The 124,538-nt window shown below is 41.6% G+C and overlaps 2 protein-coding genes across 3 annotated transcripts; both read left to right on the top strand.

The window, feature by feature from the left end:
- Positions 1–33,519: 33,519 nt before the first annotated feature.
- On the top strand, positions 33,520–80,302 carry HBS1L (HBS1 like translational GTPase). Of its 2 annotated transcripts, XM_035108924.3 has the most exons (18): positions 33,520–33,728; positions 35,537–35,602; positions 36,487–36,618; positions 38,865–39,056; positions 59,479–59,587; positions 64,409–64,653; positions 64,766–64,931; positions 65,679–65,796; positions 66,320–66,466; positions 66,839–66,913; positions 68,254–68,371; positions 68,508–68,576; positions 69,981–70,085; positions 72,173–72,263; positions 74,088–74,196; positions 75,435–75,535; positions 76,779–76,923; positions 79,666–80,302. In XM_035108924.3, the coding sequence occupies exons 1-18, from the start codon at positions 33,686–33,688 to the stop codon at positions 79,675–79,677; spliced, it is 2,043 nt and encodes a 680-aa protein (XP_034964815.1). In that variant the 5' UTR covers positions 33,520–33,685; the 3' UTR covers positions 79,678–80,302. The 2 variants fall into 2 exon arrangements, with proteins under 2 accessions (XP_034964815.1, XP_088522333.1); XM_088666207.1 differs by lacking the exons at positions 59,479–59,587; positions 64,409–64,653; positions 64,766–64,931; ... (9 more) ...; positions 76,779–76,923; positions 79,666–80,302 and adding an exon at positions 39,617–44,006.
- A 2,132-nt stretch (positions 80,303–82,434) lies between these two features.
- ALDH8A1 (aldehyde dehydrogenase 8 family member A1) lies at positions 82,435–91,648 on the top strand. Its single transcript, XM_035108928.3, has 7 exons — positions 82,435–82,693; positions 85,086–85,233; positions 85,885–86,040; positions 87,530–87,679; positions 87,893–88,149; positions 88,568–88,729; positions 91,142–91,648. Exons 1-7 carry the CDS (start codon positions 82,556–82,558, stop codon positions 91,604–91,606), a joined length of 1,476 nt encoding a protein of 491 aa, XP_034964819.1. The 5' UTR covers positions 82,435–82,555; the 3' UTR covers positions 91,607–91,648.
- Positions 91,649–124,538: the final 32,890 nt, after the last annotated feature.

Below are 124,538 nucleotides of genomic sequence, written 5' to 3'. Positions count from 1 at the left end.
AACAAAGCTGCAATCCTAACCACACTTAACCAGGAGTAAGTCCCACTGAATTAGATTTGTCTAACTTCTAGGATTAGAAATTAGGATTGCATTACAAGTGGCTTTGAGCAGTTGCAGCTCTTAGTTGTCTGTTCCATAACTTCGTGTATTTATTTTCTCATATGTTATTTGTACCTGGCATCAGTGTTACTGGTGGTTTCTCTGCATTCAAAAATGCAAGTGCTAAAATGTAAGGCCTGATTAGCATCCTAAAAGATAATTTTAACAATGAGTCATTGGCTGTCAAAAGAGCTTGAAGAGCTTATGGTCCAACTCTGTTAACAAGGGTATGATACCTGAAACCCTTACATTCTGAAATATCTTCTTCTTGTTATCCCACCCTTCCTCTCAAGGAACACAGGATGGTGCACAACATAATAAAATTCAATTCAATACAATACAATAACGTTTAAAAAAAATGTCAGTTATAATGACTAGAATAATAACCGTGTCACAATATAACTATCAATAGTACAAAAGCACCATAACATAGCTTTAAATAATAGCACAATATCAGCAAGCGGTCTTGTCTATATTATGTGCCCCGAACCCAGGTGAATAACCGTATCTTTACTTGACAATGTGGGGGCTAGCTGTATTTTCCCAGGGTGAGAATTCCATAAATGTGGTGCCACCACCAAGAAAGCCCTGTTTCTCATCATCATATCCTAGGTATGTGATCACAAGTAGGGCTTCCTCGCAAGAACTTAAAACATAGATTGGCTGGTACTGCGGGAGGTGCTCTTTCAAGTACTTGGGTCCTAAGCCTTTTAGTAATATGCCTGTCTAAACTACAAACATAAACCAGTTTCACACTTATTTAACTCTTTGGGCTTTTAGTTGAGAAATCCAGGAAACAATAATTTAACAAAGTGCTAAGGATTCTAATACTTTTTAATCACATTTTTATATCTAATATAATTCCCAAGGTTATGGAGTGGGGGCAGCCACAACAGTCTTTAACAGTCTTTCAGATTGGTTAAATTAGCAGTGTAGATGCTCCCTAAAAGCTTTAGTTTAAATGAAAGGACTGTGCAATATTTTCAATTACAATACCCTGTGCCAGAAAGAGGGGAGGTGCGTATTGCAAATACTGCCTAGGCCCTAGAGAGTTAGATGTCAAGGGGGTGCTGGGATGAGGGGTGGGTGGGGGCTTCAATGAGAAAACGGACTGCCTCCTCCTCCGTCCTACTACACCTGAGGATTCCTTGGTGGCAGGGGGATCTTTGGGAAGTAATATATATGTAAGAAAAAAATTGAGATTGGAAAATTATGATAAAGGATATTGCTAAAGAAGGTTATAAATTGAAGATCAGAAAGGGGAGAAGGGGAAGTGTTATTCACTCTCGACTCTGAGTATATTTCAGGAAGTCTACAAGATGATTTGAAAAATGGATGTTTTAAAGTTTTTTTTTTTCTTTTTTTCTTTTTAATTTTTTTCTCCCCCCCCCTATGTATGTGTTTGTTGGTATATTTGTTATATTGTATGTTTATTTGCTTAATTATGTTTAAAAATCCAATAAAAATTAGTATTAAAAAAGAGAGAGTTAGATGTCACAATGCTACTTGTATGTTTGCATTCCATAACTGTGAAAGCATGTGATAATTTGCATGAGCGAAACAACCACCACAGATCAAATATCACAGCCAAACTTTTCATTACCTCAAGCACAATATTCTCTCCATGTGTACCACTGACGTGTTCAATTGTAAGCAATCAAGGGATAACTCATCAAGTGATAACACACTGAGTGGTGTTTGTGAATTGGCTGTACACGTGTGTGTGGATGAGTATAGTGTTGAGATGGCAAACTATGCTTGCCCATGGTAAGGTCTGAAAAGATTCCTGCACATACAGTGATACCTTGGGTTACAAACGCTTCAGGTTGCAGACTCCGCTAACCCAGAAGTAGTACCTCAGGTTAAGAACTTTACTTCAGGATGAGAACAGAAATTGCGTGGGAGTGGGAGGCCCCATTAGCTAAAGTGGTACCTCAGGTTAAGAACAGTTTCAGGTTAAGAACGGACCTCCGGAACGAATTAAGTTCCTAACCAGATGTACCACTGTACATGGAAATAAGCACAGCTCTGTTGATGGGGCTCTTTTCAGACCTTACAGCAAATGATCATAGGTTGCAGAGAGGTGGAGCCTTAAAATCTCAGTGAAATTGCCAGTGTGACAGAGCAGCTGTGCAGCAACGGTTTGAGGTTGTTGTGTTGCTCATCTTGGAACAGCGTGCAGAAGTGCCTTCATGGATTTAAAGAATACAGAGTGGGTAGGTGTAGCACACCAATAGTGAAACTAGGGGAAATACGCTCAGAAGTTAATATAAAACTTGCGTGAGAATTATTTTTCTCTGAAATAAATGTGATGCTGTATTTTACGGTAAATGGACCCATATTCGCACTTTCCTTCTAGATCCTCATTGATTCTTGAATGCTCTTTTCACTCTACTAGCTGTCCATTTCTTAAAACTATGTTGCTAAAGTCTGCTGGGATCTCCTCTCTCTCCCAGATTTTTTTGATGAGTTTGTGAAGTTACAATGGTACCTCAGGTTACAGACACTTCAGGTTACAGACTCCGCTAACCCAGAAATAGTACCTCGGGTTAAGAACTTTGCTTCAGGATGAGAACAGAAATTGCGCGGCGGCAGCAGTGGGAGGCCCCATTAGCTAAAGTGGTACCTCAGGTTAAGAACAGTTTCAGGTTAAGAATGGACCTCCAGAACGAATTAAGTTCTTAACTTGAGGTACCACTGTATTGTGTAAATTCAATTCCGCCCACTTTGAAGACGTCGGCAGGTATCCCACCAGGTCCGCTAGCTTTGTTATTTTTCATTTGGTTAATAGCTGTACACAACTCTTCCAGATTTGGAGATACTGCAAACTCATCTCTGTTTTTTTAGTGGAATTTGTAAGAGGACCTCAGGGCAGTTACAGGGGAGTTGCAGTTAAGGAGATGCTGATAATGTTCTTTCCAGCACAGTGCAATAGCTTCTTTATCTTTTAGAAGTGTGTTACTGTCTGTTGAGCATAGGAGGCATATGTCATGATTTATTGGCCCATAGATGGTCTCTGTGGCTTTAAAGAAACTCTGTGCATCATGAGTGTCTGCTAAGTGCTGGATCTCTTGAGCTTTTTTATCCACCAGGTGCTCTTTAGTTCTCTGGTTCTTCTTTGAACCTCAGCCTTAGGGTTGCCATACGTTTTTATCTTAGTGGCGCAGTTTCTATCTCTTTGCCTGATCTGAAAGGCTTTCCTTTTCTTGTATATCATGCATTCAATCTCACAGTCATTCTCATCAAACCAGTCTTGATGATTCTTGGTTTGGTATCCAATAGTTTCTTCACAGGCTGCAATAATGTTTTAGCTTGGTCCAGTGTTCCTTCATGATCAGGGAAATCCAAAAGCAGATGGTCCTTCAGAGTTGTTGGGAAGCAATCCTGCTTAATAGGGCCTTAAATTATTATTATTATTCCTCCCATCAGATGTCAAAGAGAAAAACAGCTACCAGATTTTTAGAAGACATCTGAAGACAGCCCTGTTTAGGGAGGATTTTAATGTTTAATAGATTACTGTATTTTATTTTTCTGTTGGAAGCCGCCCAGAGTGGCTGGGGGAAACCCAGCCAGATGGGCGGGGTATAAATAATAATAAATTATTATTATTATTATTATTATTATTATTATTATTAAAGGGCTTGAGTGTTCATTTTGCGTCTTGGTTTTCTTCCTTGAAGCCTGCATTGAGGTATAATCTTGATAGCCATCGTGAAATGTATAAATCGGTCATCTGTCCGGCAGTTGTCAGCACTCTTCATACCGGCCTATTATACCCACAGGTCTCAGGACAGTTCACAGAATAAAATCAGAATATAAAACCACAAAGTACATAATCAAAATAAAAGCAACAACAACCCAATAACCACCCCCAACACATTTTAAAAGGGCATAGGGTGTCAAATAAATTTGCTTTGAAAAGTCTTCTGAAGATATTCCCTACCGGTAGTTAGCTAACTATTTCCTTTAGGTTAAAAAAGAGAGAGGGCGTGTTGTTTATTTAATTAATGCTAAGTATTCATATGAATTTTATTATGAATTTCTTATGAATTTCATGCTAACTCTCCTTATCTCTTTTTGTTACTCCTATAATGATTTTACATTCTGGGTTATGTTGGTTTCTGTATCTGCCTTACTTTAATGTTTTATGACTACTTGTTTCCCATATGATTTGGGGGAGAAATGATCTCTTTCTTTTCCTAATCATGTTTTCACTTGCTCTCGCAAATGACTGCCAGGTTTATAATGAAGGCTGTGTGTGGCTGTGTGTGTGTGTGTGTGTGTGTGTGTGTGTGTGCATGCATCCGTACCTTTTCCTCATGGCCTTGTGTTGGGCTCTCCAGGTCTTTCTTTCTATGAAAAGTGGGCCATCTACTGTTGGTTTTGAGTATGGGCTTTAAATTGATATTAGTACGGCAAGCACAGGGAAAGAATCAGATTGTGTATACATACAGTAAACATGCAGCGTACATTATTAAAAGGAATGTGCTGAGCATATCTACTTTTTTGATATAACCCCCCCCCCATATTTTGTTTTGAAGGAGAATTTAACACTTGCTAATTCAATAGACCCTATGACCTGCTTTTACTAACCTAAAAATATCCAGCTTAAAATAAATATATTCTGGAAGGCTGTGGCCTAAATCTTCCAGAATGTTGTAAAAACTCTCCTGTGAGAGCTGGCTTTAATTAAGCAAGATTCAGATGGAACAAACTGGTTGTAATTAACTGTATTTTTTGTATCCTATAGATACTTGCACTTGAGCACAGATCTATCGCTTATGTGCACTGTGTATGTATGTATGTATGTATGTATGTATGTATGTATGTATGTATGTATGTATGTATCCCCCTATGAACAATGTAAGAATGGCATAGCTGCCAAGTTTTCCCTTTTCTCGCGAGGAAGCCTATTCAGCATAAAGGAATTTCCCTTAAAAAAAGGGAGAACTTGGCAGCTATGAAGAATGGACTTCCCCATTGAAATCAATGAGGAAAGTATTCGAGTCATCTACTGGCTAGAAAAGATAGCTGGATTAGGATATATATTTGCTTTTGCTAATTTTCTCTGGGGAAGTGGCAGTATACAAATCAATCAATCTTCATTTGTATTTTTTTTTTAAAAAAACTCCCATGGCATAAGGCAAAAGGTTTGCTTACAGCTTGATAAAAGTAGTTAATTTTTAATTTATAGCCATTTACCTAGCAGGTTCAGCTGTTTCAACATGATTTTCAAGTGATTGCTTTAAAAACTGCATCCTAGAATTCTGCAATTGTGACTCGTCTACATCTACTGAGTCATATCTAGACCTAGCTAGTGAACTGAGAAAAACATGCCTAATAATGCCAGTGCTAAGCAGCCAATGTCAATGTAGACATTCTGCCCTTGCCTCGTTATTATGACTCACCTACTTCTGATTTTTGAATTATTAACTGAAAAGGTGATGCCCAGGAAGGAACAGTCCAGCTAGTTTTTTTCTAATTTCTGTACTAGAGTGTCATAGCTTGTCTTCCGAGTACTTGTTTTGACTTGTATTGGATGTGGTCATGATCAGTGGAAAAAATGACAGTATTCCCCCACTCCCCGCTTGAAAATAATTCAGAGCCTCAGGGGTTTTGTGTGTGCCTGCATGCGTGTCTTACATATAAAGCAAATGCATCTGTTAAGGCTACCAACAACAACAACAAAAAAGACTTTGTTTCAAGTGGAAAATATAAAATATTGAAGTACTTTTTAAGGACATACAGCCGAAAAGTAAAAGGTAAAAAGGTAAAGGTACAGGACCCCTGGATGGTTAAGTCCAGTCAGACGTGACTATGGGGTGCCGTGCTTATCTCGCTTCAGGCCGAGGGAGCTGGTGTTTGTGCACAGCTTTCCGGGTCATGTGGTCAGCATGACTAATCCACTTCTGGCGCAACAGGACACCGTGACAAGTGCCACAGCGCACAGAAATGCGGTACCTATTTATCTACTTGCACTGATATAATTTTGAACTGCTATGTTGGCAGAAACTGGGACAGAACAACGGGAGCTGACCCCATCGCATGGATTTGAACTGTGACCTTCCAGTCGGCAAGACCAAGAGGCTCAGTGGTTTAGACCACAGCCCCACCCACGTCCCATTAGCTGAACATTAAATTTATATACATTCACGTTTTCTCTAAGTGATTTATTGACTTCCAAGATTACATAGTACAGTTATTCTGGCCTTGACTGTTATTCAGAGAAATACCGTATTTTCCCATGTATAAGACTATATTTCTTCCTAAATTTTTGAAGTTTAAAATAAGTGGTCGTCTTATACACGGATAGTACATAGTTCATTTTCTTAATTTTGAGTCCCAAAAAATTATACACGGGGGCATCTTATACACGGAAAAATACAATGCAATTATCACCTTTGGGGTTTGTAGCCTAACTTAAACCATGATCCAAAGAAAGGAAATAGCTTGGAAGAGAATGCCATTTCTAGCTGAGATACTGTTTTGCCCAGGCTACTCAATAGTTCTCACTGCCAAAGAAACAGACGGCTATTCTGTTTCAAAAGAAGCTAGACTCTTCAGTAGGAAAAACTGCTGCAGCTACAACCATATACTGTATACAATTCCAGCTGTGTGTACTTTCATGTATATTTGTCTCTTACTTGGTTATGGCCATTGTGCTTTGACTTTATGAAATTAATTAGTTGATTGACATCCAGGGGTGCTACTTCCAGGTGGCTAAATGCAGCTAGTTGCTTATTTTGTGCTGTAACTGTATTTATATATATATTTCTCTTATCTATATTATGGTGAGTTTTATGCTTTCAGCTGTATTTCATGACTGTTGTAAAGCTATGAGAGTCATTTCACCCAAAACACAGCCTAGAAATGTAACAAACAAATAATGCCAGGATCAGGCACCCTCAGTGATATGGGGCATAAAGGAGACAAACTTATTACACTCTGAAGTTAATGGAAGTACTTCACGGAAAAGTGCCTCTGGGTTGCGTATGGGAGCCATTCATGCTGTGATTCATCATGGTTGTCTCATCTTTTTTAATAATGATTTTTAAAACTGCAGTTAAAGGGAAGAGATGGTGTTTTACTTCTTGCAGACAAGTGATCAGCCTAGCTGGTTATACCTTTAAAAGTTCACTCTCATTTTAAGAGCTCTTCCCTGTAAAAGAGAATGTGACTAGCACAGTAATCTCTTTAGATCGAGAATTAACTTTTGTAAGTGTGCCAACTTTATACAAGCAAATGTGGCAAATGAAAAATCCCCTTTAACATTGTCACATCCTGGTGGGGGCTGCCAGCTGCTTCTAAGTTCCCATGTGTCTCACTGCTGGACTATTGACACCCTTATCAATGAATCAATGTTCTGTTCATGGAGCCTAAATGAGCAGAATTATGATGTGCATATTCGGCCAAAGCACCTGACCCTTGGGTGACACATCCATCACACACTACGCTTATTCAGGCATCTTATCTAAGAATGCAGGAGTCTCTACCTTATATCAGATCAGACTATTTGTCCATTTATAGTCTAATAGTATACCCTAACTGGCAATGACACTGCAGGGTCTCCAGATAGGCGTTTTGCCTCACTGGATACCTGATATTTTTAAACAGTGTCCTGCCACCTATCAGGGGTTGAATCTGGGGCTTCTGCATGCAAAACACATGCTCTATCACTAAGTGATAGGGCCCTTGCTATGTTTCACAGTCAAAAATAGTTTTGTTAAGGCACTTCCATACCTGGGTGTTTATTTTGTTTAGCTTAGAAAGGGGAAGTAGACCCAATAAGCTTTGTCCTACTTGCCAGGCATTGGGCACCACTAGCTTGGGTGGGCTGACCCTGTTCTGTGGTTTTATAATACTGAGTTGTAGGGTACCTGCCGTCTCATGTAGGTAAGGCCATAATGATTATGCAGTGCATGTGTAAAGACACACACACAAATCTAGAGAGCAAGAAAATGGTGATTCGGACAATTGTTTTGGATGACAGGATATATTTCTGGGCATTTTGTGTGGCCACTCAAATGCAGAGGCCATGGTACCGTACATACTTTAATTGTTACATATTGGTTGACATCCTCTGATAAGAATTGCCCTATTTATATCAATATAGCTGAAGGTTTATTAAATATTGGCTATTGGGAGGCAGTCCCTGCAACCTATTTTATAGTAACAAGTAACATAGAAAATATTGTAGTCAGCTTACACCAGAATAAATAATGTGGAAATTTGGAAATTACTTGGAAAACCACAATCTTTTCTCACTTTCCCTTTTTGGTACAGTCACTTGCACCTCAGAGTTGGGAAACACTTCAATGCCATGCAGAAATCCGGGTGCAGCTGTGGAGGAGAATGAGCTGAAATGAAAGTCACTCCTCCATGCACAAGCAGAAGTACTTTCACTAGTACTGCTAGAGCACCATTTGATCCAAGCAGACCTGGCCCACTGATGAGGCAAGGTGAGGTGCCCGCCTTGAGCAGTGGAAACCCAAGAGGGGCTCCTGCCTTGCCTCCGCTGCCCGCCCCACCACCTCTGTTGGCAGCGGCAACAGTTTCTGGCAAGATCTTGCTGGAAGTCAATGCTGCTTCCAGCGCTACACAGGCACCATCAACAACACAGGTAAGAGAGGTGTGATGATGGCGCTGCAGTGGGGAGCGGGAGCGGGAGCAGGGAGGTAGCAAATTCTGCCCCTGGATCCGAACCCCAGGAAGTACGTTTAAGGCACTAGGATATTCAAACTGGCCACCAAGGCAATGGAGCCTGGGGTCTTCACTCCCTTTGCCCCTGGGACAACTTTTAGGCTGAGGCCTTGGTGGTACTGCTACTCATAACGTGGGCAGAACCAGAACTGCATCTCTTCAGTCTAGCCATGACCATGTGCTCTGAGGGACTAATAGGGGCTGGCTGCTTATATATTAATCCTTGCTCAGTTTGAGCAACTCAGCGGCCCTGTGCCAGACCTCCGGGGCTTCATTCCTGTCACTGGTCATTTGGTTCTTGTCTGTTCAACCTAGCACCCAACTACTAGCACATCTTCAGAGTATGTCTCTGTCCTGGCCTTTGTCTGCCTGATCCAGTGGCTGATCTCTAGCGTGTCTATGACCACACCTCTGTCCCATTTGATTCATCCCTGTCTTGCCAAAATCAGACCCCAGCTGCAGCCTGACACAAAAGGTAGGTCTCATTTGAAACAGTGGAGCATTAGCATTTAACTATGTGCACAGATTTTCAACAGAACCCATCCTAAGCACACCTACTCTTCTCTGGATTTCATAATTCACACGCCGTCCTCAGTGAATGTTGCTCTTTAGAGCATTTCTAATGTGGATGAGCTCTCATGTTAACAGAGAGCTTCACAAACTTTTGATCACCCAAGGCTGGGTTAAAGTTGGAGGGAATTGTTACTCTACACTTCCTGTGCTCCCCAGCAATGGAAAAAATTGCCACTCTCTTGTGCGAACAGAAGACTATATTGGGACCCAAGGTATAGAGTGGTGGTGGATGCAAATTTAATTTTTCAAGGTACACTTCAGCCCCACTTGTGGCACATTTGTGTGCCCTGGCACAAAGCTAAGAAATTATCTGCTCAATAGTAACTACCACCTGCCTCTGGTGTTAAATCATTGAGATGGATGGTGAATAATTTGGACTCTGTAAATGTCAAGAAAACATGCACCCACAAGCTCTGAAAGGAAGGTTGGAGGAGCGTAATGTGATGCCTTCCTTCAGTTACCGCTTTCTTCTTAAATTCTCCTACACTGCTTCGTTGTTGATTTGGGACGAGTTGGTAGTCTCCTTGACCCCTCCTGCTAATTCTTTGCTTTCCTCCTCCCCACAGAGTTAAGTGACTTCTCAAATAGTCTCCCTTTTATCATGATGTTTGCAAATGCCTCATCTCCCCCTTTCACTCTTCTCCATCTGCTTAAATGTTGGTCCTTACATCAAAAGCATAATAGCTTTCACTTGTCTACCAGGCCTCTCCTATTTTGGGAGCTGATCTGGAAGTCAGATAGAACCACCAAGCAGGCACAATCTTGCTTGCAATAGCTGTCTGCTCATCTCTTTAAGCCTCTGCAGTCGCTTGAGGAAACTGAAGGCTGCTTTTCATATGTTAAGAAGAAATCATATCTTGCCATATAGTCTTTGAAATCCCAGTCTACAAAGAACTGTCCATTTTGTGCTGACGTTGGCCTGGAATTCCCCTATCAAACACATGTGCTTGACTTTCTCACTGACACACACATCTGGCAAGTGCAACCCAGAAAAGCAGGCTATTTCATTCTAAACATGGCTGTTCTCCATCTTGCTCACAGAATAACACCCACCTACTGAAGCAAAGAACAGAAATGGTCTTGCCCCACCCCACCCCTCGCTTTTTGGCATATTAAGCTGGCAGAGCTCTTAAATTCCCAGGAGCCTTTATTCTATACCATCAGATTTTTCTGTCTTCGCTGCACTTTCTGATACCCTGGGGGCCATCCTGTGTTTTATTTACAATTTCCTTTCAGTGTTTAAAGGATTATATGATCTTTTTCTAGTCTGAGACAGCAGCAGGCTGTTGAGAAGCAGTAAATGGTTTCATTTTCTTGGGAGGAACTTCATATTGGGACATGTAATATATTGGCCACTATGAAATAGGTTGTATTATATTACTACTAATTCTCAGTTGAACATTATCTCAGAAAGCAGCTAACAATTAAAATGCTGCTGGAAGCAGGAGCATCAAGGAGCTGGGAAGCCAGGGCTCCCCAAAATTTCCAACGAAAAGACCAGCCCCCCCCCAAAAGTTGGTGGACATTGCCATTCAAATGGTGTGTGTTTGTGTGTGCGCACTATGTTATGTGATTATGTGGGGCAGGGCTTACCTGGGCCCCCAATATTTTATTCAAGTTGGTACCCCTTGCTGGAAGAAAGGGGTTCTCAGCTGGAGCTGAGTCCTGACATTGAGGACTGGCTTGCTGTAGCCTTCCTTTTCCCTGATGGCCTCAGCTGTTATAGCTGCTGCAGGAAGGCAAACAGAGAGGACAGAAATAGCTGACGAGACTGAAAAAGATTCACTGCCAGAATCCTATGACAATAAACACGAGCAGAAACTCCTGAAGAGGGGAAGAAAAACTCCAGGGCAACCACCAGGGGGGAAATGTGCCACATGGTCTGTTTCAAGGAATCAATTCTTATAACAACATTTATATTTAAAAGAGCTTATGTTCCATTTGTTGACTCTCTTAGATCAAGTTCTGAGGCCCGAGGAACTGGTTGTCCACACAAACAGGTGCACGATCCAAATCAGGCAGAAGGTCAAGTTCCAGGGCAACAAATGAGGTTCAAAGCAGCCCAAGGCATGTGTGTGATCAAGGTCAGGGAAAAGGTCAAGCGCCAAGGCAGCAACAGAGTGTCACTCAGGTCAGAAGCAGGTTCAAAGACAAGTAGTGGTCACCATGATCAAAAGCAGCAATTAGGAGAACACAGCAGGAACTAGGCAGAGTCCCTACATTGAGTTGCTAAGGCTGAGGAACAAGACCAGACTCTTCTAGGACCTGATGCCCCTTGAACCAGCCAACTGGAGTCTCAGGCAGGCTGGTACCACAGCCTAGATGGTATCATTCAAGCTCAGTCTACCAGGTTTGTCCTAGAAACAATGCAGGTGGCATAGGTGGTAGAGCACCAGTGTCTTACTGCTGTGAACACCCTCACTCCAGTACCTTACACAAGAGCTACAGACTGAAAAAAATAGGTAAGCTCAGATGTTTATTTCATATGCTGCTTCTTCATAAAGAAGACTTACTTTGAAACTTTACACTAGAGATGGGGAACCTGTGGATCTCCAGATGTTGTTGGATTAAAATTCCCATCATCCTGGGCCATGTTAGCTGGGGCTGATGGGAGATGGGGCGCAGCAACATCTGGAGGGCCACAAGTCCATCATCTGTGCTTTATGCCCTAGAAATCATTCCCCATTTTCCCAACCAAGAGCATGTGTTAGGATGATAAAGGTAGCAGAACTTGGACCATGCAGAGATTTCCTCCACCTTTGTCTCTGCCAAAAAGTTCATGTAAAGTACTAAATAACTTTTCAATCTGTATGAACATTGCTCAACACCTTTTCCCTACAACAGATGTCATGCTGGTATGTGGCTGCATAATGTTAGAGGTTCCTTTTGTTAAATATCACACCGTCAACACACTGATTTATGTCAAGGAACATCAACAGGGGAAAGTGATACCTCGTTCTCCTCATACTGAAAAAGTGAAACCTGTAAGACAGACTTGAATCCAGGCAAGGGAGTGGGAGGGATTACAATTGCGGACGATATCAGTGCTTAGGAAGTCACACTTTCCCCTGCTAGTTGAATAATATATAATAAAAGCATTTTTTTTTTTAAAAAAAGTTACAGCTGACTATGGATTAAAGGTTTACTAAACATCTGATAGAAGAAGGCAAGAGACAATGATAAGGATATACATTGTTCTATAATAACCACTATTTTGTGTACATTCTAAAAATTATTAAAATATTTGGAATTTATTTTAATAAACTTATCACTTGTGCAATAGATGCCCCAGACAGATCACATCTTCTGTCTTCACGTGGTACAAGAAAAATATCCGTTTAAGGTATAAAGATGGTTCTGTCTCTGCACTGGGATTTGGAATAAAATGCTCTCTCCACTGCTCCAAGATCTTTTGTTTCGGCAGTCAAAATACTAAGCTGGATCTTTGTTCTGCTTCCAAGTGTGGTTGGTTTTATATTCCTGTTTTTGTACTCTGATCTTATGGCACTTCCAGACTATTGCTCTTATTTCTCAGGCCTTAGATTAATGCCTTTTGTTCTCCATCCTACTCGATCCCTAAACTGCCCAGAATCACTAAAGGCCTGAAGTCTTTCTTTTCTGAACAAGAAGCCCCAAGCGCTTTAGCCTTTTGCTGTACAAAAGAGACTCCAACCTCTGTAATATTTTAGAAGCTCAGGTCCTTTCTGAATCTACTTTGAGCAACCTTGACCCAACCATTATGTGTATGCACACGAAAGCTCATACCAATGACAAACTTAGTTGGTCTCTAAGGTGCTACCGGAAGGATTTTTTTTTATTTTTTATTTTGTTTCAAAAGAGAATGAGTTTACTATCTGAATCATGGTATACCAACAAGCAAGCTGAACAAAAGTTGAGAGAAAGCCTGTGTTGAGAGTATAGTTTGGTGGGTGTGGTAATTGTTAAGAATATCAACAAAATTGTCACATTTGAGAGGCAGACAATAAATCACAGTCTGAGGCCAGCAGAAAAGAATCGGAAAGAGGTGGAAGCAATTTTCAATGTTTGTCTAAACGCAAAACAGTCTAATCATGTTAAGACCTGAACTAGTGGGAAACTACAGTTTTGTGGTGTTAGGACTTTTTTTTAATTGTTACACAGTAACAAAAAGGAGAGGCTTTTGCGGTTTTGGGGCTTTTTTGTATTTTGTTTTTAAAAGGGAAAGTGTTCCAAAGTGTTCCAGCAAGTTTTGGTACAGGAAGCAAATTCTATGCCAAATTAGCACTAATATCTAGATTTTACAGGTGTGCTTTCTCCCTTTCTCTACCTCTTGAGCTGGGAAATCCCCTTAATATATATATATTTTAAAAATATAATAAAATATAGTATTGTGAATGCAAGTCTTTTCCCTTGCTTATTGCCCCAGAAGTGAAGATGAGTCTCCACAGAATTCAGACAATGTTAACTGGGTCAAACTAATTTGGGTTTTGCAGCCTAGCATGCTACTAGTAGAGAAACCATGTCTAAACATTCAGAGCTATCCACAAGTAGCCACAGCCCTGGCCAGCTTAAACCAAGTTGCAATGGGCATCCTTTTCAAAATTATTGCCCTGTCCCCCAGTTCAAAGTGCCAATGACATACATGCTTTGTTGATGTTCATTAATTCTGCCTATGATCATGGAATCATGGAATTGTAGAATTGGAAGGTGCCCCAAGGATCTTCTAGTCCAATCCCCTGCAATGCAGCTGTCCCATATGGGGATTGAACCTGCAACCTTGGCGTTATCAGCACTACACTCTAACCAACTGAGTTATTCAGGCTGCAGTTATTTAACAGTCATTTCTTTTGTAACCTTGATTGTTCATTTCACACGAACTTTAAATTCCTGATTCTGATGTTTAAGAGCAATGCAGCTCAAACGCTGAAATCCTCTTAAACGTATGCTTGTGGCTATACCCAGGAGGACTCGTACATGACCATAAAGTTTATGCCTCCATAACCTCCAGTAAGAGCCATGACCATCTAAGGACAAGTCAGCAATGCTGTCCCTCTATCAACCCTTCATCCCTTTGACATCTGTCTACAGATAGAGAATTTCACTGTCCATCACAAAGCTGATATCATCTGTCTTGAGGAAGCACATGGTGGTTGTTTTCCTTTCAGACAAGCTGAAGATAAGTAGCTCCGATACAGAAGTTGCTACATGAAACTCTGCGGCAAAACTACTAATGTCTTGAAGGCTCTTTTTCTTATTGGCCTTCAGTTCAATGTTATAAATGTTGGGTACATTGGCTTTGCCTATGTTTTTTCACCCTTCTAACTAGTGGTTGAATTTTGAAGTAGTCAATTTTTTTCCAGCTTCCCATAGATCTATGGTATGGACAACATAGATTGAGTGCCATATTTCTCCACATTTCATGGGCACAGGGTGAGGGGGACTGCTTGGTTCTCAACAACAAATGTCCAATAACAAGTAATCTCTTTCTTATGATTCAGCTAACTTTCCTTAGTTGGAAAATATGTAAATTACTTTGGGCGCACCCTAGAAACCTTAATTTCCCTTGCTACTGCATCATTAAGTTTAGCTCTTCAACAACATTTTTTTTTGCCCTCAACTACTCAAGGGCTCCTCCAAATGACCTGTTTATTGAGCATTCATTCCATAGGAGCCAACTCCTAGACTAGGCCAATGGGTCTTTGCCCCCCAAATATATATGGGGTGCCCCCCAATTGCCATTCAAATGGTGTCCATGCACCATGTCATGTGATTGATTATGCAGGACAGGGCTTACTCCCCCCCCCAATATTTTATTCAAGTTGGCACCCCTGATTCATTGATTTGTATTCAGGGCTGTTATAAGACAATGAGCATTGTTTCTGATTTGCTTGCAGGGTATTAACCAGGCACCCCCAAACTCGGCCCTCCAGATGTTTTGGGACTACAATTCCCATCATACCTGATCACTGGTCCTGTTAGCTAGGAATGATGGGAGTTGTAGTCCCAAAACAGCTGGCGGGCCAAGTTTGAGGATGCCTGGTATTAACATATATTGCTGTTAATCATTCATTCATCCCACACTTTTCTATGCATTTTCCCATCACTTCCCAATCAACAAAAATTCCACTTTTTGAGAAAATGAATTTGTTGCACTAGGGTGGCAGAGCACATTAATTTACTTTTATCAAACAAATCTATTGAATCCCTCCTACAAAATACTGACAAACTGAAGGCACCCCAAATCAAAGCTAACTCTAATCCAAAGAAGGAATGTGTATACCTTATTTTTTTCCTTGGAATTAAGCTCACAGGTGAAGCTACAGAACCTACAAATTATTCTTTACCTTCCCAAATTTAAAAAGCAGTTTATGAGCCTCTTTTAAAAGCAGGATGCTACTTGTATTTGCAAATTATGACCCCAACATCTCTCTGCCTGCTTTTTATACAGTGCAAGAAAAGAGAATGGTTGTTTATCTTCTGCTGAACATTTTAAATTTTTAATAAACCTGATAATTCCATGCCTTCTTTTAAGTCATCCCCTACGAAAGAACTTAATGTATTTCTTTAAATTGGGGTTTAATTATTATTTTTACTCATAACCATCAGGTAAATGATTAAACATGAAATGGCAAAATGAACAACTAGAACACGCCTAGGGCAATGAACAGAATTTTAACATGTTGCATTTTAATTTCCATCTGTCAGTGACTGTCAGTGATGACTGATGCAACAGGTATAAGTATCATATTAATATTATAATGTGATTAGTTAATGATGGCCAATTGATTCAGTGAGGATTTGCAAAGGGGGGATTCATACATACAGTCCACCAACCCATGGAACTGATATTGCTCTATGAAGTACTTCCTACCATACATACAGGTACACTTCTGAATGGTCAGTATGCACCTTTTTTTCTATAACATGCATATAGAAGCACAAAATGGGCCCTCATAAACAGACTATACAATGAAAGAAAAACAATCATGTCATCACACAGGAGCCTACTAAAATCATAGAATCGTAGAGCTGGAAGGAACCCCAAGGCCCCCCTGGTCCAACCCCCTGCAATGCAGGAATCCCTGGCAGATGGCTATCCAACCACTGTTTAGAAACCTCCAATGAAGGAGAATCTACCACCCTCTGAGGCAGTCTATTCCACTGTTCAATAGCTCTTACTGCCAGAAATCTCTTCCTAATGCTTAGTTGGAATCTCTTTTATTGCAAGTTGGATCTATTAAATGGCTTTTAACACATACACCCGCCTCTTACTGAAACCACATTCCGAATTACTTGGTAATGTACAATCTTCCGTTTATAATTTATTTCTCAATGGCAAGTTGAAAGGTCAGTCCAAGTTGATCTAGGGCACAATCTAGCCAAAGCTCTGCAATTTTATGTCCTATTGGAAATAAATTTGCTTCACCTCTGCGAAAAGCAATAGGACTTTGAGGCCACAATTCTGTACACACTCTTACAGGGAGTAAGGCACATTGCTTTCAATGGGGCTTACTTTAAACACATCTAAGATTCTGCTCTGAAGTACTTTGATTGAATTGTGCCCTTTGTGTTTATAGATAGCACATTAGAGATATCTTCAGAACAATTTACTTTCCTTTTTTCCTTTTATCTGATGAAAAGTGTACTTGCTTTGGATGGAACAATGATCTTAATCTCATCACCATTCACTTCAACTCCCACATCTTTCGAAACTGTATATCTGGAAGTTTCTTTTACAGTAACTGTATTTAAACATTCACGCTTCCTGTCCTCCAGTTTAGGCCTTAGTTATCTGAACCAACATTCTTAATTACCACACTATTATCTGAATGCTATTTTCATAGCTCAGGGGTAAATGATTTGCTCTGCATGTAGAAGGTCCCTGGCTTAATCCTTGGAATTCCCAATTCAAGGGGTTGCCAGTTGATCACAGGCATAGGCACCAAATCCTAGGGGCCAGGTCACTTTGTGCATGCCCCCCCCCAGTATTTGAGAGAGCCAACCCCTCCCCCCAAGTTGATGTGCATTGCTGCCTTCTTTCTTTGCCATGTTTGGATTTTGTTTTCAAACAAGCCCTGTAATGATCTTGTAAAAGGGTTGTTGGATGAAAAGAGAGCTGGGATTGGGCAAAAACCTCCAAAAATGTTTCTTATGGGGCTTGCGATTGAAGCTAGAAGGGGCACCTGCACAGCGGGGGAGGGGAATGACCAGAGGAAATCCAGGCATCTCAACGTTCCAAATAAGAGGAGGAAACTGAGATTTGTGTTCTCTGCCTACTTCTGCAAAGTTCGCATGTGTGTGTGTTGCACAGTCTGTCTTGCCACATGTACTTCCAACAGCAAGAGACATTGTCCAGAGCTTCGCTATTTAGTTTCAAGTTTCTTTTCTGCTGTCCCTTCTTCCTCCCTGCCTCCCACCCTCCCTCCCATGTAACCAACTTTGTCTGCCCGCCCCCCGGATTTTCTTCAAGGTGGTGACCCTGGTCCCAGGGCTGCTGGACCAATAAGGTAACTCAGTACAAGGCAGGTTCATATGTAAGACTTAAAGCAGGGGTGAGGAATCAATGCCCCTCCGATGTTGCTGGACTACAGCTCGTATCATACCTGACCATTGGCCATGCTGAGGCTGATGGGAACTGGAGTCCAACAACATCTGGAGGATCCGAGGACCCCCATTCTTGACTTAAGCAGTTCTTCCTTTATTCCTGTCCGGAAAAATATATGTGGCATTTTTGTCGTTTCTTTTAGCAAGTTGTAAAAGGAAAGAAGCATTGCTTTTCTGGTTTACATAATAGGATCTTTTTGTTTTCTGAAAAAACCCCACTCCTATTAATTAGACAGCACTTTATATGTTATTGACATTATATTGCACAGTAAATTGTACTGACATATATTTGGCCTACAGTCAGAGGATGTTATCAAACGCCCATGGAAAGAAAGACGTGCTCACTGATTTATGTTCTTTCCATCATGGCCTAAACTGTCATCTCTACAAACAAACAGAACTGATTTGTGTGGTTTCTTTCTTTTTTCTTTTGTGAATTGTGTATCAGTGACTGTATGAAACGCAAAGCACGGGTCAACCATCTGAAAGTTAGAGGATAGTCACCAGCATCTTTCCATTCCTATGTGGGGAGGCCTGCACTGGACCCTCTCCAGTGTGGGCAGGCTGATTGGCTGTCCTCATACATCGCATGCATTCTCTGATGTTCAGCCTTTGCTTATGCTGCTCCTGCTACCTGCCCATAGAGATGGAAACAACAGCAATGCTGCCATGGAGTCCCTGTGTGAGAGGTAGGCACTGCTTCCCACTACTGGAGGAGAAGTGTTAGGGCACGACAGCCGAGGCATGACAAGGGATGGGAGTAGGGGAGACATGGGAAACAGTCACAAGTCAGTCACACTTTGCAGTATGCCTTCTTTGTGCCCTCGTTGACTTACCTGCCTTGGGAGTTCTGTCCTGCCCTCTCTCCACATTTGTGGGGGTGACATGTGGCTTATGAGCATGTGAGCGTGACTACCTTACCAGTGTGTGAAATTCACTTTTTCCAACTGTTCAGAGGAAGAGTATTAGAACCATAAAGTTTGGACAAGATCCAGGCTGCATTCACACCATAAAGTGCTATGATACCACTTCAAACATTCATGGCTTCCCAACCAAAATTCTGGGAGTTGTTTCCCTCCCAGAGATACAATTTTCAAAGGTTCCTGTGGAGAGAGATTGGCTGTTCTGCCCTCCTGCACTCTCCAACAACTGGTCTTCAGAAACATTACTGCAACCAACAGTGGATATTGTTTTGCTGTGTTCTGAAACTATCTACCAGAAAAGTGCCTTCTTTTATTCCCTTGTTTAAAAAGTGTTCCACTGAGTTATTTTTATACAGCAATGCTGACAGTGAAGATGGGATGGGTAAGAAGAGGTCAGCCAGAAGAGTTGGCTTTTCAGGTTTGCAGGTGTGGGATGAGAGTGGGTGAAACCAGGAGTCAGGGGATTTGATGAATGCCCAAACTCATTCATAGCTTGGGGGTAATAAGGAGCAGAAGGGCTTGTGTCTGAATGAGAAAATAAACCAAAGGCCTGGAGGTTTGTTGTTGTTTTTTTAAAAAAAACAAAACAAAAGGATGTTTCATGTAATTGCAGGTATCATGTGTTTCAATGAATTATAGCTTCATTAGGAAATCTTCCTCTTTGGTCAATAATATCTTTTGCGATGCTGCCTGACAGAGGAAAATACATGCCTCTCTGCCCAAAGGGGTTGTGTGCATAGGAGTATTAGGATGATGGAGATAGTGCCATTAACTTTGCCAAAATTAATGGAGGAGGAAGGGAACGTGCTGAAGGAGAGGGATGGTGGTTTACGGTAAAATGTTCAAACTGTCAAATTCCTCCTGAAACAAATTAGCTGATTATAATCTTGTTGACATTTGGAGACCATCCAGGATTTCTTTTATCCCCCCATAAAGAATGACTTTTTTATTGTAGGAAACACAACTTTCTTTCCTAACATCAGTTTTATATGCCTGACCCTTCAGGGCCAGATTATTAGGTATGGGAGCCTTATGCAGAACCCCAATCTGAATCATCCTCTGCTCTCGCAGCACATGAGAAGAAGCCACCATCCTTCTCTTTGCTAGCATTCACAAGTAGTTGCAGCCGTGCAAACATAATCCCGCGAGTCTGTTCTTTCTGCTGGCTAGTCAGCAATTTCTCAAGTTTTTAAGTCTCAGGAAACATACCCACTATAATCTCAGAACATGTTGACTTAAAAGACCGTTTTCAAAACATTTGGTGACATATGGAAGTCTAGTTCAGGAAGCAGAATGAATACTCTTCATACCAGGATTTCAAAAATCTATCGTTGGCATATTTAAACGGTGTCATAAAGGGTGGAAACCACGAGGTAAACTCTTTGTTGTTCATTCATGATTTATATGCTGCTTTCCCACAAAAAAAATCATGCTCTAAGGAGCTCACAACAAAGAAACAGGGACATATTTCAAACAAACACTGCAAAAACAATCTAATAATAACATAACAAAAAATTCATAACAACATAGAAAAAACCTATAATACCAGTAACATACCAAACAAACAATTCAAATACTATAAATGTAGCAAGATTACTTAAACAACATGTGGGATCCAATAGCAAAAATAACAAAGGAGACTCAATTTCACCTTAGTCTTAGAAACACTCGAAACTCAATGTGCTATAGCGGCTCATGTTTATAAAGGGGGCCTGCCAAGCCCACAGGCTTAACCAGCCTCTAGGATGGCCAACTTTTGAATTAAAAATGCTAGTAACTAGACAGAGTCAGAGGTCAAACATCATTTTTGGGGGCCATAGTACAAACATGTAGCATGGGGTACATCAATATCATGAGTCATGAAATCAATGTTCCTATTATAATTCTGAAATTATGTTTTCTACATTTCTGATGTTACTCCATGGCCCATACTGGGGCCTTTCTAACATATCTCAACCCACCCTTTTGCTATTTTTTGTTTAATAATTCAAGAAGAGCCTGCTGGATCAGGCCAATGGCCCATCTAGTCCAGCATGCTGTTCTCAAAATGGCCAAACCACAGTAATACATTTATTAGGACCAACTAAAATGCCACGAAATGACGGGGGAATTTTTTATTTTTTATTTAGGGGAGAGAGGGATGGTGATGGGAAAAAAATGCTGAAGGCGCAATGCTTTATCTTGGCTTTTGACACTTGGGGTATGTGTTTTAGGATTGTATTTTTTTATGATTGCAAGTTATAAACTGTTTTTTAATGTTGTATTTTGATGTTGCAACTCACTCTGGGACCTTAGGGCAGAGGTCAGGCAATAAATAAATAAATAACAATAATAGCCTGGAGACCGACATGGGGATCATAACAGAAACTGCCTGGAGTGATGTAAGAAACCTTGGAAAATAAAATCTTAAAGGTTACAATAAACCCTTATTAATTTCCAGGGCACTTCGATGAGAAATTCTATGTCACTATGGGAACTTGCTCTTGGCAAATATGGTAAAATGTTTAATTAAACTTAGCAAAGATATTTTTAGAGCAAGACCAAGACAGACAGAGAAGGAAGAACAAGAGTGACAGAATCTTGGCAGATCAACAAAAGGAAAGAACACAAAAAGAAAAGGATTAGTGAAAATAAAGATCAAGCGAAGATCAAAAACTTATATTGGCTAAATTCCAGAAAGCATTTCCTACATTTTATAAGCAACTCTATTCTTAACTGTTTAGAACAGAGGAACTAGTTGATCTTCACCTAAAGGAATACTGACCACCCTCTGTGTTGGTGAACAGAGGCCCTTACAGACACCAAACGAATACAGAACGTAGTACAGTTGTCAACTGACTAAAGTGTCATGTCCTGATATATTATATACTGAAGAAAAGTCTCATACATAATGTGCTGGTCTGTTTGACTAACATGGTGGATGTCATTTATTTTGTTTGCTGTATAGCACTGACTTTGTGCCCTAAATTAATTATTCAAATTGCCTGCTGAGGAAGCCTTGTGAGTTGCAGAGAATGCTGGGGCATGCTCTACGTCACATTATCACTTTGGGCCGGCCAGTCCCATTAGACTTTGCCATTGCCTCACACAAGCTTGGTAAACCACAGAACAAACCAAACACTGCCCTACAGTAAATACTGTATAGGAAGAGCAACAATGTTGGATGTTGATGATCTTTGTATGTTCAGGACCTTGTATAAAAAGTGAAGACAAAAATGAGCTCTTCATTTGATTGGTAGGACATTTTATATTATATGGAATAAGTGCACAGCTGGATTAATCAGTGATAGCATTATTGTAGCATTCTGTAGTTGAGTAATATTATGAACAGCTTAAATTTTGCTTATTTCTTCAGTGAAGCGTCTCAAAAGTATGTTAAAAGTATGGTGCTGGAGGAGACTTTTGAGAGGAAAAGACCCTGATGTTAGGAAAGATTGAGGGCACAAGGAGAAGGGGACGACAGAGGATGAGATGGTTGGACAGTGTTCTTGAAGCTACGAACATGAGTTTGATCAAACTGCAGGAGGCAGTGGAAGACAGGAGTGCCTGGCGTGCGCTGGTCCATGGGGTCACGAAGAGTCGGACACGACTAAATGACTAAACAACATGAACAGCTGGGCACTCAGAATCTTCTGGTGCACTCCCAGCCCCCTTCACTTTACCTCCAATCAGTCTGCAACAGGAACCTTGTAGCAATAGGATGTGTTGAATTTTTCAACTTTCAAATTCCAAAGATGAAGGGTGCTGAAAAGCTGTAACATGACTTGGGAATTCAAATGATATTTTGGTTAAATTAATAATTTAGTTCTGCTGGTAAGTAAAATGTGTGTAAAATTACATAGAAATCATTAAAAATGATTGCCAAGTACTTGCAGTTATATTATATATGAATATAATTATTTAGTGGTAGTAGCATTTAGCATTACTTGACATTTTCAGTAGGTAAAATTTAAGTTCTTTGGTTATTCAAAAGCCGTGGTGCTTCAAATTAACCAAGCTAAATGTCCAATAACAAAAAATAATTGCAGATTTGAATTCCTCACACCCAGAAACATACTTTTAAGACGCTTTTGCTTTGCAAAATTTTAAGTTCCACCCCCAAGGACATGTCATGGTGTGGGGATTGGGTGTGTGCTATACAGTGCAAAAAGGTTCAGACTTGGAGCTGGCTCCTAGCGTCAAACTGAGCCCTTTTTTTGCTTCTATAGCTGAGAGGATTTGTCTGAAGAAAGGGGAAGAACAGTCCTCATTGCTCCCACCTATTTACCATAAGTGCTTAACTTATCTGTGGTTGGCCACATTTCACTTCCCCGGTGGTAGGAATAATGGGACTACCAAGTTCAGTATTAGAACAAGGAGTAAGAATTGCAGAAAGGGAAAAACAACTGGGAAATCCATCTCTTAGCATAATGCTATCAGAAAGCTGAGCACTGGCATTAGATGAGTACCTCCCTGTGACATAGCCCTGCCTGAATTTCAATAGTATAATGCAGACATCCCCAAACTTCGGCCCTCCAGATGTTTTAGACTACAATTCCCACAATCCCTGACCACTGGTCCTCTTAGCTAGGGATCATGGGAGTTGTAGGCCAAAACATCTGGAGGGCCACAGTTTGGGGATTCCTGGTATAATGGCTCTGAAGTTTGCGGCTAGATGAGAAGGAAGCTGTTTACTGAGACTGTGACTTCTCCCCATAGCTTCCAAGTTATCCCTTTTTTAAAGGGATTTTCCCTTATGCTGAATAGGCTTCCTCGCGAGAAAAGGGAAAACTTGGCAGCTATGCTTCTCCCACTGTGTTCAGTCAAAATACTGTTTCAATCAGTTTCATCAGTTGCTTCTTCTAAGTCAACTAACACTCAAGTTCCCACCCTCACTATTCCTAATTCTTTCCTTTGCAGCTACAACAACTTTCATCATTATTCAGACGATTCTGATGTTAAGCCAAATCATCTGCTGACTTGGGCCAAATCATCTGTTGCTACTAAAGCAGAGGACCATAGTAGTCATAGTCTTGTAGCTTCTACAGTTTTGATTAGACACCTGAAAGTTATGCACCAGTAGTCTTCTGGTTATGATTGGAGTGCCTTTGGGATCTGCCCCACTAGTGCAGCTGTTAGTCATTTCCGTTTAGGAGGGACTATCCCTACCACCTCTAATGGCCAGACAAATGCAGAAGTGACCACCCCAGAATATACAGTAGGTCTTGGTTAGACAATAGCTGAGCCTAGAAAACAGGCTTTCACATCTATCACCTGCATTTGTACAAGAAAGGTGGCCTAGAAATGTGTTTTCATTTTTTTAAAAAAACAACAACAGACTTTTGGTTTTCAGCTGACTCATAAGAAAAGTGTTGGCAGGAATAGTGAGATGGTGCTGGGGAGTTTATGCAAAAGGCATGATAGCAATAAAAACAAAACAAAAATTTTTAACTACAGTATGTCCAAAAGTATCTCATGCATATGTGTAGATAGGTTCTATAACAGCTTTTAGTAAAGTTCATTCTCAGTATTTCTAAAATTTTGGAAAGACCATTGCAACCTGGGTGGATAAAAATCAATAATTTTAAAAATAAAAAATAAAAACACACACACACACACAAAACAGCAGGCAAATGAGCAGGGCCTCTAAAGATCTCAGCAAATGGATAAGATAGTACAGGTGAAGAAGGTCCTTATGTTAATCTAGTCCAAAACTGCTTAGGGCTTTAAAGGTTAACACAGGCACTTTGAAATGGGCCCAGAAACGGCAACTGGTGCATGACTGTTGTTGCGTGCTCTAATCTTCTTGACTCTGACAACAACCAGGTGCCAGCTTTGCACCAATTGAAGCTTCTGAATTGTCTTCAAAGGCAACTCCACAAGTGCAATTGTAGTAGTTAAGCCTGCATATAAGTCGTGCATAAGTAACTAAGGCTAAGGTTCAAGTGCTCTAAATATGCAGTTCCTACACTCCTAAAAAGACTTCCCTGGCTACCACTGTCACCTGAACCTCTATAGATAGTGACTAATCTAGAACCACAAGGCTGCAAACCCACCCAAAACTGGTTGTACACCTCCTTCTAGATTGGCCAATTTCCCAACCCACAAGACTTCCATCTTCTCTAGGTTAAGTTTCAGTTCAACCTCATCCAGCCCACCTGCAGGGATGAGTTCCAGAATCTTCCTGGAAATGGATGGAATTTCCCTTTAAAAAAGGGAGAACTTGGCAGCTATGCCTACATTTTGTGTTAAGTTGTAAGATAACACCTGGTGCATTTCTAACCCCCCCCCCCCAAACTAAGATTGGAACCACAAAAGGCTGTGGCTTTATAAAAACTGCTTCTTGTTGAGAGGTACATTCAGTGCTACCGTGAAAACATCTCAGACCTTCAGGCAGCTTATATCAGTAATGACTTTGGAGAAAGCTAATTGTTGGGCCTATGAAAGAAGAGCTGCCACATAATTTTGCAATACTGTTCCTGTAAAGGTCTATAAAACATAATTTCCAGTTCTGATGCCCTTCTTCCTTGCATTTTGAAGATACGGAAATAAAGGATAACAAAACAGGCAGGCAATTCCTCCTGACCTCTATTATTTATTATTAACAATCATGAATTTTCATACCACTTAAGGGAAATGCAAAATATTTATAATCTTAACAGCAGAACTGTTATATAGCTTGTACTGTATCTGTTCTTCGTGGCAGGAGTAAGAGGAAGAAAGCAGCAGACATTAAAAATAAATGGTGCCATTAGTGTGCCAGTAATGTTATCAAAAGATGTTCCCTACCTCAAGGAGTCTACAAACTAAATTAAGGTGAGGAGGAATAAACGTATCAGAATAGAGAAGCTCATCCAATATTGGCAACAAGAGTTTTCTGAGCAGATCTGGCCATTTAAAAGTACACTGTTTTAAATAGGAAACTTCATGTATTGATTCCCAATATCAGAGAGCATATCAACAGAATATTGTTTTTCATTCAGATTAATTAAGTGTGTGTTCATTCCATCCCATGATCTGGAAACAAAACCCCCATTTTGCCTGCTTGGCAAAACACAAGTCCTTGGCATCTCACCTATTGATGTTCAGATTAATTCATTCAGCAATGTACTGAAGCATGAACTATTGACTGTTTTGCACAGTATGCTACGTATAAACTATTTAAATCTTGTCATGAAAGAATCAAGGGTTTGTTGTGAAGAGAAAAACAACATAGCCAGCCCATAACTATAGCTCTTCATTCCTAGGAGGGAACAAGCTGTTGCTCCTTATGCCTCTCAGCAGGTATAACTTGCCATGTGACAATGCTTACAAACACACACTTTTCTAATCCAGGAAAACTATTTGTTCACAGAATGAAGTGTGCGAGAGGCGCATTCAGCAAGAGACTATAAATAAGCACATATGCATAACCCTTGAACAGACTGTCAATTTAAGCATCCTCATGCGCAGAAAATGTGTTACTCTGAAGTAACACTTCCATCCATTCACTACCCCAAACAGTGTAAGTTTTCTTCCAGTGCTGCTGATCTAAAGAGATCGTGTGTAAATAGTTTTTACAAGTGCTTAACCTTGTCACCCTCTGTTAATCTGCTTAATACTGCATGAGCAAAAAAGTTCAAATAAGAGGAGCACAGAAGTTAACTGGCTAACAGCCCAATTCTAAACATGCCAATGCAGAAGTAAGTCCTATTGAGTTCAAGGGGAACATGCAGTTAGTATGCTTTGGGATTTAAAACAGTTTTTAAAAACAGTTCACAGAGAGAAGAGACTTTGCTCTAATTACTTATTTAAATAATTTGAATTGTTTCTATTCTGGCTTCTAAGGAATAACTTTATAAGAAACACCATAAAATTCTAGTATGAGAACACAATGGTTGAAATCCAACAGTGTCCATCTGCCTCTACTACAGTCTTCTGCTTGAGCAATGAGATTGCCTTTTCTCTCTTTCAGCCCACTGGTTATCATCCAAAATCTACTCCAAGGGGCTGGGGGATCCTCCAGAGCACATCTGAGTGTGTATAGAGGACTGCAGGGGAGAGGAAAGGAAGGGAAACTCTCTTCGCGTAAGGGTGGCTGTATGCTCCATCATATATATGGATTGTTATAAACAACAGAAGTACAATAAAACCATAGAAGCACATAATGCCAAAGAGCAGCAGTAAAAGCTCTGAAATAACAAAATTAATATTGGTATGCAATAAAAAGCTTGGTCATATGAAACCCTTTTGACCTGCTGTGTGAAATTTAACAGACGAGACACCTGATAGATATATCTGGAAAGAGTATTTCACAAGTGGGGCATCAGCACAGACAAGATCTGGTCCCTGAATAACACTTGGCCAACTGCTAAAGGCTGGGTAACCAGAAAAGAGCCTCTGAAGACTAGCTTAAATGACTGGATATCTACACATATCCAGAGCACGCATATACCAGAGCACACATATACCTGGATCCAATCTTGTATCAACAGGCTATGGTCTTCCAGAGCTTTGTTCTTGTTTCCCATGCTGCATACTCCTTTGGACCTCTTGAAAAAATGGTATCGGTAGTTGTGATTATTATTATTTTCTTAGATGTGAGACAGTCCGCAGGCAGGTAGGGACTCAGCCTGTGTAGCTGCCCTGGACACAGAATTGACCTGCACCTCCATGGACAGCTGTGAGTCCAAAATGACTCCCACGCTGCGCACCTGGTCCTTCAGGGGCACAGTTACCCCATTCAGGACCACGGAGTCCCCCACACCTGCCCACCTCCTGTCCCCCCAAAACAGTACTTCTGTCTTGTCAGGATTCAACACTTATCCCCCAACACCACTTTCTGAACACGGCCCAGGAGGAAGGAGCGGAACTACTGTACAGCAGTGCCCCCAGCTCCCAACCCCTCTAGACGGTCTAGAAGGATGTTATGGTCGATGGTGTCAAAAGCTGCTGAGAGATCCAGCAGAATTAGGAAACAGCTCTCACCTTTGTCCCTAGCCTGCCGGAGATCATCGACCAGTGCGCCCAAGGCAGTTTCCCATGATGACACCTGAATCCTGACTGGAAGGGATCCAAATGGTCTGCTTCTTCCAGGCGTGCCTGGAGTTGTTCAGCAACCACTCGCTCACTCACCTTACCCAAGAATTGAAGATTTGAGACTGGGCAATAGTTGGCCATATTGGCCGCATCTAAAGATGGTTTTTAAAGAAGTGGTTTAATGACCGCCTCTTTTAGCGGGTCTGGGAAGGCTCCCTCACATTCACCACCCCGCATTCACCACCCCGCATTCACCACCCCGCAAAGCCCATCGCCCATCCCTTCCCGGCTAGCTTTTATAAGCCAGGATGGGCAACAGGGGCGTCTTAAGCCTATTCAGTGCCGTGGTTCAGAGACCCCTTTGGCGCCCTGCCCCCCCTTCAAGCAAATGAAATCCACAGCGCCCATCTCAAGAAGCCAGCTTCTCCAGCCACCCCAACTGGAGGACATCCCTGATCCCGATGTACCTGCCCCCCTCCCGGCGCCCAGGTCATCGTGGCTCCTGCTCCGGCGCTCTGCCTTGGGTGGGCTCGTACCCCACCACTGCATCGCCCGGCCCAGAGCAGCGGCCAAGGCTGCTGCGTCCTCCTCTCCCTATGCCTCTGCTGCCGCCGCCGGGGACCAAGCACCCGTCCTCCGCCCCCTCAAGACGCATCATGGCACTGCGCCGGGACACCGCCAGCTTGTAGGCTGCGCGCAACGGGAGCCGGTCAGAGGGAGCCAGGCAGAGGGTGCATTGTGTGCAGCCTATAAGCCGGTGGCGTCCCGGCGTAGCGCCATGATGCGTCTTGGGGAGGCGGAGGATGGGCGCTTGCTCCCCGACGGCGACGGAGGCATGGGGAGAGGAGGATGTGGCGCTGGGGGAGAGGAGGACGCGGTGGCGGCAGGGAAAGGGGAGGCCGCTGGCAAAGCCGCGCAGCTCCCCCCACTCGCTGGGGCGTCCCTGAGAGGCTGGCACCCTGGGGCAACGCGCCAGTAGCCCCAGTAGGAAAGACGGCTCTGATGGGCAAGGATCAAGGAGACAGGTGGTTGGTTTCACTCGTCCAAGCAGCCTGTCCACATCCTTGGAGGTAACAGATTGGAATTGATCCCACACAACTTGACTAGACAGGGCTCTAGCACTCCCCCACCCCAGCCCTGCTCCCACGGTGGAGTCTACCTCTTCCTGAATCTGAGCGACTTTATCTGCAAAAAACTTTGCAAAATCATTGCAGGAGATAATGGGGCCTGTACTGGTCCCCGATGGAGCAGGTGGTTCCGCTAAATTGCGAACCACCTGAAAGAGTCTTCTGCTGCTGTTTTCTGCAGATGCAATAGAGGTGGCAAAGAATGTCTTCTTCGCCGTCGCTTCCGCCACTTGGTAGGCTCGACATTGAGCTCTAACCCGTGTCTGGTCAGCTTCAGAATGAGTTATCCGCCACCGGCGCTCTAGCCGTCTCAGCGATTGTTTCATTGCCCTCAGATCCATGGAAAACCACAGGGCTGTTTGGGCTCCATGCAATCGGAGAGGGCGCTTCGGAGCAAAACGGTCAATAGCCCTGGTTAACTCCACATTCCTGTGGGCCACCAGGGAATCAGCTGAAAGGCCATCAACATGGGATAAAGCATCCCCTACTCTGGAAACCATTTGGATCCATCAAGTGGTGGGGGCGGACCATCTGAATCGGTCCCACCTCCTGCAAAGGGGAAGGTTCGCGGAGAAGTCCAGTTGCATTGGACATTGGACATGCATTCTTGGCGGGGGGAAAATCACTGGAATTGCTCCCAATAGTAATTGTTATCTTATGACAATTATCTATAATTGACAACTTAATATTTCCTTATTTACATTATGGTCAAGGCGCATCAATTAAACAAAGGCTGTTCTATTGTCTCTTTACTTTCCAGTTGCCCGCTTAAGACATGGTGTGTTATGTGTGACTGATTAGATACAATACTTCAAGCTTTGACTTTAGAATATGTATAGCAAAAAGAATGAAAAGAGATTAAAGATACTTAGCCAGACAACTATTATAGAATACAGGTTAATTTAATATCTGTAATATCCCCAGATTTTGCTGATGTTTAAAAAAACTGGTTAAAAGCATTTTCAATGCAAAATAATGCTTTAATATTATTTGGGGCGAAGCCATTTTATTTTGCAAACTCCTCCGAAAACATAATTGGAATCTTCATGGCTTTTAAATTAAAACATGTTGCTTTTGAGTGATGTGGCAATTAATGTTTATTGCTGTTTATCACTGATTAGCTTTTAAAGTACATTTTAGCATGCTTTATTATCTTAATCATATTAGCAGTCTGATCCTATCCTCGGTTATATAATGTTTAAATTGAGCTGACAGTTTAAGGCAGGCTTCCCCAAACTGCGGCCCTCCAGATGTTTTGGCCTACAACTCCCATGATCCCTAGCTAACAGTACCAGTGGTCAGGGAAGTTGGGAATTGTAGTCCAAAACATCTGGAGGGCCGAAGTTTGGGGATGCCTGGTTTAAGGCCATTCAGATTTCCAAATTTGTTTGCTTAATTATGGGGCAAACAGTGGTACATGACTGTGTAGACTGGTTCAGGAAGGTTTGCATACAATCCTCTGCTAAAATGGAGCGGGGACGACTTTTGTTTTAACTGTGCTTTGCAAGGTGCTTTGAAGTCCCAACTTCAGGATTTCAAAGCACCTTCAGCCTGATGCCATTGTGATGTCAGGTGATTAACAGGTGGACAGAACCACCCATGTGTCAAATTTGGCCCATGAGGCTAATTTTGATAAGGATTTGGCCTGTGTTGGCATTCTATTCATGTAAGTTTGCCAGACTAACTTTGACTGGTGCACCCAGAAAGCTTGCACTTGTAAGTGGTTCGAGAAATGCAGGTGGCACAGTAAAACCATGCAAGGCCTTCCACTGGCTACAAATGGGCAAGTGTGACATCTGGCATTGGAGGGATGTGGGAGTGGTAATATTCGGTGGCATCACATCCTCAGTGCTAGGACCCTTGCAAACCCATTCAAAACCACAGTTCAGAACACAGTAATAATAATAATAATAATTTATTATTTATACCCCGCCCATTTGGCTGGGTTTCCCCAGCCACTCTGGGCGGCTTACAACAGAAAAATGAAATAAAATAATGCCAGTCAATAAAGATCCCAATAGAACAAACCTCACATGCAGGAGCTTGTGCATGTGGCAGGAAGTGTAACATCAGACACAAGAAGACCCTCCACAAGCTATTCCTCAAATCAAAGCCTCCTGACTTGGGACATGGCTTCCCACAAAGAATCCCAGTAACTGAAGTTTGTTATGGTTGCAGGGACTTGTAGCTCAGGGAAGAGGGTAAATTAGTATCCAGGTTTCTATCTGGGAAGCCATGTACTTTAAAAGTATTGTGTGTATGCAGCCCAGTGGGACAGCAAGAGCCCTCATTAGAAAAGTACAGTGGGCAGATGAACAAAGAGAGTATCAGTCCATCATTGCACAGGAACTGTTCACCAAGATGTGATGATAACTAAATAGAATTGAAGCCAAAATAGACTAGCTTGCAGGGGTGAAATATTTATCTTCCTCTTTGTAACTGTGTGAGTTATGAAGACTTCCAGAAAGGTTTACTTTACATGTGGCATTTTTCCTATATGGAAAAAAGCACCATGTGACACCCACCCATTTCTCTTTTGGTCACAAACACACATACTGAAATATTTAGGCATACAGAATTGTGTTTAACACTTGTTGTTGTTTAGTCGTGTCTGACTCTTCGTGACCCCATGGACCAGAGCACGCCAGGCACTCCTGTTTTGCACTGCTTCCCGCAGTTTGGTCAAACTCATGTTCGTAGCTTCGGGAACACTGTCCAACCATCTTGTCCTCTGTCATCCCCTTCTCCTTGTGCCCTCCATCTTTCCCAACATCAGGGTCTTTTCCAGGGAGTCTTCTCTTCTCATGAGGTGGCCAAAGTATTGGAGCCTCAGCTTCACAATCTGTCCTTCCAATGAGTAGCGTTTAACACTACTACAAGAAAATTGCCCGAAGGTTTTTTTCCTTTAGCATGTTTTTTTAAAAAAGTTGTGGGTAGTGTGTCTCATTATCAAGGCCTTGCATATTTTCAATATCCACCCAACTTTGTGGTATTACTATATTTTTTTCCAAGGGCAGAGTGACAAGCACATTGATATAAACAAAATCATTATACTGCAGGGATGATCTTTTATCAGATAGGTTTTCAAGTACATTTATAAAATGGAGAATACATCTGTCATAGATTAGTTCTTCAAAGATAGCACAATTGTTCTAGCAATGAGTAATAGATTCTTTATGTTTAAGACTTGTGAAATTTAAATGTGCCAAAAACTGATGATTTGGTTCTTTCCCCCTGGTGATCAGGTTCATTGAATGAAGCTGGTGTTTACTGTTAAAGTTCTATGTTCCTTAGGATCTTTCTCCCTTCTCTTTGGAGACTTGTTCCAACCCCCTTCCCCCATCTGAGGTAAGGTGGGTTGTACCCATTTGGTGGATTTCCTTCCCCAGAACTTGCCTGGCACCAAAAATTTTATCCTTTTTGCACCAGATGAAAACATCCCCTCCCCCCCCCAGCTTTTTGGTGCAGTAACTATGTAAAGCACTATCACGAGCATTTTGCAAACAGAGAATGTAAGCTAAAGGAAAGTGACATACTGCCTTGTAATTTTTTAAAGAGATTTGAAATGAGGGCTCTGTGAGCTATTCTTTACCACCAGTACAACTGTTATTTATAAAACTGAAAAAATTATAGTAGCCACTCTGGACTTTGTTATTGGGAGAACCAATGTAGCTAAAACTTAAGTGTTAAGGCTAGAATGAGGGCACTTGGTTTCAAATCTCCCTCCATGATTTGACCATACGGTATACATGTCTACTCAGAAGTAAGCACCACTGAGTCCATTAAGACTCCCAGGGAAGTGTGCTCTGCTACCTCAGTCACCAAGCTCGCTGGGTGGCCTTGAGTTTCAGCCTAACCCACCTCATCCGGACGGTAAACCATTTCCGTTGTCCTCAGCTGGTTAGAGGAAGGCAATGATTTTCGAAACGTCATTAACTGTAATAAAATACCTCTTATTTCGATAGTCAAGGGCAACTTGGCTGGCTCGTCTACCACCTACGTGGCCACATATAAAACGCAAAAAGAAACAAAATCAAAACCTTGCGAGGGCCACATTAACTCTGAAGGAAACACGTCTGGTCGTGGGAACTCCTAATTCTTGACGTGGAACGCAGGAATGAACATTAGGCATAATACTGATGCAGGAGGTGTTTTCCCTCGTGTGAGCCCGCCTAATTCAGAGGGTGGCGTTGAAAGGTCATAGCTAGCAGCCCGCCACTCAACGCGCAACGCACGCTGACGTCCGAGAGCGGCTTTAAGTAGAGGGCGGTCATCGCGGGCCTGGCCCTGATTGGCCGCTTGATGCTTCAGTGATCGGACAGTTTAGTTGACGCAGCCCAGCTAAAGCGCAAACAAACAACAACACGCCAAGGCCGGACGGGGACAGTACGTCACGCGCCCCTCCCACCTGCAGCTCCGCTCCAGCCTGACACACGCGCGCGCCGCTAGCCGTTAAAAGGCAGCGACGACTCTCGCGCATGCGCATACCTGGTTGGGGTAAAAAAATAGAGTAGCGCATGCGCGAAAAGCTACTTACAAGGAGGGCGGGGCAGCCGCAGCACTGGTAGGCCCAAACCAGCAACAACATGGTGACCCGGGGGCGCTACAGACGCCTCGCCTAAGGGGGTGTCAAGGGGACCTAGCCTCTCTCAACTACCTCAGGTCGCCATCGGCGCGCTCGCCATGGCCCGGCACAGGAACGTGCGTGGCTATAACTACGACGAAGGTAGAGAGTTGTTGTGTTAAGGGAGAGCTGCTCCTCCAAATCCAGCTTCGCGGGAAGGCCCACCCCGCCCCTCGCACGACAGACTAGCCCGGCTCGGCATGGGGTGGGTGGGGAAGGGAGGGGGGAGTCTCGGAGGCTGTGACAGTGACGTCACTAGCACGCCCACGACCTGCCTGGCGACGGGGGGTCTCGAGCGAGGCGCTGAGGGGGTAGCGGCGGCGGCGGGAGCCCAGAGGCACGGGGGGGGGGGGCGTCGCGAAAGAGAAGGCATGGGGAGGCCGCTTGGTGCGAGGCGGGTCGTTGGAGAGGAGCTCGGGTCCTTCCCTCCTGTTTTGCCCCACTGCTCGCCACGAAGGACACCTGTTGGCATACCTGGTGGGGGCCTGAAACCTATAGCCCTCATTGTTGACAGAGGTGCAACCATTTTGAAAGGGACGCTGCTGCAGTGTGTGTGGGTAGTAGGGATGGCTGATGAGTGTTAAAGTGGTTCAAAACTGGCAAGAAGTAAGGACCCTTCGTGGTTCGATATGGTTGCCTTCTGGAGTACTGCAAGCGAAGGATAGGGAACCTGCAGCCCCTCCAGTTGCTGCTGGGGCAGCATAGGCTGTGGTAACAGATGGTAGGTGCTGCAGCCCTACAACATCTGGAAGGCCACAGGTTTCCACTTCCTCAGAAAAGGGGCACACATGATGCACAAACTGCCCGCTAGCAGGGGCGGTTGATTGGTCGGTGTTGGAAAATTCTGTCAGTTTGTGTAGAAAACACATAATCACAATGTATATAAACATTCTGATTTTACAACTGCTGCTGAAGATGCATTCATGTATTGCACTGGTCCTAATTTAGGCTCCTCAAAAAACTTCTGTTTAAATGTTTCCCCAAAACCTTTTCATAGTGCTTAATCAATTTTATGTGATTACACAATTCATGTAGAGCTTATAAGTACTGTACTTAAAACAAATGTGAGAATATACATATTAGTATAAAGTACTGTAGAGCTGCACACCTATAATGAAAAAAACACTGTATAAAAACTCCAATAATATCAACAAGATAAAATCTGGCACATGCTATGTGCCATACATCTATGACATACTATCTTTTCATACGAGGTCAGAATAAGCATTTCAGTATGTATAACTGAATTATAAGGGATTTTATTTTTAATCTATGTATTGCAGAACCTTTTGACTACTACCCTTCTTGAATCGATATGGTTAGGGTTGTGCTGTAAATGATTAAATTTTATTTGGAAATATCTATAATAATTTAAGATCAGATGGGCAAATCCAACATGATTCCTCTATAGTATAATCTGTATCCTACCTGCACACTCTATTTTTAACATTACTGTGGATTAATTACTGCCCTTTTGTTGTCATATGCCTTCATGTTACGTATCTTTCACGTGTTTCCTTTTAAAAGCTTATTTTTAAAGCTTTGACATTAAAAATTTAGGAATTTGATTTCCCTCAAAGATTTCATCTTTGAGGCTTAAAATCATAATTTAAATTACATTATTAGGAAATAAAACCCTCTTAATCTCAAAAGTCTGACATTTCTGCACACCTCCATCATTATCACTGTTCAATCACACATTCTAGCCAGGCAAAAGGGACACAGAGCATGGCCAATGAGGATATGGCTTCAGGAGAGAACATGGTCTGCAGAAAGTTCTGAGGGGCGGGCAGAATAACCTAGAAGGTGATGCACCTGAGCTATAATGTAGCTTAATGTTTGTTATAAGAATGTATATAAGAAAACTTTTTAAATTCAGTTGGAAGGAAATTGTCTTTCTTGTTTCTTAGACTTTGAAGATGATGATCTTTATGGACAGTCTGTAGAGGATGATTATTGCATTTCACCTTCAACAGGTTAGTTTAATATTTGGCCATTTATGTATGTATGACCTAGAGCAGGCATCCCCAAACTTCGGCCCTCCAGATGTTTTGGACTACAATTCCCAACTTCCCCAACCACTGGTCCTGTTAGCTAAGGATCATGGGAGTTGTAGGCCAAAACATCTGGAGGGCCGCAGTTTGGGGATGCCTGACCTAGAGGGAATGTATTGGCTTACATCAAAAATTGTGTATAGTTTGGCAAGGCAATGGATGAAAGGGAGAGTGGAGGCATAAATTGCTAAAATCATTTGTGTAAGATCATTTTTAGAGGCTAGCTTAGAATTAATCTCCAGTACAGTACTTGAACACTGATTCCCTTTGGGACAAATGCATACTCGTGCATTGCAGGAGGTTGTACTAGATCAGGCATCCCCAAACTTCGACCCTCCAGATGTTTTGGACTACAATTCCCATCTTCCCCGACCACTGGTCCTGTTAGCTATGGATCATGGGAGTTGTAGGCCAAAACATCTGGAGGGCCGCAGTTTGGGGACGCCTGTACTAGATGGTACGGTCCCTTACAACTCTACAATTCTATGATTAACTGAAATAATTTTATATTGCTGTGACCATATAACTACACTAAAAACAAATTTCCGTGAAAGATGGAAGTCCTCTAAAGCCAAACTAGTTGTTCACAACTTGTGTTGATCATAATAGGAAACTGAATTGGCAAGAGTAAGATATACCATAGAAATCTGAAGCATTTACAGAAAAGTATATTATGAATAGTTAGAATAACAAATATTTGCTTTGCTGTAAACGTTAAAAAAAATAGCTTGATTTATTAAATGGCACAAAACGTCTTAGGATTTGGGAATTGAACAAAACAGTTGAACTCTTTGTTTATGTTATAGCTGCTCAATTCATTTACTCAAGACGCGATAATCCTACTGCATATGCCGAGACATTAGAAGAAAAATATGATTATGAAACAGAACATAGCAATGATTGTATTCCAAGTCACCAGCTAACAGGTGCTGAAAAAGGTAATTGTAAATATATTGACTTAATAAACTGAAGTGATTGTGTTGCCACCAGAACATGTGCATGTTACAGTAATGTCATATTCTGACGTTTGCATAATAGTTATTAGATTTCATGAATGGAGACTATTGGGTGAAGAGATGGACTGATGGAGACTTCAAATCACTCCCTTTTACCTTCACTTATCAGCTCATCATCTGTTCTCCCTCCACCCCCAGTAAAGAGATGGTTGTACAGAGATGGCTGTTATGAGGGCCTGAGGGCTACTGTTAGACCAGCCTCACTTGGGCTGGGAAGCATACTGGGGAATTTGGTGTTGCAAGCTCCTTCTGTAGTCAACACCTTGAATACAGTTCCTAGAAGACGTCACTGTTGCTCAGCTATTGACACTCAAGCTACTAATGCCTTTTTCGGAGCTTTTGTTGTTATATTTCTTTCAGTTTTTTTGGATGTTCCTCTTCAGATCTGCTTACTCTTCACTGTACTTCTGTTATGTAGATTGGAGTAGGTGGACAGGCTTTTAGAGGGGTATTGAATTAAAATAAGCGATTCACAGTTCTTAGAGCTAAAGGCTTGTAATTAGCAGATTTTTATTAGCACTCCACTTTCAGTGCTTGCAGTTGTGGTTACCCATCTGCTAAATTTTGAGGCCTGTGAAGATGTGATTTACCTTAGAAGTTAATTACAGTATCTGTAAATGCTTAAAATGTACTGTTAAGTGACGTATCAAATTATGTTGAATTATTTAATGCTGAATATATACATTTTCCCCTTGGGAGTTAATGCTGTTTGTCTTCTTGATGATACCTATGCTGATAAATATTCAGCCTGTTATGAAGTCCCAAAAGCTGACAACTTCATTATTCTGCTAGGAAAATACAATGTCCGATGTCAGTGCTTCCCAACTTATGTGTTGGACCTGCAAATGGGTTACAAAGCCTGTGCAAACCCAGAATAATTATAGTTGTTTGTTCTTAACAGGGATGACAATACCTATTTCAACTTTTTGTTTTGTTGGCATGTTATAATGCTGTGTTGACACTTAAAAGGGAACACTGAAAGGGCTCAAGTCTTACATTTTAACACTTGGATACTGCTATCTGGAGGCTGGCAACTGGTTTGGTGACAGTTCATCACAAAGTGCTTGTACAGGGAATTGTTTTGAGTGACAGCTGCAGCTTGCCTCTGATGCACAGATGCTGCCTTCAGTACCTGCTCATCAGAGATGGAGCTGCAACAGCCACTGAAGACAGCTCTGTGTATAACCACCTTGTGGTGATCTATCACTAGATCTGCAACTATGGTTAGTTACATGTTTAGGCAAGGGTGATTTGAAGTTTGCTTGGTTGAAATTTTTCTGCTGGAGAAACAGAGTTTTCAGTGGGCTTGAAATCCATTTGCAGCTGATGTCACAAAACTCTGCAAAAAGAACAATTCCTTGAACTATCATTTGATAGGACCCTCAAAGATAATTTTTCAGAAGTGAGGTGACCTGAATTTTGACTTCCATCTTACCAAAATTACTTGGTAATCACTGAGTGTCTTGCACTTGCTGATTAAGTAATGCCTGCATCTTTGTGAGATTTTTCAGCAATGACTGCTGTGAGGATGAAATATAGTAATTATATATCAATAATGATCTGAGGCTATGTCTGGCAACCATCAAACCCAGCATTATGCTGTTTGGTAAAATGCAAACTCAGCCCTCCCACTGATACCTTCCAAAATAATGTTATTCGTGATAGTCCATTTAAAATATTCATACTTCATTGTATCTGACACTCTGTAGCAAAACTTTTAAAAGAATTTTTAAATAACTTATTAAGAAATACCCTACAGTCAGATGTTTGGTGTTCTTACATTCTCATAAACAAATCTGTGAATAACTTTGTAAGTACTATAAACATTTCAACAAATTCCACATAAATAGGGGCATTAAGTTACTTTTTGCTTAGATCTCTTAAGTAACTGTTATAAAATAGGCAGACACAGTTTAAATGTATGAAACTGACAACTGCTGAAGTCATAAGGTCCAAAATTTATGTGACAATAAATTTGGACTTGTGGGTCACCATACCAAAAAGGTTGGGGACCACTCCTCTAAAAGGGTAGAGAATGGATATTTGTTCCTGGGTAAAGATGGTTGTGATTTGGTTAAGAAAACTTAGAGCGCACTGCTTCAAAATTTAATACAACTATGCATATTTATTTAAAGCCATTGTATGAGAGTCCTTGTCCTTTTTTTTAGCTAAGCTTGATTTGTGCCTTGATCGCATGAGAGAAGTGCTTGGAAAGTCGGTGTCTGAGAAAGTGATGGTGGAAGCAGCATTGAGCAGTAAATTTGATGTACAACAAGCTTTGGATTCTGTACTTGCCCAAGACAATAAGCAAAATAAGATCAAGAACGAGGATGCCGTAATTGCAGGGAAGGCAACAAAAGGTATGTTTATGTTTAATTTTTGTGTGATTTACCATGTGACTCTTTTGCATAAGGGGCAGCCTGTATAGGAAGTTTTTTGCTTCTTTTTACCATTTCTGTTTGTTAATAACTTAAATGACTAAGCTACATATATAGAGGCATCCTGTGATGAATGCTTAAGGTACTGTTAATCTGTAGTCTTCCAAGGATCTGTAAATACCATTAGCACTATATGTATATGTTGTACTAAACAATTTGAACTAAAATTATATCATGTAATGGTTAAGTTATAAATTTGATGCAGATTGTGTAATTAGAGACATAATATTGAAAAACATGGCATATTCTAGCTTAGTAGTGCTTAGTTTCAACTGCAGAGTTGTCTAAATTAGCATAGTTAGTAAACTGAATTCATGAGGCTGTGATTTACACATCTAATACAGTTTTGATAATGTTTGTTAATTAAATGCCTTTCTGTGTTTTTTCTATTTTGCTGTTGGCTTTCCTGCTTTGCAAAAAATTGGAACGTTTTTGCTTTGACCCTGTCTCTCTCTTGGAATTGTTGGCTCTTGTAAGGTAAGGCTTATTTTGCTCAGAAATATTTTCTAGCACTAACAACTTGACTAATTCCATTGAAAATACTTTAGATACCACTAAGTCCTGCTTTAGTCTCAGCAACCCTGTGGTCAATTTTGAATCTTGTAACACTTCAGCTCCAAGTGACAAAATGGTCTTCAGACCCAAATATGTCAAATCACCTTCAGTAAAAAAGAAAAAATCATTTTGTAACTCCTCAGGAGCTTTTCCTTTACCATTCAGTGACAATGATAAGTCACTTTATGAACCACTGAACAAGCAGGTAACACTCCCACCGACTGACAGCACCAGCACAAGTTGGAAATCTTGCAATGAAAGTGATACATGCTTTAGTTCAGAGGCTGAATTGTTGAAGGAAAATTCTTCAGAAAATGTGTCTTGGAACCCATCTGAATTTAAAGGACTTGAGGACTTGAAGGGCTTGGTCAGACTTAATGAAACGGGTGATTCAGCAGATGCCCAAGATAGTGCATTAATTTTTCTCCAGAAAAACTACAATCATGATAGCAAAAGCTGTTTGGATAATCCTCCTGGTTTTATAAATGCTTTTGGAAATTTGATGCTGGACAGCAAGAGAAGTTACCAGCTCAGTAAAAAGGCTGAACTATTTGGAAATGCCCCTTCATTTTCGCACAGTAAGGGCTGCTTCCAAGGGCATATCAGCACCTCTTCAAAACCGAATAGCTTAACGTTTTCAGTGTCTCAAAGCCCATCACTGGCTGATCTCCTACAGGAACACCAAGGAAGTAGTTCAAACAAGCCTCAACCCTTATCTGAACTTTGCAGCCCATCAGCGGGTTTCACAGACTTGGAATTAGGACTTTCACCATTGTCCCAACTAGCCAACCAACCTCAAATTCCATCTGGAATGACAGAACTGTCAGGATCTTTATCTTCCTTGACATTCTCCAAGTCTTCTCCAGTAAAAGAGCTTGAGAGTTTATCACTTTCAGATTTAATTGCAAAATCAATTGCATTGGATAAGCCTCAAACAACAAGCAGCTGTTCTGAGCTTCATATACCTAAAACAGTGCAACCTACAGTTGTGAATTCAGATATTGATCTAAGTGTTCTTATTAGAAAATCAACATTATCTCCTCAACATGTACATGTACAGTCAGGCATTCCACTTCCAGAAAAAGACGCTTTATTTTCAAAGCAAGGACGACAGATGTTTGTAGCTAAAGGAAGGAAGAAGAACCAAAAGAAAATGAGGTCACATATTTTGGAAGGCACTGTTTCATGGGCAAAGGCCCTCTCTGCAACACCATCAGCCTTTGCTATAACTCTGTGTCTTCATTATCCCCCAAAGAGATGTAAGCGCCAAACAGTTAATCTTCATAAGGCTTTCTTATACAGTAGGCAAATGAAAGAAGTAAAAATTAATGAAACTGGACCCTTATTAGCAATAACACCTTTTGACTTCAAATCGCCATCTCCAGATGACATTGTAAAATTAGGCCAAAAGAAAGCCTTCACTAGATAACAGCACAATGAACTAATGCAGTTTTGATTATTTTTACATTAAAAAAGATATTTTGAACAGGTTGACTTGGACGGCAAGGTGGAATAGATGTGTTAAATGCAAAGACAATTGTCAGTTAATTTTGGTTAACAAACTTTTGTAGTAAAGTTTTTGAATAGATGCACTGAATTCCAGTCCTTTTTTATCCTTTTATTCTATAATTGATATAGGTAGATCTTAATCTTTAGCGCCTCAACTTTGGAATAATGTGTTAAGGTGCTGAATCTTTTCTAATTAATTAATATTGAAAAAATATTTTTAAGAACGAATGTGCTAGCTCCTGCTAGAAACAAAATATTAGTTTATGGTTTCAGGATTACCTTTAACAAAAATTACACTGGGGACCAAATCATTAAATATTTGCTGTGAATGAATTTCCATAATGCTTTTAATGTCTAATGTGTTTAATATGGCACTGTTACTTTTTTGTAGCTGCCTTGTGGCACATTAGAGCTTTGTTTCCTTTGTTTTTAATTTTTTCCCTTTGAAAAATTGATTTGTCAGTGCATGTTTTTGAAATCCCCATGGCAAAAATATTTAACTTACAAATGGCTTACCATCATGTTCAAACTTGGTGAGACCAGAAGTATACATTCAAAAGCAGAGCTTGTGAATTTTTTTTTAAATGGGTAGTTGTCATAAGCATTTTTTTCTTTCACACATATTATTAGGCATTACTGTACTTTCCTGTACTCTGGCTTTTTGGTCACTTCATATTAAATCAGGAGGTCATGTGTGTTTGCTGCCATATAGGTGCATAGCAGGGAACCACAGCCCACCTGTCTTCCTAGTTCAAACATATATTGTACAAATAAGCAGTGCACTGCTCTGGTTTGCCAGAAGCGGCTTAGTAATGACCCTGAAGCTGTCTGTGGACAAACGCCGGCTCCCTCGGCCAGTAAAGTGAGATGAGTGCCGCAACCCCAGAGTCGTCCACGACTGGACTTAATGGTCAGGGTTCCTTTACCTTTACATGCCAGCCATTAACTCACTTTATAAAACTTATTAAGGTGCAAGCAAAATATTTTACATGTACCTGTAAAAAGTGCAATGTGTGAAGTGGTCCTTTAAAAGATTCATGCTAAAACTCCCCAATGTTTTTAATATAGAATAATCAGGATGTTAGTTCTCTGTCCAACTGAGGAATAAGTTAATTATTAACCAAAACACTTAGTTCTGCAGTCTTTTAAACTACCGTATATGTTGTAGAATACTATGCTTTTGAGCACCAGTATCCTAAATTTCGTTCAAACGGTGATAAGATTATATATTTTTTCTATTAGCTTTCACTTTCTGCTGCTTTCCACACTTGTCTTTATCATCATCATCAAGGATTATAGGCATTTGTCAAGTTAAGACTTTGTATGTTTTTTATAGTATCAAGTGTTTTGAACAGAACATAATGCATTGCTATACAGTATTTTCAGTGAGCACCCTATCTTAACTTTTGTTTTTAATTTAACAGGCAGCTATTATTTTAATTCACTGGGTAAAATATATATTTCTTGGAGAGATGTTTTTATATGCTTTAAAAAACAAACAGCCATGTCAGTATGTAAAATAATTTTGATTTTTAACTTGAAAGTATATTTTTATTGTAAGGTACATTCCATTGCATTTTGGTGCAATTTTATTATTTTATTTTATTGTTGTGATTTGACACTTATTGTCACAATTCAGCAGTCTCATTAAATATCACTATTTCCAAATGCTGACTGCATCCGATGACAAAAATAGTGTTTTCCAGTTTCTCTTGTTCAGTGGAATTCTTCCTCTGTCAATTTTGCTTAAAGTTTTCTCCCAGTCATCCCATGTAATTGTATGGGATTCCATAGAAAATGAGGGAAGAGGCTGTTGTGATGTAGGTGAAGTAGTATGGTAGATTGTGGCAGGTGTGGTTTAGGCAGCTCAACTAGAATAATTGTAGTATAGTCCATCACTCATTTGACCACAGCTTGAAGCCATGGACTACCTATTTAGACAGGTGCCAAAAAGGTCATTAAGTAAATGTGTAAACACTGTATATTTAGATATAATTGTGTTAAGATGCAGGTTTTTATTTTTAAATGATGTTGATGTATATAACACAATGGTTGACCAAAGATGAACTTTAAGTTGTTTTGTAACTATATTTTTGCTTCCTAGATTTTTTGAAAAGATTTTTTAGCTTTGAAAATATTTCTGATTGACATATATTCTTCAGGTAACTTAGGACATGATCTATTCATCTATTCTCCTTTGGATATGGTTGCAACCCTTGGAGGGGCTTGACATGGAGCTGAGTAAATTTATCCTCTCCTCCTGGCAGGCTGAAAGGCATGTGCATCTTATTGTTGCGCTCTGTTTGTTAGATAACAGTGCAAGACTGCTGCATGCCCCTCTCCTTTATAGTGATCCACCTGTCCCTTTCCCCATATCTTGAATCTACAAGTTCATTTCAGTTCAGAGGGGTGGTAACTTACAAGCCCAAAGTACTGTGGAAATGAAGAGCATGTTGGTGGTGTGCATTGACCTCCTTTTTATGATAACAGCCAGCATGCTGTACAATGTGTGCATACCCAAGCTGGAGGTGAGGCAGCAAATTTCAATCCTGATCCCTGCAAACATGCATCATGCCTTTACATTTTACTGATATTTTACTGCTCTGAAGCCAGCCTGTTTTTGCATGTGTATATATGGTCCATTTTTTAATTTATTAATAGTATATATTTTGAAACTGTAAAAAAACTATTTGGATGTGTACATTGGACATCTAAAATGTGCTAGTCAGAATATTCAGAGCATTGTGAAATCAGCATCCTAGGTTTCTTATGTAATCAAAATCAAATATTAAAGTAAAATTGACAGTGCACACTGTCTTCTGTGTCTTGCTGTGAGGGTTCAGATACTTACAGTACCTTGTGCTGGTGGTTTCTCCATTAATGTTTGTTTGTTTGTTTGTTTGTTTTTTTAAAAAAACAGAATTCTATATTTTCATTCTTAAAAACTCTAAAAATAGTTTAAATTTCCATTTTGTGGAATTAATAAATAAAAATAATTCTTTCCCTTAGTGTGCCTGAATTTAGTAATTGGAACTGAAGTGAAAATAATGGTTGCTCACACTGTGTTTTGTTGGAAAGCTGTTTAAATATCATACTTGTGTTTCCTGGTCATTCTGAAGGCTATATAGAAACACTACAACAATCCAAAAGTTGAAAATCTATCTTTGCCATTATTGTATTTTTTATATTTTGCTTTGAACTGCTGACTTCAGTCTTCACAGCTTTCTGTCTGTAGTTCTTTGAGGTTCCAAGCTATAGGTAAAATAGGTTCTGTGGGAGCAGGAGTGAAATGGGTATTCCTGTATAAACTTTGTGTTGCAGTTTTGGTCTCTTGTTTCCCTGCCTACCTTTCAAAAATGTGGGGGGAAAAACCCTTGGTCCCATGACAATTAAATCTGTGGCAACATCTATTAAAGAGATTTGCCTTAAAACTTAGAGAGAGTTCCATAGTTCTGTGAATTAGGGTCTATTTCTTAAACAATTTAAGTGCATTAAAACTCAGGAATTTTCTGCTTGTCTATATCAAATGGTGCATGTGTGTATTGATTAGTTGATCCTACAAGAAGTGTGCTTTAACTGAAGATACAGTGGTACCTCGGTTTACAAACACATTTGGTTCCAGAAGTCTGTACTTAACCTGAAGCGTACTTAACCTGAAGCTAACTTTCCCATTGAAAGTAATGGAAAGTGGATTAATCAATTCCAGACGGTCCATGGAGTACTTAAACAGAAGCATACTTAACCTGAAGCGAACTTGAAGCGAACTTTCCCATTGAAAGTAATGGAAAGTGGATTAATCTGTTCCAGACGGGTCCGTGGAGTACTCAACCTGAAGCGTACTTAACCTGAAGCGAACTTTCCCATTGAAAGTAATGGAAAGTGGATTAATCCGTTCTAGACAGGTCCGCGGAGTACTTAAACTGAAAATACTTAAACCGAGGTGTACTTAAACCGAGGTATGACTGTATACGTACATGGATTCAATGGCTAAAACTCAGAAAAAAAGCAAAAGAGATGGGGAGGATATTCATGTGACTCAACACTTGAGTGTTATCCTTCCTGTCTAAAGGTCATATATCTACACTAGATCCATTGCATTTTTCCACTTTGTGGCCACTTGCTTAACATTCTGTTACTGCTAAAATCTTCTTGTTGCTTACAAGAGTATTGCTGACAAATTGCTGTAGTTGAAAAAGAGCAATGAGATTTGATTTAGCCTACTTTCTGTACTGTATTGGAAAACAGTTGTCATACAAATAAGGTAACATTCTTGCATGCAAGTTTAATGAAGATTCCAGGCTGATATGTGATATATGACGACCTAAACCCAATCCATTGTGCCCCTAGGCATCTACTACAGCATCATAAAGTTCCTGTCTTGGTTTGTGTTGATAGTGTGCCAACTAATAGGCATTTCATCCTAAGTACTTCTTCCAAAGGCTCAAGGAAACAGTTGCATCTCGATATGTTGCCTAAATACAGCTAATGTAGTGGACAATTGTATCTCCATGGAGAAGGGATTGTACCTCTGGGATAACATAACAGAAAGGGCTCTGTTCCATACGGTCATGTCATATACTGTAGCTGTAGATGGAACTATGACCAGAGCTGTAGATGGAACTATGACCAGAGCCACAGATTTCATAGCATGTCTGTAATAGGGAAAATGATATTTCAAATACTTAGAGCCCAAAGTCAGCAACCTAAGGAGGCAGCTGGGGCTGATATTTAAGGATAGATGTCATATGATCCCGTTTCATGGCAAAATTTGATTAAAACCAGTACAGGTTTAAAAGGTTCAGTCTGCCATCTTGATTCAATGTGTTAAGCGGTGTCCAAATGCATGGAGAACAGATAAGCAACTTTACAAAATATTTAGTAGCTAAGAGTGAATTCCCTGGGTAAAGAATTCATGTTTGATGTAGACCAGTACTTAGCGTACTTAGGACAGTGTATGCCTAATGTCAAAGTTCCTTATAATTTAAATGTAGCTATGATAAAAAAGCTTCAGTTAGTTATTTCACATTAATAAAATATGGGGTAGTGAATAGGACCATATGAGTCTCTTTTGGGGAACATTTTGTAACAAGAGTCATATTCTGTTTGATACAGCTGTGTGTGGGCTTTAGAAAGGAAGTGGCTTATGTCAAAATCTGTGAGAAACATTTTAAAATGCTTTTGAGCTTCACTTTGTATATACACCTACACTGGAAAAAATGACACTCCCAAGACTTTTTCCCTGAGATGTTTTATCTTGCAGTCTTAAAGCTAGCATACAATATTTTGAAAGAACACTTTAAATGCTAGGGCAGATTTATTTTGCATATCAACAGGAAATCAGTGGAAATGTGCTGCTATGTAGGGCTGAATAATGAAATAATGTTTAGTGTATTCTGTTATTACATAGTTCTGTTTTAAACAAACCCTGTTAATATTTGAAAATCTGGGATAGTGTCATTTGTTATGTTAAAGATAAGAGCAATTATACGTATTCTACTGGAATTATTTGTTTGGATTTTTTGCCACAAGGCTCAGAGTAGGTGCCAATATTTTAGATCCTAGAAACAGAATAATAATCTTTATTTTATAAATAAGAGTTTGTCCTTTGGTCCTTGTAGAAAACCACTTCCTGGTTATTGTTGTCTGTCTATCATGTTGTCTGGCTTACTTGCATTTATCTTGTGTTTATCTTCACAACTGTAAAGGCTGAGAGATGGTGACCTCTGCAAGCCTATTCAGTAAGTTTCATGACTGAACAGGAATTTGAGCCTGTCACATCCAAACCCAATCTTCTAGACTCAGCTTAACATGCATTTCATGTAGGTAGCAGAATATGGATTAGCTTGGCATTTATTTTATCAGTCTTTTAATAATGTATTGTACAACATTCCTATCACTACTACGAGGGGCTGTGCCCCTGCTCCCTTCACACCTCAATCCACCTGCCAGTTTTCCCACGTAGCTTTCCCCTTCCCACCCCATGCAACTACTAAGCTTGCTTTTCACCATCCCAAACCCATCTCTGAAACCACTTTTCTATTCTGCAGCCCCATTTTTACCTTTACCACCATGTCCATGCTTCTCCTTCCTTCCTTTTGTGCAATCCGCCCCCTTGCGCACAAACAACCACCATGGTAACCTGCATTTTCCTTCTCCCACACATTCCAACTGCTAAGCACCTTTTTCACCTTCTGCCTTCTCCTTTCCTTCAAAGCCTTTCACTCCCCTGCTCTCATCTTCACCGCTATTCCCATGCCTCCTACTCCTTCCTTTCTTTGCAAGCCCATTTGCACCACCTCTCTCCCCCCCTTCCTCCTGTCCCCAACTCTCTCTTGCATGCAGATCACCCTCATTTCCTTGCCCTGCCCTCTCTCCTATTCTCCAGCTGGTTTTGTGCACACACCCAGTGATGATATATGCTTTATCTTTAAGATGAAAGGAATCTTCCGAACAAACCTGTCAGGTAGCTTGTTCAGTTAGAGATGGTTATTTTCAGTACATGGATATTGTGCATATATGGGTGTTTGCTTGTGAATAATAAACAGCAGCAGAGTTTGACTAAAACGGGGATAGAGAAATATGGAGGGTTGGTGTTTCTTTTAACCAACAAGCCAACCAACCAGTTTTAACAAGGAAAATAGCTTTCTGGTGTTCCTTTCTTCTCACTCTAATCTATGATCCCTGCTCTTGTGCAACTTTTGGCTCTCCTACTCCATTCTGACCATGCAAATCCAGAATTGTGATCCTGCATTACAAATCTTTCAGCTGGGGCTTTGTGAAGACATTATTGTATTATTATTATTAGCATTGTATGACATTTTCTTTGTTGCAGTCTTTCTAATATCATTTGAATAAAAACCCTGAATTATCACTCTACTAATCCCATATTTTTTAATAATAATAATAATAATAATAATAATAATAATAATAATAATAATATATTTATACCCTGCCCTCCCCGGCCAAGGTTGGGCTCAGGGCAGCTAACATCAGGTATAAAAACAATTGATTAAAATACAACTTAAAAAAAACAGGATTAAAATACAACTTAAAATGCAGCCTCATTTCAGTGGAACCCCAGCTCAAAAACTGTTGGGGGGGAGACAACGTCAAATCTTCACCAAGGCCAAACTATCCAGACTGGTCCTAAGTGGGCCAGAAAAAAGCCAAGGAAGTCCCCAAATAGGGGTTCCATCACAGAAGGAAAAGGAAAGAGGGGGAGGCGATCAGGCTGATTCCAAGCCAAAGGCCAGGCGGAGCAACTCTGTCTTACAGGCCCTGTGGAAAGAAATCAGATCCCAGAAATCAGATGTTTTCTGATATCAAATGTTTGGAAACAAAACTTGCCTTTAAAACTATCACATGTACAATTTTCTCTGTAAGATTTTCAAGAGTATTCAGAATGTTTGACGCCATCAAAACTTCAAACACTGAACCTATCTAAGAAAGTAGTCAAAAATCTTTCATTTGTCTGTAAAGAATTTTCTAGAGATAAATCCAATACTTCATGTATTGCCAGATTGTATCATTTGATCAAACTGTTTAATCTCTTAGGAGCTCTCTTACCTTTTCAGTGCATTTAGTTTTATCGCTTTGCCACCATTCTAGCTGCCAAGAGCCATTGCTTTGTGTATATTCGAAAGTTTAAAGGTAAAGTTTAGCTTTGTGAATTTCCATTATATTGGGAAACAAATCAGAAATGAATTTACACCAGTTATCTCAACCCCTCACCCTCAATATTTTCACAACACTGGTACAGATCTACATTCTTACAGCATATCTACCATATTCCTACCCATTAATCTAGACCTCAGGTGCTTTGAATTAAACTCTTGAAAGGTCACTTAATTTCTTAAGTGCACATTTAATTTATTATGTGTCAGATTTTTAAGACTGCATCCAACCTAAGGTTGGTAGTACAGTATATCCTAATGTTTTATGACACTGTCTAAAACTTCACATTGTCTGCACACGCTGTTGGGAACCTCAATCTTTCTTCATTTAGTTTTTTAAAAAATGGGGAGAAAATTGTTCTAATTATTTTAGTATACAAAAATATTTCCAGTTTTGTGATTCTTCTAATACTGCACCATGATTTTAAAAAGGAGAGCTTTCAAAGTTTACCCTGACACACATTTTAATCTTCGTTGATGGTGAATTGTAGTGTATGCAGTTTTATGTATTAGAAATTGAGTGGGCTTTTTGTTTGAAGAGCTATGGGTTAAGGTATGCCCGGCACAGCTGCAGACTGCTATAGCTCAGTGAACACAGGCTTTGCATGCAAAAGGTTCATTTTTTAAAGACGTTTCTCCTTACAGGGTCATTGAAGGCAGGAAGAAATCTCTGCCGAGCCATTGGCAAGCTGGTGTCAAGCGAAGAGGAGAACCATTTGTCTGACTCCCTACAAAGCTTCTATACTCTGAATTTCTGGACGTAGAGTTGTATCAGCTTAAAGGGTTGTCTTGAATCTGGCACAGTAGGAAGGACACTATGAAGCTGGCCAATTCTTTGTCCTTTGCTTGCTTCTCGGCCTAGCCTACTTCTTTTCTTATATCACATAGGAAATATTTTAAATTAAAATTTCTGAGAGTGGCACTGCTGCTTCTTAGCACAGGATGGTTGTTATTGTGTCTGTGTGGTATGGAGCCTCGGTTCCAAATCTTCCTAACTGAGCTGTGAACTTTATTCAGTGGCTCCAACTAGTTATGGGGATTCACCCACAAGGGCATACATTTTCCTCTCTCAGCAGGTGTTAAAGCTTAATATGTGTGTATTTAATCAGCTGTAAGTTCTGCTAACTTCTGTGGGACTGGCACCCAAATAAATGTGCATTAAAGTGCAACCATAATTCAGTATTTCCTTTATTTAAAACCAGGTAGCTGATACCATGACCCTGATTTATTTATTTTTAAACAGCAACCAACCTTCTGTGCACATTTGTTAGTTTACTTTTATTTATATATAACAATATTTATATACTGCTGTGTCAAAAATAGATCAAAGTAGTTTATAGAATAAAACAAAAAACCATACAATAAAAACCATTAAAAAGTTAAGAATAAACTTTCAATTGTTCAGTATACGTTCATGATGCAAGGCCTAGCTATAGTGTTCACTGTACTGATGATACCTTTTTAATCAAGTGCTGTAATAGCTTTTTCTATATATAAGGTACAATAAGTGTCACCATACATATGATGTGTGCTAATTTTTTCATTGTTGATTAAATTGGTAACATTTGATATAGAAGCTATGAGGGCTGATTAGTTCAGGTGCTTAATCAGCCTACTGCATTGATACAGCTTTGTATTACGTTTTGTAAATTAGATTCAAAGCAGCTTTAGCAGTTTCACACTCTCATTTCAAATACTTCTTTCTGTCAATGTGTTACTGCTAACACATTTAGATAGCAAAGGATGTGAAAGCATCTATTCAGTATTTTTAATGTCCTTCAGCTTGGTGCTGCTGTTATTGACATTCTTGTATATAAATCTAGCCTACCAACAATATAGAATGGCAAACTGTGTTGGCTCCTTAACTAATTTTGTATAGAAAGAAAACTAGTGGTTTTTGTGATGTTTTTTAAATAAAGAGTAGAAGAAGTATGTATTAGATTTACAATACATTTCAGGCCGGTTCACAAGATAAAAATACAAGATGAAAGCAAAAGAAGTAGTTAAAACAGAAACAACAAAACAATAATGCCCCCTCCCGCAAACACATTTAAAAGGCTGTAGAATATTAATCAATCAAAGGCCTGGTTGAAGAGGAATGTTTTTGCCTGGCACTTAAAAATATATAATGAACCTCTTTGTCTGAATTTTCTTCATACATGGAAAATAAATCATGATCCTAGGATTGACATAGTATCTATGAAGTAATGTGAATTAGGCTTATCAATGGACTTGTAAATTAATGGAAAATTAAAGATGTGTAAGGGACGTGGGTGGTGCTGTGGGTTAAACCACTGAGCTTGCCGATCAGAAGGTCAGCGGTCCAAATCCCCACGATGGGGTGAGCTCCAGTTTCTTGGTCCCAGCTCCTGCCAACCTAGCAGTTTGAAAGCACGTTAAAGTGCAAGTAGATAAATAGGTACTGCTCCAAGTGGGAAGGTAAACGGCGTTTCCATGTGCTGCTCTGGTTCGTCAGAAGCGGCTTAGTCATGCTGGCCACATGACCTGGAAGCTGTACGCCGGCTCCCTCGGCCAATAACGCGAGATGAGCGGCGCAACCCCAGAGTCGGTCAAGGCAGGACCTAATGGTCAGGGGTCCCTTTACCTTTTAAAGGTAATAAAGGGGAGAAATTGGAAACCAGGGGTGGGGTGAAGTCTAGAAGGGATGAATAAGTAAGTTAATTGGATGTTAAATTGTTAAATTGTTGAAAATTGAAAATAAAATATGGAAACAAACCATTAAAAAAGGAAAATAACTCACAATCCATTTTATAATCTGAAATAAGGATAAAAACAAAAGGGTTGGTTTGGCTATTTTTTCTCCTGAAACTATCTTGGATAGCATTCTATATTCTTCATGCACTCTCTTATCGTAATTGTACTTGCATTATTCAAGAGTCTTGCCTTTCCATGTTGTCTGGGTGCTCCATAGGCCACTGATCTTCAACCAGTAGGTTATGATCCACAAGTGGGTTGTACCACATCCTAAAGTGTCCAGTACCAGCAGTACCACCACTATGTTCTTTTTGTTTGGATTCCTTCCTAATTGGGGTGGGGAAAGAGAGGTGACGAGAGAGAGAGAGAGAGAGAGATTTTAACTTTAATAGATGGGTAGAAGAAGATACTAGGTGCAGCTCTTTCACCTGGCATGATGAGCTCAATCTACATACAAACAACCCACCTCCTGTGTGGTGGTGTTGTTGTTTAGTCGTGTCCGACTCTTCGTGACCCCATGGACCATAGCACGCCAGGCACACCTGTCTTGCACTGCCTCCCGCAGTTTGGTCAAACTCACGTTCGTAGCTTCGAGAACACTGTCCAACCATCTCGTCCTCTGTCGTTCCCTTCTCCTTGTGCCCTCAATCTTTCCCAACATCAGGGTCTTTTCCAAAGATTCTTCTCTTCTCATGAGGTGGCCAAAGTATTGGAGCCTCAGCTTCAGGATCTGTCCTTCCAGTGAGCACTCAGGGCTGATTTCCTTCAGAATGGATAGGTTTGATCTTGCAGTCCATGGGACTCTCAAGAGTCTCCTCCAGCACCACAATTCAAAAGCATCAATTCTTTGGCGATCAGCCTTCTTTATGGTCCAGCTCTCACTTCCATACATCACTACTGGGAAAACAGTAGTGTACTGTGCACAGCAGTTTAAAATATAGCTTTGAATTTAGTCACCCCAAAGAAGAAAAGAGAGAAGTAGGTAAGGGTAAAACACTTGAAGTGGGTCCTCTATTGCATTTTGTGATTCAGGAAGGTGGAGGTCCTAGATATGAAAAAGTTGAAGTATTGTGCTCTAGGGCGTTTGGATGAGTTCATTTCTGTTTTTAACTGTACTTTAAGCCTGCTTTTGTCATTTATTCCAAACACTGTGTATCACAGAATGTTTGTTTTAACTGAAAGATACTGGTAGATTCTCGTGATGTTGCCTATTTAACATTAAGGAAACTTTGTGGAGTTCTGGGTCAACAGAACTTGTAGCCATTCTTGGTGTTCCAGTATAGAAATGAGCATAGCCAAATGGTGAAGCTCTAGCCTATAGGGGTATAATTAATATATGGCTACTTCGGAAGCCAATTCCAGGCCAAGAGGTTAAGCAGCCGAGGGGCAGTTGGAGCACTGAGGTCTGGGGAGTAACATAAATACCTATTTGCTCCAATCTACTATCTGCTGGCTATTATTTATTTTATTTTATTTTATTTTATTTTAAATACATTGTAAGCCACCTCAGACTTGAGATGAATATAAATACTCCTAAATAAGCGAACAGCAGCATTTGCAAGTGCTTATGCTCTTATATGCATTACCAGACAAATCCTGTGACTTTCAGTTCTTGATTTCTCAAGTCCCTCCCATAAATCTGGTTTGAGAGGAGGGACCGTAGGAATCATATGGTAGTGTGTGTGTGTGTGTATCAGAGAGCTGCAAATGTAGTGGTAGTGGTAGAAACAACAATCCCCTTATATAGATGGAGGGGCATCTTCAGATCCATGTTTGTGTATGGCCTGCTTTGCTTATCACACTAAGCCTGGAACATGGAATGTGTGGCCCTAACTTTCATAAGCCCCAGTGCTTAGCATGAATGGGTGAGCACCCATGGTTTGGCTTAGCATGATGTGTAGGGTAGGCCTATGTATATTTTGCAATATAAAGGTAAAAAAGAAGAAGGTAAAAGACCCTTGGACAGTTAAGTCCAGTCCAAGGCAACTATGGGGTGTGACACTCATCTCGCTACAGGCTAAGGGAGCCGGTGTTTGTCCGCAGACAGCTTTCTGGGTCATGTGGGTCATGACTAAACCACTTCTGGCACAATGGAACACCGTGATGGAAGCCAGAGTGCACGGAAACGCTGTTTACCTTCTCACTGCAGCGGTACCTATTTATCTACCTGCACTACCATCACACAGATTCAAACCGCTGACCTTCCAATTGGCAAGCCCAAGAGGCTCAGTGGTTTAGACCAGGCTTCGTCAAAGTCGGCCCTCCAGATGTTTTGAGACTACAATTCCCATCATCCCTGACCACTGGTCCTGCTAGCTAGGGATCATGGAAGTTGTAGGCCAAAAACATCTGGAGGGCCAAATTTGAGGAAGCCTGGTTTAGACCACAGTGCCTGGATGTGCAGAGTTGACTCCGCTGCTACAGTTGTAATCTCCCCAATACACAAAAAAGATGTTGAATGGACAGATGCATGTGTGACGTAGTTATTAGCAGACTTTCATTTATCATGCAAGTCCCTTGAACTAATCTGAGTATATAGGTAACAGGTCTCAATACTACAAAATAATGATGCTGCTAACATACATATTAACAGTGAAAGTAAAAAGTGTGAACTTGTGTTGGACTTTACAGTGTATTCAGAAATCTGTTCTGGTGTGAAAAAAATTACTATTGAAAAATACATGAATTAACAAATCCAATATACGTGGTTGTAAGAGATGTAGAACAGGAATTGGGAGCCCTTGTGAGATGTTGGATTTTAGCTTCCATCAACCCTCACCATCGACCAGACTGGGGGTTGATGAGAGTTTCAGTCCAAGAACAGGTATAGGGCCACAGGTTGCCCCTCCTGTGTAAACTACATTGCCGCTAAAAATTTTTAGGTGATACTGTCCTTGGGAACTGGTGGATTTTCACACTTAACAATAGTGAGAAGGACAGATAATAAGTAAGGGGGGGTGCTCAATATTTAGCAAGGCAGAGATAATAGAAAGACACAATATAGACTGAAATTTTCAAACTGCTTGCTCATTTTTCCATTTCTAAGCCAAAGCAAGCTCACTGTGGATGGGGATTTATAAATTTTAGTTTCAATAACTACAAGTCATCTGCCTTCTATTTTTGTGCACTTAAACGGTATGAAATCTTTATCTCATTTACACGTGCAAAGGAGAACAGGTTGTGTTTAATTTATTTTAATTTCCAGTTAGCTTTGCCCTTTTTTTAGAATGGCACCATAGAAAGTTGTATTTGGTTTGCTCATTAAATTTAAACTTGCTGTCAGATGCAAAAAAAATTGACATTCTTTTAAAGTTGCTGAATTATTCAAGTTGTCAATTCTCATTGTCCCTAGAATGGTTAACTTACTATTACAAAGTATAAAGTTATAATGGGCTGGAAAACTGCAGTTCTTTTCCATACTTAATTTGTGGATAATGTAGCAAGAATATTGGACAGTAGTGTATGAAATGTACATTTATTAGGTGGTGGGAGGAACTGTGTCATTCCCCATAGCATTTAGGACTGGGTGCTTTGATCTCTGTCCACAGAGCTTCTTATGGGACATACTTGATGATGAATCATGCCTGAAACTATAGCTCATCTAGAAGGGCAAAGTGAAATATATTTTAATAGCACACATGCTGAGTGTATGTAGCAACATTGTGTTGGACAAGAGAATCTGTGGAAGGAACTAAACATAAGATGCACAAGGTTTCCACCAAAAGCAGCCGCCTGGGTTGTACACTTTTTTTTTGGTAACAATAACATTTTGACACCCATCACTCCATGTTATTGGAGCTGGGGAATATTAATCATAATGACATCTGGACACAGTAAGTTGGAGGTACAGATGTGAAGGCAGAGAACTCAACTGGGACTGCTGTTTTCAGTTGCAACCTTGTTTTTCATATATGTAGTTTCACCCCCAAAGTCCCAGCCCTATGTGCATTTTGGGCATCTGTTTTCAGTATCAACTTTGATTTTATCATGTAACATGTTTTGGAATGAAGAAATGCTTTCCTCATAATAGAAAAGTCACACGCAGGTGTAACTTTTATTCCCATGTAGACGAGCCTGTCTGAAGATTTGCAGACACATTTGCTTAAACTTGAGATTCCCGCTCATGTGGATGCTATCATGAGTTTAAGACTTAGGATTGCCTCTGACTAAATCATATTCAGAGTGGACACAATGAAATCGGTGAACATAAGTTAGGCATAAAGGTTTCATTATGTTTGATTTCTAAAGCGCACTGGTAACTGATCAGTTAATAGCACCATCCTCTGGTGTTGTAACGTCAGATTTGCTGCCTGATAACTACTTGGTTTATGGAAACATGACTGAATTGCAGTAAAAGTATCGACTTGTTACATGTTGTACTTTCAGTTTTACATACTCATAATGAACCAGAACCTCAACAGAAATTCTATTAATTGTGTTGAACGTTACCTTGGACTACATGAACTTTCAGTTTAGATTAACTGGTTTGTAGAGAAATGTTGTTAGGGCTATCCCCCATTTAGTGCTGACACTGCTTTTTGCATGCCTATTTATGGTCAGACAACTGCGCATATCATCACACAATGTTTTCCCTGATTGTCAATGAAACACACATTGGAGTCATTTAGTAAGATACGTTGAATAAGGAAACACCACAAACACATTTGTGGTTATAGCAGAATGTGAGAATCAGATAATCAGAGACTGCCTTTGGGAAGCATGTTTACTGCGCAAATGATTCCTGAAATATTGTTCTCACAGCTTGAAGGCAACAGTTTGCTTGAGATGGAACCGAACATATTATACCATTTGGGCACTGTGGACATCTTCATTTATATCTTATACAGCTTGGACTCTCATTTATCTTGGGCTGCTTGTCATGTTTCATTTGTTTGCTATGCTCCTGTGCATTTTCTTTTCCCTAAATCTTCTGTCAATTTGGGCAGGTAGCTTGTTTCACCCTGACAATACTTATTTGGTGGTTCACATGTAACTGGAGCAATGCAGTTGTACAACGAAGCAAAATCCCTTGAACAAGTTTAAGCTGCACACAGCAATATCTGATTTGGTGTGTGTTTTTCTTGCAAGCAGAGTGACATTATTTTCATACTGAGCTCTATTGATTCTATTGTGTGTAAATGCACACATGCGTGTCAAATGTGCACTAATCAGTTAAAAACCTCTGTTTTTGTTTGAGTGTACAGTCATACCTCAGGTTGCGAACGTGATCCGTGTGGGAGGCGTGTTCGCAACCCGCAGTGCCGCGCCTGCGCACACGCGTGACATGATTTGGCGCTTCCGCGCATGACGTCATTTTGCATTTTTGCGCATGCGCGAGTGCCGAAACCCGGATGTAACCTGTTCCGGTACTTCCGGGTTCGGCACGGAGCGCAACCCAAAAATGCATAACCCGCAGCGTTCACAACATGAGGTATGACTAGTCAGTCTGGGTGATAACCACTTGTGCCACCCTGCTCTCACAAGCCATTCTGCTAATGGAACCTTGTTCTTAGTTTAGAGCTGAATCCAGGGCTTGTCTTGCACTTGTGAAAGATGGTGGACAACCACTTTTATCATACTTTGTGACAGTTGCTTTTTATGCACCACTTCTTGCACAAAAACGACGATTCCAACCGTAACAATAGCACAAAAAGTTTGACTCTTGCTCTCTCTTTTCAGTAGGTGGTAGGCAATGTTTTATCATTAGGTGACACATTTATGGACAAAACATTGATGGGAATAACTTCGGGATAGCCCACTGGATTATATCAGGAAGAGGATGCATGTTATCTAGGCATATTTCACAGAATTGGATTGGGCTAGCCCAGGCATCCCCAAACTTTGGCCCTCCAGATGTTTTGGACTACAATTCCCATCATTCCTGACCACTGGTCCTGTTAGCTAGGGATCATGGGAGTTGTAGGCCAAAACATCTGGAGGGCCGCAGTTTGGGGATGCCTGGGCTAGCCTCTCTAGGTTACCTCAGGCCCTGGTTGTGAGCTTCCCATAGATAGCTGGCCACAGTAAGAACAGAATGCTGGACTTAATGGACATTTGGCCTCCAGATGACTCCTATATTCTTAAGAACTCGCTTGTGTGTGTGTGTGGGGGGGTGTCATTAGATATCTGTATGTAGTATTTTCAAAGTTTTTTATCCTTTCTAAACTCAGAGCATTTTGTGTGTCTTTGCAAGCTATCTGGAGGCTCTGCTCGCATGACAAATGCACTGTGAGATCCAGGTGGCTCTTAGATACTGTGGTTGCTGCAGTTATGGAAATTGCTACCAGTCTGAAAGTGTGCCTGCCTGGTTCTTTGCCGCACACACCGTACATGAGTGTGTCTACTTGGGGGCCCTGAACATCTTACTTGGAACAAGAAATTACCGTGTGTGAACAGGCTCATAAGCTTTATAAAGAAGTTGCAGCTGAAAGCAACAGGGCTTTTACTTGGAAACCCCCTGGTGTAACTTCTATTTAGGAAATAACCTTTTTCTAAATAACTCATTCTTCTTTCTGGGGGAATTATTCAAAAACAGCTTGCAAGTTGCTGAGCGTCTCAAAGTAGAGCGAGGCCATACCTATTCACACACTTAGGGGATGACCCCAGTTCAACAGTAGGCAAGGGAATCTAGGGCAGCGTTAGACGGGCAGGATGAGAGACTTCCTCTGCTCAGTACGTTCTGTTAACATGTTAAACCCACTAGTTTTGAAATGTACCATTAGTGCAGCCCACAGCTTTAACAAAGTAGAACCAAGTACAGCACACTGGAATGTGGGTGAGAGGCAGAGATTAATAAATCCTGTGAAGGCTATTTGTGACCTGGGACAATTAAATAAATTCTGAACCAAGGAAATATACGTTCTGTAAGTTGAATAAATTATGCAAATTAGTCAAACATACTTTTTTTAAAAAAAAAATATGTTGCGGTACTAAGGATTTGAAAGATTTTGTTTGTCCATGTGTGTAGGCAATCACTTGGTGGCGCCAAGCTGTGAACTACTGTTTCACCCTCTCCTTTAAGAAAATGTCATTCCGCTTTCCTGTCAATATCTGGCTTGAATTAAATTATACACTGCCCTTCATCTGAAGATTACAGTGTGGTTTACAATATAAAAGCACAAAATGCATATAAAAGTACAAAATAACATAATACGAAAAAGCAAGACACATTTAAAAGGCCACATCCGCCACTGTGGAATAAAAACACCTAGAATGCTGCATCAGAAACACACAGACTCAGAAGTTTGCAAAAAGAAACAAATGTCTGGAAAGATGGACCTCATTATTTGGGAACACATACAGGGAGAAGCAATTATAAGTGCATTCAGACAAATATAACTGTGCTTTACATTTAACTTTTGATAAAAGGAGAAACACTGGCAGTACAACTAAGTCAGAGTGGGGAGGAAAATATTAAAAAGGATATTGTCTCAATAGAAGATTAAAAAATGAGAACCCCTCCTATTTGAAGTTAAGGGAGTTTCAAAAACATCCAGCCATTACATAAGAAAACTTCCATTATTAGGATGCCAAATACAATGGGCATTGGCTACATGTTTTTGGCAAACCTTTTGAGATAGAAGGCATAGATACAGAATAAATATTTTATTTGTTAATTTTAGGTTTCCTTTTCTTCTGCTTTCAGAAGCTCAGGATGGTTAAATTTTTAATAAGCTGCTCTGAATGTTCACATGTATAGTCTACATTGCTACAAAAGCAGCTTTTTACTTGGATACAACTATACAAATTTTTATTTTTCGCAAACCTGATTTTTAGAAAGCTAGAAATTATCAGTTGCTAAATCTACCAAGATAACACATTGGACTACACTGAAGATTCAGCCTGTTTGTACTGTACTTATGCTATATATGCATTATTTTCTCTCCTACTAGGAAAAGTAAGAGATTCCCAGACAAGCAGAATTGAATCTGATGTTGTGCCAAAAGTTACCAAAATGACTGTGTCTGGAAAGAGACAAACTACCGGCTTTGAAGTTCCATGGTAAGCCTTCACCCCTTGCAAGGTACTCTGGCATCATCTTCCTTCAGATTGGTGCACCTGTATCAAGATTTTTGGGGGTCTATTTTTACAGAAATTTAGTCAATATGTCACAAAACTGAGCAGCATGGCTTCTTGTTTGACTCATAAATACTTTCAGAAAAAGACATCTTGCATTCGTGAGGTTTTTTTTTTTTTGAAAAAATATATCTTTCACTCTGAGTAGCACAAAGAAAACAGCTAGCCGCATTAAAATAATCTGTTTCACAGGGTGCAAAATTTTCTGGAGGTTAGTTTAAAATACAACTTTGCAAATTGAATTATTGCAAGCTCAGTTATCTGAAGTATAATGATTGAAAGAGGGGGGGAAAGAGAGGTTTTATGGTGTCCATCTGTAGACCTATGATGGCCATACTGACAATGGACTGGTTCACTGGTTCACTGATAGAAGCCTCTGCTAGATTAAAGAGGCTTTAATCTACAAGCTGATATAACTCTTCATGTATGAATTGCAAGTAATAGAATGCATGGGGCTGCTTCTGCAAATATCCAGTGGCGTTGCTGCAGCCATGGAGCTCTTTACACAGGCCCTTGGATCAGGGCCATGGTCTGCTAAGAGTAATTCTGAAATGTATTCTTTATATTTACTCAGTTATTCTCAACCAGACATTTCAAATGACCTATGCCTGAAGGTTTGAAGAGGGGGAATTCTGAAATAAAATCAGTAAAGTGGAACTAACAGATAGTCTAAATGCAACATGCATATACTTGTATTTAGGGCAATGAATATGACCACATCTTGTGATCGAACATCTACGTTAAAACGAATGGAGCAACTTCAATCTTGCATGGTCAGCATCTTGCTAGAGTCTTCATAGTTTACATTCTAAATTTATAAAGCAAGTGTGTATGTTCAGCATCTCTTCATAGCTATGGTTCAAACCTGTGCTAAGTAATCCTGACTGTGTACTCTTACTTAAGAACCAAATGTAGGATGTGCTCTTGAGCTAAAGTTCAATGGGTGGTCCAAATTAAACTACTTTCACTACTATTAATTTTCTTTATATTCTGCTATACCTCCACATACTTGTGCATATATACCTGACACTTTTGTTGAAGATTCTCTCTGTGTGTATACATAGACTTACTATTTTAAATTCAGAATCACAAACACAGTTCCAAATCCCCTCTTGGTAGGCCTTCAAGCATATGTAGCACCAATGTCTTCTTGAGAGTAATTGAGGAGAGTATGCATTTCAGAATTACTCTTGACAGACCATGGTCTTGATCCAAAGATCAGAATTACTCTTGGCAGACAATGGTTCTGATCCAAAGATCTGTGTGGAGAGCTCCTTGTATGCAGCAGGACTACTAAATCCTTGCAGAAACAGCTCTTCACAGCCAAGTTACAGGGAACCAGGCAGAGGGCCTTCTCGGTAGTGGCACCCGCCCTGTGGAACGCCCTCTCACCAGATGTCAAAGAGAAAAGCAACTACCAGACTTTTAGAAGACATCTGAAGGCAACCCTGTTTAGGGAAGCTTTTAATGTTTAATAGATTATTGTATTTTAATATTCTGCTGGAAGCCACCCAGAGTGGCTGAGGAAACCTAGCCGGATGGGAGGGGTATAAAATAATAATAATAATAATAATAATAATAATAATAATAATAATAATATTGCTTACATGGAGGTTTATGTGGTGCCTCTCTACTTATAGTTCTATTTCAGCAGAGGCTTCTATCTGTGCAGTGGAGAGGGAGATTGTTGTTGTTGTTGTTTAGTCGTTTAGTCGTGTCCGACTCTTCGTGACCCCATGGACCATAGCACGCCAGGCACTCCTGTCTTGCACTGCCTCCCGCAGTTTGGTCAAACTCATGTTCGTAGCTTCGAGAACACTGTCCAACCATCTTGTCCTCTGTCGTCCCCTTCTCCTAGTGCCCTCAATCTTTCCCAACATCAGGGTCTTTTCCAAGGATTCTTCTCTTCTCATGAGGTGGCCAAAGTATTGGAGCCTCAGCTTCACGATCTGTCCTTCCAGGGAGCACTCAGGGCTGATTTCCTTAAGAATGGATAGGTTTGATCTTCTTGCAGTCCATGGCACTCTCAAGAGTCTCCTCCAGCACCATAATTCAAAAGCATCAATTCTTCGGCGATCAGCCTTCTTTATGGTCCAGCTCTCACTTCCATACATCACTACTGGGAAAACCATAGCTTTAACTATACGGACCTTTGTCGGCAAGGTGATGTCTCTGCTTTTTAAGATGCTGTCTAGGTTTGTCATTGCTTTTCTCCCAAGAAGCAGGCGTCTTTTAATTTCGTGACTGCTGTCACCATCTGCAGTGATCAAGGAGCCCAAGAAAGTAAAATCTCTCACTGCCTCCATTTCTTCCCCTTCTATTTGCCAGGAGGTGATGGGACCAGTGGCCATGATCTTGGTTTTTTTGATGTTGAGCTTCAGACCATATTTTGCGCTCTCCTCTTTCACCCTCATTAAAAGGTTCTTTAATTCCTCCTCGCTTTCTGCCATCAAGGTTGTGTCATCTGCATATCTGAGGTTGTTGATATTTCTTCCGGCAATCTTAATTCCGGCTTGGGATTCATCTAGTCCAGCCTTTCGCATGATGAATTCTGCATATAAGTTAAATAAGCAGGGAGACAATATACAACCTTGTCGTACTCCTTTCCCAATTTTGAACCAATCAGTTGTTCCATATCCAGTTCTAACTGTAGCTTCTTGTCCCACATAGAGATTTCTCAGGAGACAGATGAGGTGATCAGGCACTCCCATTTCTTTAAGAACTTGCCATAGTTTGCTGTGGTCGACACAGTCAAAGGCTTTTGCATAGTCAATGAAGCAGAAGTAGACGTTTTTCTGGAACTCTCTAGCTTTCTCCATAATCCAGTGCATGTTTGCTATTTGGTCTCTGGTTCCTCTGCCCTTTCGAAATCCAGCTTGCACTTCTGGGAGTTCTCGGTCCACATACTGCCTAAGCCTGCCTTGTAGAATTTTAAGCATAACCTTGCTAGCGTGTGAAATGAGCGCAATTGTGCGGTAGTTGGAGCATTCTTTGGCACTGCCCTTCTTTGGAATTGGGATGTAGACTGATCTTCTCCAATCCTCTGGCCATTGCTGAGTTTTCCAAACTTGCTGGCATATTGGGTGTAGCACCTTAACAGCATCATCTTTTAAAATTTTAAATAGTTCAGCTGGAATATCATCACTTCCACTGGCCTTGTTATTAGCAGTGCTTTCTAAGGCCCATTTTACTTCACTCTCCAAGATGTCTGGCTCAAGGTCAGCAACCACACTACCTGGGGTGTACGAGACCTCCATATCTTTCTGGTATAATTCCTCTGTGTATTCTTGCCACCTCTTCTTGATGTCTTCTGCTTCTGTTAGGTCCTTACCACTTTTGTCCTTTATTATGGTAATCTTTGTACGAAATGTTCCTTTCATATCTCCAATTTTCTTGAACAGATCTCTGGTTTTCCCCATTCTATTGTTTTCCTCTATTTCTTTGCATTGCTCATTTAAGAAGACCCTCTTGTCTCTCCTTGCTGTTTTTTGGAAATCTGCATTCAGTTTCCTGTATCTTTCCCTATCTCCCTTGCATTTTGCTTGCCTCCTCTCCTCCGCTATTTGTAAGGCCTCATTGGATAGCCATTTTGCTTTCTTGCATTTCCTTTTCCTTGGGATGGTTTTCGTTGCTGCCTCCTGTATAATGTTACGAGCCTCCATCCATAGTTCTTCAGGCACTCTGTCCACCAAATCTAAATCCTTAAACCTGTTCCTCACTTCCACTGTGTATTCATAAGGGATTTGATTCAGATTGTATCTTACTGGCCCAGTGGTTTTTCCTACTTTCTTCAGTTTAAGCTGGAATTTTGCTATAAGAAGCTGATGATCTGAGTTACAGTCAGCTCCAGGTCTTGTTTTTGCTGATTGTATAGAGCTTCTCCATCTTTGGCTGCAGAGAATATAATCAATCTGATTTCGATGCTGCCCATTTGGTGATATCCATGTGTAGAGTCGTCTCTTGTGTTGTTGGAAGAGAGTGTTTGTGATGACCAGCTTGTTCTCTTGACAGAACTCTATTAGCCTTTGCCCTGCTTCATTTTGAACTCCAAGGCCAAACTTGCCAGTTGTTCCTTTTATCTCTTGATTCCCTACTTTAGCATTCCAATCCCCTGTAATGAGAGGGAGATTACTTTTGCCAATTTCCCTTTTTTCCTGCACACCATCTCCCATGTTCTTCTGAAGGGTTCCCCACCATTCTGGAGCAGTTTTTTTTTGTGGGGGGGAGCGTTGCAGGCAGAAGGAGAATCGGCAAAAATTGCCCCCTTCCCTGTTCTACTAGCAGAAGTCTCAACTGGATCAAAGAGCCTCCTGTGAGTGGAGGTACCCTACCAGACAACAGCTGGAATGCCATTTATCATTTGTAAAGCCAGCATTTCAAGCAAGCCATTGAGCAGGTAAGTGCAGATGGCCATTTGCCAAGTGAGAACTTAGCACAGAGTAGGACAGTTTGGCAGGCTGTGGTCTGACCAAGTGGTGAAGGGCACCTTACCACAATTTTGTGTACTCATAACTCCAGGGAAGAAGAGTGCTGATTCTGTACTGATTCTGCCCTGCCAACTGCTTGACATTCACACTGTAGTAAGTCACTGTTTAGTAAATGATTGTCTGTATTTACCCACTGTCTGCTAGCTTGCCTCTGCTCCTTTATTTTGAAGTTTTGATGAACGTGTAAGAATTAATTTCATTTGTTCCGTAAAGTTGTGAAGCTCTTCTTCTCTTCAAGTTCATTCTTTGCTTTCTCCAGTGTGAATGCTGAAGAAAATGGGCATATGCCACAGAAGGGACTCTCAGCTGGAGATGCCAACGTGGGGGTTACTGAGATTCTACCTAAACCAGCTGTTCCACCCCAGACTGTTCAAGCATCAGAAGAACCAACCTTGACACCAACTTCAGTGAAAAAGTCCGGAAAAGCAAAACAGCAAATAGATGTGAAAGCTGAGCTGGAGAAGAGACAAGGAGGAAAGCATCTACTTAACCTTGTGGTAATAGGTAATTTTTTTTGGAGTGAAAATGATCTAAATACACAGAAACAATTCTTCCCTCAAGTGGCTTTTAACATGTATCCATCAGAGATAATCCCACATGTATTTCCTCTTCTTAGGACATGTTGATGCGGGGAAAAGTACCCTCATGGGTCATTTGCTGTATCTTCTGGGCAATGTGAACAAACGAATTATGCACAAATATGAGCAAGAATCAAAGAAAGCTGGAAAGGCATCATTTGCTTATGCATGGGTCTTGGATGAGACAGGGGAAGAGAGAGAGAGGTGAGCAATATACAATATATATGTGTGTGTATGAAGTATTATTTGTAATGCACTTTTAATAGTGCACATTGATGTTTACTGTTATCATGAATAAGATATAATTAAATTAGTGGAATAAATGCTATGCTGAATGAATGGGGAGTTCTCAAGAACATACCCCAAATTCTCCTGTGAAGGTGCATAGCTGGATGTGATTTAATTGGTTGTGATGTAATAACTGCAATGGGGGGGGGGGATTACTGCACTCTCACTAAGGAACCCGTGATCAGCTTCCAGGGAACCTCAGGATGCTCCATACAGTTTGCAAATATCCTTCTCTAAGGCTATTGATACTGGGTTTTGTTGCCATTGCTTATGTAGCAGAATTAGTGCTGAATTGCACGACTAGTTTCCATGATGAAGTAGCCATGAGACTGCTCTTCTTTGGTGTGGTGACCATTCTTGGATGTGCTCTGGCATGTAAGCACATTCTCATTTCATAGCTTCCTCTGATATTGCAAGCTCGTACATTGACACATTTCTCAGGATTGCTAACTGTACCAACTTGGTGATAGCTTTTTCTTGTAACCATGATTTTAAAAATGATTTTGTAGGTGCCTTTATCATAGAATGGCACTATAATCACATTAGACTCTTTTGTGCTTATCCCAAAGAAGGTGGTTTATTTTTAGCACTCATTTATTAATACAGAGTAAACTTTGGAAAGGATTGTAAGTGACACACTTCATGCCTGTGCTTTATTTTTAGGGGAGTGACAATGGATGTAGGTATGACCAAATTTGAGACAAAGACAAAAGTTATTACATTGATGGATGCTCCTGGCCATAAAGACTTCATTCCAAATATGATCACAGGAGCTGCAATGGTAAAGACTTTTTATTGGCATCACCTGTCTATAAATAAGAAGTGATAACACATTGAATTGAGTTTTGTAACAGTTCATTCACTGGCAGTACTTAGTGGTTAAAATCAGTGGTTAAAATCTGTGCAGTTTTGAAATGTTCGGTATGCCATCTTGATTCAAAATTGCACCCAGCTATCTTCAAACATAGACACAAACCTGCTTCTTGATCTCAGGAACCATTGTGTAAAATTTATTATATCATAAGTATTGTCCAAATGCAAAGCAAACAAACTAGCTATCCCAAATATATAATAGATCCATACATTTTCCACTGTTTGTGCAAGAGCATAAGCAAGAGCTTAGCTTTGTAGTTCTTACTGTATCAATACATTGGGGCGTTTTTGGAGTGACTCAGATATGCATGCATTTTATCATAAAGGGGGAAAGGAAGCGTATTTGTAAAGAAATTACGGGTGTGGTTGGGCTCAGCTGTGTATGGTGAATAAATGCCAAGAAATACTGTGTAACAATTATTCTTCCTTAGGCTGATGTGGCTGTATTAGTGGTGGATGCCAGCAGAGGGGAGTTTGAAGCAGGATTTGAGACTGGTGGGCAAACACGAGAACACGGACTGTTGGTTCGATCTCTTGGAGTCACACAGCTGGCAGTTGCTGTCAATAAAATGGACCAGGTATTTTCCCTTGACTTTCTTAAAATTTATTTTCTGCAAGGAGAGAACACACAAGTTGTTACAAATGGAACTTGGTTATTTTCCAAGGAAATTGTAATATTTTGTTGAATTCTAGATTGATAAAACTCTATGGGAAAAAATGGTACACGTACAAAGTGTTTTATCGGCTTAGCTGACACTTAAATGAAGATTTTTGTGATTCCTTCAGCACTCAGTGTTCTTTCTACCTGTTACCTTATTATTTTATAATTATTTTTCGGTGGGGTGTCTTACTGCTAATGTTACTTCTTGGCAAGAGATAATTTTCACTTGTGTTAAGAATGGTGCTTGGACATTATGTTTCCTCGGTGATATATTATGTGTTTATTTTAGGTCAATTGGCAACAGGAAAGATTTCGGGAGATTGTCAGTAAGCTTGGGCAGTTCCTGAAGCAAGCTGGCTTTAAGGTAAGGAAAATGATATAGAATTCAAGTGACTGATTAAAAGTCTGAGTTTTCAATGACTAAATCCACTGCTTACAGGTAGGTAGTTGTGTTGGTCTGACGTAGTTGAAACAAAATAAAAAAATTCCTCCAAGTAGCACCTTAGAGACTAACTAAGTTTGTCATTATACACTGCTATGGGTACAGAGAAGGTCACAAAATGCTATTGCCCCATTCTAAAAGTGTGAATAAGATATGTGATAGGGCTGTGACAAAACATCTGGTGACTGGCTAATTATGACTTGAAAATTATGCTGGCATTTAGCAAAAAGGTTTTCAGCTCTTCAAAGGGCTGATACTTTAATTTGCCACCGACTGCCAAGAATTCCTTTTTAACAAACTAGAATTCTAGTCCTCTTCTTTTCCACTGACAGATGTTTTATATCCACTTTCACTGCTTGGGAGAGCAATACTTCGATGCTGTCTTCAAAAAAACAAATTACAAAACAAGAGCATCCTTTCCTCTTGTCCATGTTGTCTGTGGAGGAAATGATTTGTATTTTTTTTCTCCAGAGAGTTGAGCTTTTAGAGAAGCGCCGCTGGCATTTTGCTGCTGCTTTCTGAAAAAAAAAAACACCTAAATTGAAGGGAACGAGACTACCCATCCGGGGTGTGGTTTCTTTCCCTTCCCTCTCAGTTTTTGTAGAAGTAGCAGAGAGGCAGTTCTGATGCTTTTTGTAGAAGCCCAGCTTACGAAAGAGAGCACCTTCCTTTCCTCTGTGGTGAGCAGGGGATGGAGAGAGTTTAAGCCAAGCCAAGCTTTACAGCAAGGCTTGCAAGGTGAGGGAGAGGCCCTTTGTCATTGGTGAGAAGACCAATAGATTTATTGAGCCCTGCCTTTTGTGAGGTGTGAAGGGAATTGTCCTTGGTCAGTTCGAGGTGTGTGGGGATGTGTATGAGAGAGATCTTCTATACAGTGATGTCATGAAAGGATCAGAATGCTATAGGTCAGGCTTCCTCAAACTCAGCCCTCCAGATGTTTTTGGCCTACAACTCCCATGATCCCTAGCTAGCAGGACCAGTGGTCAGGGATGGTGGGAATTGTAGTCTCAAATCATCTGGAGGGCGGGGTTGGGAGAGCCTGCCATAGATGTTACTTTCTAGAATATTCCAAAGCTCCTTCAATATTCTGCAAAGTGCAGGGCTGATCAGTTAACTTCAGTAACTGATTAAGTAGCATTAGCTTTCTATCTTCCACAAGAAAAACCTTAGTTTGTGTTTCAAAAGCTTAGAAATACTACTTATAATGCTGGAAAGGTTGCTTTCCAATTTCACGCTGCAAATTAAACACTTCTCTCAACCAGGAGTCGGACGTAGCTTATATCCCTACAAGTGGGCTTGGTGGTGAAAATCTTGTCACAAGGAGTCAAGCGAGTGAGCTGACCAAATGGTATGAAGGAAAATGCTTGTTAGAACAAATAGGTATGTGTTTACTTCTGTAAGATTTTTAGAACAGTTTCAGTACGCAGCTGGGGGAATGCAGTAGAGACAAATTAATATCGCTTGCTGTAAAAGTAAAGGACATAGCTATTCACAGAGCACATTGGTTTATTTACAGATTCTTTCAAGCCACCTCAAAGATCAGTGGAGAAACCATTCAGACTATGTGTATCGGATGTTTTTAAAGGTTAGTAAGTTTTGTTCCAGTATTAAAAAAAATAAAATTTATGTCTTACAATTTCCCTTCACTGGTGAACAAATTTCCTAAAAATATTTATTAAAAAAACTAATCTAGAAATGCTACTTAGAATAGGTAATATCCTGCTTTTCATTACTGACTGAAGTGCATGTACTGGTGTAGCTGGGTCATTGCATAGCTTGTTGCAGTAGTGCAATACACAGTATCCACAGTTATAAATGCTTTTTCTATCAATGCAGTTCTTAAATTTGGAGAATTGGCCAGACTTTTTGTAACTTTTATTAAGTTCCTTTGTTCTTATTTGTATTTTCAATGTACTTGTTTTTAAATTTTGTTGATTTTTTTCTGCATTTTTAAAATAAGCACTTTAAACTTTTAATGTAAACACCTTAGATTTTTCTTTGCTACAGCAATCTATATGTTTTGTTAAGTGAAAATAAATAAACTTCTGCTAAGTTCAGGAGATGTATCGGCACATGGGAACGTCGGCACCTATAATTATTTTTGCTTCCTATTAGTATAATATAGTGTACACAGATTTGAAATCCAGGCCCATGTTTTTGAATATAGGATGCTCCTCCCACCCCAGATACTTTCATCGTAGAGAGGGCAGAACAAAAGTGTCCTGAAAGAATTTCCACCCCGGTTCTCCAGTTCAATAATGGTTAGGCACACATTGAATAAAGATTCTGTGTATGCAGTGGCAGCTGTTGCCCATTGAGACTGGTAGGATGGAAAGCAAAGTGGGCAGTAGTAGGAAGAGCTGGAGCCAATGGCAGGCAGAGCCAACTAAATCTAGTTTTCTCCCCACCCTCCTCCCTCCTCATTCTGCAAAGGGCAAAGCTGAGGCAAAGAGGGAAGAAGCTAACAGTCAGGGCGACCATAGGAAATAAGAAGACAGCTTGGTGGATAGTTGGAGCAGTGTCCCATTTTCCCTAATAGAGCAGCCTGCACTGCATCCACTACGAATCCCCAACTGAACTGAGAACTGTGCTTGCAGAAGAGTACAGTTCTTGGGGCTGGAATGGCAACCATAGTGCCAACGTAATCCCTCTGTTTTAACATCTCCGGTCAGTCACATATTTGTAGGTTTGGTGAGAAAATAGTTTTAAAACCACTGAAGCACGATATGTAGCCCAACAGAACATAAAATATTTGAGTACATATGGGGTATTTCAAACAGAAAACTTACTGGTTTGATGTTTATTGTTTGCTTATTGCCAAGTTTGAGACTTGTTTTATTGATAAAAATCAAAGACTCGCTTTGCATTACATTGTAAAATCAATTGTGCAACTATTGTTATCTTTATCAAAAATTGCATCTCTGGTGGTGCAACCTCCAAAGAAGTTGCATGGTACTTTTGCTTTCTCCAACCAACGTTTTTGTTGCAGATCAAGGATCAGGATTTTGTGTGACTGGTAAAATTGAAGCAGGATATGTTCAAGTTGGAGATCGACTGCTAGTGATGCCTCCTAATGAAACTTGCACTGTAAAAGGTATAGTATACAGGCTGATGGATGATCTCCCTTTGGGTCACACTGCAGGCAGCTTTAGAGTATGTTAATCTACACTGTCGTATGTGAAAACCTCAAAGAAAATTGGGTGATTCCTCCTGCTGAACTGTGAATGTTGCTTGAGAACAGCTTTCCTCCTGGAGGTCCAGAGAGCCGCTGTGTCCAAGAGCACTTTTGCAGCAGCTGCATGCCTTCCTGGATAAAGCAGAAATGATTAGCTGCCATGGTGACGTCAATATTGGATTACTGCACCACTCTTACATTTATTGAAGCCTGTTTTCTCTGTCCGCCCCTGCATCTTCACTGGCTTCCACTTGGGGTGGGGGTTAGAACCAAGATACTGAATGACATACTTCTACAAAAACCTGTTCACTATTGTCATCATTTTAGAGGTATTGCACCACATCCTGCTGCCTTCTGATTGAATGTGGCTGGTGGCAATGGAAGGCACCCAGTTGCAACACCCAGTTGTGCAATTCCCTATCTAGATATATTTCATTCACTTTGCCTCAATTGAATGTAAGGTGGTAGTCTCTCCCCCCCCCCCCCAAATCAAGCTTTTCATTTGGCTGGAGCCTTTATGCTCTTCTTGGTTGTTTTAACCGACCCAGTTTTATCCTCACTCCTTGCAGCTGTTTCAATTGTTGCTCTTTGATTTTATTAGTAAGATATTGTTACTGGATATTTTGTAATTTTTATTGTGGGTTGTGTGTTTATATACACATTTTTAAAGTTTAAAACTTTCTTAGGTTGAAAGGTCGTATGGAAGTACCTACTTAAATAATTTGCATTCTTTCAGTTATTAGAATGAAACAATAATATAGCTGCTGTCATGTTACTGTTGAACTTTCTACTAATAGCTGATCTAGTAAGAATGCCATAGACAGGGAGGGAGAGAAAGTGATATAGAGATTTCTCTAAGCAGACTTTTTCAGACTGTAATACTTCAACATTTGTGAGAAAATAATCCTAGTAGTCAGGATTCAGTTTATTTCATTTAACATTATTTTTAAATAGGATTGCTACTTAAAATATTCTTTACAGAAGTTACATTCCAAAGCAATATTAATTTCCATTAGAATTAGCTGAGTCAGTGTGTATGTGTGTATAGCTGGACTGCATTCCACGCTTACACTTTATTGGTTTTCACAACTTGCAGAATATTTTTTATTGTAGATTAAACTGAACAATTATACTGTTTTAATGGACAAAGCATTATTATTATTAGTTTGGGTTTACTTTATGTATATCCCAAATATGAGGCGATAACTTTGTAAACTCAAGCATTAAATTAATATGACAGTACATGTATAGTGCTTTTATACTGACCAAACTGCGGAAAGCAGTGGAAGACAGGAGTGCCTGGTGTGCTCTGGTCCATGGGGTCACGAAGAGTTGGACACGACTAAATGACTAAACAACAACATAGTGCTTTTCCTGAAAGTTTAGTACTTTCAGATCAAGTACAGCATTTCCAGGACACTTTTTCCAAAATTGCCTCCTTTTTCCAGTTATGGTTTCCAACAATCATATAAATGCTTCAAAGCCCTAGATGTTTGTGCATTTAGCCATCAGCATATAAGTGCAGGAATTCTTCAGGAACTCATACATATGATTTAGTACAGTGTTTAGTGTGCTTCATAGCACACCCATTTGTTTCACCATTATGTCGAAAGCAAACAAAAACTCATTTGGTGAAAAATGAAAGCAGGTACGACCGAGATATTTAAAAGTTTGCGGACAGGGTGCTTGTACAGTAAATAATAAATTCCTTCTTAAATTCTTGTGCAGTCATACTTTCAAAATTGTGACACCTGTGCAGTGTGACAGGCATATAGCTCAACACTGACTTGCAGAAAACTCACTCAAGTAAGGCAAGGTGACTTTAGATGATGGTAGTTCCCGAGAAAGGCTGTCTGTGGTTTTAGTCAACAGCTTTTACTATCACCTCATTCATACTGAAAACTGATGAGTCGTGGTTGATGCAGCAGAACTGGCAAAAACAGAGCTGTTTGTAGCAGTTAAACCAAGGTAGTTCACTGTTTAGTTCTGGTTTTACTCATTTCTAGGAATTGCCCTACATGATGAACCAGTGGATTGGGCTGCAGCAGGAGATCACGTTATTCTCACTTTGACTGGCATGGATATCATCAAAATCAAGTGAGTACACAAAAGACTTTGCCTAAGCAACGGTTTATATTTAACATGAAGCTTTCTAACCGTTGCAGTTGATAATCAGTGGTTTACCGGTTGAGGAGGGAGAGTGTGAGAGGCTTGCTACCTGGATAACAAGAGCACTGCAGATCACCTAGCCTACATGCAAGTGACGATGTGAAACTGGCAGTGGTCTTGATCACAGTCAGGCAATTGTTGGGTAAAAAAATTTAATAAGGGGCCAGGCATAAAGATTTGTTGGTATATTCATCTGGAGTTTTGGAAGGCAAAAGAGTTATCAAATAGATTGCTTACCACATTGGGTTTTATTTTTTTCAAAAAATCTTTACTGCTACTGAACAACAGTTATTTTAACACTACTAATACACTTGGTACTGTAAGGAACAGAAACAGTACAAGGTGACTGCTGTTTGACTGAGATAGACCAGTCAAAGGGTGACAAAAGAAGATGGGGCTAAAAAAAGAAGCAGAAAACGGTTAAATTTGGCAGAAAGTATCGAAGAGGCTATGAAGGAAGAGTTAGCTCTTGTCTTCTTCCAAATAAATACATGTAGGGGGAAGAAACAAGAGCTAAAAGTGGCACTCTACATTAAGGTACTAATCTCCATAAAATCAAGCACCATTGGAGTTTATTATGCAGAGCAATACTGGAGTCAACATACTGTACTAAAGGAATCTTAACTGGTTAATTCAGTTTGGTGGTGCTGGGTATGTGTGAAGGAGAGAAGCAGGAGAATGGGTCACTTGATTATTAACAATATTTAATAGCATGATCCTAACCACATTTACTCAGGAGAAAACCCTTTTGATTTCAGTGGGTCTTACTCCCAGATAAATGGGGTTAGGATTGCACCCTCAGAGATGCTCTGTACTTGTTACCAATTAGTAGAATGAATGACTGAATCTATATTACAGTGGTACCTCTACTTACGAATTTAATGCGTTCCAAACGCATATTCGTAAGTCGAAAAAATTTGTAAGTCGAATCCCATAGGAATGCATTGGGAGAAAAAATTCGTAAGTCGAAGCAACCCTATCTAAAAATTCGTAAGTAGAATAAATCCTATCTAAACCGCATCCAAGATGGCGGACGGAGCTCCATTTGTAAACATTCTTAAGTAGAGTTATTCGTAAGTAGAGGTACCACTGCATTTGACTTAAAAGATGGAGATGAGAAAATAAAGAGATTTAGTGATTTTGACGTGGGTGGTCATTGTTCATATTAGTCATGATGGACTAAGTAGCTAGAGAGAGGGGAAAGGAGCTGCTGAAAGCTCTCTCAGTAAGTCATAATTCTGCCCGACTTATAATGTTGTGAACAAATAGCACCACCTTCCTCTGCACATCACACTAAAAGTTACTTGGAGAACCAATAACAAACTGCTACTCTGTGCTTTGTTTTATGTATGTGGAATTTTGTAGAGCATTTGGGACAATATGGTAGAAAGCAATGTGCTACCCAAACATACATAAAATAACCACTTTCATACCTCCTCCTGCCTAACAGAATGTGTGTGCACTTTAGAATAGCTAGCAATCCCCAAACAGTAATAAATGCATGACTTCTAGGGTACCTGTTGGTAGCACTGCTGCTGCCAATCCTATCAAGCCCAACTGAGGGCAAACCTCACCCTGGCACAGTCTGGACACACAAATAGGATTGGCCACTTTGGGAAGGCCAAAGGATGACAGTGGGAATTGATGCAGTCTCCATGTTAGTTTGTCATCTATAAGCATGCCTCTTGGTGTTACCACATTAAAAACTCGAATGCACATAGCCTGATTTGTTTCTTCAAATCTCTCTTCCAGTGTTGCGTGCATGTTTTGTTGCCCCAAGGAACCTATTAAAGCTTGCACACGTTTCAGAGCTCGGATCCTCATCTTCAATATTGAAGTTCCTATCACCAAAGGATTCCCTGTAAGTGTGGCACTGTCTTTGTTTTCTGAAGACCTTACGTTCTGTGTTTTAGCATTTTATCAGTCATGCATGTGCCTGCTTTTTAATCAGATTCATTCTGTATGTACTGCACAATGGTGTGCACACATCCTAAAGCAGAGAATACATCTTGAAATTATGCTGCTCTTGGAGAAGATTGGCTGTATTCATTACAGTGGTATTTTGAAGGTTCAAAATCATGGGTTAAGGTAGTAGGCAAAAGCACTACTTGAGACTGAGAGACAGAAAGATGGCCTGATGTGGACTGCACAATTAAATCAAGAGACAGTTTTGGTTAACGTTGTAAGGAGTTAATAAGAAAAGCCTCTTGGATCAAGTCAAATATCCATCTAGTCCAGAACTCTGGGTGGTAGCCAAAAAAGTATTTACATTAGTGCAAGGATTTCTGGCTGTGCATCAGAACTCCCCTCCACTCACCCCATGCACCCCCTAAATGTATTCTGGGAGATCTTTCAATGCTCCAGAGTAGATTTGGGGAGGGCAGCGACCAATGGGAAGAAGAGAAGAAAGGCAAGTTGTGTTTGCACACAGAGATCATTTAGCAAATGGAACTGCTTTGTTTCATACTGTGCTCTGTTCTCACAATGCACAATCAGGTAGCCATAGGAAGCCCACATGCAGAGCCTGAACACTCTCCCATACCTGTAATTCCCAGCAATAATTATTCAGAGGCATACGACCTCCAGCAATGGAGGTAGAACCTAGCTGTCATAGTTAGTAGCCATTCATTGGCTTTTAAAGCCATCCAAGTTGGTGGCAATCACTATCTCTTGTGGGAGCAAATTCCATAGTTTAACTGTGTGCTGTGTGACAAGGTACTTCCCTTTGTCCTGAATCGTCCAACGTTCATCTTCATTAGATAATTTGATGAGGGAGAAAAACTTTCCCCTATCCACCTTCTTCGCACCATGCATACATAGTTTTATATGTCTCTGTCCTCTCCTTCTCCCTTGTTTACCTTTTCTCTAAACTAAAAAGCCTCAAATGTTGTAACCCTTCCTCTTAGAGGTCAGCTGCTCCAACCCCTTGAGTATTCTGCTTAGCCTTTTCTCTGAACCTTTCCCAGCTATTCGTGCAAAATCTTTTCTCTTGTAGTTTGCAAAATGCATTTATAGAAGCGTTTTGGTCCTGTTCACGTTCTGTCATCTGCTGAAAATAGTTTTAAGACTGTTATGAATTAAAACAAACTCTTGTTTCAGGTGCTTTTACATTTTCAAACTGCAAGTGAGCCTGCCACTATTAGGAGGTTATTGAGTGTGCTTCACAAGAGTACAGGTGAAGTCACAAAGAAAAAGCCTAAGTAAGTATTTTAAGAGGAAATTTTGGTGAAAAATACGTTGCATAGCAAATCCAACTCGAATTTCTATCATGTTAAGCCTAGTGGAAATGGGGAGAGAGATAATCAGATTGGCAGATAAAATGCAAATAGTTGATCTTGCATATAGATCTCAAAGTATTCTGAAACAAACTTAAATATGTTGCTAAGGTTGTTCTGAGCATGTCGTTAGTTTTAGAGAGAGAGGTGCTTGAAGTACCTTTCTTGGTTTTATATTCTCTCTGCTTGTATCATATTCCTGTCCAAATTGCCTTTTCTAATTCTGTGTATGAGATTCCATCTTGTGGAAGTGCCAACAAGAGATTTTGAAAGTACCAACACTGGAACTTTTTCAGGTTGCTTGAACTCCATCGGGCTTATAATTAATTAAAAATGATCCCTTGCAAAGGGAGTGGATGCCAGCCAGCATATCTTGCTCTGGTGTAACCATGTGTCTGTACTTTAGCCTTGTGGGATAACACTTGGTTGATATGACTGGGACCTAGGAAAATTCCGTTAGCCTGAACTTTTATTGTGTAATGATGCTATGTCCAGACTATCAGACATGGACTCTGGCCTTAGGGTTGGTGCACCTCTAGGTTATAGTGAAAATCCAGTTCTTTGCCTCCCCACAAGGCAGGTAAATATTAGCATCATAACTGTATGACTTCTTTCCAACTTCCTTATTTTTGCTGTCTCTTGGCTCTTGTAAGATCAGGAAAGCCAGTATTTTACATGTGAATCTTTCTTCTTTGTTTTCCCCAGTCTCTTTCTAAGTAGGCTGGATCCTGAAGGCTTAGGTTCCTCCTACTGTATAAATCAACTCTTCCTCCAACATTCTCATTCCTCCTTTCCCACAATAAAGTCCAGGGCATGTGGAGAAGATGGTTTGTTTAATGTGCTAGTAGCCCCCTTTTTGCTTAAATTTCTGTACTTGTGCTACAAGCCACAAAACCATTATTTTTAAAATAAAATTATTTTATGAATTAAAAAACACAGCTGTGCTCACAGTGTGATCACTCCTGTCTTTTTGAAGCAAGCCCTGAAGTAAGCTCAGTAATTCTAACCAATGCAATCTTGTCTGCAGTGAGCATTTGTCTCCAGTAAATATTCCCTAGTTAGTATTACTAATTCCCCAAAATGTGTGTTTTTCGTGAACACATGCGTACAGGCACAATAATAGATCCAATAGCAATGTATGTGAACTGTTGCTCTTTTTCCCTTACAGGTGTCTGACTAAAGGACAGAATGCTTTAGTAGAACTGCAAACACAAAGGCCTGTTGCTCTGGAACTTTATAAAGACTTCAAAGAACTTGGAAGGTTCATGTTACGCTACAGCGGCTCCACCATAGCTGCAGGAGTTGTCACGGAGGTATAGCATGTGTCTGTATGTATGCTTTATAACAGGCATCCCCAAACTTCGGCCCTCCAGATGTTTTGGACTACAATTCCCATCATCCCTGACCACTGGTCCTGTTAGCTAGGGATCATGGGAGTTGTAGGCCAAAACATCTGGAGGGCCGCAGTTTGGGGATGCCTGCTTTATAATGACAGGTTATGAAGTGGTATATTCTTTGCTTTGAGGTTACAGCCACTTGTTTAAAAAAATCACCCACAATGAAGTACAGACTACTTGAATAGCTAATCAGGCTTGAAAATGAGACTCTCTTATTACACATTTTTAAGGAAATAAACAACCACCACTTAGGAATATTAGCACTTTTTTCATCTCCCAGGCCACAATCTTTGTAAACACTTTTCTGTCCAGGTCTCAATTCTCATAGAAGCATAGAATCATAGAATTGCATAGTTGTAAGTGACCCCAAGGGTCATCTAGTCCAACCTCTTGCAATGCAGGAATCTCAGCTAAAGCATCTATAGCAGATGGCCATCCAACCTTTGCTTAAAGCTTCCAATGAAAGAGAGGCCACAACCTTCCTAAGGAGACTGTTCCACAATCTAACAGCTCTTACTGTCACAAAGTTGTTCCTGGTAGTTAAGTCAAAATCTCCTTGAATGCATTGGTATGGTTCTACCCTCCAGAGCAGTAGAAAATAAGCTTGCTCTATCTTCCACGTGACAGCCCTTTGGGTATTCTAAGATGGCAATCATATCTTGCCTTCCTTATTTTTCCTTGGTGATTTGCACTTTTCTTATGCTATCCTTTAATTAGCTGACCGTGGGTTTTTTCCCCCTTGATGGAGGCGGTTTAGCCCAGCATTGTGCCTACTTTGATTAGGGTTTAGGAATAAGAGGCTTGGTCATCCCAGTCCTCAATAGGTTGGGCATCAGGTTCTCACAAGATGGTCTGTCTCAGAATATTAGATGGTGGATCAGCTGCTTGTTGTAATGCAGAAAGTGGCAGCATAGAATCATAGAGTTGGAAGAGACCACAAGGGCCATCCAGCATTTCAGTTCCCTTAATCCACAGCATGTCACTTGAGAGGTACATGTTTGAGTAGCCTGATTCGGCCTTATCTGCCCATCCAAACTTCTTAGAAGGTACAATGTGAAGAAAGGCAAAGTTGTGCTTTTAGTTCAGAGGAGACTGCTGTGTGAAAATGCATACTGCTTAAAAGCCATTATTGGCTGTGGTATATGTAAGCATTAAAAAAAAAATTGTATTTCAGATATGCCAAGTAGGTAATGTGATGAATTGTCTATGCAGTTGAGTGGCACAACTTTTCTTGAGGCAGGGTGGCACAAGAGTCATCTTCCTGAACGAAAATTGTGAAGGTTTTGCATGTGCAGTTTTTAAAGCTTACAGTTGGGCAGCATTTTAGCTAACTGCAGAAACGGCTTCATGGAATGATGTGTCAGTGCACTTTCAAAGAGCTGTGCTTGCAGCTCTTCACTCATTTATGTGCTTAGTCACATCCCAAGCTCAACATGGCTAGAAGAAGGTAGCCCTTGTGCGACATACCCCATTGCTCTGACACAAGTCCCAATTAATAGAAGAAGAGCCATGCTGGATCCGACCAATGGTCCACCCAGTCCAACATCTTGTTCTTAGGTCATAAAGGCAACACACACAAACCACCAAAAATATATATAAAAAAATCCTTCCAGTAGCACCTTAGAGACCAACTAAGTTTGTCATAGGTATGAGCTCATACCTATGACAAACTTAGTTGGTCTCTAAGGTGCTACTGGAAGGATTTTTTGAGCTCATACCTATGACAAACTTAGTTGGTCTCTAAGGTGCTACTGGAAGGATTTTTTGAGCTCATACCTATGACAAACTTAGTTGGTCTCTAAGGTGCTACTGGAAGGATTTTTCTCATTTTGTTTTGACTACGTCAGACCAAACCTGCTACCTACCTGAAACCACCTACAATTCACTAGCGTGCACAAACACAGACTCAGTTACAGTTCAGTGGAATACTGCCTCTGAACCCAGAGGTTTTATTTAGTCTACGATGGCTTATATCTATTGATAAAAACCAGTTTTTTAAAAATGTGTCAGATCTTAATTTAAAGCCATCTGAGCCCATTACAACTTGTGACAACAGAGCCTGTAAACTATGTAATATGTGAAAAACACTTTTGTTTGTTCTGGATCTCTCGTTTCTCCACACCATGTATAATCTCATCAACCTCTATCATATCTCCCGCTCAGTTGCCATTCTTTTCCAAAGTTCCAAACACATCAGTATTTTGTTAGGGAACCTAGCAGTGATCTTAGGCAGAGAGGTCCTTCTGAGTTCTTTCACAAAAGGTTAAGCGCCAAACTAGATGTGATGATGGGGGATCTGTGTTTGGGTCACCAAATGTCTCTTTGCTTGATTGTTTAAAAGCAGGTTGTGAGGGCAAGAGATTTTGCATTGGAGCTGTGCTGCTAGGAGAGGGTTGTGTGTGTGTGTGTGTGTGTTTAAAACGAATCTTTCCTCTATGCCATTTCCCCAATATAAAATCCCTCTCTCTTCCTCTTCTTACTACTCCCCACTCCTGCTGTTAGTTGTGAAAGGTAAAAAACAACAACAACTGGTTAGTTTGTGTGCTGGCCCTGCCCAGTAACACCTTCAAAACTGGTTCCAGGTCTTTGCATTTGTACATTTTCAATAAATGCCAATGTCTTCTCTGAAAATTGTCAATTCTTTTATTTATTTTTTAGATAAAAGAATAATGACTGTGCCAGAACTTCTGCAATCCAACCAAATGAAATCATATCTCCAAATAGGCTTATTTGATGAATCCAGTTATATCAGTGGAAGGAACAAAGGCAATTAATTACCTTTCTAAGAGGAGGAGATGAAATACCAGCTGTTCTTCAAACATTTTGAAGCTGTCCTTGCTGCAAAACAGTATGCCAATAGGGAAATACACGTTGCACTTTTTACTGCACAAGTTCCACTCTATTTCCCATTTAAACCATCATTGGTAGCTCTAGAGGACCTTTATGAAAAGTTTATCAGAATGATGTGTTAAAGGACAATGATTCATCATGGGGGGAAAGCATGTTACTTCCAGCCTTAAACTTTGTTTACAATTTATTTTTGGGTGGGAGGTGCTGCTTACCTGCTGCACATTATTTCATAAATTAATTCAATTGGGCTATAGTGTTCCAGATTTTATACAAATACATTTTCAAATAACCCTGTTTCCTTCTGTTTCAGAAACCATTATTAACCATTAATTTCTTTCTGTTCCAATTTAATTTAAAACTTATTTGTATAGCCCTAGTTAGTCCAATAATGGCTATTTTTATTTTTTAGATTGTAGAAGAATAAAGTAGCTTGGCCTGAGCATAATATTTGTTTCTGTTCATGTTGTCTTGTATAAATAAAATCTTGGCACAAGGGGTACAGTTGGTTATGAGGGGCAGTAAACAAGACCCCTTGTCAAATGACGTGAACTTTTAAAGACATAGGTGCATACCAGCAGATAACACCTAAGTCTGAAGGTGTATAAGCACTCTGCACATCTCAGAACACCCAAGAAGTCTACAGGGGAGGTTTACCAAATCAGACTGGAAATACAAATATAATGACATATCAAAGGCTCACCTCCCCCTATGACTATTTATGATTCTTTCAGCCCGATCTTGACTTCCAACATGGCGGATTTCCAAATTAAAAATGTTACACAATTCCTACATAGATTCCAGGAAACTGGGTCAGTCTATATTTTGTTGTTGTAGTTAGTGATCATAACTGTATTTGGGGATAGCAATTCTGCCCCTATACTCTGCCTCATCAGATCGGCAGTGGCTCTGGAACTGATTCAGAACAGAACTTCTCCTCCCCATATCCCCCTTGTGCACACCCACATCTGCTCTGGAGGTTTGAGGGAACAGAAAGAGGAGCGGGGGAATGCAGCGGAATGAAAGGTGGAGAAGGTTTTGTCGTGAAGATGGAAGTCCTTGCTCAAATGGGATAACTTGGTGGGATGCAGCCCTGAGGATCACCATTACATTAAATCAATCTCACTCTTCATGTTGGAGTAACATCTGAAGAGTTGCTCAGTGTGTACATTTTTACATGCATTTCCTCCTGGCTCCCTTTATTTCACTTCCCATGTCATACACCAGCAAATCTAGTTAAATAAATATAATCTTCATAGGATTTTTTAAAAGGCCAAAGCACTGGTAGGGAGCCTTCCAAACTGTGTGTCATGACACATTAGTGTATCAGCTGCAGTGTGTAGGTGTGTCACATGAACGCTTCCTGCGCTCCTCCTAGGGCTGGGAAGGGGTTAGTTTAACCTCCAGTTTGATAGTACAGTGGTACCTCAGATGAAGAACTTAATTCGTTCTGGAGGTCCGTTCTTAACCTGAGGTACCACTTTAGCTAATGGGGCCTCCTGCTGCCACCGTGCCACCTTCTGTTCTCATCCTGAAGCAAAGTTCTTAACCCGAGGTACTATTTCTGGGTTACCAGAGTCTGTAACCTGAAGCGTCTGTAACCCGAGGTACCACTGTAAAGCTGAATTACTCTGTCACAAAATTGTGCATGTCTAGAAAGTGTGGCACCAACATGAAAAGTTTGGAAAGCTCTGGTGTAATGTATCATACTTGAAGTTTCATGAAGCTATATAATGTCCAGTTCTGATGAGCTATGTAAGTGTGCTACATAAACTATTCCATCTTCAGCCCAGATGATTTCTTGGAGAGGGAGTGGTATTGAGACAATGGAATCACTTCATCCTTTGAAATTTTACTGAACTTTTAGAGGAAAGCTTGCAGTTTCTTAAAGAAGAACCTGATAGCTTATCATGCAAGTCAAGAGGGAGGGAGATGGTTTCAGGGCCACTGAAAGATCGATCGTATAATTTCCATGTGCATTCAATGCACATAATTCCCAGTCTTTCTTATTTGGAGGTCATAGCATGCTGGATTGCATTACAGTTGTTGTTTTAGTCTATTTTGGATTCTTAATTGTGCAGACAGCTTAAAATGCAATACATCTGCACAATTTTAACTGAGCAACAGCTAATATACCTGCTTCTAGAGGTAAGTGAAAAACCACTTACAGTCATCTAAATCTCTTTGGTACTAGCCTTAAGCCTATGAATGAAGATGAATTAATAAATTTAAAGGGAAAGTTGTGCATGCTTAATATATACCATATAACAATTATCAACCTATACTTCCTATGCCTGTTTCCTCCTCTCATGTTAACCTCCTCTCATGTTCATATTTGAAGTCTCTCCACTGAATCAATCATGTCTTTCTTGTAGGGAGGCATTTGGATTTTTTCCACGTATAGGCTATTTTATGCAAAGTTGTACCAATACCTGTTTCACATACTCACCGCCACATGTACGTGGTAAAATCCTGTGTGGGCATCATAATCTGGAAAACAAACAAGTGAATTGGGCATTATCATAGGCATATGTCCATGGTACTAGCATTGTCTGAAGAGAAATGGAAATTTCCCATTCAGGGATCCAGTTAATGAAACTAAAGGGAGGGAGGAGCTCCGGCTTACAAGCATAAATCAATAGATGTGCACTATGAACTGAAAGCTCACTGAAAGTACTCAGATCATGCCAACGGAGTCACAATGGCCGGCTCAAAGACTCACTTGGTTTTGGAGAACTATATAGGGGGGCAATTTATTCCTTGCTCCTCATATTTAGATTCCTATGACCCATCTACAGGAGAAGTTTATTGCAAGGTGCCAGACAGTGGCAGAGAGGAGGTGAGTTCCTGCATAGATTCAACTCCTTTTTTCATGATGACAGGGTAATTGCCTGGACAGTTAACAAAAATGGTTTGCAACTGATTTTGTTTGTTTAACTTTTCCCCAGTATAAAACTGAAATTGCCTTATTTTTGTATTATGCTTCTAAATATTTGCATAGAATGTCTGTCTGGCATTGGTTAATGGTATTGGTTTGAAGCTTTAAAATCTTTGAATCAAAACTCTTTTCTACTAGTTGAAGCCCTTGATGTTCCTCCCCAAGTTTAATGTGCTTTCCCTTGAAGTTTTTTTTCTTTTTCATGATGAGCTGTTTCTCAAACTGGAAAGATGGAAGTGTATCCAATGACAAGGTGAACTGAGAAGGCAATGAATTGCTTGTTACAAGGCTGTGTTCATGGCCTCTTACACCTAATGCATTGTGTGCCTTATTCCTTAAGGCTTTAAAACGAACCGAGTTAAATCAAAATCTCTATTTCTAATGACTGAAGTTGCAAAAAACAAACCCACATATATGTTTTTGCAGTTTCACCTCAACCTTCAGCATTGCCAGTCTATCAAATATTTGCTGAGCACTGATAAGTAATGGTTAAAGTGTAACTAGCTGGGTTTGCTAAAGTTTAAACTTGCCCCCTGAAGCTTTGTGCTTGCCTAGTTTGCTTCTGTATGTAAACAGAAGGGGTGATTTTATATTTGATTAAGTATGTTTAGAGAAATCCTTCGAGTAGCCACTTGCATTCCCCACGGCTGTGTCCTCCAGATGTGTGTGCACATATATAGATGGAGATAGAAATGGAGGTGTTTGTGTACTCCTTAGGAAAAACTTGCACTGGGCTCCATTTTTATTCCAGGCTTGGTAACTACTGTGGAGCACTCTTGTAATCCTAGCTGTAACATCTAAGAGCATTCCTCATGCGGATCAGGGCCCCCACTTTCTGCATTTCCCTGCCAGCGACAGTCAGTGATAAGACTGGGAAAATGCACAACCTGCTGGCTTCTGTCTGTGTGATGACGTCCTAAACCAAGGATGAGGATCCTGTGATTCCCCAGATGATGATAGAGACCAGCTCCTATGAACTCTAACCATTGGCCAGGCTGGACTGAGACTTCATGGTAGTTGGTGTTCAACAACATCTGGAAGATAACATTTTCTCACCCAAACAGGGTTGGTGAGAATTTGACAACAGCTTTTGGCAAAAGTGTAAACTTAACTTTTAGATGACTGTTCAGACCGGCCTGCTGCTTTTTCAGCGCTGGTGTTTTTCATCCAATCCCCTGGGTCATTCAGTGCTCCTCATATCCATTGAGACCAGATAGGTCTCTGTTGTTCCTGGCTGCTGCTTAGCACAGGAGTTGCTAATCTTTTGGGGCCCATAAGCACATTTGCAAACTGGAGAAACAGCTGGTTTCTTGCTATTACCCTTAAAACGAAAGCTCAACAGTGCCACCTAATGTAATAAATTGGAAGATGACATACAAACGGAAGAGTAATGTTCCTAGACAGGGCTAACACAGCCTTCTCCAACTTTGGGTCCCCAGTTTACAAGTCCCATCATTCCCAGCCAGCATGGCCAATGTTTGAGGATGGTGCAAGTTACAGACCCAACAACATTTGTAGATCTAACATTAGGCAAGTCAAGTGATAGTCTTGTCAATAGCTTAATTTCTGTTTCTAAAGAAGAAGTGCCTGTCTCACAGCTGCCCAGAAGATAAGTCTAATATTATTATTATGGCTCTCAACAAAGATAGAGCACAATACACACTAAAAGCTTCCCTGAACAGTTGTGATAACTGCTGATTCTGAACACTACTACATGGCTGATGGCTGTGGTTGATCTAAGCAGCTAAGAAGCAAACTATATATGCTCCAGAGTAAGGATGCAATATCTGTGGTCCTCATGTTGTTGGACTCTAACTCCCATCATCCATGGCCATGGGCCATGCTAGCTGGGACTCATAGAAGTTGAAGCACAACATCTGAAAGGCCACTCATTTACACCCCTGCTCTAGTCTAGAGCCTATTTTTAATACTTATGAATTATCCTCATGTATTCCTACTGTTGTTTTCTACTTGGAATGGTGCCCTGGCTTGAACTGAGTCATGGAAAGGGTGATACAATAAATACATAGGAAGCTGCCTTATGCAGAGTCAAATGATTGGACCTCCTAGCTCAGTATTGTCTATACTGACTGACTGGGTTCCAAACTGGAGTCCCTCCCAGCCCTACCTGGAGATGCCAAGGAGTGAACTTGGGACCTTCTACATGCAAAACAGGTGCTTTTCCACGAAGCAATGGCCTTCCACCCCTTTCTTCATAATTTCTGTTAACATACACTGTGTTTTGGTTTTGCTGAATACCACCTGAACTGCAGCCATTCATTGTCTTTTTAAGGTGGAGGCAGCTGTCAATGCTGCCCAAAATGCTTTCCCAGGCTGGTCGGCCAAAAGCCCCCAGGAAAGGTCAAAAATATTGAGCAAGTTGGCAGACCTTATTGAAGAAGATCTGGAGTCATTTGCTCAAGCAGAATCAAAGGATCAAGGTAAAGACTGAAGCCTATTTGGGCTGTGCTTCCAAGTGGTGATGGGGTGAAGGAAATGGTGTTCTCTTTGAGTTTTCGCCTTCCTACTTGCCCTTCATTTTGCATAATTGATATGTAATACTTGCATGCCTCATCAAGTACAAGCGCATGTGCATGCTTCTCTGCACATTTTTGTAAACTGCATGCAAGTTGTGGTTACAGTGGGGTGGGGGCAGCAGCTGTCATGTATGGCCTGATATTTTTGTGGATCTTCAAGATGACTTGGGGAATTGACTTGGCTTGAAATTTGTATTCACAACGAGCAGGGACAGGGAACTGCCAGCCTGTGGGGCCTTCTCATCTGATCCACAGCCCCCCACCTTACCCTTCCCCAATCACAGCAGTTAAGCATGGCCTCCTTAAATGCTGCTTAGGACAAAGAGACCAGAGAAAGGTGGTCTCTGGGGCCACATCCTCTAGCTTTCTCTGGATTTACCCGTAACACATCAACCTCTGTTCTTTTGCTGTGTGTTGTTTTGTTGTTGTTGTTGTTGTTGTGGCCCTTTTTCTCCTGCCCCTGAGCAGCAGCTATGAAAGCTGGACAATTAATTATCATTCCTTGCTTAAATAACATAAGTGTGGTGGTAATTGTCAACTGGCTCTCTGTTTCAGGGAAAACCATTACGTTTGCTAGAACGGTGGACATCCCCCGATCTGTATACAATTTTCGTTTCTTTTCGTCGTCCATCCTTCACCAGACAGCAGAATGTACACAGATGGACCATGTGGGCTGTATGCATTATACTGAGAGAACACCTGTGGGAATTGGTAAGGCCTATTATGGAGTGCTCACTTGCGACCTTGACACCTTCGTTAGGATCTATTGAGGCTGAGCCCACTCCAGAATTTACCACCCCAAACGTTAACAAGGACAACATGAGGAAGGGCCATAGCTCAATGGTCTGAATAAAGTTATTTCAGATAGCTTAACAAAATAACTAAATCACATTCCAATCTACATATGCCCCGGAATATGTCTACAATTTCCATCCCTTGTTTCTTTGTTTTTACAGTTTTGGACACCATAGATTTTACAACAAAACACAACATCCCCTAACCTTCAATGGATTAAGGGTATTAATGTTTTGTAAATGGGAAGAGCAAATAAATTTCCCATTTTAAATACAAGCCCTTAAACCCACATTCTGATAAAATGTAACCTACTGTACTTTAATTCTATCGTTTTGTAAAATGTGCTTTCTGTTTATGGAATTCCACAGATATGCCACTAGGTGTCACAATTTTACTTCAGAATTTTAAAATATTGTTGCTGCTGCTGCTGCTACTGCTACTACTACTGTACTATGCCTCAACAAGGTGTTCTCAGCATTATACCTCAACATCCTGGAGTATTAGCCTGCTCCTTCCTATGCAAGCCTTGTGGACTCCAGTATACTCAAAATATTAACTTTTGCTGGATCAATATTTCAAATCTAAGGAAACATTCGGTGTATTTAAGCATTTGCAAGCAACAACGAAAGGTTTAGCTTTCTGTAAGGACTCAGTGATTTCCCTCCAACAGTTTAGGAGGTACCGAAGCACACAAAGCAAGTATGCCATAAATAGACATCGGCAAATGTTTCAATCTCAGCTATTGCCACTCTGCACTAGTCAGTAATTGATATTTAACTCTCAATCTTCAAATCTGTACTGCCCTATAAAGTTTGTTTAGTGTGAGCATATGGGTTAGCCTCTCGTTGCTAAAATGGTCTGGTCTTGGAGTTCATAATGCTTCTTGCTTACCTTGGATGGAGGACAGAGAGGGGTGTAGCCTACTGCACGAAGGCAAGAATCACACTGCTCTGCCAAGGTAGGATGGCTCAGTCGGTGGAGCATGGGACTCTTAATCTCAGGGTCATGGGTTTCAGCCCCACCTTGGGCAAAAGATGCCTGCAGGGGGTTGAACTAGATAACCCTCGTGGTCCCTTCCAGCTCTACAATTCTATGATTCTAAACACACTTTTCCTTCTGGCCCCACCCACCACAGCCATGTGTTCTCTGGATAGTTGCGCAGAAGGAAATATGGCCCTCTGGCTGAAAATTTTTGCCCTCTCCCAACACAGATGAATATTTCCTCTGTAGGCTAGCAGCTGGAATGTGTCCTTGAGGGCAGAGTAGAATGAAAAACAGTTGAAGCACATGCAGTGTTGCCATGCTGGGTTTGGGGGAAATCTCAACTTTTGTCAAAATGTCAAGACTCCCATTTAAAACCAATTTATTTCATTTGTCTCCTTAAAAAATAACCATCAAAATAAAGCTGGCTTAATTAGTCCTTGGAATTTGCCACTTTACTTGCTGACCTGGAAAATTGCGCCGGCTATTGCGTGTGGAAACACTGTCATTGCCAAACCCAGTGAGATGACATCTGCCACTGCTTGGATGATGTGCAAACTTCTCAATAAAGCAGGTAATTCCCCAAATGATGTATTAGTATAGGGGTGTCATATTTTCTGTAAATCAATCTGTAAAGTGTCAACACAGTAATATAACAGTTGACGCATTTGCATCCCAATGTGTACCGTATATATTGCTATAGGATGCAGGATGGTCTTTAAAGCAGCGTGCTACCAAGTTTACAAAGAGAAAGAGTGTTGCTGTTTTATTTCTTTCTACATGCAAGGTATTCCTCCAGGTGTGGTGAACATCATATTTGGGAGTGGCCCGAAAGCTGGAGACGCTCTAGTTTCCCATCCTCAGGTGTCATTGATTTCCTTCACGGGAAGCACTCTCACTGGCCAGCGCATCATTGAAAGGAGTGCTCCGTATTGCAAGAAGCTCTCTCTGGAGCTTGGAGGCAAAAATCCAGCTATCATCTTTGAGGATGCCAACTTAGATGAATGTGTTCCTACTACTGTAAGATCCAGCTTTGCGAATCAGGTATGGAAAATGGGCAACTCCCTGTCTCTTTTTATACTAAGTTAATTGCTTTGCTTTTGAAACTCCAAAAATGTACATGTCCTCCCTAACAGAATTTTATCCTGAGGGGGTAATGGGGCAGTGTTGGGAAATGGGGCAGTAAGTAACTACACCTACTTTTATGAACAGCTAGGATCTAGAATCAATCTATATTGAAACAGAAGACAAGTACAGTATATATGAATCTGGATTAAGACAAATCACATTTTTGCACTACAGTCTGATTAGTATGTGCACATCCAAAGTCAGTCTTCAAGTCTTTTATTTTACATATCTTGTAAGAATCATTCATTCATATATATATATGTGGAAATTCACAATAATGATCATCCCTGACCGATGTTTTTTCTTCCCTCCTGCCTCTCCATCCTATTATTAGGGTGAAATATGTCTCTGCACCAGCAGAATCTTTGTTCAGAGAAACATTTGCAATGAATTCTTGAGAAGGTTTGTGGAAGCTGTCAAAAAGTGGAAAGTTGGAAACCCCTCAGATCCCACAATTGACCAGGGAGCACTGATAAGTAAAGAACATTTAGCAAAGGTAAAGAAAAAGAAAAACCGAGGTTGATTATTTGTGATCAAATAAAGTGCTGTTTTTCTTTCTGGCTTGAGAAGAAAGGACCTTAGGACATGAAGAGAGTGCTTTTTTCTCACCTCACTGTCATTTTGGGATGGGGAACAGGGCAAAACTTTTAGCTGATTTTGAGGCCCAGTATACCTTTCAAAATTTAAGCACTACTGTTGTTAGAATTGCATGTATTGTCCAGGTGACAAGGAATTAAAAATGTTGCTTCCTCTTGTAAGCTTGTTTTCCAAACAGGTTGACAGCAGGATTGAAAATAATATTTCCGATTTCCAAGAGCCAATATCAACGTTTAATGCTCCAAGGGTTTCCCCAGCATTGATTACTATCAACATTATTCGTTAAGTGCCTGAAATCCCTAAGGCTACAGCTCTCTTCAGGTGTTACCAAACAACATCTGCAAACAGCTGCAATGCAAATGAGTGCACTAGCTCCATGCCCTTCTAACACATGGAAGGTGACACTCTGACTCAGGGAGCCTTTTGTGTCTTTGGGGGCCCCTTGCATAACTGGGATTCTGACGCAAGAGCTTCAAGTTTTGGACTACCACCTTCCACAACTTTAGTAGGCGATAGAGGGAGGTGGAGCTAGGAAGCTTCTCCGAAAGCTGTACTGCCCCCCGCCTCATGTGCTTGCTGTTGACATTTAGCAATGCCTGTGAAGTACAAATCAATTGGAAAAAGTCCCATATTTGGATTAGACTGGATTACTGCAATGGACTCTATGCAGGGCTTCCCTTGGGCCTGGTCCAGAAGCTCTACCTAGTGCAGAACACAGTGACTAGGGTGCTGGTGGGGGCAGCGGACCAGCAGCATGTGACACATTGGCTAAAGCACCTGCTCTGGTTTCCCATATGCTGCCTGGCCAGGTTCAAGGGCCTTGTGTTTCCCTGGACATCTTGAGTCCAGGCTGTTCTAAGCACTGCTTGAGCCCTTATACCCCAGCCCAATCACTGGAGCCCGGAGGTGCGCTGTTAGTTGTCCCCCTGACTGGCCTCAACCAGATGTCAGGGGCATTTAGTGTCAGTGATCCCGTGCTGTGGAACCATCTTCCAGCAGAGATTTGGCAGGCATCCTCACTGAAGACTTTTTTTTTTTTTACACCGAAAGGACGTCAGAGCTGTTGAAACCTTTCACAACTACTACATTATGCTTTTAAGGTCTTCTAAAAGCATTTTTGTGTGTGTGTGTGTGTGGACTCAGGGCCGGTCCTAGGGCTTTTTGCGCCCTAGGCAAAAATACCTTCTGGCGCCCCCTGGGCGCATGCGTCGTGACGCACGCGTCATGATGCATGCATAACACCGCTGATGCCCCTGCGTCCCCTCCATTGGCGGGAGGAGCGCGGGCCAAGGGGGGAGCTCGGTGCCCTCCCGCCTGTGGAGGGGACGCTTTGAGCTCTTCAGTGGCGACGGCAGCAGCACCCATAGCTGAAGGCTTCAGCTGCCGCCGCTGCCGCCGCTTGCTCGCTGCAGCCGCTGGGGAGCTCACAGCGTCCCCTCCGTGGGCGGGAGGGCGCTGAGCTCTCCTTTTGGCTCGCACTCCTCCCGCCTAGGGGGGGACGCTATGAGCTCCTCAGCAAGCGAGCGAACGGGTGGCGGCGGCAGCGCCCATAGCTGAAGGCTTCAGCTGCGGGCGCTTGCCGCTGCTGCTGCTGCCACCACTTGCTCGCTGCAGCCACCGCTGGGAGGCTCTCGGCGTCCCCTCCATAGGCAGGAGGGCGCTGAGCTCTCCTTTTGGCTCGCGCTCCTCCCGCCTATGGAGGGGACGCTGTGAGCTCCTCGGCGAGCGGGCAGGCAGTGTTGGCGGCAGCAGCGCCCATAGCTGAAGGCTTTGGCTGCAGGCGCTTGCCGCCACTACCGCTGCTGCTCGCTCGCTGCGGCCGCCACCGCTGGGGAGCTCTCAGCGTCCCCTCCATAGGCGGGGGGCGCTGAGCTCTCCTTTTGGCTCGCGCTCCTCCCGCCTGTGGAGGGGACGCTGGGGTTCTCAGCGGCAGCAGCAGCGCCCATAGCTGAAGCCTTCAGCTACAGGCGCTGCCACCGCCACCGCTCGCTCGCTGCAGCCGCTGAGGAGCTCATGGCGTCCCATCCATGGGCGGGAGGAGCATGAGCACGGGCTTTGGGAGGGCGGTGGTGGCGCGGGGGTTTTGTGGGGCAGGCTCGCCAGCGTCCCCTCCATTTTCGCGCCCTAGGCAATTGCCTAGTCTGCCTAAATGGACGCATCGGCCCTGTGTGCACTGCCCTGATATTTTATAAGGGTGCTCTAGAAATACTTTTATACCTATAAATAAATAAAATATTTCTGTAGCCAGTTTGTGGATAATTGGAAATTGCAACCCTTTCCCAAAATGATTTGTTGCTGTTGCTCCCAATAGGTAAAGAACCACATCAAAAAAGCAGAATCTGAAGGGGGTAAAATTCTCTGTGGAGAGGGGATCGATACTTTGACTCTTCCAACAAGAAACTGGGATGGGTATTTCATGCTTCCGACGGTCATTACTGAAATTGCCGATGACTCAAGTTGCATGCAGGACGAGATCTTTGGCCCTGTAACCTGCGTCACAGTGTTTGACACGGAAGAGGAAGTGATCAGGAGAGCGAATGGAGTCAAATATGGACTGGCAGCCACTGTCTGGTCAAGGGATGTGGGGCGGGTTCATCGCGTTGCTAAGAAACTCCAGTGTGGATTGGTATGGACTAACTGTTGGCTTATCAGGGACTTGAATTTGCCCTTTGGTGGCATGAAAGCCTCAGGGGTAGGCAGAGAAGGAGCAAGGGATTCCTATGAGTTTTTCACTGAGGTGAAAACGATTACTATAAAACACACCGAGATGCACTGATGAAAAATATTCCACATCAGAATAAACAAACACGGCAGTTTTTGCTGTGCCTGTCTTTGGAATAGATAAGACATGTTTGCTTATAATGTGCTCTGAAAGGCATTATTTAAACTGTACCTGCATTGATGGTATAAGTTCACTGGCTGAGTCATTTGGTTGGATCAGAAGCTTCACATGGGCAGCTGGAGAACACCTCCAGGGTGCTGCTGCACCCACGGGTGCCATGTTAGCAACTTCTAGCTTACTGAACAGGACCAAAACGACAAATTATTATAACCTTTTCGAATGGAAATTCGAGAAATTATAACCTTATAACCTTTGCAAATGGAAATTCCTTCTGTGAGCTTTAGGAATAGGGAAAACAATGATTGTTTCAGAAATAGCTTCCATTTACATCCATATGAGGGCAGGAGAGTGTGTTGTTTGTTCCCCCTTGTGAATTGCGTAGGTTTAATATATTTTGATGTACTTCAGAAATATATTTCTTCTGTGATGCTTTTTTTTTAAAAAAAAAAACCATTAATAAAATCAATCAAAATGGAACAAACCCATAAAGAAAAAAATATCCATTTTTTTTTAAAATGGAAAAAGGATTAAGTTGGAAGAAACCGTCCAAGTTTTTGAGCTTTGAAGGGTAGAAAACTACCATAGTTTGACTCTTATTTCACTGCCCATGGTGAAATCTTAGTGTTAAATTATGGAGAGTGAAAGGGATTCATTATACTATGAGATGCAGTCTGATAACTGTAAAGATCTTGTAGTTTTCCATTCCTGGGGCAATGGAATTTTTCAAAAACCTCCTTTGCTGCCAGCTGTCCTGTCTGGTGAAAGACATCATGTAGTCATCATGAGGATTTTGTTTAATCATTTTTATGTAAGTCTGAAAAGTCAGCCCATCTGTTAAATCTTACAGATGGAAATCAACTCGGATCTGATTATCCCACTCCTGCTGGTTGACTTTCTCCTGCCCCCAATCGAGACGTGTACGTCATCATGCAGTGATTTTAATTGGCTCTGGCCAGGCTGGGTTGTTGCAGAATTTTCTCAGAGTGATGCTAGCATTTTCTAATACTTACAATCAAGCTAAAAAATCCCCAAAACAAACAACCACTTTCTCCCCAGGACATCACCATCATCATTATTTAAAGACTTAGATTAACAACAGTTGAAGCATGCTTTTTGGGGAAGACAGAGGTGGTTAACATCATGGGTCTGTATTTGTGGCATGTTTGAGAACATTTGATTTTCCAAATTTCACCTAATTGATGTTCAAGACTTTCAGCAAAGCTACACAGAACTGTGATAAATACAAAATGCTAAGCTAGTATCAGTTGTAGCAACCAATCCTTTTGCTTGTACCCCAAATATATAGTCTGAATTCATTGCATAGCATATTAGTGCAGGCGCCTTCCAGATGTTGCGAATTCCATTTTGCATTATCTGTGGCCATTGGCCATACTTACTGGAGCTCACTGGAATTGTAGTCCAAAACATTTGGAGGGCACCAGTTTGGGGAATGCTGTATTGAAATCAACAATCCCTGTGCAAATGTCCAGAGATATGTTTTGTAGTGGTGTGCAGATATTCCTCTTCACACCTCCCCTTGTGCTTGTTGGGGATTTCACTCAGAAGTCACTCCACCCTGCCTCTTGGAGTTTAGAGGTGAAGGCTGCCTCCTCTACATTTTTGGTGTGTGGTTTATCTCAGCTGCAACCAGCCTTACAGCTAACTGGATCCATATGGCAAGCCCTGCCTTTCCAGCCAGGCAGACTGTCTAGAACTCTGAGTATGCCAGTTGTTATTGCACATCCTCCTGCTGAATTCACAGTTCTGTGGCTTATGCAGTGCTTTTTTAAAATTATTATTAAAAAATGTTTAGGGGTACTCTCATTTGGACTCAGGAAAGCCACCATTTTATAGTTCAAATTGGGGGAAATTAATACAGTAAATGGACAAAAGTACAAAGAACATGTATTACCTCATATTACGCAGCTGACAGATCACAATAATTTCCATATGGGCATGAGGTTGTGTACACTAACATCTTTCCAATTCCCCTGTAAAACACCACACATCCACATTCCACACTGCTTCACACATTAAACACTTGCTTACGTCTGAGACTCAGGAAACACGGTGACAGGAAAAGAAGCCGCCATCGGGGGTAGCAATGGAACTGACGATTCACCGTGCTAGAGAAGAATTTTAATTTTTTTAGTTTCTTCTCCCATTAGATTCACAAAATGTTTAGGGGTATGCGTACCCCTGCACCCCCCCAGAAAAAAGCCCTGGGCTTATGCACCCCAGCTATATGGCCCAGTCCAACAGGAAGAGGCATTGCTCACCCCCCCCCAAGCTGGAACATGTTGGAGTGCAGTTCCTGCACTTCTCAGGTGGGCGCCATTGCGGGCCAGCACTCCGCCCACCCACTTCTTGCCTTTCCATATTTCTGAGAAGCCCAAAACATACATTTCAAGTCAAAATGTAAGTCGGCCAGCGTGTGTGAGTCTATACTTTTTAAAAAAGATTTATGACTCCACCTAGCTCCTAGCCACTCTAGCAGCGTTTGGTCAAGCTATGGGGTGGGGCCAGTTTGTATTCCTTTTCTTCAATCCATCTCCTATGTACTGTTGGTTGGCTTTAAGCTTTCGAGCCAGGCCTCTACCATTACACGTGCATGCGTTTGCGTGAGGGCCATTCTGAGCTGCCCTAGCCACCTGCCTGAATCTAAGAGAATGATGGAGGCAGGACCACATTTATTTTCCTGCACTAGAACCAGAGGCAACCCCGAAACCAGCTAGAGAGACAGTTTGCTGTAGTTTTCAGCACCTCTGCAGGTGGTTAACGCAGCTGTTGTCAAACCGGCATCTGTTCAGGGCTGCCCCAAGTCGCCCAGTTGACTTACTGTAGCAACTTCGTGTTGAATTTGGCCACCTATTTTTCATGGGGGGGGGGAGCACTGGGAGGAGGGAAAGCAAACACAAGCTGCTGCTGAATGTGCATGCAGAGCTGCAGGCTCCCCCCCCAAATAACCTTGCACCCCTCATTTGTGGGTTCATTTCTGCATCAAGGCAACAAGTGCTGTGCTTCAGTTTCTATCCAAGTTTCACTGAACCCTCGTGATAGAGAGCGAAGACAAAAGTCATTACCTAGTCGTGAGTTAGAAATTAATTTAGGGTGTGAATAAAACTGAAAATTGGGTGTCAATTGAAATTAAATATTATGCAACAGTGAGGATAATGTTGAATCTTCTTTGGCTTAACACCAGTTTCTCAGAAGCCAAACCCTCCAGGATAATGACATTCCTGTGTCTGACTTTCCTGCCTCCTGCTGCTATAAAATTCTTGTTCTGAGTAGCAAAGTTCATTGCCTAACACTTAGTTGAAAATATGATGCACTTTATTTGGCAAGCTCCTTAATGGTGATTAAATTAACATACCACGCAGCCTTCATTTTGCTCTAATGTTTATTTTCCTCTCCCAGCCAAATTAACCGACTGCGGCTTTCATCCTAGGTTGAGCTGTAAGGACAAAATTCCCAACCTTGAGTTTGTCTGCAAAATTTTGAGTTTCTGTTCTAATTCGATCCCCTGCCCATTTCATTTATTTATATTTATTAGTTGTCCCATAAAAACTCTCTAGGCAACACTCAGAGGCTAAAGAACTCTAAACAGTCAACCAAAGAAATAAAACACACACACACACACACACACACACACACACACACACACACACACACATACCAAGGGCAAAAACCTTTTGAACGGGGCATGGTTCCTTCAAGATTTCTGAAAACCATCAGAAAAAGTTTGAGCTTTTCTCTCTGTCTCAGCACATCTAGGCTGTTGCTATCTTTGGGTGGGATTCAATCCCACAGCGGCAGATTCAGGTTAAATAATTAAAGGTAAGCAAAAACAGGCATTTCCCTCTGCTGTCCTCTTTTCCACACATGAAGCAGCAACCACCAGAGGCTTCAACTGCCTTGTAAAAGCATATCTTTTTGACCAGGCTTTCCCTGACTGAAAAGAGTGGACCCTCTTATCTGTTTTTATGACATCATTCTGTGGTTTCTATGTTGCATTTTTGCATCCTCCCCTTGAGAATTTTAAATGTTAAGCAGTTTAGGAATGCAAATAAACAAATGCATTCTGGAGGATCACGAATAGAAGAGGGGATACTGGGCTAGGGCAGCAGAGTCATTCTAATACTGCTGCTGCTTCTCCTCATGGTTCTCACAGAATAAAATTAGATTGCTTCAGAAGAGAGGGAACTCTTTTGCAATCCATAGTTACTGTTCTCCAGCTAATAATTTTGATGCTCTTTTTTTCCTCCCATGAGCAGCATGGGAAGAGCCTGCCTTTCTTGGCTGAAGTGGATCCCATAAATTCTCAAGCATTATAATGATAAGTCACCACCGACCACTGGGAGACATCTTAGCTCTGCTGTTTACACTTGCACACAAAAACGTTTCAAGTTTCAATGAGAAAATGCTGTATCATTTCCGCGTGTTAATGTTGGGAACTGATTTGGGGGGGGGCAAAGGGTTGTACATGTCTATCAAAACTTAATTGTTAATTGGAATTTAAACCTTAATGGGTTTGCATCACTGGAAGCAGCAAATTGTCATGCTCATTCCAGTGATGCAATATGTGTTTCGAAACAGGTTTTTGGAGCATAACCTGTACTGGATGTACAACGTCTTGAAAGATTTCTGGTGATATTTTCATCATATACAGTACATGAAACCACATATTATTACCTAGGCTTCTAAGGGCTTATCCACTATTCCTCTTGTCCCATTGCTGCCCCCTGTCCCATTGCTGCCCCCCAGAGGAAACCGCTCTTCTGCACTCAATCGGAGCAAACAGCAATTTGGATTTTCTCTGGATTGATGTTTGCTCCAATTTAGCACTAAAGAATGGGTTTTCCCTGGGAAAGCAGTGGGGCTAGGGGAAAACTGCTCAGACTACTGCCTATAAAGCACAAGTAAAGGGGAAAAAAATCACTCGGACCTATGTTTTCTAGGCATGGAACAAACATAAGTGTAGGCAAGCCTTAAGTCTAGTAGTACCACTAGAATGTCAAGCATTAACCAGTTTCCCAGCGTCGTGAAATGCTGTTAAACACTTGCATGATGCATTCCCCCAAGCAGCCAAAGGAATTCCCCCCAGAATTATTTCAGCCACTAGGATGGTGTGATTTCTCAGCTAATGTTTCACATGTTCAGTCGGTGAAAAATTTAACAGCTTGAGAAATTGCAGGTGGTGGCTTTATTGCCTGCTGGTTTGAGGAATAGGGGGGGAAATCTAGATGGATGTTTAGCGCTGAACCTGTTATTAAATGCAACACTGAGGAATTCTGCACAGTCTCTCTGCTGCCTTTTCATTCGTACCTTGCTATTTTGGAATCCAGCAACCAAAGAATTTATATTGGCAGTATATGTTCAGTTTACTACATGGGGGCAGGGAACATTTTAAACTAGAAATCATAACTTGACAAATGTCCATCCCATCTTTCTGATCTTTTGGGAGAAGGTCCCTGCAACATAGTTAAAGCACCTGCAGCATTCCAGATGTTCAGGACAACAACTCCCATTGGCCCTAGACAGCATGACCACTGGCCAAGAATGATGGGAGTTGTAGTCCCACAACATCTAGAAGGCCACACCTGCTTGAGCGTGTTCAGTACATGGTAGCCAACCAAGTGGAGTAGATCCATTGAAATTAATGGACCTAACTTCTTCACGTTCATTAATTTCAATGGGTCTGCCCTGAGTAAAACTTGGTTGAGCACCACCGATTATCTCTATAAATTGACAGTTAAAGAATGAACCATACTTTCATGTTGTTTGGGAGCAAACTCTTTCAACAGGGGCACAGGGCCTGCCACGTTACATTCTGTTGAGAAATTGTACTTTTGAAGGTTCTGGATGGCTACTGATGGCAATTTTTGGCAATATTATGTAGATTTGCTGCTTGAATTTTACTAAGCAATAACCCACCAATGAGAAAAGGCATTCTGTTTATATTTTAGATGGTGCCTGTATAGAGAAGATTAAGAGCTCCATCCAGGAAGCTGACTATTACAAGATTTGCTGAGCATATGTAAATCTGCTCATCTCTTTGCATGAATTATTTAATTTGTCGTATTATTTATTTATGTAGTATAGCGCACACAGCCCATCTGTTTTCTCACTTTTCAGTGTTGCTTCTAAACGCCTCTAGGTCTCTGCAGTGTTGTATGTGTATGTTTCTGTACAATTTCCTGGCACTCAGCTTCACACACCCTTTTGAAAAGGACAAAACCTGGATCGTTTCCCCAGAGGCATGGAACAGCTCTTGTGTTATGAAACCATGCTTTCGAAGCACATTTTACAGGAACACTGGCACAACAGCTAACCTGGGGTTTGTGTGAGGTGTTTTCTTTAGAATATCAAATATCAGCCATGCAGGCCTGACACACACACACACACACACACACACACACACACACACACACAGAGAGAGAGAGAGAGAGAGAGAGAGAGAGAGAGAGAGAGAGAGAGGAGAAGGAGACAATACATTCTGTTCCAAGAAGTAAAATCTGCTGATAACTGTCTTTCACAAGACCTTTTCTCCCTCCACCCCTAACCCCACTCACTATACAGTCAAAAATGATACGTGACCAATATCCATACATCGTGTGTCTCTACCATTATAACACAAGTGCTATCTAAGCAAGGAAGGTACAATGCTATTTGACACTGTTGTTGAGATGTTAGAGTGTGACCTATAACTACTGTTCCCAGGTTCTTCCCTTCTACCCTGCCTCTTCTTTACATAAGGATTTTTTGGCAGACTCGCAAGATGAAGTTTTCTATGGCCGTGCCATAGAAAACTTCGCAAGATGAAGCAGGGTGCCGCGAGGAGGAGAAAGTCAGACCAAGAGGCAGCCCGCCATGCACTTCCGCCACTGCCGCCAATGCCCGGCTTCCGCAGCAGCCGTATCCCCCCCCCTCACTCACCTTAAGCCGCCTGCGCGCGAATGGGAGAGCGCGAACGGGAGAGGCCAACCAGACAGACAGCCTGCCTGTGTGCATGCATGTGAACGGGCTGTCTGGTTGGGCGTGAGGGTCCGGCTGCTGGGGAAGGAGGGAGGGAGCCTCTCCCTGGCCCTCCTCCTGCTTCTCCCTAAAAAACCTCCGGCCATGGCGGGTGAGTCGGCGCCTTTTTGCGCTCCCCCCATAGGAACGCATGAATTAAATTTCAATGCATTCCTATGGGAAATTATCACAACATGAAACGACTCGTGGAACGAATTAATTTTGTCTTGCGAGGTACCACTGTACATACAAATATGAAGGCTTCATCAAATACTCACCTAAGATGATGAACGGTCTTCAGACTTGTGGTATCTACTTAGCTTTTTTTGCTAAAACCTCCAGATCTACTAGCTGAAGCCAGGTGCAAAACACATACATTTAGAATCAAAGGGTACAAAGCCCAGGAATTTCTTTACATACCAGAAGTGACTGGAGTGTACAGTCAGGAGCTGGGAATTTTTGCTGAGCTACTTCATGTCACCCAGAGGTCTGCTATTAGATCCAAACCTACTTCCAGTCCTTCTGGCGGTTCCCTCCCTGCAAGAAGTGAAGTTACAGGGAACCAGGCAGAGGGCCTTCTCAGTAGTGGCGTCCACCCTGTGGAATGCCCTCCCATCAGATGTCAAGGAAATAAACAACTGTCAGAAGACATTTGAAGGCAGCCCTGTTTAGAGAAGTTTTTAATGTTTGATGTTTTATCGTATTTTAAATATTTTGTTGGAAGATGCCCAGAGTGGCTGGGGAAACCCAGCCAGATGGGTGGGGTATAAATTAATCATAATCATAATCATAATCATAATCATAATCCGCATGGTTCTCATCAATGTGCCACAGTTCTAACACAGCAAACCTGCTTTAAGAAAAGTGGGGTAAGGAAATTGACAGGGAAATGCACTGGAAAGTATGGGATAACACTTTCTTTGTCACAATGTCATCTAACCACTGCACAAACAAATCGGAATGTATGGTTATTCAATAACCAATTGTCCCAAACCCAGGAGAACAGTCACCAGTTGGTGCAGATAATACTGAGGTTACTGGGAGCCAAGTTACAGGGGACCAGGCAGAGGGCCTTCTCGGTAGTGGCACCCGCCCTGTGGAATGCCCTCCCACCAGACGTCAAAGAGAAAAACAACTACCAGACTTTTAGAGGACATCTGAAGGTAGCCCTGTTTAGGGAAGCTTTTAATCTTTAAGAAATTGGTGTATTCTAATATTTCTGTTGGAAGCTGCCCAGAGTGGCTGGGGAAACCCATCCAGAGGGGCGGGGTATAAAAAATAAATTATTATTATTATGAGGTAGATGGACTAACTTGGTATAAAGTAGCTTCCTATGCATATTTGCCTACTACTCCATTTCCATTTCTGTGTTTGGACGATGGATATTGTTTTGCTGGTGCTCTTATGTTTTCCATCCTTGATCATTATGCTTTTGACAATGGGGTTCTTTACTTGCAATATGCTTTGAATGCGAGAAGTAAAGACCCCTTCATCGTCTGTTTAACTCGTTGCTTGTTTTCCTTCTCTTCCTGTTTTGTGGGATGAAGGTTTTGTTGGGATAGTATGCAATGAATTTTAACATTTTTAATTATTGTTGTGTTGATATTTGTGTACAGGCATGGTCCTCACAATAAACGGTTTTTGTTGCTGTTGTTGTTGTTGAATGCCTTTTGGGGGATTTGCTTGCTTCTGCACATGAACTTTTATTACTCTTCCGGGATAAGCTATTTGTGCTGCCTTGTGCTTTATGATGTCAGGGCAAACCAGCTATTTTGTCTTTCCCCCTCCCCTCTACCACCCCACTTTCCCAGAACTGTCCCTGAGAGGTTAATAGAGTTAGTGGCTTCTGGACAGCCGTCAGATAAAGGGAACTGCACCCTTTTCCTCAGGATGTATCACTTTTCCCTTGCAAAATAATAATCAGATAGACCAGATCATGAACTCTGAGATTTTGGGCTTATGCTGGAGCATGAGAAAAGCAAAGATCTTTGGTCTAACATCCTCTCATCTTCTTGTAAATCCAATGAGTAAGGTGAAATGTACTGGGAATGACAGAGTCTCCTCATGAACTCTGTCATATTATACTATAGAAATGAGACATGTACTTTATTGTGTAAGTAAAAAATGGGTTTTTTTGACAGGTTATTGGCAGCTTTTTCTTTGTACAGTGGCTTGATGGTTCAGTGGACTGGAAATGCCAGGAAACAAGGGATCCAAAGTGAGTGGGTGTGAAAGATGGTGCAATCTAGTAAGAATGGTTAGCTCATATAGGTAGGGCTGTGGTGAATTTTTCATCTCTGATGCTGAGCATATTTCTGAGTATGGAGCATACCTCTCAAGAATGTTGTCAAATAATTAGTTGTTCTTAAAAGCTAGTATGGTATATACTTTTGGCCAAAGTAGACCTTTCATCTGATGGAGGAGGACATGCTTTCCATGCAAAAGGACCTAGGTTCAATCTTTGACATTTCCATTTAAAATAGCAGGGTGGTAGGACAGAGGGAGGGGACCCAGGTGGCGCTGTGGTTAAACCACTGAGCCTAGGGCTTGCCGATCAGAAGGTCGGCGTTTTGAATCCCTGTGACGGGGTGAGCTCCTGTTGCTTGGTCCCAGCTCCTGCCAACCTAGCAGTTCGAAAGCACGTCAAAATGCAAGTAGATAAATAGGAACCGCTACAGCGGGAAGGTAAACGGCGTTTCCATGTGCTGCTCTGGTTTGCCAGAAGCGGCTTTGTCATGCTGGCCACATGACCTGGAAGCTATACGCCGGCTCCCTCGGCCAATAATGCGAGATGAGCGCCGCAACCCCAGAGTCGGTCACGACTGGACCTAATGGTCAGGGGTCCCTTTACCTTTTTAGGACAGAGGGAGGTTTCTCATTTTTTAGCAACAAGCTGTGTGCCACCAAAATTTGGTGCCATATGCAAGCTTCCTTCTTTTGTCCCCAGAGTATGAGGTACGTTACTCATTCACAAAATGGGAAGAGGCTTCTATTGGTCATACTAATTTCTGATGTAGCCCAATTAAATTCTACTTCTATGTGCATAAATTCTTTCCTGTGCAGAATGAGAGATTGTTATCTTTAAACAATGGTCCGGAGCTAGTCCACTGGCTCTGTGTAATTTAATGTTACTTGTTCTTCTAATATTTTAATGGTGTACATTTTATTCCCTATAAAAGATATGGGCATGTTGGTGAGGCCAATGAACAAGAATCAATGCTAAGAGGAACACCAGTAAGAGCTGAAGGTAGGCAGTCTTTGCTCAAGAAAATGTAGCTGTTCCCATGTGAATTTGTGAGAAAGCTGTGCCCTCTTCTGTTCCCACATCTCATCAATGCTTGCATGACAATCAAGGAAATTATGGGCCAATGCTCACAGTTTCTATTATGGCAGTTAGGAATGTTTGGTTTGCATCAGAGATGGTGGTTGGAGAGTTGTGTGGGCATAATATTATGCAGTTGCTATTTTCTCCTCTGAGCCTTAGGATCTTTCCAGAGAAGAAGAGTTTGTACTTGATATCCCGCTTTATCACTACCCTAAGGGACTAACATTCTCCTTTCCCTTCCCCCCCCAACAAACACTCTGTGAGGTGAGTAGGGCTGAGAGACTTCAGAGAAGTGTGACTAGCCCAAGGTTACCCAGCAGCTGCATGTGGAGGAGCAGAGACACGAACCCGCTTTCCCAGATTACGAGTCTACCGCTCTTAACCACTACACCACACTGGCTCTCCAGAGGATGTGTTTAAAACACAACCAATGTATATTTATTGCTCATTTGCCACTGGTACCCAGATGCCCTCTATTTCTATTTCCTGACTCTCAAAAACCATATATAATTGCTGAGAAAATCTTAATTCATCCCCCAGTTACCAGGGCCAATGTGTTTAGGGAGTGATGTCTAGCAGAATATAGTTCTATGGGTGTCATGCACACCTATTGGAAACTGGCTATGGCAGCAGTAGTGATGAGAGACATTTCCATATCCCATACTGCAGCAGCACCAACTCTCAGTGGGTAAGGCTAGAAATACAGTCTTGTCCATTGCTAAATAGCTTCAGAGGTCTGGTGTCAATAGATCTAGAAGGATTGTTCCCCCCCCCTTGTAGTATTTTGAAGATATGATATAATCTGGTAAATAAGCAGAGGAGCTGCCACTCTCCACAATGGTTGATGTGCATTTGATTAGGTTCCTTTCCTGAGAACTGCCAGATAGATACCTCAGGGCCAGTCTGCTCATGAGGCTTGCTGAGGCAGTTACTTTCAGGTGGCAGGCTGAGTACACCTGGGAGGGGTGACAGATCCTGGCCCCCCAGGAGCACATCATTCACCGCCTCCTTTGTTTCTTGCTTGTCACTGCCTCCTCCTCCTGTTGCTGCTCCTCTCCAACCTCCTTTTTCCTTCCCCAGCACCTTCAGTGTGCTGGGGCTTCCCCAGGCTGTCTTCCTGTCACCTCAGGGGTGGGGGCAGAAGAGGCAGTGGCATTTTCTGTTTTGCCTCAAGCGGCAAAGTGTCCTGGACCAGCCCCGATATAATCCCATGTTAAGAGAATCAACTTTGTAATAGATATGAAAAGAACAAACTCGAGCTGTGTGTTCAGACTGCATCGCATGTGAATCCTGAAGTGAAAGTGTATGACTCATTAGAATCATGATCTTCTTTTGTCTGATCCTATCATTATCTGTTGCTTCCCTTCCCCTCCCACTTTTGTCCTACCTATTCTAGGAATCTTGCGAGTCATGGTGTATTTCCTGCTTGTGATGTTTGGAGCCCTGGCTAGGGCTCCTGGACTCCCGGAAGGGAAGCTTGGCTGTGGCAGAATGGGGAGATTAATGCTTCTCTGTAAGGCCAGCCCTCAAACTATCCTTGAGCAAACCCAGGTGATAAATTCACATGATTTTAACCACCGGATGTGGAGCTTCATTGTGTGACTCTGGGAATTATTTATATCTTCCTCCAAATAATACATTTGTTTCCCTGAAAATTGCTAGGTGTGGAATTGGCTATTTTTCAAAAATCCTTTATGAGGCTCTAAATATAACAATTAGAAAGGGTGGTTCACATTGCAGTGGTGATTTATTTGGTAAGGGATGAAGGGAAACCACAGGATCCCTTGCCTCTCCTTTAACTCTGAATGCATGCAGAATATTTTTGCCACACAAAGCACTTTTGCCACCCCTAGAATAGTACGGTGACCTTTTACAAAAAAGGAAATGAGGCTGAAAGAGAACAAGTGGGGCCGCAACAAAATGTTGTAGCGTGGAGTTCAGGGTTCCAGCTAACTGTGCTCTCTTTCAGGATACTGCATTCCATCCCCACTCCCCAAAATTGAGCTAATATGAGCATGCTCATTTCCCACTGGGATGTTTTTTTTTTAATAACACCCTTCCCCCATTCATATGTCTCTGTGTGTGCACACATTAGGGGCTGCACACTGCTTGCTTTGCTTACCAACCCCCCCGGCCAAAGCCACTTATTCCCTACCTTTAAACCTCACCAAACCTATGCCGTTTTCTTGGGTCACTTGCCCACCTGCCTCCGCCTCTGTCTTCATCCTCTGGTTCCTTCCACTTTACCCTCCAATGCTGCTGCAGTGGCCCCACAGCTCTGAGAGCCCAGCCTGTCATCATGCTGCAGTCAGTGGCCAAAGAACTGCTGCATGTCAACACACTTACATGTTTATAATATGTAAGAGGTGTTTGTGTCACTGGTTTGCTGTGCAAGAGAAGAGGGCCAAGGTTTTAAAAACTGTCCTGCTGTAGTATAGCCACCTAAACCAGTGCCCTCCATATCTTTCGGGGCAAAATTCCCATCTGTTCCAGCAAATATGGCATTTGAATGACATGCCACAAATTATTTATCTTAGTGAACAAAACTGGGCATTGGAAGAATCACACAATTGTTGTCATGACTGTATTTGCTTTTGAAACAATCATTTATTTCTGAGCTGTGGCACTGGTTTTTTTTTTTAAAAAAAGGTTTATAGGGCCATTAAACACACTGTGACAGATACAACCCTACTAGGAAGAGTGTGTCCCACACAGCTGACTGATGAAACAGCTTACAGGCCCACACAGAACTTGATCATAAGTAGGAGCAGTAAAACTGCTTGCAGGAGGCTGATGCTCTTCAATGAGAAATGGAAATGGTTCCCTTGATATGCTCTTCAAATGCTGAGCACGTGCTTCCTGTGAGATATGTCAGTTCAAATGCTTAGATCTGCTTGTGTTGAGCAGGAATAAATCCCCACGTGAACCTCTCTAGGGCCATTAGTGTAAGGCTTCAGTGTGAATCACAAATATATATTGAGAGGGGAAAGTCACCACCAGCTTAATGAAGCCTATCCTTCTAAAACAGCTTTATGTGCTAGTTGTTGTTGTTGTTGTTGTTGTTTAGTCATTTAGTTGTGTCTGACTCTTCGTGACCCCATGGACTAGAGCACGCCAGGCACACCTGTCTTCCACTGCCTCCCGCAGTTTGGTCAGACTCATGTTGGTAGCTTCGAGAACACTGTCCAACCATCTTGTCCTCTATCGTCCCCTTCTCCTTGTGCCCTCCATCTTTCCCAGCATCAGGGTCTTTTCCAGGGAGTCTTCTCTTCTCTTCTCATGAGGTGGCCAAAGTATTGGAGCCTCAGCTTCAGGATCTGTCCTTCCAGTGAGCACTCAGGGCTGATTTCCTTCAGAATGGATAGGTTTGATCTTCTTGCAGTCCACGGGACTCTCAAGAGTTTCCTCCAGCACCATAATTCAAAAGCATCAATTCTTTGGCGATCAGCCTTCTTTATGGTCCAGCTCTCACTTCCATACATCACTAATGGGAAAACCATAGCTTTAACTATGGTTCTCTCTCTTTTTAAATTATATAATTTTATATATACATTTCACTGATTTTACAGTCATTTTAACATTTTAAAATGACTTCCTCCTCTTTCTGTGGTTCCTTAAATTTATATTTAATATCTTTTGCATATCCAAATTAACTTAACTTACTCATCTATTTAACTTCTTTAACTACCATATATACTCTTATGTAACTGCAGGTTATTACAATAATCCTGCCAATGTTTTTATCTGTTTACAATTTGTCTGTAAATATTCAATAAACAATTTCCATTCTTTTACAAAAAGTTTGTTATCTCGATTTCTTATTCTTCTGGTAACTTTTGCCATTTCTGCATATTCCTTAAGTTTTTGTGTCCATTCTTCCTTTGGTGGGAATTCTTTCCATTTTTGGGCAAGTAACATTCTTGCCTGTGGCTCTCTGGGAATTGATGGACTCCACTTCCCATTCACTCCAACCAGTGTGACTTTGGGTGAGTGATAGTGTGAGTCCACCTTCAATCCCCAGCAAGGAGCTGGGTATGTTTAGCTTGGAAAAGATGAAACTGAGAGGAGATATAATAGTCATATTCAAATATTTCAAGGGCTGTCACATGGAAGAGGGAGCAAGCTTGTTTTCACCTGCTCTGGAGGGCAGGACTCAAACCAATGGCTTCAAGTCAAAAGAAAGGAGATTCCCACTAAACATCAGGAAAAACTCTCTGACATTAAGTGGAATGGACTGCCTTGGAAGGTAGTGGATTCTCCTTCCTTGGAGGTTTTTAAGCAGAGGTTGTATGGCCATCTGTCACGGATGCTTTAATTGAGATTCCAGCATCTCAAGGGGTTGGACTAGATGACCCTTGGGGTGCCTTCCAACTCTGCAATTCTATGCTTCTATTCTACAAGGCAGGCCTGGGAGAGGACTCTGCCAGAAGGCCTGGAGAGTTGCTATATCATCATCATCATCATCACCACCTTATATCACACAGAGTGCAAAGTGGCCAACGAAGCTAAAACCACACCATTAAAACAAAATCCTAAAATACAATGCTTAAAACAATCTGAGATATAATTATATCAATTACATCATGTCCTCTGACCATTATCTGATCTTTTGGTGCCATCTTAGTTCAAACAGTTATGGGCTATAAACACTATTTGGTCAAGGCTGAGCTGCAGGCCAGGTCTTTTTTTAGGAGCAGCTCGCAGGAAGCTTATAGAGAACCCATACGAAAAATAAAGCAATAAAAGCTGGCCTGTTAGGGTAAATGGGGCGCTGCCCCATTGACCTCAGTTCACCCTGGGTCACGCCCCACCTAGCTGACTTCTTACTTGCATCCAGTCCAGGGATCTTTTTCTTCTTCCTTAGTCTCAGTTTTGCCCTTGAGCTGAGCAGGGAGAAGGATGGGGACAAAACTGGTATGAATCAGCTTCCCCCATCATTGTCTCTTGTTCCTCCTCCTATTGGTCTCCCTGCCTTCTACCCTACCAGTCCCAATGGGCATTAGGGACCACTGATGAGGGCAAACTGTGAACTATTCTAAGTTTTCATAATGATAATGTTCAACAACGGATCTGGAAAGTAGGGTTGGGTTGACACCTCAATTTCAGTTTCTCTTGGTTTCTCATTTCTCCAGCCAGGATTACTTCTGCACATTTCCACATCAGTTTGCTTCTTCTCCTCCTTATTTCTTAAAAGTCCCTGGGAAAATTCACCAACAGTTAAATGTGAATTTCTCCTTATTAATTTGGCACAACAAGACATGTATCTGCAAAGCAAGTTCCTCTAATGTATTTTTGTATGCTATTTTCACCAACAGATTCATTTTTGTACTCATAACGCAGCTGGAGACCAGCATTGCAAAATTCAGAGTAGTACAAATTTCAAAAGATGAATGTGTTTTGGTTTGTGGATTGTTTCGGAAAGTACACATTGGGTATACTCACATTTAAATACTTCATCAGATTTCTTCCCCATCCCTGTTGGGAAGTACTAAGGGCTTCTTTTTAGGAGGTTTCATTGTCCAGCTGCAGAAACGAGTCACTAGATGGCTCTACAGTATCAGAGTATGTGTTCCCTGTCCAAGCCTGCTGCAGTTACGGGTTGGATTGCATAAGGGCTACTTCCCCGTAGTAATGTTTGTGCTCATCAAGATTTCATAGCTTGGCTCCGGGTGAGGGCAGCAGCTGACCCTCCTTGCTTCAGCCTGCAATGCTATTCCTTCAGCAACATTTCAAATCATCCTATGCTGGTTTAACCACAGTTCCCACTTTCTCAGAGAGGGAAAGAAAATGTGGCAATCACAGGTGCTATCACCTTTTCAAAGAAACCCTGATCATATTATTTTTTAAAAAAGTATTTTATTATGCAGATTTAAGAGCAATTCTGAAGGTGGGAGGAAGTAATACTCTGAGTAGACCCATTGAAATGAATGGAACTTATCGGTTGGTAATGGCTAACTTAAGTTCAATGGATCTACTCGGAGTATGATTTAGACCACTTTCATACTATACAATTAAAGAACAATGACATCACTTTAAATAGTTGTGGCTTCCCCCCAAGAATTCTGGGAGCTGTTTTTCTGTGGCCAAAGTGTAGGGCCCTTAGTTAACTTTCTCCCAGTGCTGAACGGTGCTGCTTGGCTGCCTGGGGCGGCGCCCCCTGGGGGCAGGGCATTGCTCCGCAGCATGCATGCATCTTGACGCATGCATCCTGATGTCACGACGCACGATGAACCAGGGTGGACTGCGCATGTCCGCACATGCACAGTCCGTCTGGGTTGGCGCTCGGTGGCAGCAGTGCTCGGTGGCAGTGACGGCGGCGGTGCTTGACACTTGGCAGTGGCGCTCATTGCTCAGCAGCGCTCGGCGACGTTGGCGCGGACCAGGGGCCGGGGGCGCTGCCCCCGCGTGCTGCCCCCGTGCTGCCCCTGCCAGAGTGGAGCTAGGGGCAGCTTGCCCCCTTCACCCCTCCCTTGCTCGCACCTGCTTTCTCCAACTGATAGTGCTCAGATAGTGCTCAGATAGTGCTCAGATGGGGGCAGCGGCAGCAGCACAAGCAAGAGTGACCAAGGAGGGAGAGGTTTGACCTAGTGTTTGATTGGCTGATAAACTTGTCTGGTTGGTTTAATGGTGAAACCAGTCTCAGAGAACAACTGATACATGTGCGGTGAGACTTCTCTTATGATTGTCTTGTTAAGAACTAGAATGAAGCTGGCCAATTTCTGTAGTGAGAAGGCAACTCTGTGTTTTTCAGCACTTAGCTAGAAGCATTGTGAAGATGGGCATGGTACAAACAAGGAACTGGTGGAAGCTCCCAGAAACCTTTGGCTATAGAAGTGGCTTGATTCTCTGGGTTGCATCCAGCTAAGTCAGGCATAGGCAAACTCAGCCCTCCAGACGTTTTGGGACTACAACTCCCATCATCCCTAGCTAACAGGACCAGTGGTCAGGGATGATGGGAATTGTAGTCCCAAAACATCTGGAGGGCCGAGTTTGCCTATGCCTGAGCAAAGTCATACAAAAGATCCAGTGAAATAAATGGAAATAATGAACAAGCCCATTGCCGTATTTTTCCGTGTATAAGACAATGCTTTTGCTTAAAAAATTAGGCAAAAATTGGGTGTCATCTTATACATGGATATTGAATGCAGAGGGGGGACGTGTGATTAATGGCAGCAGCAAGCAGGAGATTGGCAGCGGCAATTGGGTGGGTGATTGGTGGCTGTGGCAAGGCATGCTGGCAATTGGCTGTGGCTGCAGCAATTGGGCAGGCGACTGGCGGCTGCAGCAAGTGGGCGGATGGGCTGTTGGTGGCAGCGAGTGGGCAGACAATTGGTGGCTGCGGTGAGGTGTGCAATCGGCAGTGGCTGTGGCAAGCGATCGGCAGTGGTGGGCAGGCGGGTGAGCGATTGGTGGAAGTGACCTCCCCCACCTCACCCCCCAAAAGCTAAGCAACTTAATTTCTTAATTTTGGGTTAAAAAAATAGGGGTCGTCTTATAATTGGGGGTGTCTTATTCATGGAAAAATATGGTAAGTTCATTTGGTCTACTGACTGGACCAGGCATCCCCAAACTGCGGCCCTCCAGATGTTTTGGCCTACAACTCCCATGATCCCTAGCTAACAGGACCAGTGGTCAGAGATGATGGGAATTGTAGTCCAAAACATCTGGAGGGCCGAAGTTTGGGGATGCCTGGACTAGACCAAGTGAAGGGCCTTTGGTCCATCAGATATTGCTGAACTACAAGTCCCATCAGCCAGAGCAAGCCTGACCAATGGCTAGGGATGATGGTAGCTGTAGTTCAAGCAACTTCTGGAGGGCCAGACTCGACTTAGATCTGACCTGACTCTTCCTGAGTATAATTTAGTCAGATACAACTCTCTGTTAATTTCACCCAGAAACATTCTCACTTGTTTTTTGTGGTCATTTTCTAAAAATATGTTTTTTTGTTTTAGTGATATGCATATTCTATAAAGCGACAAAACAGAAATGGAATACAACAAGGAATGGAAATGCAACAACCTGTTCTCCCCCTATGCCAGAAGCCAGGCAAGTAATCATATTCATTCTTTTCTATAGTCTATGTTTCCTATTTCATTTATTTGCTATGTTGTTCTTGCAGGAACCTCACAGAGTATACTACATTGTCAGGATAATCTTCTATTTTCATTGGCCAGAAGAGACTGAGATATCCAGGGACAAAGTTCAGAGTAGAAATATAATCGTGGCATCAAAGGATTGATCAGTTTTAGGTCACTTCCCCCATCCATGCTCAGTTCTGGCTTTTTGAGTTCATTGGTCTTCCAATGCGGTTATATAGACAGTTTACTAGGTTACTTACTTTTCCTTTGAGCACTTTAATCTTACTGCCCATTAATATCTGCCATGCTTACTGGAAATCCAAAGAAGGTTGAAGGGAAAATGTACAAATTCTTTGGACGTGAAATTAATAGTGCTTATTCCTTTCAGAGATAACGCTGGTATTTAGGAAGTCCCAAGGCGCATTGTGTCTTCACAGATTAAATTTCCTGTGTAAGCTCATAAACGTTATGTAACTCAATTTTTTTCTTATTATCTCTTGGCAGCAGCAGGAATAGGAAATCCTAATGCCATCTCTTTTGCTATTCTGGGCACCCTTTTTCCCCTCCAAAAAAGGAAGAAGAATGATAAAGCAAAGCAAAGCAAAGCACGATGAAATGAACTGAAAAGAGCAGATCAGGATTCTATTATCTATAGCCTATTAGCCTTACTAGCTTCTTTTTTCTTTCTTCATTCCCCTTTAGTGCATAGCATAGCTTGAGGATGGCTGCTGGACCTTAATACCACAACCTCTCTCAGTCAACATAGCGGTTGCAACTCAGTGTTTCTCACAAACACGTGTATAACAATTTTGTGTAGGCACTCTGTTGCCGGTGCACTGGTATGGATGAGATTTTTGTCCCCTGGAGAGTGCTGTATGTGTTGGCTATGCTGGTCAATTGTTGAATGAGGGTGGGTGGAGCAGATCCCACATGCACCCAAAGGAGATGCCTGGCGCTTTTAAGTGACATCTAGGACTGAATGACAGCTGTGAAGAGAGGGTTGGCATTACACTTCCCCTTTGGTCTGAAAGTAACTGGTGGATCAATGTTGGATAGCAGCTTACTCAGATTTTTATAAACCCAAAGCATAAGCTGAAGAGAGAGTACCAACCCAGAGAAGGTTTGTCACAATGCTGAAGTAAATAGGGCCAATTGGCTTCAACTAAGATGTACAACCCATCCATATCAACGAGACTAATCTTCTCTGGATTGGGGCCACTAAGTTTAAGGTAGGGATACTCAAACCTTTCCAATAGTATGCTTCATTAAAACTTAGTGTTGCCCATTTTATGCCGTAAGAAATAGTTTACTGAATTGTATGTGGATTTAGAAAATCTACACCCGAAACTAAACGTATGATACAAGGGGAAAATTCAGAATTCAACTCTTCTGAACTGGTAAATTAGCTAAAACTAGGCATCTGTCCAAAGAGTCTTGGACTGGCATCATTTTCACTGACTTCTTGGGATTAACAGTAAAATCTAGTTAACTATTAATCAGAGCTGCATCTCTTTGGAAAGATGGTAGCTTCTGGTCTTCCTTAGGCAGCAACTAAGATCGGCTTGCTAAATCTTCTTGTCAATTCATTCTCAATAGAATACAAAAACTATGCTCACATTGTGCCCTGTGTTGTTCCAAGAACCGAAGAAAAGTTTTGTTTGTTTTCTATCTTCACATTCTGAATTATCAACCATTCCATAGCCAGGGCAAACTTTTGCCTTAGCCGCCATTGATTGGCAAGGTTTTAGTGGAAATATTATTTTTGTCTTGTTCAGTATAAGGATAATTGCACGTTTCTTATGAGGCAATTGCAATTAGCTTAATCATCTGGACCGCGCTTTTTTTCTTTGGTACCCATTAAGGTGTGTAGATGTGGGGAGAATTGGGCCACAAGTCACCATGTTTTGAACAATGAGGAGCCAGGACACTCTGATACATATCCAAGTGATGGTTTTTAGACAACTTCAAATGTAATTAGACAAATTCATGGGGAATGATGCTATCAATGGCTACTAGTTGTGATGACTATATTACCACCTGTATCAAAGGAAGGATGCCTCCGAGTACCAGTCATGGGGTACATGACTGAGATACTGCTGTTGCAGCCCCATCCCTATTGTGGGCTTCCCATAGACACCTGGTTGGCCACTGTTAATAATAATAATAATAATAATAATAATAATAATAATAATAATAATAATATATTATTTATACCCCGCCCATCTGGCTGGGTTTCCCCAGCCACTCTGAGCGGCTTCCAACAGAAAAATAAAATAAAATAATCAATTAAACATTAAAAGCCTCCCTAAACAGGGCTGCCTGGGCAAGATGTTAACAGGCTGCTGGACAAGATGGGCCTTTGGTCTGATCCAGGAGGGTTCTCCTTATGCTCTTAAGCTGTAAACAGGCAGGAAAGGCCATCCCTTCAAGGTAAGTCAGCGGGAAGAAAGCCGTGGATGATGAAGAGAGAGGCTTCTGGTGCTTGCCGCAACCCATATATATAAGCAGCTTACATTCACCGAGTCCTGTTCTTTACACAGCCAAAATCCACACACAAGAGGGAGGTATAAGTAGGCTTGAAAGGTTTACAGAACTCAATTGTTTAAAGAGCTCTTCCTTCACATATGTAGGAACCCTCAGACTGGCAAATGTGGACTGAACATGTTCATTGGCCATAGGACATCAAGTGTCTTTTGAGAAGAAGCAGAATGGAATGGAATGGAATGGAATGGAGTGTCTTGGCGAAAGGAATGGGTGGCTGGACCCCAGAACAGGAACACCCCACATTTTATTGCAGGTTTCCCTTGGTCTCCCCTAAGTCTTCCTTCGTGTTGACTTCTTTTTGGAGAGTTCTACAATGAATGTTTTCCTGACTCTGGGACCCCTCCTTCAGAGTAATTTTGAGTCTGCTGTTGGTGGTGGTTTTCTGTTTTACAAGGCTTTCTCTCAGGTCTCCTGCTCCTGGGCTGCAGTAGAGGCCAACTTCAGTCCCCACAGCTGAGCTAGTTCTCTCCTACTGACCACTCCACCAAAGCATCCCACCCCTGTTGTCCGCTTACCATACATTTATCAAGCAAAGATGCTTGTGGCTCAGGCATTCAGCACATGCATGCACAGAATTGCATACATCCACAAAAAGTGAGTGTGACCACTGCTTCATGTGACTTCCATGCTCCTAACCTCCATGCTTCAGAACCCTCCCTCTGCTTTGAATTAAACCAGAAATCCAGCATTCAAATGCCATTGGATTTTAATGACAGAGCAGTGGCTTTAAGTGCATTGACCCAACTTACGGAACTATCATTGCTGCTGATTATCATAATGGAACCTTGGCTTGATGTCAGCTTGGTCATGGCCTTCAGTTTTACCATCTGCCCCCTGAGTCAGATTGGCTGATGCCCAGCACACCCCTTGCTACTCCCACAGATTGCATGATAAAAATGAGTTGGAAAGTGCTCAGAACGGCTCTTAGCAGCCGCCTGGCACTGGGCCTGCTTGTGTCCGTGACCATGAGAGGCTCTTTTTCATGCACCTTTTGCTACTCAGTGTGCCAAGACAGAGGCCAATGGTAAATTAATTTGAATACATGTCAAGGGCACAGGGAAAAACCCGGATATGAGCCACATGCTGACTCTGGGCCTTTTATCGCCAGCTGCAGGAGCGTAAGAGCACAAGAAGAGCCTGCTGGATTAGGCCAATGGTCCATCTAGCTCAGCATTCTGATCTCACAATGGCCACCTATATGTCAGGGAGCTGACAGGGAAAACAGGTCATTTGCAGAGATCAGAGAAAGGCAGTGAAACACCGGCTAACTTACAGTTTATTTCTTTATTAAGGAAGTAGAACAGAGAACACATGGAGACTTCTAAGGGTTGCTCCTGTCTAGATTAAGCAGTTGCACGGACTGGCTTGCAACCCCCCCCCTTCATTCCTTATTCCTCTGTGTCAGGCCCTCCCTCTGTCGACGACGAGTCCCCAAGAGTCCCTCTCTGTTTCTGCCTGGCCTGGTAACATGCAATGGATGCCTTGTTCTGGGAGTATGGGGGGCTTGTAGGCTGTCAGCAGAGAATATGTCAGGGTTGAGCCGCCAAGTCTGATTCCTGTGGCACCTGCCTGTTTCCTCCCCTGCATCATCCTTCAAGCTCCCAGCCTCTGGTTGTCCCCTTGTCTGGAGTGTGGCCAGTTTCCCATCACCAGGATCCAGGATCTAAACCAGGCATCCCCAAACTTCGGCCCTCCAGATGTTTTGGACTACAATTCCCATCTTCCCCCACCACTGGTCCTGTTAGCTAGGGATCATGGGAGTTGTAGGCCAAAACATCTGGAGGGCTGCAGTTTGGGGATGCCTGATCTAAACTCTCCCTGTGTGCTTTCCCTGTGGGGCTCTTGGTCAGGCAGCTTCCACCACTCCTCCCCATCCAGCCAGTCCCTGACACTATATGCCTGTGGGAAACCTGAAAGCAGGATTTGAGCATAAGAACACTGTCCTCTCCTCCTGCAACTGGTAAGCAGAAGCATGTTGCTTCCAGCTGTGGAGATGAAGCATTCAGTAGGTTTCATGGCTAGTAATCACTGATAGCCTTATCCTCCATGAATTTGTCCAATCCTCTTTTAAATTCAGTTGTAAAGGTAATTAAAGTGTGGTTCTGAATAGTTTGAGAAAAGAATTTGTCACAGGTCAATTAAACCTTTATCTGTCTGGAAGAGATTGCCTTGCCCTGGGGTACAATGGAAAGTTCCGAGTCAAGTACAAGCAGAGAGGCTAATTCAGTGTCTAACTGCAGGTAACCCCCAGAGCTGGCTGACCTTCAGCTTGCAAATGCTTTTTTCTCACTGCGTCATGTCATTGACACACAGATGAGCTTTTGCAAAGCAAACAGACCTCTTGAGAGACCAACTTTTTGTAATATTGCATCAGTTCTTTGCAAATAGTGCATTAGCAGTCATCTGTCATTAAAGACTCAAGCTGGGGTCACTTGCAGCTTTCCTTACAACCTGTTTCTTTCATCAGAAAATACAATTATACAAGTAAATTAGTTCATTTGCTTTCCTGATGCTGTTTCCGAGCCGTGGAACAAATTAGATTTGGTTAATGTTGTCCGCTGTTCCTTCACCAAGGTCCACTGTGCACAGTCAGAATAACTTTTCTTTAATAGTTGCTAAAGGCTGTAATAGTCAGAATAAATATTCAGCGCAAACCAAGTTATAATTCAGATCAGCCACCATTTTTGTACACTTATCTTTGAATTTGCTCCATCTGTCTTACAAGTCTACACTAAGAGTGTCTTAAATTCTCCTGTAAGTTTAAGCAGGGTGAATAACCACAGCACATTCAAATATTGGCTTCCAAAAATGTTGCCACCTGTCAAGCTGGGGATTATGTTTGTCCCTTTAAAACAGGGTTGGGGAACCTGTGGACCTCCATATGTTGTTGGACTCCAACTCCCATCATCCATAGGCATAAGGCATGCTGGCTGGGGCTGATGGGAGTTGGAGTCCAAAAAACACCTATAGGGCTTCAGTTCGTCACTCAAAGATCTGACGCAGAGATCCTGGATACATCCACTGAAACCATAGCTGCCAAAAACCCCGTATTTCCTGGGAACCCCCCGGTTTTTTCTTACCCTTTCTCACTGGTCTCCCGTTTGAGCTCCTCTCCCGCTAATCTCCCTTATTTTGGCTCCTGTTGGAGGCCATTTTTCTGGTGTCACTTTGCCCATCTATGGGCACCAGAAAATGGCCGGTGCCGGTGCCAGAAGTCATGTCTACGCATGTCTGGAAGTGCGTAGATGCAACTTTCGGTGTCGCTTTGCCCATCTATGGGCACTGAAAATGGCCGGCGCCAGTACCAGAAGTGCGTCTACGCAACTTCTGGTGTTGCGCGGCTGCTGATCCCGGATTTCTTCGCGAGAGACTTGGCAGGTATGACTGAAACCCTTGTCCTGTTCTTTCACTGGTTTCTTCTCTCTCTCTCTCTCTCTCTCTCTCTCTCTCTCTCTCTCTCTCTCTCACACACACACACACACACACACACACACACACACTGAGTTTTGTCCCATAGCATGTGACCATGGAAGAAACAGGAAGAGTCCAGTAGTTGGCAGGTGCTGGGGCTGCATCATCTATCTATCTTCTGAGCTTCTAAAGACTTGAAACCTGTGTGTGTAAGATTTTCAGTTGAATGCATTGCATCTTTGTGATCTGGCTGAGATATAGGAACTGGATAGTTAGATCAACAAACTGTCCTCTGAGGAATGCCACAAATGTATATATTTGACTGAAAATGTTTTACTGTGCCTCTCCCTCTTTTTGTTTTGTTAGTACAAGGGTTTCCAAACTGTGGTCCATGGACGACCAGTGGCCTGTGAGATTCATTCAGGTGGTCTGCAGAGTGTCTGCATGAAATATTCATACCGATTTTTAATTGTATTTTTATTGCTTCTTTTATTCCTTAAGTTATTATTCATTTTATTATTTATTGAATTTATATACCACCTATACCCGGAGGTCTCACGGCGTCACAGAACAAGTTGCATATTATTGTATTACACGGCGGTTCACAGAACAAGTTGCATATTATTGTATTACAATACAATAATAATTTGAATTCCGTGTAACTCAGTATAAAATACAATACAAGAAATAAAAGAAGCAATAGAAAAGACAATTGAAAACCATACCAGAACTATCACAGCATATTGCAATGGCTAAAACAGGAAGAAAAATCATTAAGTAAGGGTGAGGATTGCTTTGCCTTTGAGAACTCTGCTCCATTTGATAGATGCTGGGCTGCGGTGCTACTTGTTCTAGGAACGTAAGTTGTTACTTCCGTTGGTGTCATTTCCCAGGATGGTGCTGCTCAAATGCAAGGTACTGTAGAAATGAACTACAGACTGCAGAGTACTAAATTCCAAGAGAAAAGTCAAACAAGTATGATGGATTTATTTATTTTTTGTTTTTATGTAGCTGGAAGCAGTACAACCTTGCATCATGCTTTCTGTGAGCTGTGGGATGTGGTGCTTCGTCTTTGTCAACAGGATTGATGCTTCTGTCATGAATCACCTGGAGGGGGGGAAATTGCTACATTTATACAAGCCAGCTCTTGGCCTCCATTGCTTTAAATGGAGGAATACTGGAGTGGGGTGGATTTTCATGGCCTTTACCCCTTGGAGCTCATGCATTTGAATTTTAGTAGCAGCTAAAGGAAAATTGTAGTCTCAAAACATCTGGAGGGCCGAGGTATAAAAGGTTGGGAATGGTACGCACGTGTGGAGTCTGGTTAATGTCTTTTAAAGGAATGAAAAACTTGATAGAGGAAGGAGTGTGTAGCTAGCCAAGTGGGATTACATGGTTTTTTTGCCCATGTGGCCATAAGGCAGGAGTGGCTAACTTGTGGCCCTCTAGTTGTTTCTGGAATACAGAATGCTGGCTGGGGCTGATGGCAGCAGGAAGCCATCAACATCTAGAGGGCCATCCCTGCCATAAAGAGATTATTGCCGTTAGATTAGTTAGTTTTACAAGGTACTGTAACTTGTGGGCTTTTTTAAATATATATATATAAAAGAAATCTTCAAAGTTGAACACTAATAGAACCAGGATTAGAGACTGTGCAGCTGGCATAACTACTTGTCATGTGTTCTGGCACAAATCATGGGACAATGAGCCAGTGTAGAATGACTTTAGGCTGTATACCTACCATCCACCTGAGGTCTCCCGGCAAGGTAGGTTGTACTATTGTATTTATTGTACTAATTATTTAATCACCATTGGATTTCCACTGCTCTCTGTTGGAAATAATGGAAGACCGAAGACTTCTAACTGAAGAAGACCAGTACCGTAATTTGAAAGACAGAATCCAATAGGTGCTGTTAGAAGAACAGCCTTTATCTGATTTATGACTCCTACTGATTGTATCACACAAACACGCATATGTTATCGTCATCAGAGAGGAATCCTGGAATATGTTCTTGTACCATTACTGGAAGTGTTATGACACATGTTCTCCCTTGTACTAAATTAGCAAGAGAACACATTATTCTTATGCCTGTGGTTTCTTCTTTTTTAAAAAAAACAAAACAAATTTTATTTAAAAAAAGGAAAAAACATTTCCAGTTCTTAGCTAACTATGCAAGAAAAAACAGTGTACATCAATGACCAAGGGTGAGAAGTAGGTTATTCTGTTTGCAATAGTAAGGGCTCTTTAATTTCATATTTGTAGCACTTTCTTTTCAAACCTGAGAGCTGCCAGTTGCCCTGTCTCCAATTTTTCCATGTTCCTTGCCTTTCCTGGGACATATCCCCGTAGTTCCCTGAGCTGCTGCTCTGTGCTGCCACCATAGTCAACACCAGCCCAGTTGATGTTGCACCATGCTTGGAGTAATAATGGAAAGTGCATCAGTTTGCTACATTTATCTCTCACAAGGGCTCCTGCTACACAGTTTTGTGGGCACTGACACGAGAACCATGGACTACATTTACAGTACAGCTTTCGTGGTGGGGAGGGGGGCAGCAGCAACACAGACCTTACGGCAACAAGAAGACTAGAAAACAGATTGCTCTCATGACAACAAAATTGCTATAAAACAGAGTGCCGGAAGGAGAAAGAGCTGAGAAAGGATGTCTTTTTAATAGGGACAAAACACAAGGGGAATAAACAGAAAGCAAAGCACACAGGCGAGCCTGCAAGCAGCACTCTTTCCCTGATCCCCAAGCAAGACTAGACAATGCAACATCCTGGTCACCTTGGTGCGGTATATGATTGCTGAATGCTTTTATTTGCCCCTGAAGACAGACTACAGGCTGTGTGGGTGATTTATTTTACCTCCAGTTGTCCTCCTCTTTGGTTCCTGCTCTCTTTCCAACACTCATCAATCCCATCCTTTAAAAGGGGGAGGGGGAGAAAGCACAACTGGCTTGTTTCTTTTTCGTTAACACCACCGACACCAAGGAGGGCCGTAGCTCAATGTTAGAGCATCTGCTTTCACTTGCAGAAGGTTCCACTTTCAATCCCTGGCATCTCCAGGTGTATGAATGGGAACGTCCTATGTCTAAAACTTCGGAGAGAGAGGCTTCCAGTTAGGGTGGATAATATTGAACCGGATGCACCAATAGCCTTACTTAGTATCAAGACGGAGAAAACTATGCATTGCATAGTTAAACTATAGAACTCTCTCCCACAGGAGGCAGTGGTGGCTACCAATTTAGATGGCTTTAAAAGAGGATTAGACAAATTCATTAGTCTATCCATGATGGAAGCTATGCTCCTCCATGGACTGTAGGGGCTTCTGAAGTCAGATAGAGAATGCTTCTGATTATCATTTGCTGGGAAATGCAGGAGGGGAGATGGCTCTTGTTCACAAATCCTGCTTGCAGGCTTCCCATGGGCAACTGGTTTGCCACTGAGAGAACAGGAAGCAGGACTAGATGGGTCATTGGCCTGATCCAGCAGGCTCTTCTTATAAGGCAGTTTCTTATTACCAGAGTTGGCTTGAGCCCAGACATGGGCTGCCAGTGCTATGCCATGTCAGCATATTACATTAAACTCTTCATGTCCTTGTGTTGGCCCTAGAAGAAAGCAGGTTCCCAGTGGTCAGAAAGGAAATGCATAAAAAGCAGCAAATCAAATATGGGTGGAAATAGCTTGACCCCATTTCATAATTGTGATATCTCTGCCCCTCTTCACTGTTCCAGTCTCTCTATAGACACAGGTATAGACATAATCTTCCTGATGCATGGAGAAACATCATTCTGCTTCACATGTACAGGACACCTGCTGCAGAATTATCTAGCAGCATTCTCAAACTGAATACCAGCCAACTGTTACTTAACATTAGGCCCATTAACATTGCACCATATGGTGAATGTCATAGAAGCCAAGTACAGGGCATGAGCAAGAGAACATCTGGTCCCAGCTTTAAAATAAATAAATAAATAAGAACACATTGCAATTACTCAGCAAAACTTAAAGCAACTGTTGGTCATCACCGACCCCCTGCTACTTAACCACAGCTGAAAGAGGCAGTTAACAGCAGTTCTGTAGCACAACTAAATTCTTAAATTAATTGTATGGGGATTTTGGGATCTAGACTACTGATGCAATCCTTATCTAAGAACGCACTCTTTGGGACTTACTTCTGAATAAGTAAGAAATCCCATAATTTCAATGATTTGACAAAATCCAAAATTTAGGTAAATTGTTAAACTACTGCAGCTGTCTCTGAATTTTGCAGCAATTGCCAACTTTCCTTCTGCATGTGGCCATTCGCAGCTTTGAAAGAAGAAAGGAAATGGAAGGTGCTGGTTGGAATTGCTGTTGTTTGTTACAATGGGGTTTTTTCACCCAATGGTCTGTGTTATTCACACACAGACCATGATTTGTTTTATTTCCCACCCCAGGGGAAAAAAACAGACCTTGCTAATAAAGAGGTCCCATCACTTCTGAAGTTTGCATACGGCATTCTGTCTCTATCCCCAGCCAAACAATTATATTTAAACAAACAGTTTAATAAAATTTGTTATTTCTATATGTTGTTATAACAAAAGTGCATCCAATTCTCTGTTCCACAACTATTGATTTCTTTGGGCTTCTTCTTCTTTCAAAAATGCATGATAATGACACATTATCATATGAATATGCAAAGAAACGAATCACAATATTGCTACCACAAATGACAATAGCTGCTTGATGATGGGTAATCAATAACACTAGCTATACTGTAAATCAGGCACCTCCAAACTGCGGCCCTCCAGATGTTTTGGCCTACAACTCCCATGATCCCTAGCTAACAGGACCAGTGGTCAGGGAAGATGGGAATTGTAGTCTAAAACATCTGGAGGGCCGAAGTTGGGGATGCCTGCTGTAAATAGTGATGCCCAGTGCTTTTTTCCCCTGGGGGTACGCAGGGGTACGCATACCCTTAAACTTTTTGTGAATCTAAGGCCTCATTAAGGGGCAATATTTCAATATGAGTAGGAAAATGAGAGTACCCCTAAACATTTTTTTTAAAGGAAAAAGTAAAAAAGCACTGGTGATGCCCATTATGTAAGTGATGATCAGAACACTGCCAGAGGAATGGAAAACAACAGTGTTGTGTGCACAAACCACCAGCCCCGGCCAGGAGCATACCAATTTAAAGAAATGCAACCTTTGGTAGACAGAATTTGAGTAACGGCAAAGCAATCAAAAGACAAACAGATGCAGAAGAATGAATCCCATCCCTGCCCAGAACAGAGCTTTGCCCATGCTTATGGTTTTCTCTCTGACATCCCCCTTCGTGATACCTCTAACTGCAAAGGAGATCCGATCCTTCCATTTGCGTGTTCAGGCCACGAATGAACTGCCAGAGAAAGACCTTCCTGTAAGCCTGCACCCAGACCTGTCAGCGGATTTACATAAGCTAAGCTTCTCCCACTCAGACTCAGAGCAAGCAGATTTTCTGAATCAAAAGAAATGGGTCAATGGAAAAAAAAAAACCATCATCTAAGACGGCGGGGGATGGGGGTGGGGAGGTGGCAAAGCAGCTTCAGGCAGAGCACCCGTGTGTAGCTGATCCATGTGTGACAGCCTCAGAAGCAGCTGTCATTTTTGACCTGAGCTGCCAGTGCGGCAGATTTTGCATGTTGCTCAGAGAAGAGAGGATCTGAGCTCCCCAAGAGGTGAACTGAAGGGCATATGCCTGTTGCAAGCTGCATCTTCAACACAACATGCTACTTTAAACACAACACAGCAAATTGCTGGTGCCATTTGGCTATCGGGTAACCATATACCATGTTGAGCATTGTGCTAAATATAAGGGATATTCAAAAGAGAAGCATTCCATTACCTACTGTTGTTTCATATGTAAAGATAATAATCATTTAATTGACAAAGTACTTTATGATCCACTTCAATCACCCCTCTCAACAGGCCTGAGTGGTGGGTTATTGCCTCATTCCTTGTACAGATATAGATGCTCAGAGGTCGGTAGATGCTTACCTTAAAAGACAAAATGGGCATACGGCCTCTGTCCAGTATACCTGAAGGAGCGTCTCCACACCCATCATTCTATCCGGACACTGAGGTCCAGCGCTGAGGGCCTTCTGGCGGTTCCCACGCTATGAGAAGCCAAGTTACAGGGAACCAGGCAGAGGGCCTTCTCGGTAGTGGCACCCACCCTGTGGAATGGCCTCCCACCAGAGGTCAAAGAGAACAACAATTACCAGACCTTTAGAAGGCATCTTAAGGCAGCCCTGTTTAGGGAAGCTTTTAATGTTTGATGGATTTCTGTATTTTAATATTTTGTTGGAGGCCGCCCATAGTGGCTGGGGGAACCTGGCCAGATGGGCAGGGTATAATTAATAAATTATTATTATTATTATTATTCCTGATTTACTTCTCTGCAGCTCCTTTCTCCAAACACTCCCCGCCCCAGGCAGGATATTGGAGCCACAGCTGGAAGAAATTTGCTTAGAGACTAAAGAGGGGATGCAGGGAGGCAGGCCACAGGTGGTGATGAGGGCTGTGCGCTCCTCAGACCATAGCTGCCAAGTTTTCCCTTTTCTCACGAGGAAGCCTATTCAGCATAAGGGAAAATCCCTTTAAAAAAGGGATAACTTGGCAGCTATGCCTCAGACATGTGTCTTTTCCTTTTAGCTTTGAATCCTCACTCCCTCTCTATTGTGCTTGGAGCAGTTCTGTATTCAATGCATGCAATTTTTGCAATCACATGGATTTTGTAGATCCCAAACCCGTCATCTATCCACAGGCAGAGAATCAAATAGAGGAAAACGGAATGGGGTATTTTTCCTTGGCAGTGACACTCCAGGTATGGAACTAAATTTTTAAAAAATATTTCTTCCAGTAGCACCTTAGAGACCAACTAAGTTTGTCATTGGTATGGGCTTTTGTGTGCATGCACACTTCTTCGGATACAGTATGGAAGACCCTCTCTGAGGTGTTTTGATAGGCACCACCACTGTTACCTTTAAGGTATCAGGCAAAAATACTTTTAATTCACCCATACATTTTAGGTATAGTTTATCTCTGTTTTTATGCATGGGCCATGAGGCTGCTGAATGGAAGACAACAACACTGCAGCTGACGTACGGGGTTGGTGGTCATTCGACAGCACACGGACTGTCGAGATTGTGGGGGGCTCATTTAATCCCCCTGTAAACAAGTGGTACAGTGACAATAAAATTAAAATTAAAATAATAATAATAAATTATCTACTGCTGCTATCTGTGTGTTTTATGACTTTATTGGCTATGGTATCTTTTAAGTTGCATTATTGTGAACGATCTTGAAATCAATTTTTGAGGAAGTGTGGCATATAAATAAATGTGCAAAAGGAGAGAGTTAAGAGTGAATTGAGACACGCTTTAGAAAGCCTGCCCAACCTATACATCCAGACACTGTAAAGCGCTGATAAAAAGTTTGTTTCACAGGCAACAAAGGCTCTATCACATCACCTTCCAGTCTCTGAAAAGCTAAAGTCTCTGTACAGCCTAAGATGCACTTGGCAACTTACATGAATGCTAGCTCTTAGAAAACTTGAAGCTTCTTTCTTTTGAACAAAGAAAGCTATATTTTATTTTCCAGCTGTACTGGTTCTATGCTTATCAATAATGAATGAATGAAGCATTCTGCAGCGATTTCAGCTGCGAGGCTTCCTTTGAATTAGAGCTGGCTATCTACTTTGAACCCTTACCCAAAAGAAATAAGAAAATCGCCTCCTTTATATCAGCAGTGAGACAAACTGTTTTGGAATAGTCTCTGTGCTTAATCTCTCATTCTTAATAGAACGTAGAAAATAGGAAGCAGCCTCATACTGAGTCCATTCAACCCAATAAAGTCTGCACTAATGATCTGGGTTGCAAACGTACCTCCTGCATGGATCATGTTCGCAACCCGAGCGTCCACTGTAGATGCTTTTCATGTTCTCTCTTCAGATGGAGGAAGGACTGTGTAGCCCAAAGCCCTAGGCTCACTTCTGCATGTTATCATAACAGAGGGACATAGGAAGCTGTCTTATATCAAGACAGACCCTTGGTCACATCAAGCTCAGTATTGTCTATACAAACTGACAGTCTCCAGAATTTCAGACAGTCCTATCTGGAGATGCCAGGGGGTTAAACTGGGGTCTCTGGCACGCAAAGAATGTGGTCTATGGCAAATCCATGGGTGTAGCCTGTTGCAAGGCTTGAAGGAAGAACTTGAAGTGGCTTGATAGCAGGCCTAGAAAAGTTAGGATTAGAATGATAATAGGATTGCAGAAATCTTAGCTGATTCATACACACTTGTACATGAGCAAAAATAATAGTTCTGAAGCAAAAAGCAGACTGTTTTTAGACTATGCAAGAATGTGTCATAGCACACACACATCATCAAAGACGAGGCAGGTCTTCCTGTTTGTAGGAGAGGGGAGGAAGTCTTAGTTTCATGTGCCAATTTTTATAAGTACTTCTATTA

This window comes from Zootoca vivipara, chromosome 3, assembly GCF_965207765.1.
Source record: "Zootoca vivipara chromosome 3, rZooViv2.hap1.1, whole genome shotgun sequence".
Taxonomy (NCBI): domain Eukaryota; kingdom Metazoa; phylum Chordata; class Lepidosauria; order Squamata; family Lacertidae; genus Zootoca; species Zootoca vivipara.
This window is presented reverse-complemented; position numbering and strand designations above follow the sequence as displayed.

What these genes read in the sequence shown, in the direction of transcription:
- HBS1L (XM_035108924.3), top strand. Translation starts at nt 33,686, where the DNA reads ATGGCCCGGCACAGGAACGTGCGTGGCTATAACTACGACGAAG. An exon ending in TGCAGGGAAGGCAACAAAAG is followed by an intron (nt 39,057 to 59,478) that starts GTATGTTTATGT and finishes CTCTCCTACTAG; the next exon opens with GAAAAGTAAGAGATTCCCAG. An exon ending in CTATCACCAAAGGATTCCCT is followed by an intron (nt 74,197 to 75,434) that starts GTAAGTGTGGCA and finishes CTCTTGTTTCAG; the next exon opens with GTGCTTTTACATTTTCAAAC.
- ALDH8A1 (XM_035108928.3), top strand. Translation starts at nt 82,556, where the DNA reads ATGGCCGGCTCAAAGACTCACTTGGTTTTGGAGAACTATATAGGGGGG. An exon ending in CAGACAGTGGCAGAGAGGAG is followed by an intron (nt 82,694 to 85,085) that starts GTGAGTTCCTGC and finishes TGTCTTTTTAAG; the next exon opens with GTGGAGGCAGCTGTCAATGC. An exon ending in AGCAGAATCAAAGGATCAAG is followed by an intron (nt 85,234 to 85,884) that starts GTAAAGACTGAA and finishes TCTCTGTTTCAG; the next exon opens with GGAAAACCATTACGTTTGCT.